This window comes from Falco punctatus (assembly GCF_963210335.1).
Source record: "Falco punctatus genome assembly, chromosome: 17".
NCBI lineage: Eukaryota > Metazoa > Chordata > Aves > Falconiformes > Falconidae > Falco > Falco punctatus.
Window position 1 is genome coordinate 5191469 of NC_137597.1, and position 121896 is coordinate 5313364.

Genomic DNA, 121896 nt, shown 5'->3' on the forward strand with positions numbered 1-121896 from the left:
TCTGTGGGCAGGCAGCACAGCAGGAGTGAGGGCTGACTCTCCCTGGGCTCCTCCACTTCCATCAGCAGCCCTTCAGCTAATCAATGGGGCTGGGCACCAGAAGGAATTTTAATTAAAGATTTACTGAAAAAGGGGGTCTGGGAGGGATGTCTGGAAGTTGTTGTTATTGTTCCAGGAGAGGCCTTTTTTCCTGCACAGGATAGATAACATTTAAAATGCATCAGCGTCAGGTTTAGCAGAGTGGGACTGACAACAGACGGCTTTACGCCCTAACAGCAGACACCAGCGGTGCAATAGTCAGGGGATATCTATCTATAGCTCAGCTCTCCTAAAACCTATGTGTGTCTCTGCTGATACTGCTGCCTGCCAGCAGGCAGGGGAGAGCAGAGCTCCCTCCCGCGCTGCCCAAGCTGGGGCTGGCAGGCAGCATCTCCTCCAGCATCGCTGCGCTGCTGTTGCAGCCCTGGGTTTGCTGCCTGTGAAGGGAGGTGGGCATGAGCCCTGCTCCCCCCTGCCTGACCAGCACTGAGACAGGAGAGGGGACTTCAGCTCCTTGCCTCTGCCCCAAGCTGCTGGCGTCACCCGGGGTCTTCATCTCTTCCCGTATAAATTGAGCTGGATCTATGTGCAGGTCATCACGTTAATTTCAGCTTAGGCTAAAAGCTTGAGATACAGGCGGTTGGGTCTGGACCATGCTAAGGGACAGCAGCCAGAGCATCCTGACACTGCAGCCACCATGCTGTCTGTGGCAGCTCCCTGGCTCCGAGCACCAGGCTCCTCGTACCCCCAAGGTCTCTTTTATATATATATTTTCTTTTTACCCTGCCTTGTTGAGACATGCAGGGATGAGCTGGTTTTAAAATGTCATTGTGTTTCAGGTTGGGGCGGGGGGTATGGGTGGGTGAGTTACTTGTAATTAAAGGGGTGTCTGCAAGCTGGCTGCCCGAGGCACTGAGAGCAGATCTCCTAAATCCAGCCTCAGCTCGCCACTGCCTTTAAACCCCATCAAATGCTGCTTATCAGGGGACATTTAAGGAAACCTTTTAGTCAATATTGCCTTGAGAAATTCGCTAGTTGAGAGCCTTAATGCCTTATCATCCGCGGTGTGTGGTATAGGCCAACACAGACCGGGAGGCAGAGAGAAATCCTCAAACTCTTTCATCTTCTGGATGAGTAGTGGGGAGGATGAAAACCCAAACTGTGCTGCCAGTTGGAAAAGTAAATGACTTCTCCCTGGGGGAAAGAAGTAAGATTTTAAGTGCTGCTATTCTCTTCAACGTGCTCTGCTTTCCCAGTGAGAAGTGGATTGGCACTGAGAAGGACCAGGGACCCCGAGTGCTTTGTAACTAAACTTTGGATGGCGAGGAGCTGTGCTTGAGAGTGGTGGATGGATGTGCATGTCGGCACGTTCACACTGTGGAAGCTTTTATACGTGAGTCTTAATGCACATCCAATGTACACGAGCACATATTCCTACTCTGTGGCTGAGAGTGCCTGAAGCGCTGCCTGAGAATGGTCTTAAACCCGAGTTGCTGCAAGAGGTGATGGTGGGGCTGCTGTGCTGCTTAGCACATCGTTTTTGCCTTGCAATATTTTTAGCCCCTGTATGCTTTTCAAATCTCCTGTGAGCAGCTCAGTCCTTCAGCCTGTTTCCAGCCAAACTGTTCTGCCAGAAACACGGGGGGCTGGGGTGAACGGACCAAAAGCCCGCAGCTGGCAGAAGCACTGTCCAGAGGGTGGAGGTACAATCCTGGGGACATGCACCTCTTCTATGGAGTAGGAGGGAGAGGAAGGGTTTGTCTGTCACTCCTTCCTGGCGTTGGATGTTCCCCTGGAGGGCTGCCTTGGAGCCCTGGGTGGGAATCCTTTCCTTAGCTGTTGATACGCAGAGCCGTGCTGTGCATAAATAAGGGAAAACAAGTTGGCTTCTAATTTTGTATAGACTTGTCTATCTTTCTCAACTGTTTCAGTCTTTTGTATTCCCTTTTTCCTCCCTGTCCCCCCTGCTATGTTCTGGCTCTTCTATGTCTCTCCTTTTTTTCTTCCTTTGCAGCGCCACACTAATTCTGCTAATTAGTTCACGTTTGTGCATACAGCAAATGAATACACCATGCTATGAGTGCTAAATATTAGACATTATGTTGTCATTTAAGTCTTGGCCATGAGAAGCTGTCTGTATGAGTAGGTGCGAGTGTGATGTGTAGCGTTGGGTGCGCAGCATTGCAACAGCGTGTAGGACCCCCAGTGACCATCAACCCCTGTCTGGGTGGGCAGTGGGTTGTGGCTCTGCTCTGGACAACATAAGCGAGCTCACTACATGTGGGAGCTCGTCAACTGGGTGTATTTTATAAATACCATTAAGTTCAAGCTCAAAGCTTGTGTCTGAGCGCTGGCCAGGCGTGGGTTTGGAGGTATGTGTGCAGGCACCTGTAGACAGGTCCTGGGAGATCTGGGATGGGTGGGTTGGTGGTTGCTACCTTGGAAAGCAGCAAAAGATTCAATGTGGGCATTTCCATAATGTGATCAAAATACCTGGGTCAGATGTATGTTCAGGAACAGGAGGTTTCTAACAGGGCTTGCTTCCTGATTCAGTGCAAGAACTTGCTCTTAATCCTCATCTGACAACTGCCTCAGAAATCATTTTGTATATGGGACTTAGTATAGAATAAACTGGGTTATTATAAATAATGAGGCAGTTAGTTATGTATGTACATTCAGTACAACTTGCTCAGCGTCTTTGCCATTGACATGGGAATAAAGTATCCTCTCCTGCATGAATAGTAATTACCACTAGCCTGGTCCCTCTCCCTGAGACCCTGTGTGCTCTGCAGCTCCCTGCACCTGGCCGGGGGAGGTGTGAATTAATGCTGTGCATAGTGCCAGTGGCCGTGACTGCTGCGCAATTCATTAGCAGAAGCTGGGTTAGTTCCTCCCTGGTGTAAATCAGAAGCTCTCCATCAGCTGGGGTAGAGCAAAGCCCTCCTCCTGATCAGAGATGTGCCCATGGGTGCTGCTGCTTCCCCCAAACCTTTGAAAGCAAAACCTTCAGTGTTGAGCTCTGGGTTAAGCCTCTGTCTGATGCTGCGGAAGGACCATGAACCCTTCTTAGGTTTCCTTCTGCCATTTGTTCACTGTGCAAGGCTCTTCTGTCTGAAACTCTAAGCAAAGGGAGAAGCTGCCACTAAATCGTGTGACGGTGGCTAAACCAAAGTGCCGATGCCTTTCCCTTTGCCAGTGTGGATCAGCTGGCTGCGGGCTGCCACCCAGCACCAACACCAAGGTGTCAGCATTGCTCCGTGCCCAAGGCAAACTGTCCTCAGGGCCCTGCTCTGCCCTCATCCCAGTTGTTTCTCCAACTGTGGAAACCCAATAATTTGCCTAGCTGCCAGGGTCGGAAGAGGGAGGTAGGGTGATAAAACTTCTGCTACCACATCCTCCAGTCTTTGCTGTGTTTTCTTCTGCTGTGCAGCACTGTCAGAACCTGTTGCTTGAGCAGGCGTGTAGCCTGATCATCCCAAATGGTCCCTGTGGGATTAAGGCAGATTAATGCTTGGTGAACATGAGGGCATGTGTAGGGCTTGTTTGGGATGATTGTTTTGGTGGGTCCATCCAGAAACATCAGCCCAGCTGTTTCTCCATCTCCTGAGTACTACAGCTTTCTCTGCTGAGCATCCTAGGATGGTGAGGGCAAGGGCTGGGCTTTGGGGGCATCCTGTGCTCACCTTTCCAGAGCTCAGAAGCTCAGCTGCCCATGTGGCTTCTGTTGAAGGCAGCAGAAGAAACGTGGACAACAGGGAGCTGGATACTGAAAATTCTGATCTGCAGTTAAATCCTGGACAAAAGTTGCCTCCCTGCACAAATCACCTGGGCAGCCCTACACCAGCACTGGCACCGAGCCCCTTGGGGGTCATTATTTTTGGCTGGTGCAAATTGGCATGGGTATACTGGAGGCAGAGCGGTGTGGTAAGGATCTGGCCTGTCAGTCCCAGGAACGTGCATCATCCTGCCCTTCGGGGCAGAGGGCAAACAGAGCGAAATTCAGCAAAGTGAGTTAATTTAAAAACCTGGCTGAAGGAGGTTGTTTACATTCCCCAACCTGCTATCTAGCTACCACTGTCCTGATCAAAAATAAGCTGGAGCAGCCTCTCTGGGAGTGTGTTCAAGACAAGATCACATCTGTCCCCTGAATTTCTTCTTCGTCTCTTACCAGACTTCTCCAGATGGCTTCCCCTGAGGAAGGGAGGGAGCCCAGCTTTCCAATTAAGAACCAGGAGAACAGATGACTTGGCAGCACCACTGGAAATTGTTAGGACTTCCTTGCCTCTCAAAAAAAGTGAGCCCTGGGGCTGTATTGCACGCACCGTGCCTGCCCTGTGCAGGGTGCTCTGTGGAGGTCTAATGGGGCCATGCTCATCAAAAATGGATGCAAGGAGAAGGGAAGGGCCATGTGCAAATTTTTCAGCAGAGGTTTGGAGTGCAGGAGGGAAGGTTTGAGGCACAAGGCTGCAGGAGAGGATTTTGGCATCACATGGGGAGCAAAGCAAAGCGGAGCCCAGAGAAAAACCGAAGCAAGGTTGCACAGGCAAGACCCCCAAGGTGGCTTGGGGGCTTGGGTTTTCCCTGTAAACATGCTGCTTTCATCAACACCCTGAAAAAATGAAAAGCCAGCAGCTGACTGACACCTGAAAAATGAAATATTTCATCTGGAAATTAAAACTTTATTGTTTTGTTGTTCTAATGAAAAACACGGGGCTTTTTTTTCCCAAAGAGGGCAAATTCTGTGAAAACTTTCATTGAGTTGAAAGTAGAAATGGAAAATTTTAGATGAGCCTTATGGGGAAGTCCTTAGTGAGGTTTCAAAGGAAGCAAGGCAATTTAAAATTGAATCCAATGAAAACCAGCAGAGAAAACTGAGTTCTAGTGGAAATCATGTGCTCAGATCTTTGTGCCTGCATGGGGAAGCATGTAGAAGGGACTGCTGAAGAGAGGGGGATGCCTTCCCAGCCATCCATCCTTTTGGTGCAGAGAGCTGAGAGGAGCTGTACTGCATCCAGCTCTCCCCTCCAGTGCAGACTGTCAGCTTCCTTCCAGGAGAAACACGTGTCACCATACAAAATGTAAAAGCTGTAGGTGATGTTTGTGAGCACTGATGGAGTGGCTGAGTGGGGAGGAATGTGTCTTGTGGCCAAGAATATCCTTGTGCTGCAGGGAGCTGGACCACAGCGGGGGATAATCTCCTGTTTCCTTGAAGTCAGTGGGCTGGCAGTGGCTTACACAGCCAGTCCCAGAGCTGACAGCCAGGATAAACCTGATCTGATCACCTGCCAGCTTGCCTGGCTGCTGGAAAACAAATGCTGCTGCTAACTGCAGGTGCTGCTGCTTGGTGCTTGCACCCATCCTAGAGTGGCTGGAAGTGCCCTCGGTCTCACTGTAGCCAGTGGTTGAACTCCTACCCATCTCTGGTGAAACCAAGATGTATCCAGATTCAATGTTCCTGACCTGGGATCTCTTGTCCAAAGTCATCAAAATAGTCAGAAAGCTGGAGAGTAGCACCAAGGAGGGAAAGGAGCATGGCAGCGAGAACATCAGCTGCTGAGGACTGCTCCTGCAGTGGCTGTTGTGGGGCTGTCAGGTACTGTCAGTGTAATTATGGAAGATTGCTGCAGGATAAACATCACTGTTTGGAAGAGTAATTGTGTGGCGGCCTCACGTTCCTTTTGGAATGTCAGGTAGGCACCAATTTCAGCTCCTCGTGCTTTGACAAGCTCAGATACTCCGAGGCAGCATGCTCTGTCCTTCCCTCTCTGCCTCCATCTCCAGTGACAGCCAGTGAGCACATCCCTCTGGCGCATCCTCTCCTCCAGTGACCATAAACCACTGTCCCAGTAAATGTGACATCCCAGTGGGGCTGGAGTTTTCCTTTTCCTCCAGGGAAGGAGCAAATCTGTATGCTACAGGATGACCCAAGTCTGAGCCAAAAGCAGCCTTCACTTTGGCAGGGAAATGCAGTCTAGTAATTTTTTCATAATCTGCCTTTTTCTATACATTCTTGGTAGTAATTGTGGCAAATCAAGAGCCTCTTTGTGTAATTGTAAACAGCTTGCTGCTGTTTCGAGGAGGAAGGCTGGCTGAGGCATTGGGCAGGGCTGGAGCCCCAGCCTTGGTGTATTGAGATGTTTCTTCCACAACCCGCTCGAAAGTCCAATCTTCCCTTCTCTGGCATGTCCATCCGTAAAGGAGGGACAAATAGGAGTGGAAGAAATGCCACATCAAACAGGTATGTGGCAAGAATGAAACCCAACAAGTGTAAATCAAAAGTAATACCGTAAATACAGCATCAGTGGCAGGCTCCGTGCACCGCTGGGTAAGGAGCTGGACCGATTCCCAGTGAGGAATGGTTGAAAAACAGTGGATTTGTCTGTGTGAAGGGTGTGCGTGCCTGTGACCTTGCTGGAGCTTGCTCAGCATCGCAGCCGGGCAGGGTGTGTGTGGGGGGTGCTTTTGTATTTAGCTCAGGATGCTATGTGCATTTACAGGGTACTTGGTGTTTGTGATGCCCAGAGTGACTGAGGAAGATGCTCCCCGCTGCTGGGAGAGACTTTCAGCTGGGTTTAAACTCCAGTTTAGCTCCTGGGCTGGCTGAGACTCAAGGTGTGACCACAGCTGGGTTAGGTGGCCCCTGGGCAAATCACTCCCTCCAGGGGAAGGCGAGTAGGGAAGACTTGAAAGAGCAATTAGACTAAGCAGATGGGTGTTTGTGTTTATGTGGAGAAAGATAAACAGGAATACGGATGGACGGCCAAGTCATAAAATCTCATAGGAAGATAATTACATGGTAAATGGATGTGCCACTGAGACATGATTGATAGCTGGATGGAGAGATGAGTAGATGGAGAAGCGGGTGTGAAGAGATGGAAGGAGACTTCTGAGCAGAGTAATCTCCTGCCTGTGTAACTCGCAACAAGAAAAACACTCAAGTCAACACACACCCACGGTGTATACAGTTGGCAAATTTTGTAAAATCCTGTTAAAACCTCAGAATAACTTTATAAATAAAAACTTCACTGTCTTGATGTTTAGCACTGAGGAAGAAAGGAGCTGTGAATCCTATCTCCCTGCTCAGCGGCTCACAAGGCGACAGGGACATGCCCAAGGCTTTTACTTAAAACTGTGTGTTTTGGGGATTGCATCAACCACTCAGGAAGGAGCCTGTTGCCATCACCCCCTCTGTGATCTCTATTTTTGAGGCTGCATCCCGCTGCCTGCAAGATGGTCGTTGCAGCAGAGGGACAGGGATGGATGGTTCCCTAACTGGAAGGACCCCCTGCAGTGTCCATCTTCCCGGCAGGGCTCCTGGCATGGAGCTGGGCACAGCTGAAGGAATGGCAGGTCTGGCTGATTCTGGCACAGTTAAGATAAAATAGAATGGAGAGGAACCCGAGAGTGCAATGTTTCTGGACAAGAATAGAACAACAACAAAAGTGAGATGCTGAGTGCTGTGTGCAGACCCCAGTCTCCCGAATCTTCCCCTGAGCACCAGACCCTGAGCAGCCCCCCAAGTCCCTGCTTCCCCCCAAGGTACCCAGCTGGTCTCTGCAGGGACACCTGGGACTGCTGCACATGGCTCTGCTGGAGCAGGATGTGCAGGAGAGGAAGGAGACTCATCCTGGGAACCTGTCTGTTGGGGAAACCCTATTATGTCTGCTATTGACAAAGATTAATTTATTGTTAGAGATCTCTCTGATTCCATTAAGGGAAGCGCTAAGGCACCTAACAAATTTGCTGACCTGGTTCAGGCTGTTTGCTTGTCAAACTAATGCACCCTGGCACTTCCCAAGTTAATTTGCTGCCTAGGTTAGCCAGCCTCACAGCTATGACACCTTATAAATCATGTTTCTTAAAAACTAATGTTTGCATACATGTATTAATAGCATCACAAAAAATCTGCACGCTCTCTGCGGTTCAGAGACTCCAAATGTGATGAGAAGCTTTAACAAAAAGCAAGTCTGAGGGAAGTCAGAGCTGTTCCCCTGTGCGCTGGGGACTCCAGCACACATCCCAGTGGCAACCTCCAGTTAAATATTTGCACTACCCGTGTGTGGTTGGGGTCATCTCTATAAATTCCTTGAATATCTTCATCTGTCTGTCTTTTATGATCGACTAAACAACTAGATCCTGAGCCTTGGCAGAAAGAGCGGAGGTGCCCACAGTAAGTCTGTTGGGAGCAATTATTACTGATGAGTTTAGTTTTAATTTGTTGCGTGTGGGGAGGAAAAAAAAAGATCAAAGGAAATTTTTTGGTCTGCTGCAGGAAAAGTAGATATAATGGCTGCAAACTGGCAGGGGGGGAAGAGCTATTTTGGCATTCGGATAAATCCAGCTTTTTAAAGAGCAGTGATCCCAGAGCTGCAGACTGATCGTTATTGTGATGGGAGGGCAGTGGGATGGAGTAGCTTTGGGAGCAACAGAGGATCAAGGATGCTGGCAGCTCGCTGTGTGGTTTTACCCGTTGCTTGGAGCTGCAGCGGTTCACTGCTGGTCCTGTGGCTGCATGGCTGGGCAGCATCTCTTCTGCATGGGCTTCATACCATGGAAAAAAAAAATCTCTGGAGGCTGTAAAAGAGAATTTCATCAAAACTCTTTGCTCCCTGCCTCATACTGCTTTCACATGTGATCTACATCAAAGCATCCAAGAACTATTTGGAGCTCCACTAACTGCAGAGCGAGTTGTTTCCACCCAAAGCAGAAATCTAGAGAGACTTGCTCCTCCTTACTGGCAAGGCAGACACACCAGCCTCTCCTGGGAAGGCAGTGGGTGCTGCCTGCGAAGCTGGAACCCATGCTGCTGTCCCTGGCCGAGACCCCTGGGCAGGGCAGGGCACCCCTGGGGAGCTGATGGTCAGCCCCTGTGCTTCTTATCACTTATTTGTAGGAGCAGAAGACTCCTTGCTCTCTTCTCTTGCCCTAAGAGCTCCTTATGGAGTGGGATTATTTTCCCCCCCCCTCCTTGATTTTCCAGGAGCCTCTTGAACCCTGCAGCCTGGGTGCTGCTTCCCACCCGTGGGCTGTGAGCTGAGCCTTCCCTGCGGCAGCTGCAAGGCTTTTGAGATGGGTTTGCCTTGGCAGAAAGCTTTGTAGTTGACATCTGCGTATGTAGATAGTGCAATGGAGATTTAAAAGAACAATATCCTATAAAACATTGACAGCATGAATCAGTCATGATTAAGATATGCCAATAGGATAGCTATATTTAGGTTATATATGTTGGAAAAGACACGGAAAATGACTGTTACCATGTAAAGGACCTTATAACTTCCCTCCCCATGCCCCTTTCTGTGCTCAGCCTGAGCCGTTGGTCCCTGTGAGCTCTGAGTTTCATCCCTGCGAGAGCTGTGTGGGCACAGGGATGCACGCTGGAAAGAAAACTGTGGCTATTTGTTCCCTGCGGCTCCACGGGAGCAGCAGCCATCTCCGCTCCGGCAATGGGAAAGCTGGTGCCACTGGGGCAGAGAGCTGGTGCCTCTCTTGGGGATGCACAGGACAAGAAGCTCTTGCTTCCAGATGGCAGCAGGAGAACAAGCCCAGGTGGGTGACAAGGGAAGGGCATTTGATGACCCCAGTGCCCTACCCCAACTCTTCCCCAGTGTCTGAGCTGCCCGGGCTGGCTGAGCTGCCTGCCTTCCACCCCATCCATTACGCCCCACGGCAATGCCATGCAGACACCAGTACCAATTTACTTGATAAATTCTGCTGCTTGTTATTTGAGGGATCGGACAGGCCTCGCACTTTTGGGAGATTAATTTTTGATTTATTGTCGGCTACAATGATTTATTCTGATCCTTCCCCAGGGAAAAGACAGGGCTGTAAATATTTTAAATGCCGTTGGCTGGTGACAAGAAGCATTGCTGGATGGTAACAGGGTGGATGGGGGATTGAAATCATAGCAGCCTTTCTACTAAATTACTTAGAGGCAACTCCAAGTGTCTGTTGGTCTGTTTGAACAGAGGAAGAGGGAAAGAAACCCCACCACATGTTAAATTGTTATCTTATTAACTGCGACGATGTTCTTGGCTTTCTCCATTTGCCCTCGGTGCTGCTGCTGATTGCAATGAATTGAATTTCAAAGCATGATACAGCTTCGCTAAGAGCACATTGTGCTCCCTAGTGAGAAATAGAGGCAACTAATAGGAACTGCATTTTAAAACAGCCCAAATAACCAAATGGAACCCCCAGGCAAGGGGCTGCTGGAGCCCTTCTGCTTCTGTCTGAGATCTCAAAGTGCTTTACAGCAGGAGGGGAGCATCCCCGCTGTCCCCATCTCACCCCTGGGGTGACTGCAGGCCAGAAAGGGCAATCACAAGGTCACTTAATGAACCAGCAGCAGAGCTGGGGTCATCTTGGTCTATCTGAGATACTGGCCAGTGTCCCAGCCACTGGAACCCTCTGCTCCTCAGCAGTCCCAAAGGGGCTTGGGGTTTTTGACTGTTCAGATAACTCCCCATTGCCAAGGAAATGTCCCAAAACCTCCTTACGTGACCCCTGCTTGAGCTGGACTTTGTTCTGACCCCAGCTGTTGCAGCAGAAACCCCACCATGGAGGACTGCGAGGGATCCCGGGGTGGTCTCAAACAAAGGCGAGAGCCCACCACGCTCCTCGAATGAGACATCCCTGGTGCTGCTTTCTTGACTCTGTGCTTTATCGATGATGTGAGGAACTGGATCAAAGCAAAGCTAGATACAGCTCTTGAGGGAGAGCAAAACCACACAGCGTCTCCTGCTAAGTTATGCCAAATATGCAAATGGGTTTCTTTTTTTAAAGATACGTTTCATGCCCCTCTCCCAAAGTTTGAGACGAGTGGAAGTATTTAGAACTTGGATTTTCTTCAGGATCCCTCTCTTCCTCTCCTTACGCACAAGGATTATGTTCACGTGTGTCAGTGCCAATGCTGGTTATGGTACTGTTCCTTGCCATGCCTCAGTGCAGGATGAGGTTTGTTATGGCGCTTTCACTATCCTGGCATCCCAAACCAAAACCATCCCCCCACCCGCAGAGATGCGTAGTCTGTCGGGAGGGACAGCTGGAAATCAGATAGCAGCATCCCTTTCTGTGTTTTGAGAGATTTCCCATGGACTATCCTTTCTTCTCTGCTGAAGCCGCTGTGCTCAGATCCATCAGCCCTGCTTGTTTGCAGAGCGCTAATCAACAGCAGTTACTCGGAGCCCAGCTGTGTCGCGTGCTTCCCCATAAACTTAATGATGTGTGAAGAGGAAACACATACAGTGCTCGAGCAGGGCTTCGGGGTAACATTCTGTTTTCATGCCCTCAGTTCACTCCACTGCTAATTCTTTCGCTTGTTTGCCATCGGTGCTTTGAGATCCTCAGCCCTTGAGAAAGACAACAGGCTTTACCTGCATGCCGCCTTTTCCCCCAGTGTGTCTGTGCTGCGATGCTGCTGGCGGGTGGATGCTCAGCAGTGGGACTTTCTCTCTCCTAGGAGGCCCTTCCACCTCTCCATTCATGAACAGAGCCACCCAAATGTCCTCTGGCTGGGATGTTCCCAAGCTCCCTTTGCCACCTGCCAGCAAGAGGAGGCTGTTGGCCATCAGTGTGCAACATTTGCACATATCGAGGTGACAGTCACGCACCAGTGCCACCCATGCAGCATCTTACCTGCTCATGTGTCTCTCTGTAAGCAGCCAGCACGATGCCCAGGGTGGGCAGGGAACCCCAGCCTGTGGGGTGAGGAGGACACAGTGCCTATCAGCATCCTCTCCTCCAAAAATAACACTCGAGGATGCTGATCCATTGTGCAGAACCATCGTGTGAGGGTGCAGCATCACCGCGGCAGCTCCCAGCCCATCCAGCTCTGGCACTGAGGCACGGAGAGGGCCCTGTGCCAGCCATTGGAGCAGCGGCTCCTTCCTTCATTTCTCTGTGTTTTTGCTGAACAGCAAATAAAATCCATTCCTCCTGCTGCTAAATTGGAAAGAAAGAGGGGAGGAAACAAAAAAAACAACCCAAACCCAAAACAAAACAACATTCCCCTCCCCAGCCTAACAAAAAGTATCTTCGAGAAAAAAAACTGGAGCGTTGAAGATAAAAGAACGGCTGTTAAATGAAAATGTTGAGGCAGAAAGGCATTAGACAGCACTAGTAATTGTTAATTTGTACTCAGATTTAGTACGAAAGGGCTTTTATTACTTCAAATATGCATTTATTCTGGTTTTCCATTTGGAGCAGTAACACGCAGATGAGCTTTCAAACCCCCAAGGTACTGGGTAAAATAAAAAATAAAAAATAAATCCTTTAATGGATTTTCAAGTCTCTAGTTCCAGCAACCATTTTTTTTCTTTTTTTTTCCTTTTCTTTTTTTTTTTTTTTTGTCACTGTTTAGAGCGATATGGCATGCAATTACAGCAGCACGATGGGTGCACCGTTAATTGGCTGAACTCCTTAGGGCAGCGAAAGCATTGCTGTTGGAGGCCAAGTCCTAGGAGTGCTGCCGGGGGGGGTTGCAGGCAGGGTCCCTTCTGGGGAGGGTGTCCTGGACCGTTCCTTGTTATATGGGGAAAGCGGAGACCACACTGAGGAGCTGGGGTCTGCGGTTGCTGGGCCCCACGTTAGGAAACCTTGCCTTGGTGATACTGCGCTATACACACCAAAATTAGAAAAAAAACCCCAAACAACCACAAACCAGTTATTTCCAATTTCCACTCTGGTGGAAAGGTGGGGAGCGAAGACAGTAACTTATTTGTGGTGGAGCAACTGGAGCCCCCGGCAATACTGAACGAAATCAGCCACCCCAGATCCCAGCCTGCTGGGACTCCAGGGCCGTCGCTCCCCATCCACCAATTTATTTTCTGGCTCTGCTGCCCTTCCATTGACAGATGGGTCAAATCCCGGCCGGTGCCAGCTTATCCCTGCCTGCACCAGCTGTGGCAAGTGGGAGCCCTGAGTGCTCCCTGTGCCACAGGGTGGCTGTGCCTGAGGCAGCTGCTCTGGGCACCAAGGGCTGGAGCACAAGGCGAGGGGGCTTTAGGAGAGTTTTTTGCCATGCATAGATTTTTGTGTGTGTGAGAAATATTCTGGTTTAAATGGGAATTGATTCAGGGAAGTCTGACAGACGAATACTATAAACAAGATCAAATGAATTTATGACTGTTGTCTCTTCTAGCTTGATAATCAATGAATTGTTGGGAGAAAGATGCTGGAGTGGCAAAGCGCCGGGACTGTATCAGCAGAAGTAAAAGTCAAATCACTGTTGGACACTTGCAGTTGCCTTTAAGGCACGTGCAGGCTGGAAAATGATTTGATTTACTGACTTCACCCAAAGCTGGCTAAATAGTGGCACAACCTGCACACCACCTCCTGTCTGCAATCACCGAGATTGATTTAGGCGGTGGGTACTGAAAGCCACGAGTAGCTGTTTTCCTGTGATATTTGCTCATATTTTGCATCTTTTGCCGATTGCTCGCCTTGCTTTAATACATATATTCCCCACCTCCGTGTCTGCTCCAGGGATGCTGGTACTGGGAAGCCCCGACCTGCCCGGGCAGGCACTGCTGCTCTCCAGTCGCCTGTTTGTGTAGGTTCAGCTGTTGCTACCTCGTTAACGATCTGTGTGTGTCCTGCAGCTTTATGATCTGTTATTCTCTCTGAAGAACTTGGTTTTCTTACAAGTTTGTGGCAGAGGCTCCCAGTGGGTGGGTTTTACTGCCTGAATTGCAGGGTTGGGACAGCCTCATCTTGGTCTGGTCCATTAACAAGTAATCACTTTCTTTCCAGCCCAGATTCGGGTTGCATTGGTTTCTCATCTTGTTTTCGTTAGCTCAGAGTGAGCTTTGAATGGTGTTGTGTAGCGTTGGGAATCATGGCTAAAAATCAGCCTGCCCCTCTCCAATCCCGTTGCTGGTTTGGTTTCTCTGAACAGAAGGGGTTTCATCTCCTTCCGTCCCACACAGCCCTGGGACGGGTGAGGGGATGAGCAGAGGGCTTGGTCTTTGGAGGATGTGAGCAGGGATGCCTGTTCCATGGTGGGCAGCTCTTTAGCACTATGAAGCCCAAGATGCAATGACTAAGGTTCTGGCACAATGAAAAGCATCAGCACCCAAATCCTTTTCAGAGGTGCTACAAACTCCTTGATGCAAGAACCCCCCTGTTCCTCTGGATCACCCCAAGACCCTCCTTGCGCTGGCTTGGACCCCCCGGCCTTTTAATTCACATTCGCACCCATGGTGCTCAGCATCTGCAGGTGGGATCCCAGAGTTAATACCTGCGCAGGAGATCAGACAACCAGAACCGTGCCTTCTGGCCTCAAAAGCCCATCAGTTAATCCCAGCCTTCACGCTTGCTCCACGCAGGAGCTCAGGGAGCCTGGGAGCACCAGGGCTGCACAAGCTGGGCCACCCCTCCTGGCCCCGCTGTGAGCATCCTTCCCCGGCATCCTTCCCGAGCATCCTTCCCGCGCCCAGCCAGCAATAAACATGTCAGATGCACTAAGCTTGCAAGGATCGATTCCCTTCACAGGATCAACAAAGCAATTTGCTGTCTAGGTCTTGTTCTGTTGTGAATAATAAGCAGCTATGGAAGCCTGGCCTGTGTAACACCTTGTGCACTTGAAATTTGGAAACCATCAGGGACTGTAAAGGCAGGGAGTGGAAAACAGAGGGGGAAAGGAGGGAGGGGGATTCCAGCCACTGATTGTCAGCATTGTTTTCTCTCGGATACCTAATCCATTAAGGGCTCTTCAGGTTCTGGAGTGCTGCAGCAAACAGAGGGTAGTAATTCAGCAGGGTGTGAAAGTGGCTCTGCAGCGGGAAGGCGGCAGTGCTGGCCCTGCCACCCACAGCCAGCTTGGAGAGCGCTGGTCGCTGCCTGTGGCACGGTTTGGGTTGCTCCAATGATGGGTCACAATTTTATTTTGTGTGAAGCCTTTCTCCTTAAAAGCTTCCGTTTTCGGTTAGTCCTCCTCTCCCACTTCAGGCCATGCAGAGCCTGCCCAGGGGATGCCGAGCAGCTGAGCTGCACGGGGCAGAACATCTCCATCCCTGCAGCTCCATGGAATAAGGACGATCTCCCAAGGACTTGTTGTGTCCAAAAGCATCCTCCTCCATCAATCCACCTGTGGCTGGATGGTGCTTAGCTCTGGCCACCTCCCCATGCTTTCCTACCTTACACACAGACCAGCCTCTGCTCACAAGGAAGTGTGCTATTCCCCGCTTAACCCACCATCACCCTGCTAGACCCTCTAGCCCTGCTTGTGCTAGTGAGCCCAGTGATGAAAATGCAAGAGCCACATCCTCCTCCAGCAACTGTACGAGCTCCTCCAGAACCTTCAGCAACAACCCACGGAGAAGGCAGCTTTTGCCTGGTGCACCCAAAGCCTGGCAGATCCCCCCTGCCCAAGGGATACATCCAAAGCCAGATACCACTGCTGCACAGACAAGGTCCAGGCATGAAGACACATGGCCCATGCCTATGGTGCATGGTCTACCTAAGAGCAGATGCAAAACCAGCTGCTGTTTTCCACAAGGTCGCCTGATTAAACCAAAACTCAGAGGAGTATGAGGAGGGACCCATGCACGTATCAAATATGCACAGTGCTGGGGCCAGCTGTATGAGCCCTGCCCCAAAGCCACAGGGGACACACTCAGCTCGCTCTCTGACTGTAGTATTTTGTCCCTTTTGCTCCCTGGAGTGTTTTCAGCATACCAGCATCAGTCCATTAACATTGAACCCAGCCCTCCTTCCCCTTAGCAACAGCATCAATATTTATGATGTGTAGCTAATGCAGTCTACTTATATGATTTCTAGGATTTCAGGTGGGAATTCTTTGTACAAAAGACCTCTATTACCTTTCAGTATAGGATGCTGCTGTTCACCTGCAAAACAAGTATTATGGATCTGCGACCTTTCTTTTACAAGCCATTCCGTGCTGAAGAGAGCCAGCCCGCAGCTGCTTCTCGATCACAGATAATTTAAGTGGGAATATAGGTACCAGAAACACACCTAATACTAATTGCCCTGCTTAGGCAGGTTTCTGTGGGTGTCTGAAAAGGATCAAGCCTATTGATTAATTAACCAATAACCTATATACAGGCTTTGGTGCAAATTCTGCAGCTGTGTGCTTATGTCACTCTGCTGCCTTCAGTCACACAGAATGGTGAGCAAGTCGAGCACCCTCAGGGCTGGCTTTATTAGCCTCTTGCCTGAAGAGGCCACCTGAAAGACTGTGACATGCCTGTACCAGGGGTAGCAAAGAGCTTGGAGGTAGATCCGTGGTGATGGAGGGAGACTGATGTTGCGGATAAAAAGTTGGTCTTTGACTATTGAACAGGGCTGATGAATGGTGGGTGTTAACCAATTCATCAGGGTTTGAAACCTGGTGAGCAGCCCAGGAAGCACCTAGGAGGAGAGTGCTGCCTGTAAGGCAGCTCTCAAGGGCAGGGTGCAGGAATCCCTGTGTCATGGATGGGCTGCACCAGCTCCTGAGGGGGCAGCTATGTGCAAAGACTCACCGTGAGCTCTTCTCCCCAGCCCGCAGGCTGTCGCTGGGACATGGCAGCCCTGTGCTGCTGCAGTTCCACGTGTCCTGCTCTTTTTCAGCAAGGACTTCCATTTTTAAAGGCAGTGACTCTGAAAAGGCGTTCATCCTCCCTGGCAGCAAATGCTTTCTGCAAGGGGACCTCTTTGGGCTAGCTGTTGGCTGAGGAGGGCTGGGACAAGTTTGGCTGCTTTTTTTTTTCTTCTTCATACAAACAGAATGTTCGGCAGGAGCGGTGTTTTCAAGTCAAACACAACCATTGCCGAGTGCTGATCGAGTCCCATGCGCTTTATTTTCGTTCAGACACAACCAGTTAAAGAAGGAAGCCAAGTACTTTGTATGACCCAGTGTATTTACCGTGCCTCCCTCCCTTCTGCCTTGCTTTTCCTGGAATTACCTGGTTGTGCAACTGTAACCTGGGCTTTCCCTTTGTCCCTTATTTCTGCTGTATTCTCCTTAATTCATGCGTGCTTTGCACAGTCTCAGCTTCCCACCAGTCTCCAGGAAAGTGACTGTGCCAGACACGGTGTGACCAGGTGGACGTTTCCTCCCTTGGCCCTAAAGCCCCCTGAAAGGCATCAGGGACCAGGCAGCAGTTACCAGAGGGATGATCTGAATGCTGAGACATCCTTCCCAGCTCCCAGCCCCAGGACTGGATGTTTCCTTCAGGGCACGTCCTTCAGACCTGAAACATCTCACTGCTCCGGCGAAGCCACTGCCCTTTTCTATCTAGGGCACCCAGCAGCCAAACCCCAGAATGCTAGTTGTTCAAAACAGTTGACTGATGATTATATTCCCTCTCTTTTAATTAAAAGCCTGTCATTTACAAATCAAAAATATCCACACCGGGATTTTTTTCTGCCCTGGTATTTTAAATAATAATTGTTAATTATTAATTATTCATGATTAATGAATGCTTTGCACATCTAAATGTCTTCCTTGCAGACAACCCTGTAAAATCATTTGCTATAATTGTGAGAAATCTGCTAGGTAGGTGATAGTGGTGAAGTCCTAGGTCCTTCTGGGGCTCTGGTGGCAATGCAGCAGATCTTGGCTAATCTATGGCTGAGCTTGTCACCAGGGAGGGTGCCTTTGGTGGCTGATGGGTTTGCTCTTTGGTTGTGCTCGGTTACATCTGCCTGCTTGAGCAATTACAGGAAGCCTGTTTTGTTCCTGCTGTCTGTAGGAGGCTGCCTGTGTCACCCCTGGTGACATCCCCTCCTGCACAGAGTGGTGGGGGGTCCAAGGCACGTTGCAACAGTGGGGAGAGCTGAACCTTTGGAGTTTGAGAACAACGTGTCCAAGTTAAGAACCTAAAATTCAGCTTTAAAGCATTAATCCCAGCTCAAGGACTCTGTGGGTTGAAGTTCAAGAGTGCTCAGCATGTAACAGTCCTCTTGACTTTGCTCTAAAAGAGAACGACAGAGGAGTGGTTTGGTGAGAGTCACTGCTGCTTGTCAGGAAGTTGCAGCTCTAGGAATACGTTTTCTTCATCACCTCATCGGTTTCGTCCAGGTCACCTTTTCCTTCTAGGATTCACAGCCAAGTTTCAAGTTTGCCAAATGTTGGTGCAAAGTCAGTAGAAAACAATGGTCCAGTTTCACTGGGACTGGCTTGTAACATCTACCTCTGTGTGACATCCACCTCTGTGTGACATCTACCTCCGTGTGACATCTACCTCCATGTGACATCTACTTCTGTGTGACATCCACCTCCGTGTGACATCCACCTTGATGTGACATCCACCTCCATGTGACGTCTACCTCCGAGGCAATGCAAAGCCTTGGCAAACTGGCTGGGAGGCAGCACGGTGCTGCCTGCTGCACCTGTGGGACACACTTTAAACCCAGCTGAGTGGGCAAGGTGTCCTTGTGGGTTGCGTCCATCCTCAAGGCAGCGGTTTTCTTTGCTGCAGCTCACTGACTCCAGGATTTCTCACCTAGGTTTTTTTGCTCCAGTGGTTGGAAGATGTTCCAGTGCTGCACACCATTCTGTTTGCTCCTTGCTCCTGTCTAGCAAGTGTGCTGGCAGCAGAAACTGGTGTTTTGCTGCAATCTAGTGGTGTAGCTCATGGAACAGGTTCGTGGCATTCCTTCAGGCCGAAGGCAGGCTCTCAAGCAGGTTTTCCCAGGCTCTGACGGGCAGAACCTGACTTCTGCAGGAGCGAAGAGATACTTGTGTGTATGCACTCTGTACTAACAATTCCTTCATCAAATGAAGGATGTTATTCTTCGTGTTAAGCAATAGAGAAGATGGATACTGCACGAGATACATGATGCACAAAGGTGTTTCAGGAAGTATGACCTTTTAAATTTGTCATCTGGAGAGTGCTGGAAATCTTTAGGTTTTACGATGGGGCAATGTTACTGACTTCTTGTATAAAGAACAGCAGACTCGTATTAGTCTTTTCCAACTGAGCAAGCTTCTAATCCTCTGGCAGTAAATAAGTAAATGGAGGCACTCAGTGCCCCTCGGGTCAGTAGAAGTGCTTGCAGGGTGTGATGAGAGATGGAGATGTGTGGGGGAAAGGTGAAGTTTTCTCTCTCTCTCTCTCTCTCTCTTTCTTTTCCCCCTCCCCTTCCTCTCAACCATTCCTTGTGACCCTGAGGAGCTAAAAGGGAATGCCGTGTGTCTACCATGTCCAGTTCTGGGCTCCCAGGTCAGGAGACAGGGACCTACTGGAGAGGGTCCAGCAGAGGCTGTGAAGATGATGAGGGGATGAGAGCATCTCCCTTATGAGGAAAGGCTGAGATATCTGGGCCTGGTTAGCCTGGAAAAGAGAAGACTGAGAAGGGGACCTTATCAATATATAGAAATATCTTGAGGGCAAGTGTCAAGAGGATGGGGCCAGGCTCTTTTCAGTGGTGCCCAGCAACAGGACAAGGGGCAATGGGCACAAACTGCGTGCAAGAAGTTCCATGTCAACAAGAGGAAAAACTTCTTTACTTTGAGGGTGGCAGAGCCTGTGCCCAGAGAGGCTCTGCAGTCTCCTTCTCTGAAGACATTCAAACCCACCTGGATGTGACTGTGTAACCTGCTCTAGGAGGACCTGCTTTAGCAGAGGGTTGGACTAGATGATCTCCAGAGGTCCCTTCCAACTGCGACCAGTCTGGGATTGTCTGACATAAATCAGCTTTCCCTTGAAAAGATCTTTGTTCTCATCTTCTTCCCATCCCCTCATGCAAAACAGGAGGCTTGAGAGGGCAAGTGCTGGTGAGTGCAGGGGTGCAATGCAAACCTGCCTGGCCCCAACGGGTAATGTTCCCAGGGGAAAGGGAGGGGAAAAGGCTGGGCAAAGCTGTCTGGACTCTTATATCTGCAGTCATGAAATCTGTCTGGTAAGAGCAGCATCAGAACAAAGCTTTGTTCACATTGAGCTGCTTAATATTTCATGGTAAGATGGTGTTAGACATAGGAGACTCTGGGAATGCCTGGAGCTGTGCAACAGAGAGGTTTCAATGGCCTGGGTGGGTGGCTCCCTGGACTCAGCCCAGAGCCCTGAGCCTGGGGCTGCAACCTGTGCAGAGGAATTTGACCAGGCAGAAAGGGGGCTATTAGAGGCAAATTTTAGGGAAACAACTGCTTTGGGATTATGTTTTGTAAAAACTACTTGGAGCAAGTTCAGTTGGTGTCCCTGCTGGGTTGGGAACAGAAACGTCAGTATTTTGTTGTGGACCTGCTTGATGACCCATCTCAGGATTTCACCCACCTCTGTGTTGGGGTGGGATCAGTCTTGATTGTCACAAGGAGGCAAATAAAGGTCTTTTTTCTAGATCTAAAAATTGAAGGAAACCTTTCGTGGAGTGAAGGCTGGAGTGTGCCTGGCTGACACTGAGTAAATCTTTCCATGGGGTGCAGACACTGAGTAAATCTCTCCATGGGGTGCAGAGCGCTCAACTCGCTGGCACTCGGCTAAGGCAGTCCCTGTCCAAAAGCCACGTTAATAGCCCTGGGGAAGGAAAACAGGCAGTTCTTGGGAAGTAAAACCATCCTTCCAAACAGGCAGCTGTGCTCTTGGCTATCGGGTTGGGTGTTAGAAGCACTACAGGAGGCAAATAAAGATTGACTAGAGAAATAAGTCTCACACTTAGTGCATGAGGTGCTGGAGATGGGTGTCAGCAAAGATCTGTTCCTGGAGCCTGCCCAGAGACACATCGCTCCCAAAGAGCCCCTGGAACATCACAAAAAATAAATCCAGCCCATCCCCGCACTGCTCCAAGGAGGGTGATTGACTGAAATGTTCCACGGGATCGTAGTAAGAACAGAGGTCTGGAGGACTGCGCAGATGTACAGCCACGGCTGAGGGTTCTTAATTTAGTGCAGATCCTTTAATCCACAAATCTAGCTCAGGTCTGCTGGTTTTCTCTCCTTTACCTGGATCCGTTGAACTGACCCTTCTACAATTATTTTCCTTTGCTTCTGCGCCTGTAATATGCACGCAGAGACGGGTTGCTCTCCTGGTTTGCTAGCCAAGACTGGGCGAGATTTACAATAGCTGTACTACAACCGTGCGTTTTGTGGGTTGCATTTTGTGCAACCCTAAAAATAACGGCTCTTCGCAGGAAACCGCTGGTTTGCTGTAGCAGCAGATGGCAGCACCGGATAACGAATGGCGTGTGCTGGTTAGTCCTGGGCACCCACCACCAACCGCAGCCGCAGGGGTGGTTTGGTGGTGGAAGGTGGGGTTTTGGCATCCTTCTGCAGTTGCAGAGGTCTGGTGCTGGTAGCAAGTGAGATCCGAGGCTTCTGGAGCTGGATGCTGATGAACTGAAGGATGCCTTCCCCTTTTAAGTTGTTAGCTCCAAAGGGATGGAGGCCTGCGCTGGGTTGCATGCGGTGGCTTAGCTAACACAAGATGAGTGTATTTAAACGCCAGTGCAGGTTTTAAACCCTCTGCACCAACACTGAATAGAACTACAGGTGCATTAATGAGGTGAGACACCTTTGCCAGTGTGCCTGTAGCTACAGATGGGAAAAGCCTCATGACCTGGGCTCTCAGCTAGGGAATCATAGAATGGTTCGTGTTGGAAGGCACAGACTGGCTGCAACAGCACAATGATTTATGTCTGAGGGGGCAGGTCCATTAAAACAAAGTGCCTGGGATGCACATCCATCACTAGGTTTTCCTGAAAGGCTCAAATGTCATAGCAGGGTGCCCGTGAATCCATCTTTCCAAGTGCGAATGCTTTAAGGCTAATCAATACTTTTTTCAAATAGATTTGTTGGAGGAGAAGAACTCATCTAATTTCTCCTCGTTGCCCATTCCCTGGTTAACCATGTTAATTTGATTGCTGTGGGTCTCTAGGGAGAAAGCAAAGGAAGGGACCCTCTATGAGCTCTTGAGTGAGGACAAATATCCAGAGTGGATCTAGGAAGGAATTGGAGCAAAGGAGGGAGCACACCACTGCTGTGTCAGGAGCCAGCCCCTCTCCTCCCATGGCTGGCCTCTGCCACCCGCGAAGGTCTGGCTCAATAACCAAGGCACATATGTCTGTCTCTGTTGGTATGGGATTGTCCTCCTAGTCCAACTGCATGCCTGCTGGGAAACACCAAGCACCTGGGCCTCGCTCAATTGCTAATTTTAACGGTTAACTGTCGTGAATGTATCTTGCAACTACAGGGTGCAATTCCTGTTGCAGTTCTGTACTGTCTCAGGTTGCCACTGGTTTGCAGCCAGCTATTTCTCTTGAACATTTTGATCCTTGCGGCACCAGATTTGGTTATCCCTACACAGAGCTGCACGCTAGGAGACACATCTTGGTTTCATTTCCCTCGTGTACAAATGCTTGAACAGTCTCTGAACTTCTCATCAGAGCTCTGCTCCCCATTTCTTCCAGGGCATCTCACAGAGATAGCTACAAAGGAGAGTAAGCAAAATTTTGTTCATAGCACAAACAGATCAATGCTGTATGGTGCAAATCAGTATTAGTGTGATGCGGGTGGGCAGTGACCTCCTCCAGATGGGGTTCTCTGCAAAGAGACTTCTAAAAGCAAGAAGGGATATTTCTGTTCCTTCCCAGCAGGCTGTTTTGCAGCCAACACCACTAACAGGGGAGAAGGGATAGGCACCTGCAGGAACAAGAAGTGAATTTTGCAAGGCACTGAGCAGCTCATGAAGTACAGCGTGCCAGGGATCCCTCTGGAGTTAATAATCAGCATCCTGGAGGAGCACTCAACACTGTTTAAGGGGGAGCTCCTGAGTGACTTTACATACTCCTGCCCTAAATGTAGCTGCACGACAGGATCCCTGCAAAAATGGCAAAGCCTGATGAAGCCTGATGTTTCCAAAGGTGCTGAGCAGCTCCAGGGTTAGGGAGGTGAGCCTGTACCTCAGTGACATGAGTAGAAAAAAGCCCCCACCTTTAGACACGTGGTTTTCTTGCGCTTTCTTACAGAACTGTCTTTGCTCCTGTGTATGGTTTGGGTTTTGCCCCTGTTTTCATTCGCACCCCGGCAGCTGGGGACTGGTGGCCGGAGCTCTGCTCTGCAGTGGGCTCTGCACTGTCTCAGCTGCTCTTAATTGATTTATCTTCATTTATAGCATCTGGGCCATTGCTGTCCTGCAGTATCTGCTTTCTGAATCTGATTTTGTTACTGCATGTACTACTCGATGGTAAAATTGCAGGCTACAGCTTCTCTTCCACATCTCCCAAGGAAGGGTCTTTTCTCTGGTGGTCCAGTACGCCACGCAGGATGCACATTGGACTCCTGACATGTGAATTCTTCACTTGCTTTCTTGAGATGGTGAGACATGTAAAGGCAAATGGGCTAAGCCAGAGACCGCGATACTTTCTTGTGATAAACCTGTAAAGGGCTTGAACATATAGTGTATATCAGCACATTCAATATATGCTGTCTGGAAGATATGCTAAATCAATAAGGATCAGTGTGCCGCTTCTAGAACAAGTGTCTATATTAGTTTAAGTTCCACAACCTCAGCAGACTATTTAGAATGTAATAAAATATACGGCAAGGGAAGCGGCAAATCTTGCTGTGAGTGTTTCCTAGATGGGGGAGGCTTTAATTAAACTGACATTTCTGATAAGCAAGTCGCTGAAGAGATGTCTGGGCTGCAATGTTAACGGAAGCCTCTGCTGGGTCACTCGGCAGGGGAGAGCGCCTGATTGCAGATAGCCACCAGCTGACATCTTACCCAGAGCCAAGCTGGGACAGATTAAATATTAGGAAGAAATTCTTTACTGGGGGGTGGCGAGGGGCTGGCACAGGTTATCTAAAGCAGCTGTGGGTGCCCCATCCCTGGCAGGGTTCAAGGCCAGGTTGGACGGGGCTTGGAGCAACCTGGGCTGGTGGCAGGTGTCCCTGCCAGTGGCAGGGGGTGGGACTGGATAATGTTTAATGTCCTTTCCAAGCCAAACCATCCTGTGATTCCGTGGTTTTGCAACCCTTCAGCACCGTATGCAGCAAAGACACCCCCCCCCCCCCCAAGGGGGATCCCGCTGCTCGGGGCAGCGCAGCGGGCTGTACATCCCCCCCCCCCCCCGCCCGACTTCATCGGGGTGACTCCCAGCGCTCACAAAACACTTCTTTCCTGCCGAAAAATCTTGAGCTGGGCTCCAGCCTGGCGCGGTTGGTGACCCCGGTTTGTGCTTTTAGCGCCTGCGGGAACTTTCGGGAGGGCAGAACCGGTGCCGGCCCTAAGGGGCTGCAGCTGCTAATTAACAGCCCTGCTAATGAATCCCTCCCCCTGCCTTCTTCCTCGCCAGCCCCTGCCTTCCTCCCTGCCTCCTCCCGGGGCGCGCTCGTCCGCCTGCCCGGGAGCGCGCAGTGCGGCGCGGCCGCGCCCGGGAGCGCGCAGTGCGGCGCACCGAGCCCCGGCTGCGGCGAGCCCGGCGCTCCCGCATCAGGTAAGCGGGGCGGGGGCTGGGGGGGCACCGGGCTGTGGGGGCGCCGGGCTGCGGGCGGCTCCCGGGGGGATGCCCGGCTCGGTCTGGCCGCGGCAGCCCCGGGGCATGGCTGGGGCTGGGGGGTGGGATTGGCCGTGCACCCCTATTGCGACTTTAGGACCCCACTGCCTGCGGGGTGTGTCCCGTCCGTCCCCCTTCCCCCCCCCCCCTCCCCCAGCCCCCCGTTTTGCCCTCCCCGGGCTGGAGCCCCGTGCTGGGGGGAGCTGGGTACCGGGCTCAGGCATGTGACGGGATTTTTGCTCTTACGTCATGACATCATGTCTATGCGTGCGATAAAATCCTGATGTGTCAGTCTGGGGGGACACGGGGTGCAGGAAGGGAAATGCAGACCCGATAGAGACCTTTGTGCGACCGGGCATGTTTTGGTCCCCAAAAGGTGCTGGGGAGGAAGGTTTGCTCTGCGGGGAGGCTGCACCCTGCTTCTTCCCTCGCGTGTTTGGGGGTGGATTCGTCTTCTCCCTCTGAAACATCCTGGGCTGGCAAAATCCATCCACCGGCCTCCTCAGCGTGGCCCCTCTGAAATCCCCTGGGTTGCGATGCTGCGTTCGATGGAGCCGGGCCTCGCTGGAGAGCAGCGGTTAGTGATTGCTGTATTTTTAATCTGCGTGCTCTGGCTGTGCCTGCAGAGCAGCTCACTGCTATTGATCAACCTTCTGGAGGTGGATAAAGTGCTGAATCATTTGTACTCCCGGCTGTACGGGTGGTTCAGCTGTTCTCCTTCTCCAGCAAATGCTTAGAAATGGGCTGCGGAGACTGAAGGAAACTCCACTACGTGTGTGTGGCGGTGGCTGAGGTGGGAGCCCTGTGAGCCTGGAAGAGGTACTGTTTGGCTTGAGCACAGAGTAGTATCTTCCGTGGCCTTAGCTGCTCCTTGGAGGACATGGCAGGGGGAAGATGCATGCTTGCATCTTGGTGAGGCCTCTGGCAGGGTGCTGTGAGGATGCAGGGGGTGCTGCAGGGGAGCCGAGGGAGGTTTTCCCTAGAAAACCCTCTCCCACCTAAAACTAGGAGAGACTTGTGGGGCTTGCTGCTTGGGTAGGTTTTTCTTTTCCCTTTCGAATCCTGTCTTTGAGATTCTTTTTCAAGGTCAGGTCCTTGGACTAGCATGTGGGCTACGGAGTGCTTGTCAAAGTCAGATGGGGATGTTTCCATCTGCTTTTTGAGAGGGTGGCGGTGTAAAAGGACAGGGGGACACGCATATTGCAGAAAAACAGGAATACTGAAATGCAGCCCAGATGCCTGACTCTTTTAAGATGGATACTGTGGCACTGTCAGTATTTCCAGGGTGCTCTCCTTAGATGCTGAGGACAAAAGCAAGAATCCAATGACTTTTTTTGGAGACTCCTTTATTGTTGACTGTGTTTCTGTAAAATATCTACCCTTTGGCAGACAGCTAAACTGATGGTCAGCGTGACTGCTTTGTTTCCAGAAAACTTCTTTGCATGGCCTACCTTGAAAGATAACTGCTCAAATTCAGCATCACATTCTTTCTATTTAATGCTTCAGGCTGGGCCCTTGCTGACTTTCCTTTTTTGTGTAGCTGTAATGTGAGGACGACATAAATAATGCATGGAGGGCTTCTCAGCTGACGGAGGATGGGCTCAAGTTGTTAAATTTGAAAATGGACTTTGCTTACAGGGGTTGGGACCTGGGGATTGGCTTTGTCTTGCCTGAGCTAGAGCTGGAGGATAGTGCTGGCTGTCAGAATAACAAAGCTCCAACACCGTCTTTGGTGTCTCGCTGGGGGTTACTGCGGGCTGCTGTGCTGCCTGGGTTCTGTTGCCTTGGCTTGGCTAGGGATCTGATTTAAACTAAGTCAGTCAATCCAATCATCTCTTCTCCCAGCTAATGATTAAATGGAAAATATCCCAAGCTCTCAAATGGTATTAATTCATAATGAATTATTTGCCTAGCAGTGATCTAATTGTCTTCATCTTCATGGGTCTTGGGTATAAAATCGATGCTGCTGCTGGCAAAGTGCCACCTCAAAGGCTTTCTGCAGTGCCCAAGCATCAAAGATGATCAAATACCTTTAATAACAACGGCAAGAAATGAGGTCGCCTCCTTCTTATCTGTGTTCCTGCCAGCAGCCTGAGACCCTGCGAGGGGGCTACTCACATGAGACCCCTGTGTGGGGTCTCTACGTGGTTGTGTCCCTCCTGTGGAGGAGGGTACTGAGAACTGCTAGGTGTGGGGAAGGTGCTGAGCTCAGGTGTGAAGGGCGGCGTGTCAATACTGTGTGTCGGGGACGGGGTGGGAACAGAAATTAAAGGCTGTAGGTGCAGAGCCAGGCTACTGTTGGCGTTGGCTGTGATCGGGAGGAAGGGGAGAACGGACGTGGACAGGAGGCAAAGGGACCTTTGTTAGTGCTGGGTTCTGGTTGATGGGAAATGGTAAATAGGTGGCTTAAAGTAGTTTAACTTTCCAGTGAAATGATTTTTACTTCCGATGCTCTGTTTCAGGCCAGGTGACCTAGTGTCCTTGGGAGGAAGCTCACTGGGTGAATTATTCATAGGTGCCATGTACCTTGCCAGACTTGAATCCTCTGTCCATTCCTGTCATCTGTTTAACCCAGCTTAGCAGAAATGTGGTAGTTACAGGGTGTCTCTAACAAAACACTGCCTGGATAAGCCTCAGTGTTTCTAGAAATGGAGCCTACCTGGGCAGAGTGAAGGCTTGCAGAGCTTACTCAGAGCTTTGGGGTGTGTTGGCTCCGTCTTGCTCTTGGTGTGCTCTGGTAAGGAGCCCACAGGTAAAAGGTTTACACTTGAGAATAAGAAATCTGAGGAAGTTAAACAGCCAAATTCCTGGGACATTTCTGTGGTTCCCGTGTTCGCTGTGAGCCTTCAGTAGGAGTTGCTGAATTTCTTCCTTCTTACAGAACTAGTGTGTGTTGACTTTTACTGGGGTTTTAATTTAGTTGCCTGTGCAGCATCAGGCTCTCAAATCTCTTCAGCACTTAACCTTATTTATAGAGAAACCTGAACAGTAAGGTAGATCTCCTTCATCTGTGTGTTACAGGACCTCAGGGAGATGTGAAATCCCCTGGTTTCTGCATAGTTGCAAAGCTCTGCTTCCTTAGGTGAAATAAGAACAGCTGAATTATGAGGCTTTAAATCTATTAGTTACTTACATTGAATTTCTCAGTCACATATAGAAGATCAGGTTTTACCTGAATTTGAATAAAAGCAAAACCTGGGAGGAGAGTTCTAAAATTTAAGAAAGAAACCTCTAGTACTTCCCCTTTGAATCTTTATTGTTCCTTGGATTTAGTTTGCCCTTACCAAAGTATTCCCTTGTATCTTAAAACTGAGCAGGCAGCTCAAACCAAGGATTGTATTCAGTTACAGTTTTTGAAAGGCTCTAGCAAATCCTGTCAGAGAGGTCTAGCTTGTCTCCCTGCCCTGTGGGTAACTGCTTTCAAAAATAATTTTCTTTATTTTAAATGTTGTTGGATGACTTCTGCTCTCTCTCTCTTTTTTTTTTTTTCTTTTTTTTTTCTCCCTCCTTCTCCTGCTGAAACAGGTCGTACCTTCATTCTTCTACCTTTGTTGTCCAGGATAGTTGTGTAATTTCTGAGATCCAGCTCAGAATGAACTTGCTTGAAGTTGTTGTTATGCTAAATAATTCCCCCCCCCCTTTTTTTTTTAATCCAGATCTGAAAGAATCCATGCTGTGTTATTATGGATTAAAATAGAGGAGGATTTAGACCTCAGCCCTTCTTATAGGGATCACCATTCCTAGTTAATGAGATAGGAGGAGAAGGATTAACTACTGAACAAATAGAGATGGTTTTGCATGGTTAAACGTGGTAGAAGTTCCCAAGGATGCTCTGCAGGGACAAGTCTTTGTCTTGCCTTTTTACCTCTCCTCAGTTTGGAGTCCTTTGGACCTCATCCCATCCCCTTGCTGCTAGTGATAACCAGGTCCCATTGTCCTCACTGTAGGAATGCAGCTTGGAGAGAACAGCCCAAGGGCACAGGAGGGCAAAGCATTGCACCCTGACTGCGGGCAAAGCAGGACAAAAGACAAGGTACAGGCCTTGGGGACAGGGAGTGGAGACTTTCCTTTAAAAGGCAGCATCTGGAAATCCTTTGGTAGCATCACTTTGCCTCTGTGACTCAGTTTAGCCTAAACAGAGGGCTGCTGGTTTCTGAGGCTGCCAGAGAAGTATCGGCACTGGAAAGCTGGTGCCTGGTACAGTCAAGGTTTGATTTAGCACAGTGCTGAGCACCTTCCAGTCCCGTGACTCCAGTGCAATGTTGGGGGGGGCGGGTGTCGACAACTCCTTGCACGAAGGCCTGCACGGTCTGGGGTGGACCCACCTCCTGCCATGCCCTGCTCCAATGGGCACTGCTGTTCCTTGTCACAGGTAACAAATAATCTCATGTTCAAAGCGTGACATGGGTATGGCTGATGAATATCTGGCACAGGCTGGCCTAGCTGCTGCTTTCCCACCTTTGGAAGCAAACATTGATCCTTACAGATGGCTTGTTAAAGGGAGCATAACCCAGAGGTTTGGTGCAACGTGAACCTGGAGGTTCATTTGAATTCCTGGCAGGTTTTCTACTGCTTTATGCCACCGTGATGGTAGATTTTGCTATTTTCCAGCAAGGGGACTGATGGGTTCCTACAGACCTTCTCAGTCACAGCAAGCATGATACTGTCGTGCTGTCAGCCTGCATATTATATTCCTCCTGACATGCCCTGGCACAGATGGGCAGGGCTGGCAATTGCAGTGTGAGATGTGAGGTGGATAGGACTCTCCTTGAATCTGCAGAAAATGTAGTGAAATCCCCTTTCTGCTATGAAACATTTACTTTTCCTAATTATCCCATTAACCTCAAGAAGCTTCAAGTTAAAAGGCGATGCAGTGTCTCTAAAATTGAGACCACCTAAGGCACTGACCTGTTGCTTGTGTTTTTAGTATGTATAAAGTAATCGCTCCTTGAGGAGGAAAAGTGGCTTCTGTGTTCAAGAGGTTACTCAGAGAGCAGTGCTCTTGAACACACATTCAGGCTTTTTTTAATTTGCTTGGTGTGCTGTATGGGTTGGCTGCACAAGTAGGGTGTACATTCCCCACTTTTCAAGATTTTTCGTTCCATGTAAGACCTGGGGACATGGTTTAGTGGTGGACTTGGCAGTGTTGGGTTTACAGTTGGACTTGATAATCCTAAAGGTCTTAAAAGAGTTGGGTTTGTTCAGCATTGAGCAGAGAAGGCTCCATGGAGACCTTACACCAGCTTTCCAGTATGTAAAGGGGCCAACAAGAAAGCTGGAGAGGGACTTTTTACAAGTGCATGTAGTGATAGGACAAGGGGGGATGATTTTAAGCTGAAAGAGGGTAGATTTAGATTAGATACGAAGAAATTATTTACTGTGAGGGTGGCAAGGCGCTGGCACAGGTTGTCCGGAGAAGCTGTGGGTGCCCCATCCCTAGAAGGGTTCAAGGCCAGGTTGGATGGGAGAAGGGTTCAAGGCCAGGTTGGATGGGGCTTGGAGCAACCTGGGCTGGTGGCAGGTGTCCCTGCCCGTGACAGGGGGGGGTTGGAACTAGGTGGTCTTGAAGTTCCCTTCCAACCCACACCATTGGATGGTTCTATGTATATTTATACTGAAGACACAAACAAACCCATGAACGATGTTGCGAGCCTGAGGAGGGTATCCCATCCCAAAATTTTAACAGGGAAAGATGCCTAAAGGACGATGTACTTGGAGTCGGCAGGGAAGGATGAACGTGGCCAGGGAGCTGTCAGGGCCGGGTGGGTGCGGGACCCAGCGGGGCGGCCCCCGGCCCCGGCGCGCCCCGGCCGCTCTCCAGGGTGCTGAACCGCCGCCGCCGCGGGGGCCCCTCCGCACACTCAGCCCCCGCCTGGCAGAGCTCCCCCTCGCTCCTTCCCTCCTTGGGACTGCGGGATAACGGGCATAGGCTGAAACAAAAGGTTGTATGGCGAGGGGGAAGCATAGGTTACCCAGAGAGGCTGGGAGGGATCCTCCACCCTTGAGGACAGGTCTTTTAAAGACCCATCTGGATAAAGCCCTGACCGACCTGGTCTGACCTTATAGCTGATCCTGCTTTCAGCTGGAGGCTGGGCTAGGTGACCTGCCGTGGTCCCTTTCGGACAGAATTGTGATCTCGTTACCTTCAGAGTTTTCACCAGCAGGAAGAAAAACAATCTGCTCCCTCTTCGCATCACTTTGAGAACGGTTTCTCACGTACAAAGATTGACTGCCCATCCTTGCATCACTGTGAGGCAGCTTTTATTGGATATTCACGCAGCCTGGGGGAAGGAGGGAGGGAAAGAATTCACAGCGCTTCCCTCCTCTCCCAACAAAGCAAAAAGGTGAAGCTCAGCCCTGACTCTTGACTTGCTCCTGGAAGCTTTACACACAGTCTATCACACTACTATACAGTTAATGAGAGGCTGCCTGTGCTCTGGTGTGTGAGTGGTGGTAAATGTCACTGTTTCTCAAGCAATTTAGATGATTAGTACTTGGAGTCAGCCTGCATCTTGTTCCACAGTAGAGTATGGTACCACCAGCCACCTCGTGTTTAATTACACAGCCCTGTTTGTGATAGCTGGGAGAGTTACTAATATGCCTAACAGCACAGCATGGCTCTGCAGTTGATAAAGACACATCTGTATGCTGAGCTGTACCCTTATTGAGTTAAGGGCATAGAAAAAGCTCTCTTTCTTGCTGTCACTTAAATGGTGTCAGGATTCATGAAATCTTGCTTTCAGATTCCTACCAGACCCAGCAACAAAGACTGCTTGTTGCAAGCTCATTGGTTTCTGTTTGAATCCCTGTGACGTGTTCACAGATGTGTGCAGGCAAGTGGGAGGGAGAGGAGAATGAGAGAACTGGGGCTTTGTAGCCGGGCACATGTGCCAGCATGCATGGGACCCCTGGAGCTCCTCTCAGGCCAGCCCTCCTTTCATGATACAACCGGCATGCCCCAGACCATGTTTTGGCACTGTCATTTTGAGCAGTTTGTCTGCGGTTGAATTGCAAGTCTTGCAGCATGTCTGAGGACTTACATCTTGGCTTATTTCTACTTCTCCCATTGTAAACTCGAAAGACCGTAGCTGGGTAGGATTTGATGCCCTCTGCAGCGAAGCTAGGTATATGAGCGTGCACTGAGAACAACCTCTTGAAAACCGTATCAAATCAACTTACTTAATAAATTGATAATCCTATTTCCTTCTTTCACTATGTCTGGTGAATTTGGATTGTAATGTACAATGACTTAAGACTGAACTTTCTATCAAGACTAAGCGCTCCTTCCCGTATGCCCAGAAAAGCTGAAGTCAGGGTTAATTCAAACATGTATTAGTTTATGCGAAATACATGGGCTGCACTTATCAGAAGAGAAATATGTGTACAAAGAAGTGTCCTTCAAAATATTATGTTCTGTATCACAGCCTGACATCTCTTATTGACAGCTCCGGTATCCAGATGCCAAGGCCCACAGGGTTTTATTTTCCAGCAATATCAGCAGCTGGGTCCACGGCTACGTATTTTTGGTTGACCTCGTCTGAATTCTCCTGGCCATGATGACAGCTGTGAGGCTTATCTGGCTGGAGCCCAGTATAGCAGGCTTCTCTCTAATGTTGTATTTCATGGACTCCAGTTTCCTTGTCTGATTTGCTACTCTAATCTTCATCTTCAAACAGATCCATCTTTCTAGAGAGCCTTGGGTTTGGGATGGAGGTGGGACTGGTTCCTATGAGTGCCAGGAGATGAGCTGGGGAGCCTGTACTTTCTAAATGTTCCTGGCAGGCTTTTTACCCAGGAGATCACTGTGTTTGCTCAGCTGTAATGCTGCTTCCTTCCCCCTAACTTGCCTTGCAAGATGAACAAATGTGAATTATGTTTGTGTCCATAAAACGGCCCTGCTCTGTGACACACATTAATATGTTTAGGAGACAACTTTATCACAGTTGAGAGAGGAATTAGGGGCTTGTGTAAGAATAAATACATCTCTGATTAAAGAGATTGGATCAAGTGCTACAGAAACAGGTTAGTTAAATTCAGTGGGATGACTGGGATTGTCCCTTCTGGGAAGGGATGGTACTTTCCTGGGTCTGCATAAATGGGAAATTAATGTAGCGAGTCTCAGTGCTCTCATTGGCATCCAGTTGTTCCCAAGCATCTCTTATCTTGGGAATTCACTTGCTGCTCTAGATGCTTCCCCCAGAGCAGGTTTGTAATGGCAGTTATATAATACACAACAACACGGTCCTTTTGTGGAAATCAAGCTCACCATAACCCTGTGAGGTAGGGTTGGAGTGGGGGAGGAGGACAGGAGTTCTTGGTTGAAGGTATCAGTCAAAACAGGAGAGCCTGAGAATGTGTTTTAAATAAGTGTATTGCCTTTTAGACTGTGCAAACGTATAATTAACAATAAGATAACAGGGTGGCTCTACAAGGCAGCTAATTGCATTTTCAAATGTCAGCTTGTCGGCTCTTACTTAGCCTTCATTCAGTCTGGGCTTTGCCAGAGCAGTGTCTGGTTTTAAATGGCATTTCCCTCTCCTGGCACTGTGGAAGGATCTTCTCCTTCCTTGTCCTCAGAAACCTCTGCTAGCCCAGCTCCTGATTTGCTTCACCTTAGACGTGGTCTCACTTGCTAGGATGTGATATTAGTCCACTTGGTTACAATAACAATTAAAAAAAAGTCTTTGTGGAGGTGGAAAAAATAACACTACCAGTGTAGGAGACTGTCCTGCAGGTTGCAAGGGCTTGCAGTACATCAGCTGCCTGAGAAAGCCTTGCAGGCACTTTCCTCTTGCTGCAAGCAACAAAATATTATCAGGATGTGAGATGTAAGTGATAAGATATTATCAGGATGTGAGATGTCTGTACAGCAGCCCCGGGGCCCCACGCCCCAGCTGGCTAGCTGGAGCTAGCTGCCATCAGTGGAGATGCCTCCTTAGGGACTGCTGTTAGGTGTGCTTTGGGATGTAGGCTGCCTTTTGCTGATGTCGAGGTGGGAGCTGGCAATGTGTGGACAACTGGAGGTTCCTTCCCATCAAAGATGGGAAGGAAATCGTGTCACATTTACAACTTGCTGACTCTGCTGCTGATAGATGGCTGAAAAGTTCTGTGCTCCGCTGCTAGTCCTCTGAGTTACGGCATGTGCTTTTAAAACCGCATTATTTTAAGGTAAATGATGATATTTTGAGGTGGTTTGTCTGAGCATTGATGTGTACCAGGACTGAACCAGTCAGGCAGGAATGCTTTGGAGAAAACCTCCTCTTGCAGAATGAGTGGAGAAGAAGGAAAGGAGAAACTGATGTTTCCCGTAAGTTTTTGGTCTGTGGGTGCAGGATACCATTCCAGGTGTGAGGGTACATTGGCAGCCAAAACTCGGCCTCTGTGGATAAGGCTGAAGTGTATGCCCACAGGCAGGAGCTGGGAAAGGAGCACAGGGACATCTCAGCTCCACAGTCCCCCCCGGCAGGGTGGGGAGCCACCTCCCCGGCCCCTCGGCAGCCTCCCCATGCCAGGGAGCCACCTTCGCTGCGTTTCTGCTCTCCATCAGTGGAAGCATCACAGGTTGCTGTCGTGGGAGGGTGTTTAACCCGCATTGACCAGCATGGCCATATCATGGGCAGAAATTAGCATCACCCTCCTGTTCCAAGTAGACAGCATAGACACAGTGTCAGCTCCAGCCATGCAGCGTAGCAGCGCATAGTGAGCAGCAGCGTGTCACTTCTACTCAGTGCAGCCAGTGGCAGTGGCCTTGCAGCTGACCGGCGGGTGACACCAGTGCCAGCCCCCTCCCCATGCCTGCCTTAGTCTGTGATAAGCAGGGAAATGACACTAATGAACTTTTCAGTGTCTAATCCCTGACATGCTTAGGCAGGGGTTGTATGACTTAAGGATGGCTTTGGACTGCCTGTGGTGGCAGAGAGCATCCGTGGAGTTATTGCTACCTACTTAAGGCATGGAGGCTGGAAAGTGCTTTGCATTGATGTGTGGAGTCATGCCGGGGGGGGGGGGGCTTGGCGGGAGGAGCACTGCCCTCCTTGCCCTGCAGCTGGCTGGGGGTGTATGAGGGCTGGGCTGTGTCCGGAGCCCAAGGGACAAGGTGGATCAGCTGGCAGGAGAACAGCAAAACTTTCAGTTCCTCTTAATCCCTTGAAAACAGCCAGCCTCTGTGCACTGCTCCCCTTGTTACTGCAGTGGCCAGCTCTGGGCACAGCCTTGGAGCAGCACGACACGGGAGGAAAGGGGGGGTGATTATCAAGCACAAGTCCCAGCTATGTGCCCAGACCTCCAGGAGGGACTTGAGCTGGCCTCTGGTGTTCTGGAAACCCTGGTAGCTGCTGGTCCTGAGCACAAAGGTCAGGGTTGTTGGGTATTTGTGTCCCTTCCCAGCTTCCCAACCATCCCGGACAGTGATGCTCCATGAGACCCATCATCTCCAGCTCGGTGTAGGGGAGGATTTTACCTTCATGGCTCTGTCTGCAGGGCAAGAGTGCTGAGCCGATCGCAAGCGCTTGATTTAACCTTCTTGTGGTCAGCCTTCAAGAGGAAACAACTGGAAAGAGAATTTTCCAAAGTTTTTGCTCTGCTTCCTCCATATTTCAAGGCCCAGTTCCATCCTTTGTTTACTATCACAGGATTGCTCCCTAACACACAGCTAAAAAGTTATTGAAAATATTCTGTAGGACAAAACCAGAAGTCCTTATTCTAATTCCAGTTCTGCTACCATGAAGCTGTGACCCTGAACCAGCTATTTAGATACCCTGCCTCAGTTTCCCTGTAGGTAGATAAGGAGGACTGTCCATGTTGCAGGGACTGGCATGTGTTTTCCCTTCATGTTAGGAAACCTTGAGGCCCTGGGTGAGCACTAAATATTTCTTCTGTGGGCTTTTGAATGCATGAAAGAACTGCCTTTGCCTGGTTTAAGTCAACATATGTCAATCAATTTGCCATAAATCCTGGTTCTCAGTCAGAAGGAGCTCTTGTAAAATAAAATAGTGCAGGCAACCAGTGGGGATGTGGTACGTGCACAGCCACGGAAGTTACATGCCAGAAAGCAAAAAAATGCTTCTCTGCAATGGAAATGCAGTTTCTGCCTGATGCTGCCTATTGTCTGGTAAAAAGGGGGTTGCTGAGCTGCGCTGGCGATGCTCCTGGTATTGATTCTGAACAGATGCCGAGATGTGGGAAGGCAGATGGAGCCCCGCAGCGCAATTCCCTCCTGCGATGGGGTGGGCAGCATTGGCCAGATGCCACATGGGGTTGGTGTGAGGGTCCGGGTTCAGCCCGGCCTTTCCCCGCAAGCCTGTGGTGGGAGAGGCTGCCGAAGGGGCTGTGCTTTGGAGATGACACAGTCCTGGTCTCTGGCAAGTGAATCTGACACCTGACTAAAATCCTAATTGTCCCAGTGCTGAGGGACCCCGTGCTGCTGGAAGTGATGTGGGCCACTGCCTTTCTATTTCTGAATTACAATCTGTGACAAATCCATAGTTGTCTTCAGCATCGGGCTCTAGAGGGCAAAAGAAAGGCTTTTGGAGTTGGGCTGCCATCAGGATGTGCTTGTGGCTAATTATAGCCCCATGCTGGCAGTTGTGGCCACTGTGGAGGGAGGGGAGGGAGCAGCAAGGACCGCCGCTGCTGGATGGAGTAGTGGGGACCTGAGCATCCTTCTAGCACGACAGGATAGGCTTCATCCTGCTGCTCTGACAACATTCTTGGCAGCTCTGTGCACATCTGGGCTGTGGTAAGTGGCTGAAACACCTTTCTTAGGGTGTCTTTTGGGTGCGAAGGACCCCAGAGGGTCCTGCCCTGCAGCCAGACATCTGGATGGGAGCCAGGGGTGTACACGGGATGTGGTCGGAGGTTTTGTGATGAGTTTATAAGCTAGTGAAGATGCTTAGGATGAGAATACAGCTGGGATCCAGGTAGAAGAACAGCAACGTTTCAAGAACAAGTTAGAAGTGCATTGAACTGTTAATTGGGACTTCTGGTTTTTAGAACATGGCCTCAAGTGTTAATCAGGCAGATGAAAGGCCTCTTGCTCCTGGAGAGGAGCTGAGGCAGAAGTGATTTGCCTTTAGCTGTGGATGTGAATTCCTGAATTTCTTATATCCCTCATATTTCCTTCTTGCTCTGAGTTAGGGCAGTCTGTGAGCTGGCAAGAGGAAAGGCAACAACCCTGCGTGACAGCAAAGCATCCTGCTGTCCAAGTCCTGCCTCCCCCTATACGGAGGGGCAGCAAACAGGGCAGCAATGCTTAGAAACTGCACCAAGTACAAATACTAGAAGCAACCAAGCGTTTTTCCTCCGTAGTTTCCTTCAGGACAGAGGCAGAAGAGAACTATGGTTAATTTATTCTGGCCAGAAGCTTTGCAGAACTAAACTCGTGGTGCGCAACACTGCGGGAGGTTTGCAGGGCTAACCCGGGAGAAGGCAGCACTACGTTCCTTGAAACAGCAGCAGGCAAGAGTGAACAAGAAGTGCATCTTCTTTAACGAACAGCTTTATGCTAAGGTAGGGTTGTCTCCTAGCTGCTGCCCCAGGCATGTTTAGTCCGGGATAAAGCACCAAGCCTGAGCTGCAAAAGGAGCTGGGATCGTCCCTGCCACCTCTGTGGACTTGTGGGCCTCCACCCCATGAAAAAGCTCGTCCCTTCCCCAGCAGTTAATTAACCCTGAAACTTGACCACTTCTAAAAGCCTCTCTGGGCTTCTTTGGGGGGAAAGAAGAGCCAGCTCCAGTGGACTCTTCTTGCTCAGTGAAAGCCTGCAAGCAATCAATGGGAATTCAGGGGTCCCGAAAAGAACATGGCTCATCTTCCCTGGGGAGCCTTTATTCATCCTCATTATTCCCTATCTCCCAGGCCTGCAGCTTGTGCTGTCCCCAACTTAAAGCGATAGAGATACTGGACTGAGTTAATCCCCAGTGACTCCATTCATCTTCAAGCAGGGATAAATATTTGCTGGCAACCAGCCCCGCTTCTGACCAGCTGCCACTGCTTTTTGTGGCATGACTGAGGCCATCACCTCCTGCCAGGCTTTGCAGCTCTTCCTCCACACCTCTGTAACACGCTGTCTGGGCTGTCCATCACTGAGCAGACAGCATCCGCTATGATGGGAAATTTTTCAGACTGCAGTGCTGGCAGTGTCCTGCTGCTGTCCGGAGTCGTGGGGAGAGCAGATCTCTCTGGCTGCTTTTGTGCTGCGAGGATGATGGTGCTAATGTGTGCTGTGCATCGGTTTGTCTCCTGGGAGAACGCTCTGCTGTAAAAGTTGGGGTTGAGGGTTATCGGCAAATATTTGGTGGCTCACTTTCCGGGGGCAGGGTAATGTCCTGGGGGCATCGCTAGGACAAGCCACACAGATGCTGCAGCCTCCCTTAGTCACAGCCCCAGGGAGAGGTGCAGGCAAAGCCAAACCCGCTCTGCCTCTTCCCTGGGGAAATAAAGATGCTATGGCTTCACCAGGCTGGGCACAGTGGCAGGACCAGACCTAGCAATTTAGGCCACCTGGCAAAGTTTTGTGGCTCTGGGCGCTGTGAAGTCTGACACCCTTGCAGGAGGACCACTTCTGCACTGGGAAGCCCTCAAGGCAGTGTGAGATGTAGATGCTCTGAGGTGGGCAGCAGTAGGAACATGCTGTCCTGGACAGCCTTTGGCACCAGCTGCCGTTGCCTCCCCTCCAGCCGTGGCCGATCTGCCACCTCTTCTACCTCTGCGGTGACAGAGTGTGGCTGAGCCACCCGAGCAGCTGCTCAGCGTGGTGGGAACGATGCTGGTTTCCACAGCTGCCTGCTCCGGTCACCGTTTATCAAGCATAGTCCTGCATCATGTTTAGTCTCTCTGGTATCGTGATGGTTCAGCTGAGGACCTGTGCTAGGCAGATTAAACTTAATTCGGTTTTTAAACTTGGATCTTACTTATCTCTTTCACATTTATTCTTCAAGAGGCTGGATCATGTTTTAATTTCACCAGATAGCAGGAAGGCATTGCCTGAATACAGGGGAAAGCAGAGAGAAGTAACTAATCATTTGGTAGGGATGTGGCTTATGGTTTCAAATCCCAAGGCCCCATCCTGCTCTCGTTGTCCCACTGCACTGGACCCTTTACCCTTCTCCCTTCCAGCCCCAGTCTAATTTTCTAGTGGTTTGAAATCCGTTTGGGCTTGCTGGCTTGCCTGTTGGGCATTGCCCAATCTCAATAATCCGGATCAGCAAGGCTGGCGCTGTAATTATCTCAGCAGCTACTCGAGGTTAATGAGAAATACAGACAGCAGAGTTGAACTGAAATCAGTTTGTGGTGGTTACGGTGCCCTTTTGTGGGGGAGAAAGGATTTGGGGGGTTCATGGAGATGGAGGTGCATTGTGCTTGTGATTAAATTAGCTGTCACAAATAACCTTCTGATCAGTTGTTTGAGGCTTAAAGTTATTAGAACTGTAATTGCTACTAAAGGGTAAGTTTTGCAGCACTGGGGGGGGGAGTTGTGCACTCTTGTTGGCGGAGATAAGAACATACCCCTTGGCATACAGACCTAGGGCGCACTAATACCCAACGTTAGGGAGACAGGAGCCAGAAAACAAGGGAGATGTTGCTGTGTTTGCTCTGAAATATCAGGTTCTGGGTATAGCTGAGCTGGGAGGAAGGTGCGTCCTTGGAGGGCACCCTGGGAAGGAAGAGATCTGAAGTGCTTGCTCAAAAAAGGTGTCATCCAAACTGTCCCCAGGGCTTAGACCTCTTGGCACCAAAGCACCTCCTCCCCGGCGGGCAGCCAAGGCCACAAAGACTTCTTTACTCATGACCGTTTAATCAGGAAAATGGAAATAGCATTTTAATAAGATGTTAATGAAGTTGTGGATCAGATTGGTTGATTCCCCATTTGAAGCTACAAAGGGGAGCTTTGTTTTTTCCTTGGGTTTATCACTTCTGTTCTTGCCTGATTAGTCATAATCTTCTGCTGTCCTTCACTGGGAAACTCCCTCTTTTATTCTCTGCAAAAGTCTATCCTTAAGTTTGTGTATGATCCTCCAGGGAAATCAGGCCACCTATATTTCATTTAGTGACTTCAAACAATTAACCTAGCAAAGATTCCTCTCTCCCTCCCCTCCTTTCCCCCATCTGTTTCCTAATTACCAGTGGAACTGGGATACATATGCAGACTGTGCCTATTTTTTAATTAAATCACCTCTCTTCAATGTTTTGTGGTTGGCTCTTTAAAAGCTGTGTCTTGCTAGTAGGAAAATAGTAAAACACAGGATGTATCACGAGGGTGAGTGAGTCTGAAAAGGATCAGAGATAAAGATTTTGAGGTGGGGTTTTTTTTGTTGTTTTCTTTCTCCCCTGCCCCTCCCCATCATAGCTGGAATGCAGAATCACTTTGGTCCTTCTCATGGATCAGAAAGTGTCGTGTCATCTGGAGGGGAAAGCTGAGTGAGCCAGGACTCCAGAGGAGGTCTCATCCCTCTGCTCTAGCCCGGAACAGCTCTGGGATATGCTGTTTTTGGACCAGGGAAGCATTTTTGGGAGGAAAGCAATCTCCTGTTTCTCTGTTGAGGAAGAAAAAATCCCTGTGTCCCTCTGTCCTTGTGCAGGTTGTCCTCCTGCCCCATCCTGCCTCCTTCAGAGAGCTCTGGGGATGCCACAGCCTGTGCCGTGCTAGTGAGCTCTCCCTTCCTGCAAGCGCAGTGCTATTAAAGGCTTTGTATAACGATGGAGGAGCTGGTGCATCCATACTGGTGTTATTGGGAGTAGGAGAAGTGCCCTGCAGTGGAGACTGGGGATCTGTTTGGGAACTAATGTCAGCTTGGTGCAGGGTTTGCTGCAGCCTTTGGCTCTCGTTGCAGAGCTGCAAAGGGCTGTGCGCTGTCTGGCTCCGGGACCCGGCTGGCATCTTCGCTCCCTTCTCCCACTGCTCCCTGCCCACCCTCTGCCCTTTTGCTCACCCTCTGTTTTGCCCAGCCTTGCCCTCCGCTGTACTCGGAGTCATCTTGTCTGCACCATGGGGGACACGATGAGGAAAACCTGTTCACGTCTGACTGCTCAGCCCACGCTGCCGGCGCGTAGGAATGAGCTGAGACGCGTCTGCCTCTCCCCCACGCTAGGAGACACCTCGGCTGTGCCCGGGTACCTCTGCACCCCAGCAGCCACCCTCACGGGGAGGGTGCTTCTCCTTTAGCAGCTACAGTCTGGTTGGCAGAAAATCATTTAACTGTTAGAGATGGAGTTAATTAGATGCAGGGCAGGACAGTTCAGGCTTGGCTGAAACCTGCTGGGAGGTAATTATTTTCTCCTTGGCGCTGAATGCCTTTTGGTGTGCTGCGATGCTCCAGGAGTTAAACCCACAGCTGATGCTGCTGGGTGCCTCAGCTCGGGCGTGAGCCTCGCAAGGCTCGGGGAAGGTCCCACCAGCAGTGCCGGCAATGCAGTAAGTGATTCAGCAGAACGGTTGGATGAGGTGGGTTTGGGAGGAGGCAGCTGCTTTGCTCCGTTGGCTTGTGCTCAGCTGTGCTCAGCCCTGCTCGTGTGGTGTTGGACTGTTGGGGTGCTGGGGGATGGACGGCAGCCTGGTGGGTGTTGGGGGGAGGCCATGCACCTCCCAGTGTGCAGCAGCTCAAGGGCGGACACGCTGCACCGAGTCTCAAGGATGGTTTGGGAGCAGGCAGGGTTTGGAGAGACATTTGGAGCTTGGGTCTGCAGCGTGCTTTGCGCTTTCTGCATTGTGAGACCAGGATCCAGGAGATCAAAGTGAATTTTCTTCTTTCCCTCCCACCCCCACACCAGCTGGTAGAAGGGCAAAAAAGCCTGGGCTATCAAAAGTATGTCCTGTCGCACTTGGGCCAGCCTCCTCGGCTCCTCTGGCTTGGACTGGAGGGGTTCACACTTCTTGGGCTTCATCTTGTACCTTGCAACAAATAATATTTTCAGCAGAGGCTGTGAAGCCTGTGTTCAGGGGCTGTGGCTACAGAGCAAAGGGGACTTTGATTAAATCACAGTCTTGCACTTTGATTTGGTAGCAGCAGAGCTGGTACCTGAGCAATCTGGGGGATGCTCAAATGAGTGTGGTGGAAGATGAGGCTCCCTACCACACTCCTCACCCTTCTGCACCTTTGCTGCCTCAGTTTCCATAGGTGTAAAGTGGAGATGCTGCTGTTGGAGAGGGGGGAAATTGGGCTGAAATATCAGTGAAATACTTAAAAATCCCTGGCTGGGAAGTCTCTGTCCATGGGCTGGCTCCGGCATCAGCGAGATCTCTGATCTCCTCCTCGGCAGCTTTGCTGCATGATGTGCGGGTCTGTCTCACCAGCACGGATGCTGCTGCCAGCGAGGCTGGAACAAAAGGAAGCTGCATCTGGGAACAAAACCCCGTCGTACTGGTGGTGCTGACACCCAGGACATGGGGACAGGCCCTGGCTGGCACTCGAACCCACTCCCTGCTGGCTCAGGGACCAGCAGGGGACAGAGTGGGTAGTGTCCTGCACCACAGCTCCTGCATTATTCATGAAGGAAAATCCAGCAAGAGCAGGGAGGGAAGGGAGAAGAAAGTTGGAGTTATTAATAATGGCTATTGTGCCTTCTCCCCTTCCCCAGCCCGTGGGGATGGGTGGGCTGGAGGTAACGCAGCCCTGTGTCGGTGGGGCAGGGGGAGGGTGGGGAAAGGGTCTTGGGCACCACCCCAGTGATTTCTGACTGGCACCCAGGGAAGGTTGGGTCCTTGCCAGGTTTGGGGGATGCTGGCAGAGCCGAGGGGCTTAGTGCATCCTCCCCAGCACACAGAGACACTTTGTGCTTGGGATAGAGGAGACGGAGGACCTTAACCCCAAGCTCTGGAGGGGGAAAGCTGTGTCTTAGATGGGAAAGGGAAAGGTAGGCAGGTCTTTGCCTCTGGAGTAACTCATGAGGAGGTAGCGGTGGAAGTGATTTTCTGTAAAAGCCTTGGATGCTGAGACGTTTGCAGTAGGATGGGCAGAAAAGTCTGTTACTTGAGGGCTGACTGGCGTGTCCCCAGGGCATCCCAAGGGGACAACATGAGTCACCTTGGAGGTGAGACCTGCTGGTGGCTCTGTCCCTGTGTGTCTGTCTTGCTGTGGCAGCCGTGTGCTGAGAGCAGCCGCCTGCCCCCGGACCCCTCCTTTCCCTCATTTTGCCATGGCTGGATGCTGCCCAGGGCAAGTTAATTGGGTTTTGATCTCTACTATTGCAGTGCGTCTTTTGACTTTCTTGCTTTGTGTTCTTTTCCAAGTCAGGCAGGGATGACGTGCATCTAACCCCTTAATTCCTGCTCTCGGGGCTGCTTGTCACCGAGACGGAGCTGAGTAACGCTGCTGCTGTGCCTGGATGGAAACAGCCCGTTCCTTTGCAGGGGGGAGGCGGTGGTGTAAATACCAGCACTCATCAGAAACATATGTACCTCTTGGTTTAATTAGGATGCTTCTCTTTTAATCCAGAGAGCTTTAGGGCAAGATGTAAAAGTGCTATCCTGACTTCTTGGGTTATTAATAAGCTTTTTCTTGCAAAAGGAGTTGGTGGCTTTGCGGTAATCTGGATGTAAGCTGATTGTAGCCTCCTGCTCCCTTGCGCTGTGCTGTGGGTTGGTTTGGATACAAGCTGGTGTGGGAAGGAGGTTATTCCAGAGCACCTACACATGCCCCCCCAGGGCAGACATCAAGCACTGGGAGCAGACCAGGTACCACGGCAGGGTCGCCCACACACCCCTGAGCTGCAGTGGCAGGAGGCATCAGAGCACCCAGCAGCCTCTGGGCATGAGGAGATGATGGAGGTGAACTCCTTGGGGAGGTGATTAGTGTCATCTCCCTCCTGCAAACTGTGCTGGGCATTTTCATTACTATTTAATGGCAGGCTTTGTCTGTTCTACTTTGCCCAAACCCTCTTTGCGCTGAGATGCTTTGGCTCTTGGGGCCCTGGAGAGCTCTGTGCGTGGAGCAGAGTGCAGCCCACTGGGCTGGCTTTGTGCTTTGGAGGAACGCAAAAGGCACGTACGAGCTGGTGACCTGGAAATCTGCCTCCCTGCTCTCCTCCATCCATCCAGGTGGACTTGTGAGCTGTGTGGTGCAAGGAGGATGTTGCATTTGTGTTGCCCTTTGCCACGGCTGGCACATCCCAGCACACAAATTCAACCTTTCCCTCCCAGCCCTGCCTGTGCTGCTGGAACAAAAGCTGCTCTCCAAGCTGCTCCAGGTTTTGACACAGGCCACATGGTCAGACGGTTTGTGTGTAATTGCAGCCGTGTTGCTCTGGAGATGCTGTGTCGAGTTCTATACATCAGTTGTACCTGTCTGTTGCTGTAATTCGAGCTGATTAAAATGAAAACCTCTCAAGAGATTGACTGGGAAACCCATCCTAAAAGCTCTGATAACAACAGCCACACTTCAGTTTTGCTGGTTTGTTTTCAGAATATGCTCCATCAGACATCTGTTGCCGGGGGGACACTGTTTCATGGACCCAGAGTTGGCTGCAGGTTGATCTCCCCTGCACGTAGCCCAAGTCTCAGCTTCTCTCCTGCCCATGAAGCATCTAAATTTGGGAAAGCAGAAACCAAAGTCTTTAGATAAGCTCAGTTTTTACTGCCTTTTGTGTTCCTCCTCCTGTTGCCCTGACATCTTTCCTTCCCTACCCATAATTGTGCAGCACAGTCCCAGCGTTGAAAGGCAGGTCAGAATTATACCCCACCAGGCTCCACGCTGGGCTGCGGTGGTGGAGATGCAACAAAAGCCATTAGTCACCGTGTAATATCTAGCAGCCAGTTCGTTGGGGACTGGTGCAAAGGGCGTAAATGCGTGGCAAGCTCACCTGCATCCCAGCCATGACCTGGCAGGATGGCATTAGCATCCCCAAATGGAGCAGAACCAGACGTGTCTAGAGGCTGATGTGACGAGCTGCTTGCACTGCCTGCACTCCCGGTATGGCAAATACATTTCCACGCATCTCTCTCTGCAGGAAGAATTTGCATAAAACTATACAGAAAATAACTAGCGTAAAATGGCTGAAATGAGGCTGTTGGGTGGGTAATGGAGTCCTGGGGTTGCAGTGGGGGCCCTGGCCCCCCCCGAATGAATGGTCCTTCTGCTATGGCTGAGCAAACCCTCTGCCCGCTCCGGAGGGAAGGGGAGAAGCAATCCCTGAGCTGCAGGGATAGCCAGCTGCAATTCCAATGGAAAATGCTTATTGAGCTCTGGTGGGGTGGGAATGGTAAGGAGGTTTCTGGTTTCTCAGCCATCACGTAATTGTGGCGGAACACGGTCCTTTAATTGAATCAACTTCTTATGTATCCTGGCTGGGTATTTTCTTTTCCATGTCTGTTTATTTACTGCAGTAAGTAAGGGGATTTCTCTGCCCCTCGCTGGGGGTGCAGAATGAAAATATGCAAGGGAAGGGCTGGGGGTGTCTGGGGGCAGAGGGGTGGGGGAAGGGGTGGCTCAGGACTGCCCCTCTCCCCATAGCATTGCTGCATCCCTGCGAGTCTCTGCCCGCAGCCTGAAGTTATCTGTTGGTGCAAGATCAGGTTTAGCATTTAGAGTAAAATGAAAAAATAATTAGTGGAATCGGAAATCTCTGATACGAGCAACTCGTGCTGGCGTAGGCTGCAATGGGAACTGAACTAGAGGAGTAGGAGAAGGGGTCTGGAAGCAGTGATGGGGTGAACAGCCTTTCTACAACTGCTCAGAGACTCCCTTCAAGGTTTTTCTTCTAATTAAAAAGAAGAACAGAAAAAAAAAAAAAAAAAAAAAAGGCACTCAAACTGGTGCTTCAGAACTGACATTGCAAGAGAGGGCTTTTTTCCTTTTTAAATATTAAATTAACAGCCTTTTGCCAAGGGGAATGAAGAGAAAGGTCCTCTGCCTGCCTGCTCCCCGGCAGGGCTGGGGGTGAACACACATCAGAGGGTTTGTTGTAGCTCTCGCTAATTTCTCATGAATAATTTTTGAGCTGGGGAGTGAATTCCCCCCGCTTCCTTCGCTCAGGAAGGCATCTCTGCGCATGAACGCGGGTTGCTATGGCCACGCACAAGTGCAGCGCTCCCAAGGGATGCGAGTGAGCGGCTGGGGAGAGCACTGGGGGCTTGTGACCCCCTAGAAAGGGGTCTGGCATCTTGCGAGGGTGTCTGCTGCTCCAAACCATCCTGCTCCCATCTCAGTGTGTGACTCAGTGACGCCCTAAAGCCTTAACAGTTTTTGTGCCCGCCTGTGTGCTCTCGGCTCCATCCTGCCGGCTTCATTCCTCCTGTGTGGAAATCCTCATTTTCCCCAAATGCTCACCTCTCTTGCATTCCATGAGATATTGATGGTGGAAACCTGTTAGCTGGGGTGGATGAGGGACTGATTTGATTTAATGCCACTGGAATTGAACCTCTTCTCGCAGCTGTATAAAACGCTGTGGGCAGGAGAGGCGAGAGCCCCCATTCCTGCCTGGACCAGGCAGGGATGGTCCAGCTGCACCTTGCATGGGAGCTGTTGGGTTTGCTCGTGTTTCCTGAAACCCTGCACGGCATGCAAAGGGTTACAGATGCCTGCAGGTTTTGACCAGCTTTCTGAGCTATGAGCAAGGCTAGGAGGCAGATATTATGGGAATTGTATGCATGCCTAAGCAGGAGGGAGGCTCGGCTGCTTGGCATCCGCTTGTCACATGGTGCCTGTTTGGATGCCAGAGGAAGGATCCTGAGGTTGCCACCCAGAATAGATGCTTGTTCTTGAGCTAATTGCACCCTTTCAGTGATTTTCAAATAATAGAGTGCCAAACTTCCTCTCTGCTCCAAAAATTCCTGGAAAATGCCTGAAACTTTTCATTATGCATGGGAAGGAATGCTGTAAAAGAGCTAACTAGCAAAATAAACAGCTGTTTGTAATTGTAAGATCATAAAAAGGAGCGGTTTATGAGCAGTGAAAAAAATTTCTAGCTTTATCGAGCTGCTTCAATGGGTTCAGTTCTGACAGGCTTGTGATTTCCCGAATTACTTTGGGAAGCGCTTGCCAAGTGAGAGCACGAAGAGATCCTCAGGGGAATAGCGTTTGGGCATCTTCCTGTGTCTGGAACAGTACAGACCCGATTCCTCTGTATTTGTAAAAATAATGTTTTAATCCAGTTTTTACAGAGGCATCTCTTCAGATGGTGATAAAGGCTCAGGAGCTGCGTTGCCAGCCCTGCCTGCTGTCCAGGTAGCAGCTGCCTTTGCAGCCACCCAACTCCTCCTGCAGCCAGGCAGCAACGCTCTTCCTCTGCCAACAGCACCTGGAAAATGCTGCTGCCGCCTTATATATATATTCAGGCAAGAAAACCCAAGCAGCCTTGCTTGGGACCAAGCCAAAGCTCATTAACAGAAGCCCCTTGGTATCTTCTGATGGGGATGGCGTCGCTTTACTGTAGCGCTGAGCGTGGGCTTGTCCGCAAATGAGCATGAAAATCCCATCTTAATAAATTGGAGCGTAACTCTTGAGCCAGGAACCTGGTTGAACTGGGTTTAAAGATGCAGCTGGGGGGATACAGGATCAGGCCAGAAGTGATCAGGCTCGTGGCTAGCTCTGCCTTTGTTCACGCTGGGTTGGAAACCAAGCTGCTTGTGCGATGAGCGCGTTGCCTTGAAGTGCAGCTTGTTAGGAGTGAAACTAGCAGCAAGGCTGGAAGGCAAAACTGAACTCTCATCACTTGTTACAGCTTAAAAACAATTGAAGCTGGCTCTTCCCCTCTGTTCTTTGAGGGGGTTTAATAAATGAGCTGTGAAAATATCTCTGGGGAGGGATGATTTGATTTTTTTTTTTTTTTTTTTTTTTTTTAACTTTAGCTGTCCTTTAAGCATATGCTTGCCTTATCAACATTTCTAACAGTCTTAAAGTGGAGAGATGTCTAAATGGGTTAGGCTCTTCAGTGCTGTTGGCTCTCAAGGGGATTTGAGTGTTTAACTCTGAAGTAGCGTGGAAGAAACTAGGCTTAACCTTCCAGCCCAGCAGCCACAAGTGGAGGTACCAGTGTGTACGTTCTGGTACCAACCCTCAAGGGCAAGTGAGACTGCAGGCAGGGGATGCTGCCGTCAGCACTACACTGAATATTGGAAAACTTGGAATCAGTGTATTGCATTTTTTTTTTATTATTATTTTACAGTGATCCAGTTCCACTTGGTCCTCTGTGTGCTTCTTGATTAAGAAACTCAAATTTACTCTATTTTTAAAATTACAAATTAGTGTGTAGCTCTCCTTTGGATTCTGTTCCACTCTTAAAGCCACTACACACAACCCAAGCTCAATAGTTCCTTCAGTGTAAAAATAATGTTGCTTGGAAAACGTCAGCGGTTTGTGCTTGAAAAAAAGGGAAAAACTTTCAAAAACCACGTGAAAAACATTTACTATTTTCCATATCACTTTAGCCAGCGTGGAACATGCTTTGCATTTCTATATTACCTTCTGTCCTGGGGGAAGTCAAGGGCAAGAGCTTGGGAACAGTGGGGTTTGGTGGTTGGTGGTTTTTTTTTTTTTGTTTTTTTTTTTGAAAAGCCCATAGACTGGTCATGCCCTGAACCCGGTGCCTGGCTGAGCGCTGGCTCCCCCCGAGCCCTATTCAGGCAGCAGTGCAGGCAGGACAGGCAGTGCAGGCAGCCTGCCCAGCTGGAGCATGGCCCGCATGCTGGGGCCGGCGGAGTGGCTCAGGGATGGGAAGCGTTGGGATGCTTTGGCTGAGCCACGCAGAGCACCAGCCGCTGACGCTCCTGCCAGAGGTGATGTTGGGTGTTAGTGGGATTGTTTCTCCTCTCCCCGAGTACTGTCGAGGTGGGAAGCATTTAAATATTTTACTAGAAAACCAAAGCCAGATTTCAGCTCAAACTTTGGCATACAGAACTCAAGAAAATTGCTGATTCAGCCCTTGGTTCCCTATCCCTTCTCATCCTCCCTTTCTTTCTATCAGCTACTGTGTTTTAATGGGTTTTACAAAGACATTTTGCATTTAAGATTTGCAGCAGTTCACCACCGCTATGCACAGCTTAGCTGGGTGAATTTGAGATGAGGCTGGAGGCGGTGGAGTAGTTCAATATTGAAGTTTTCCTTTTCTTTGTTTTCTGCTTGTCTTTAACCCCCACTGTTTATCCAGCCACATTTCCCCCTGCTGCCAGCCCTTGTCAACAAGAAGAGATTTGTATCTTCAAGGGTCTGTAGGATACAGGTTTCATATCTTCCAGCCTGTGGAGTGTTAGAAATGTTTTGCAGCCTAGAGAAAAGGCAGATAAAGGCCCTTAGCTCGTGTACCCCGGCTCAAACCAGCCTCCCAGCTAAACACTGCTTGTGGTCTGGGGATCAATCTCGCACAGCTGGAGATCACAAAGTGATGGTTAGTCCTGCAGCTGGTCGGGTTTGGGTTTTTTTTTTTCCCCTTCTGTGACTTATCCCCCATTTATTGCTGACACCTACGCTGTTCCTGTGCCCATCTGTACCTTCTCGGGGCACAAACCAGTTGCTTTTGCCTTCCCAGTTTCACAGCTAGTGGCAGAAATGCTGCCAGCTCGGTGTGGGCGTCGCGCCTGGTGCTGGTGGCAGCAGATTTGCACGGAGCAGCTCCCCTCCAGCAAAGCCTGTGGGAGAAGCTCCATGGGAGGATGCTGTGCCCAGCGCTGGGTGCAGCCTTGCTGCCTTTGCCTTCATTTTAACTCTCTTTAAAAGAAATACTAAGCACCAGCCTGTTTTTTCAATATGCATACGGATGTCTTTATTTACATTTTAAACACGGTAAACAAGTAATCCCTTATTCTGCATCCTGTACTCAGTCCTGAAGGTTAAAAGCTGGTTTTGTGCCAACTTCATTATGTAGAAGCCAAATGCTTCTACCAATTAACTTATTACTGTTTTGGAGGGGGCTCAAAAGGCAGATGGAGTGACTGTGCCAGCAATATTAATGACCGTGTTGCAAAGGGTGAGAATTTTATGCAGGGTAATGTGAAAACTTGCAAAGGCATCCCTTCTAGTTCTGAGCTCAGGGTAATAAATAACGTGTGATTTCACAGCATCTCTGCTATACCAGGCTAAAACGCGCTGTCTGTCATCAAAAGCTGTCAATACTCCACATCTGAGGACAGGCAGTGAGAACGGAGCCACCAAAACGTTACAGGGGGTGATGGGAGACACATAGATCATTCACATTGAGTCATCAACTGCTTCTGTTGAGAAATAAACTCCTTTAAAATATTGCTGGTGGGGTCTGAAGGAGGAAGGGGGACCGAAGGTGCCCACCATACCCAGGTTGGGGTGCTGGATGCGTGGCAGGGGATGTGTGTAGTGGGAGCTGTGGAGCTGGTTTGATTTTTAACTGTGTCTATGCATCAAAATCTCCCAGCTAAACAGTCTGTGCATCAAAATCTTCCCGCTAAAGGAGACGAAAGCACCCTGCCAAGCCATTTTCACTAAGATGGGAAGAATGGAATGTCTCTAGCCAGAGGCCAAGGGGTCCCCAGCTGGAATTGAAATGGGCCAGCAGGTTGAGGAGTTATTGGCAGTGACCAGCTGAAAGCCAGGCAGTGTGAGGAGGGATTTTCTGGCTGAAAACAGGGATTTGTGATACTTGGTTTGCCCTTTTTGGAAAATCAGGACAAGATATGCCTCATGAGTGCAGAACAGTCCAGTAAAAGACAATTTTTGTGAAGACTTGTTGCAGGTGGGCAGTCATTGAAAACCCGATTTCCCAGCCATAAGCTCAATTATACTGTAGTAATGTGACTTGTTCAGGGAGCATAGATGAGAGGTAACGATATTTTTCTTGTGATTCCTGTGTAATTAAGGTTTAAGTGTGCACGGGGCAAGGAAAACCCGTTACACAGCATTTTTGCAGAAGCAGATCAGTGCTACTGAGACAGGCAGACTTCTAGAGAGCCTTGTTTGCATTTTTATATAAGGTTTTACAGAATTGCCCCATCTTTCTTGGTCCCCTCCCGTTTTTCCAACTGTTCTGTGCTGCTGTCTCATCTAAAGGTTGTATGTCAGGGATGAAATGTCAGATTTGCTGCTGCTTTGCTCCGTCACCACTGCCGAAGTGCCCCGGGTTTGAAATTAAATGTCAGAAGTGTTTTGCAGAACATGGGAACCAGATGTGCTCCAAGACTGTATCTGGGAAGAGCAGAGCAGCTTCATTATCTACGTTGACTCTTCTTGGAGTGTTTATCTCTGGATTTGAGCTGATACCCAGCGTAAGGGTATGGGTCCTGGAGCCTGCCTGGTCTGGGGGTGGTGGATGGAGGGATGGAGGATGTGGTGGCTGGCAGCTGCCCGCACATCATGACTAGCTGTAAGGTGATACAGCAGCTTGAGGGCCCTCAGCCAGGCTCTGGGGAAGAACCGGTGACTGTAAATACAGCTCACTTACGGGATTAATCATCAGCAGGCATGTCCTTGCCTTGTCGGTGACACCTGTGTGTTTGATCCAGTTACAGACTGGGGGGAAATGGTGTCTGGGGACCTGCTCTGGAGGTGGAGGCAGCTGGGGGGCGGTGGATGAAAGGCACGGGTGGGGAGTGCAGCCAAAAGGATGGGGGACTGAAGGAGGAGCGGAGTCTGGGGCTGCAGCAGGTGGGTTCCCAGACCTCAGCATCTCTGCTGGGCATGGCTGGCTGTGCCGTTGTGTTCCCGCATGGTGTTTCTGCTGGGAACGTGGCATATCCAGCTTCTTGGAAGGCGCATTCCCATGCGGGCAGGTGGCTGCACAGTCCCGCTTTGTTGCCTGAGCCCTCTGAGGAGGCACAGAAGGACTTGCTCTGTGATGCTGCCCATCAGCTCCTCAGAGCTGGTCACAGCCCTCAGTGCCATTTCTGCCCCCTGTTTTCAGGGGCAAAATGCCCCTTGCTCTTCCTGGTAGCTCTTGTCCCAGCTTTTCTTCTGGGCTTACACCACCCCATGAAAATAAAAGCTTTTGCACTCAAGTCCTCCTCCACCTTGGAATACTATAATTTCCAATGGAGGATGTTCAGCACTTGAATAATTGCGCCCGTTCAGTGCATCCTGAAGGGCACCCACGACTGTGAGCAGGTTTGAAAGAGCCCAGGTGTGTCCCCAGCCTGGTCTCAATGTCCCCAGAGCTTCAAGACTGCTGCCTTAGAGTGGGTACTTCTACTTTTCTACCCTAACATCCAGAAGTATTCACCTTCCTTCTGGCTGTGCTACTGAGATAACTGCATTTCCCTGATGGAGGGAGCGTTCAGCTTAATAAAATCAAGGGCAGTCTCTACTGATCCAATTGTTTTCTTTTCCATCTGCTAAATAAAACATCTTGGTGAATTGTTTGGAAAGGAAAACCCGTAAAATAGTCTCCGTTTGCAGGGGCGCAGGCAGGACCAGGGCTCTCCCAGGTCCCTCTGATGCCCTGTTGCCCTGCAGATGCTCCTGTGCTGCTTCCCCAGCTTCACACCGGGTTCACTTGTGGCAGCACTGCCCCTGCCTGGCCACCGAAACCAGAGTGCTGGGGACATTGGCTCTGGGCAGGGACACAGCAGCTCTCATCCATGCTGGTGGCCACTCTGGGCTGTGGTATGGACCCTGCTGAGGCCGAAAGCAAGCTTTCCAGCTGGGCAAAGGGTTCATCAGGGCATTGGGGGTCCCAGGGAAGGGGTTAGAGGGTAATGTAAGGGTTAATGGCTTTTCTCCCAGGCTGTTTAGTGATCACAAGCAAGCAGGACCCCAGTTATGTGTGACAAAACCAAAAATACTCCCATTCATTTAGTTACCAACGTGGGTTCCTGGTGTAAGAGAGCAGCCAAGGGGTCTTTTAATCCCTGGGCACCCCCACGCTGAGGATCAGGCCCTTTTGCTTGGCTAAACTCATCCCTCTGTGCCCAGGGAAACCCTCCTGCGGTGCCAGGGTGTGCACAACCCTCCCCCCCCCCCCCCCCCCCCCCCCCCCGTGCATCATGTCTGTGGGCGCAGCTGAGCAGGGCGGCTCACCCTGCCTGGCACCGCGCACTATAGAGTGGTGGCAGCTCGTGTGGCCTATCCTGAAGAGGGGCTTTGGCACAGCTGAATAAAGTCACCATTTAGTTGTGGCTTGAGGGTGTGAGAGATGCTCTGGGAGAGCCCTTGGCACGGGAAGGGGAGAGGCTGGGCAGGGGCAGGGCAGCTCGTGTGACCCGGTGAGACCCTTTTCAAGCCAGGACCTGCGCGTCACCAAAGGCAGACTCAACATCTTGCTGAACTTTTGAGCTTTTTAGCTGAAGGAAAGCACAGAGGGAGGGGACCTTGCCTGGGCAGCCTGTCCCCTGCCACATCTTGCAGTCTCCTCCACGGGGACTGACTGCAGCCAGCAGCACACGCCTGGGAGGCTCGGCTAGTTCGTGGCTATCGGACCCTTGCTGCACCTCATCCCGAGTGCTGCCCAGGTGGGACCGGGGCACAGCTCCTGCCCGGGGCACTGCTGTTTGCTGTCGTGAGCGAGAAGCAGCCGCAGGAGGCCATTGCTGCTGGGATGTCACACCTGACACCTCGCAGGGTGGAGAGCTGCGGGCTGCCCGGCAGAGCCGGGGCCACGGTGCAAGGCACAAGGGTCAGCATCAGCTCCCTCCCGTGTCTGATGGCTCCTCGGGTGGTGGGAGGGCAGTATGGGGGTGCTTTGCCCAAAGTGGCTCTGCCCATCGCTACAGCTGCCTTCCTGAGCACCTCGAGGCACGTCACCGCTATGGATGAGGTGCAGGTTATGACCAGCGCTCAAGCAGTGCAAGAAGGGTTGGTGCCCTTGAGGAATTCAACCCAGCTCATCTCCTGCCCCGTGCAACTGAAGAAATAAGTGTTCTTGCTTCTCTTGGGGTGTTGTATCTATTGTCCTTATCAGAGACGCTCAGCCTACCGCAGACTCCCAGGTCCGCACGCTCCTCCTCAGGGTTGTGCCTTGCGGAGGGCAGCAGAGCAGACTCGTGCAGGAGCCAGAAGGGGAAAGGCAGCTTTTCCAGAGCAGCTGCTGCATGAACTGTCCTACAGTTGCCGTTTATAGCTATTGCTCTGCATGATTAGCAGTTAGCTAATCACCAGGGGACAGATGCTGCCGTCCCTGTCCCTGGGAGGGGTGGCTAAGGGATGTGACGGGGGGGGGGGCAGACATTAACCATTCGCAGGCTGGGCATCCCTCCTTGTTGTTAGCTCAGTTGTGCCTCCCCCCAGCAGCGTGGGATGGATGGCCTTGGAAAGGAGCTTTGCTGTGAGGGTGGGGGACTGGTGCCCTGTTGTCTCCACCTCTCTAGCCGGAGAGGTTTGGCAGCATCACCGTTGGGTTGGGTTTGCACATAGAATCCTAGAATGGTTTGGGTTGGAAGGGACCTTAAAGATCATCTAGTTCCAACCCCCTGCCATGGGTAGGGATGTAGGTGCTGCTCCAAGATGCCCAGAGCGTTCCTCACGGGCACCACCCAACAGCTGCTTTGGGGTTTGGCTGTTGGGACTCTTGCTTTGGTGTCAAAATTGGTGGCTGGGAAGCTCCCAGGCCAGCCCCAGCATCACCCGCTGCCAGGTGAAGTGCTCCCAGGCAGTGTCCCCTGCAGCACTGAAACAGGCTGCCAGCCCAGGTGCCATCGGTGTGTCCTGTGCCCCAAAACTGCCCTTTAAAGCTTCTCATTGAGAATTTCACACCTGTTTTAATCCATATTTTTCACACCGGTTCCCTTCCTTGTCCCTCTTAAATAAAGCAACATACTAATTACGTAAATGATCATGTATTTTTCGAGATAGGTTGCATTATAAGATGAGTTGTTAAATATTTTCCCCCCAAAATAATGAGTAAAAATGATTGCGTTTTCATCTTAGCTGTAACCCACCCCATGATCCTTAAACGTCATGACATGCCCAAGATGCAGCCCGCGCAGAAGCGATGCTCTGCAGCCCCTTTGTTTTCTACCAAGGATAACTCCCATGGATTGTTTTCTTTTACTCGCGTCTCGCTTTTGCTGATGAAAGGAAAAGATGTGGAAGCAAGCAGCTCCCCAGGAGGGTGGGAAGCTGATTAGTGGGGCTGGTGTGACCCGGTGCCCCGCAGGTCCCCGGAGCGGCTCCAGCAGCCTGCGGATCAGCTGTCGTGGGGCCAATTCCCAGCTGCCGCAGGGGCACGGCACGGGCTCGTGGGTGATGTGCCGGCTGGTGAAGGCTGCATCATTGTCTTCCATGAAAGTTTCATGCTTTTCCATTTAAGTTTTTTTCTCTGACGGTGACCGGTTTGTAAAGGTTAAGTGGTATTTTCTGATTAAACTGAGTAGTCCGGTGATCTCAGCTCATTTCCCACACATGCCATATCTTTTGTCTGACCTTGGGGTAACACTTAACCTCTCCGGACCAGAGTCCCTCTGGGTAATAGAATGACAGTATTTCCTTACATTACCAGAAGGACAGGATGATAAATTAATTCACATTTATGTAGTATCAAGATATGACCATGATAGATTAGGAGTCTGTCCCTGGAGTTAGCAGTGCTCTCAGTAGCGATACATGGCTCTACCCAGGAATGAATTACCTCCTGAAAGTGTTACCACTGCCTGTACTCAAACGTTGCAAAGTGCAGCCACAGCTCTGAATAGCAGAAAGTGCAATTATCCCTTTTCTCTTTGGTTTTTTTTGTGGGTTTTTTTGGTGGGTTTTTTTTTTTTGTTGTTGTTGTTGTTGGTTTGGTTTGTTTTTTTTTTTTTTCAATATTTCTGAAATCAGAGCCCGGGTGCGGCTGATCCCCGCTGCTGCTGGAGGAAGGTCGGGTGAGCTCTGGCTGGCTGATAGCTGTTGAGACAAGCTAAAGTATAAATCTCCTTACTGCCAGCATCAGCTCTAAAGTTCAGGGGATTGAGGGATTCATTCCCACTTCCCACGAGTTGCCCTGTGTGGAGCTGGAGGGATGCTGCCGCGGCTCTTCCTGGCACGTGCTGGTGGGTGACTTTAGGAAGCCATCCTTGTTCCTGGTGATGTTACGGCACTTTTGCTCAATGCCTGTTTGTTTGCTCACTTCTTTTAAAATGCATACAGCCCACAGGGCTTGGGATTGAAAACTCACCCACGTGAGAGGCAGGAGAGCTGCAGGGAGCGAAAGGAAAACTCAGCATACGGCAAAAATCCCGTGGAGGAGTGAGACAAGGAACCAGGGGCTGTGAGAAACAGCCAGCGTATGTGTTGCTTGAAGATGCGTTTCTTAAAGATGTGCTGAAAATGTAATAGGAGGACTATATGGGTGGTTATCCTGAACAAATTGGTCTGCCTGGAGATGTTACGGAGGGTTGGCAGTGGTGGTGTTGGAAGTGCCTGTCTCTGCAAACCCCTGCTGCTGCAGGTCATGTTTTGAGAATGTCTTTTTGTTCAGAGGACAGGAGCAAAGGTGGGTTTGGGAGCTCCTTTGGGGTTATAGCGGGTATAGAAAATGGTTGTCAATAGACACTAGACCATCGATAACCTCAGCCTAGGACCCATTTCCCATGGCAAGCCTGACTTTCCGTCTTGCCTGCCATTAGAGGCTACGTAGGTCTGAAGCGTTAGCTGCTAAAGGGATGGGAATGATTATTTTTTAAGGGGGAGAAGACAAGATGCAAATGAATTTGCTGGTGTTTGCTCTGGCAGTTGTTTCACAGAACAATTGTGAAAGCTGTACCCAAGCTCAGGAACAGGCACAAAGCGCTTCTCTCTCTTCCAAACAGAGGCAAGCGGGAAGCGCTGCCCTCCCCACGCGCTGCTGGCTGTCCCGGGGAAAGGGCACAGTCCATCCCTCGGGATGGAAATGCCAAACGATGATGTCTTGCCGTCACGATTGTTTCTTTGCTTCTTTATGATTGGTTCTTCTTTCTACTGACTTCTGTGCTGGAATGCAACATTTGCTTTGAATGGTTTCTTACGCGCGTTGCAGGGATGCAGCCGCACCTACAGAATTTACTGGTGCGTGTCTGTGTCCTGGGAAAGTGAAAAGATGTGCAGATATCTCCATCCTTATCACACAGGTTTCATGTGCCAGGCTGGGTCCTGGCTCCCAGCGTGGTTCCCAATGGGGATTCACCCCTTTGGAGCGGTTCCTGGGATGGGGTGTCGGGGCCGGCTGGCACCCCTGTGGTGGCTTTTGCCAGGTGTGACAGAACAGCCCATCACTGCCCAAACAACAAAAAGGGGGTGTAGATTTATGACCTGGGAGTCAGCAACCTGGAAACCTATCTGATGTGTTACGTATGGTGGGGGAAAGGCGACAGAGAAGCAGAACAGAGCAGGAGCAAAATGAAGCTTTTAGTCACTGTTAGATATTCACATACCTATATACCCTCTGAATCAATGTTTTCATTAACTGAAACCAAAAGCGTTTTCTCTTTGTGGAATGTTGCTCTGTGCTATTCAATCAGTATTAATTAAGTGGCTGAAACGCATTAAATGGTGCTGCAGAAATCTTCTCGGGAACACTAGCTGCTCGAGTTTTACTGTTCCTCTTAGAACCGTAAATAAGGATGGATGCCTAATTGCTGCTGAAAGCATCCTGCTGGACCTAATGAGCTGACTAAAGCCAATCCTTCACTGCGGAATTATTTAATTTTACTTAACTTCAACCAGAGATTCCCCTTGCTTACCATTTCTGTGCCTGCTCTGCAGCCCTCATCTGCCTCAGAGAGCTCATGCCCGTGGTCGTTTTGCAGGAGCAGGGCTACAGGGGAGGGATTTGTTTCCACCGTTATTCTGGAAGGTCTCATTTCATTAAGCTGTTGAGAAGGAAATTAATTTCAGCCCTTCCTCAGTGTTACCTGTGCACCCGGGGAAAGTCCTCGCGCTCTGCCCAGCTTCCCCAGGGCAGGATGAAGGGCAGCAGGGCTGGGGAAGGACATCCCGCATCTTGTGGTTTGCAGGGATGTGGCTTTGGGAACTGTGACAAAAAGGTGAGTTTTGGCCAAATCAGCCTGGGCAGGATTGGGGTCCTGGCTTCTGCAGCCTTGGCCCAGAGCGGGTTCTCACTGCCGGTTGCATCTCTGCAGCAAGAGGAGCTATTTTCCTGTGTTATCAGCCCTCCAGCGCTGCGAAGCTGGGGAGCTCCGAAGGGGCAGCCCGGAGCCCGGCTGGGGAAGCAGCAAGCGGATTACGTGGCATGTGGTTCATGTTCCGCTAATGAGCGGAGCATGTCAGCAGCTCGTCCAGCCGCTTTCTGCTGGCGCGGGGAGCCTGCCATAGGCAAAATCCCCCCCCTCTCCCGGCTGTGCCATTCAAAGCCAGCGGGGAAACTTGTTGGCACTGAGCAGATGGGAGCTCTGGCTTGCCGGGGCGGGGGGAAGCAGGGATGCTCTGGGGTTGGGATGTGAGCATTCGCTAGTGCAGCTCACCACCATCTGTGGAAAGGAGAGATTTCCCCCATCCCACAGCAGGGAGGAAGCAATGGACGTGTTAGATTGACATGTGCGTGGAGAAATAGAGACTCCACGTTTCTTCTGTGGGACTGTAAAGGTTTGCAGCTCTGCCAGGCTGGTAGGCAGCCCGTGGTGCTGGCTGGGCATCCCCCGGGAGCTGTGAAGCAGTGCCTGCAGAGGAATTCTTCTCTAGTGATACCATCCCCAGCACTCCTGATGCTGGAGCAGGGCTCTGAAGAGATGCAGAAGGACCTGAAGGAATTTTAAAAGCTGAATTTTATTTTTTCTCCTCCCTTTCACTGCAGATTTTGAGTGGCTTAGAAAATGCTCGGATAGATTTTCTGATTTAATTATTAGTATGTGAGTGGTGTCTTCACATAAGGAGCAACTTGAGTGTGAAACTCACAGCAGAGCAGGGCAATGACCCTGTAACAGCATCTGGGCCAGGTGTAGTTTCAGTGGCTTCCTATTCACCACATGGCTGTGCAGGTAATCCAGGCACATTCACCTGGTGGGTGCTGTGATCGTCAGCATCCCTTGGGAGAGGCTGTCGTGGGGGGCTGGCCTTTGCTGGCTGTGTGTGGAGGGGGGGCTTCCTGGGGCCAGGCTGGGCTCTGCCAGGCCACATGAGCATCCGAGACCCCTTGACCCTTTGTACCTTGACTCCACCAGCCCTTGGGGCAGTTACTTACCTGCTGCACTGTCATTTGAAAATCCAGATTTATTTGGAAAGCATTTGACAATGCTGCAAAATCACTCTCTGCCTTGAAAATAGAACAGAAAACCCACGATGCCAGGATACGGTCCTCTACCCATATGTTTTGTAATGTAGGATGTCTGATGCACAGCAAGATGTTTCCTTCTGGAAACTTCTCTTTCAAGCTGATATGGCCTGACTGCTGCAGAAGAATAAAAACCATAGCTAATTTGTAGAAAGCACAAATCCTCTCCAAACTCTCCAGTTCCCATCCTGGTTGCCCAGCCCTCAGCTGAGGCAGGCACTGCTGCCATTGAGTCCCAGCATCTGTATTTCCATCCCATCATGGGTTTCTCAGTCATCCCCAGGTGTCCGTCCCTTTCTTGCCTTTAATTTTTTCCCTCCAGTGCTGTTCGGAGAGAGGATGGAGGCTTTGAACAGAGCAGTTAAGGTTGCACATCCACCTTTTGATTTCAGATGCACCCCATGCTGTGTGGATATTTGGTTGGATTTTGCCAAGAGGAGCAATTTCTGGTTTTAAAGTTCCTGTCCTGGAGTTACTTGTGATTTTTTTTCAGAGAAAAATGTATTCACAAAAGTATCTGATGCATCTGGAGGGAGGTCTGCGCCAAGGTCTGGGATGTATTTCTCAACCCAGAGTAAGAGTCTGTGAGAACTGATGGTGCAGTAGGTCATGGGGGAATTGGAAAGCACCAAGTCTGAAAAACATTTCTGAACTCTGGGTAAGTATTTAGGGGAAAAGGCATCTGTGTCTGTCTCATTGCTGTCTTCCTGGTAGCTGGAGGAAAAGCAGAGCAGGGACGTGGCTTTTGTTGAGCCTGCCAAGCGCTAACACTGGATGAGAAAGGCATTTAAGTAGTTAAATTCCTATTTGACGGCATCACGGTCTTGCAACTATTTGTATGAGATTTTGCTCGGTGGTGTGTTTTTACTTAACATTATGGGCCCAGGTTTAAGGTCAGTTTTGAGCCCAGCCAGCTCAGAGGCTTCTTGAACATCCCCAGTCCCAGCCCGGCTGCCTCCATGGCTCTGGCCATCCCATCAGGCACCCGCAGCTGTGAGCTCGTTCCCCTCTTTGGGCAGGAGTCAGATCTTTTCTGTCTTGCACAATGGGGTCGGGAGCAATGATTAAGAAATGCTCAGCCTGGGAAGAAGCAGTCTCAGCTGCCCCTTTGCGTAGGCTATTTCAGGTTGAGTCAGACTTGGAAGCAGATGAAGACATCAGCCAGCTTCACGGCTGTTAGCGTCCCCAGATAAGCACTTTCTTGCCCCTGCTGCAGCTCCAGCCCTCTGTGCTGGGGAGATGTCCCTGTCCCCAGGCTCGGAGCAGCCCTGACAATGTGGGCTGTGTTCTGCATGGCTGGGGGCTCGCGGCACTGCCCGTCCCCACGACCCACCTACACGCGCAGGCACGGCAGCAGATTGTTCCTGAGGCTGGGCGAGTCGCACCCACATCTGCCCTGAGACAAAGGCGCTCTGGAGGAGCCCGGCGCTCGCTCTTCTAAAGGCGGGGATGCATTTTGTGTGTGCTCTGTCGTGGGTTTTATTATTTGCTCTTGGTCGGTGCTGCTCCGCGTGGACAAGTGGTCGTCCATCCCGTACCAGCTGTCCTCCGGCACTGGAAGCGCTGGGTCATTCCCATGTAGCTCTGCCTGCGGTTTCAGTCCAGAGCTGCCGTGTCTCTGCTGCTCCCTTTTGCAACTCAAAAATTACCTGCAAATTTATCTTTTCCTGATAGGCACGGCCCTCACTTTCCCAGTCTCAGTGCACATGATGACGGGTAGGATATATTCTTTTGCATCAATTAGATGTGTAGATGACTCTGTGTGTACTGTACAGTGTTTGGGCTCAGCCCTTTTTGTATTTAATGCAAAATGCATGTCTGTACAAATATCTCCCAAGCATCTGTGCCAGGAACCTACTCCCCCGTGTCACGGCCACTTCTTTCACGCTAACTGGTACCCAGGCTAAAGAAAACAACATATTCTTTGCTTTTCAGGCTCCAAGCAGCATGTAGGGATGTGCACTATTTAAACGCCTGCTGTCTTGCACCTTCCCTCCCATACTACATCTGTGAATGAAAAGGGGTTTAATGCATTTTGTGTCAGTGATGTGAAGCGTCAGTAGGCGAGCACAGTAAGGACAACCAGAAATCTTCGCCTCGCTACACCTCAGGTTGCAGTACTGGCTGATTCAGTTTCTAACTCAGACTTGTGCTCGGGAACAGAAAGGCATAAAACCAGCTGATCCATTACTCATTTTAAGCTGTAACTGGAGAAATGAACCGCTTTAAAAAATGAAGGCTACAGATCAAAATGATGTCTTCGCTCAGACAGAAAGCTAAAGAAGTAATTTGAAAAGCTTTGTTCAGCATGACCTGATCACAGGACTGCAGAAGTCCTGGACATGATTTTAATTACTGGCCCAGTCCTATAATTATTCTGTCCTTCAACTATTTTTATTGCAACAGCTGGATTGGAAAAGTCCTTAGAATGAGCAAAAAAAAAGATCAAAGCAACGCTCCCCTCCAAGCCCCTTCACAACCTACAATCTGTCATCTGGTGTAACTGGGACACGCTGGGACAGTGAGTTCCTTCAGGGTTCAGCCCCAGAGCAAGGAATCGGACCTGGATGGAGAAACCATTAAGCACATCTTGTTCCCCACAAGGGTAACAGGGAAAAGTATCCTTAAAGGTTCTTTTGCGCTGGCTTTGAGCTTGTCTGGGGTTCAGGAGAGCTTCCCGGGCCATGTGTCAGGGCTCTCTATTTTCCACGACATCTGCTCCTCGCCGGCTCCAGCAGCATTCCCTGCAGTTCCCGGAGCCCCCCGGCAGCCCCGCACTCGCCGGGTTTTGTCTGTCGTGCTGCATCCCCCTCCCCTCCCTCCCACACTTGCTTCGTCCCAGGCTCAGGAACAGCCAAAGGGGTAGCAGCATCCAAAGCTGCAGCCGGTGATTTATATTTCATGAAAAGGGGCTGTCCTGGCTTGCCAAATGGCCTCTCCGTGCTGCCCTCCTGCCTGGCGACATCCCACCTGGGCGAAAGCCTGCGCGAGGGCTGGGGAGGAGCGGCACGGAGCGAGGCTGGGGATTTTCCACTGTTTGCTGCCCTGGCGTTATTTTTGTTCTTAGCCAAGAGAGCTGTCGGCACGGCTGATGCCCTTTTTATAACTCTATTAGAGAGTTGTAACTCAGCCGTGATGCCACCTCTGCACCACAGCAGCCTTTCCAAGGGGGCTTTTATAGACCAGACGAGATCATTTATCCTCCTTTTTGCTCTTTTTTTTTTTTTTTATCTGCGTTTAGTCTGTGGGTTTATTAACAGCAAAATCAAAGGTCGCGTGTATGGAAAATGCCAGCGATAAGCTGATGGTCCCCAGGTGGTTTGGATGGGTGCCTTTGGGAGCCCAGCAGCATGCTGCACATCTGGCACCAGGGACTGGCTGGGGAGGGAAACAGCTGGAGCCCAGTTGGAAACAGGCTCATTTAGAGACCAGTTGGGAAAGATCCCACCGTGTCCCAACTCCTTCTAGAGCTGTGCCCGCTCAGTGACAGGCTTTTTGGCACACGAGAGGGTCTCCAGAGCTGGCTCCCTGCTATTGCCAGGCTGCACACGGAGGCAGAGCTCATCCCGGTGCCCTGCGGGAGGGAGCGGATGTTTGTTAGGTATTTCTTGTGCTTAAAATGCAACTGTTGTTGTTGTTTGTTAGGTATTTTTTGTGCATAAAATGGAATTGCTGTTTTATTAACAGCAAATAATCCTTTTTATTTTATCCTATGGAGACTGTTCGCTGCTTTTGTATTCAGTTACTTTCAGTAACTTTCCATCAGTCCCAGGGGAGAGCATGGTCCTTTTCCTTCCATCCAATAGGTCTCTCCAGGGTCTCAGCACAAATCATCCCACAAGGCTGATTTTCTGCCAGCAGAACAACCCAGGGGTTGGGAGGACTGTGACCACAGGCTGGTACCTGGGTCACCAAAGCCTGGAAACTATTTGTGGCACTACTCACACCCCCGTCCCTCCGCACAAATATTTTTAGATCGGGAACAGTCTCTCTCCACAGTTGCCAAAAAGGAAGATGACAGAAACAGGGTTGTAAAGGGCTCGGTGACTGCTGGGTTTGTGTTTGTTTTGCAGCTGAGGATCTGTCGGCACGTGCCGCTGGTCTGCTCGCCTCGGGGGACGTGACTGAGGTCCTAACGCTGCCCAGACATCCAAAATGGTCATGCAAAGACACCACCTCACCTGCGCAGGAATAGCATTCGCTCTCTGCCTTCATCACCTCGTCAGCACCATTGAGGTCCCTCTGGATTGTAAGTCGTGGGTTATCCCTCTAGAATCTCCTGCTGAAATGGTTGAGGAGCGAAGATGTGCGCAGCCCAGGTGGTTTTCCTGGTCTAGCCTAAGGTTTTCTTTGTCTGTTTGGGTCTGTTTTTCTTTTTAAACCACATGCTCTCCAGAAAGTCACCTAAATCGCTCTCTGATTTCGTCAGTCTATCTCAAAGTTGAGCAGAGGACTAGAAACCCCCATCAAAATGGAACAGAGCATCTCAGCTGAGCTGTGGCCAGTCTTCAGCCTGTTGATTTAAGTGAAGCATCCCAGGACTTCCTGGGATGTTCCTGTAGGAACCTGATGGGTTCCTACAGAGCAGAGGCAGGCTTTGGGATGCTCTTTTTGTGGAGGATGTGAGCTCGTGGCTAGCCTTACCTGGCAGATGCTGCCGTGAGCGAACACCTAGGTCCTCAAGGGCAGCGGAGACCCAGGCAGGTCCTGCCAAGCAAGGGGAATTTTCTCTCTCCGTCAGGAGTTTTTGGTTAATTATGAAATAGGAGTTATGTTTTATTCAGAAGCACGCAAGAGCTGAGGGAGATGAAGCGAGGAGGAAGGGGGACATGGGCTGATGTTTCTGCTGAATGGGCATCTTCAGGCTAGCACGTGGGAAATGCATGACTTTTTGAATGCACTTGAGATGGGGGGGGGTCGTACTGAGAGCTGCTCAGCCACTGTTCTGGAAACCAGTTTCATAATTTCTTTGTGTCCCAGCTTCCTCCTGTAGTGGCTGTTAATAACAATCAGCCTGTCGCTGCAGGGAATCTCTGCCGACAGTGCAACGCACAGAAATCCTCCAGCGAGCAGTGTGTTAGTGGAAAAAGCACAGCTCCCTGCTGGGGTCTAAAAACCCTGCTGAAGTGCCAGGGTTGCTCTTGATAAGAGAAATTTCCAGCCCTGTGGGCTGTTGCTCTGTGGAGTCCTGGGAATGCTGGCCATAGCTGCAGGACCTCAGCTGATCCCTGACAGGGCAGCAAAATGGGAAGGAAAAATTGGAGGCAGTGGCTTTTGGCTGAAATTTGGAAATGACTGAAGAGAAAGGGTGGGAAAGCTCTGATTTGTGGAGGGGAACAAATATTTGTGTTACTTGAAAAACATAGGGCAGGGGTCCCAGACTCTGCTGCATTCCAGATGATAGTGGATGAAATTATCTGTTCCCCTGGAGTCAGCACTGTAACACAACAAGGCACTCTTGTTCCCAGCAATGGGAATTTTATCTGATGCACACAGCTCAGTGATTCCTTCAGGCCTGACTCTGTTAACATCTATAATATTCCAGAAATGCAGGCAGCCGGCATGGATGTAGGGGCCAGTACAGCTGGGGAAAACTGAATGGGTCTGCAAACAGCCGCCTACTGCATTGCTTGTGCTTTGCATCAGGAAAAGAGCAATTTTGCTACTTAAGTGTAATGTGACCTTAGAAAAGTAAGAGAAATGCTGACAGCTGGTGGAGAAATGCTCCAGGCAGCCTGCAGCAGCTCACTGCTTCTCTAGCCTCTCCCTGCTCCCCGTTGCACAGCACCGAGCCGCAGGAGAGCATCGTCCCTTCCAGCACTGATGGAAAACTGGGATCGTAACTAAGAGCATCCTTTTGCAGCTTTGACCAGGTGGTGTGTAAAGAGCCCCAGCTGCTCCAGCTTTGTGCAGGGGCTGATAAATGTGTAAATCACAGGCTCTGAGTGCACGAGCTCTATCCCCAACATGCCACTAGTTGTGAAAGTCCTCCCTGCTCCATGGAAATCAGCGCCTTCACCCAGTGCCGGTGTGTGGGCCCTGCCCCAACCCTAACAAGTTTTCTTCTTTGGATAAAACCCTGCCTACCCCTGTCCTGGGGGCAGGATATGTATCTCTTGCTATGTTACAGGCACCTTCTCTGAGTCTGAGCATCACCTAAACCCTTAGCTGGCTTTTTATCAGGCACGTATTAGCCTCTGACCCAGGGGGATGAATCTGGGAGCGGCTCAGGGTAAGCCTGGCCGTGGGGAAGGGGGGAACACTGCTAACCCCTATGAGTCCTGGACTGCAGGACCACCAGTGCCCGTGGGCAAGTGGTGTGAGTATGCCTGTGTCCTCTTTTGGCCCCCAAACCCCTGATGCACAGGCAGCTGACAGCTAACAGGACCGTTCAGCAGCAGCTTCTCCCACGTGGACAATAAGGAGGTTGATTAGAACATGCTTGAATCATACAATGATTTGCGTGTGGTATCTGCAAGCCCCGCAATAGCCATACACGTTTCTGATTGTGTACGTGATGTATATAGGTTTGTTCTTCAATTAACCTGTTTTCTTCTTTTTCATTATGCTTGCACTTTGGGAATAACAGCAAACATTCAGAGTGAATGTAAGTGTTCCCCTCGCTCTTTGTGCATACGTGTCCATCTCCTGCATGGCTGAAACAAGGCTGGAGGGGTCTGTACCCAGCAGGGGCCGGTGGTGGCTGTCACTTGGCACAGGGTGTGCATGGGGACATCGCTTGCTCCTGTGGCCGGGCTGGCCAGGCTGGGGACAAGCTGCTTCTGTGCAGCCAGGCATGGCTGGGAGAGGTGCAGGAGGTGCTGGAGCAGCTTGGGAGGAGCGCTTGGGCTCTGCCGTCTCCCCAGAGTGGGCACCAGCCTGTCTTTGCGATACAAATGTTTCTGGGGGGGGCTGCTACTGCCAACGCCGCACCTCGGAGGAGAGCAGGCTCCTCTGCCTGGCACAAGCACACGTGCCAAGCTCAGCTCCACATACCGACACGTTCGCAGCATCGCTGGCTCGTGGGGGGAGAGCAAACAGCCTCAGACCTGAGCAGTTTTGTCCCAGGACAGCCGTGGGACCGAGCCCTTCAATTCCAAGTTCAGGACTAGAGCCGGGTCCTACGCTGGCTGCTGGGCTCCTGTGCCCCTTTTCACAAGCTCTGCCCTTCTAAACACAAGTGCTACGCTCCTTTGGGGTAAATCTGGGAGGTTTTGAGCCTCTTTCTTGCACAGGGAGCACCTGTAAGCCCCCTGCTCTCTGGCTTCTGGTCCCAGCTGCAGCCCCTCTCTTTGCAGTGCACTGCCAAAATGCTTTTTGGTCCAATTCAAACAACCTGTGGTAGCAGGAAGATGTGACTGTAAAATTTCTTAACGAGCTCAAGTGGAAACAGGGGCTTTCCTGCTACCCAGCTGCTGGTCTGAGAGGTGATGAGCAGCACAGCCCCCCAAAAGCTCATGGTAATTTCCTCAGGTGTTGAAGGGCTTTAAAGCACGAGTTGCGCATCCAGCCTGGGGAAGAAGCTGAAATCCCACCAGGATCTGCTGCAGGACGGCAGGGAGGGGATTCACCCTCTCTGCACAACCCTCCTCACGACTCCTGGTTTGCTTTGCAGTGCCTCAGCCCCCCACGATCACCAAACAGTCCGTGAAGGACTACATCGTTGACCCGAGGGATAACATCTACATTGAATGTGAAGCCAAAGGGAACCCCGTCCCCACGTAAGTGCCTCTGCAGCCCTTGTCATGCTGAAGCTGCTGTTCGTTAAAGCTGGCTCTGGAGGAGCTTCCCTCCAGTTGAGCTGTGCCACTTCCACCGTCAGCTAACCCAGCCGGTGGCTTGCACAGCACAGGTAAGGAGCTCGTCGGGTAAAGATGGCCCATGGTTACAAACCCAACCTCTCCCCCGTGCTTGCAGTTTTTCCTGGACGCGGAACGGGAAGTTCTTCAACGTGGCGAAGGACCCCAAGGTTTCCATGCGGCGGCGGTCGGGGACGCTAGTCATTGACTTCCACAGCGGAGGACGGCCGGAGGACTACGAGGGCGAGTACCAGTGCTTTGCTCGGAACGACTATGGCACTGCTCTCTCCAGCAAAATCCACCTCCAGGTTTCCAGTGAGTAACAGCAGCAGCACGGAGCAAGCAGCCAGCAGCCCCTGAGGGAGCAGGGACTGTTTGCACCATATGGGATCTTGTAGAAGAGGCGTGGAGACTATCCAGTGCTCAGACATCTCCACCTGCTTCACCTGTTACCTGTGTCGGGATGTATCCAGCCACAGGACTGAGATGAAGGCATGGGGGTTATGGCTGCAGCTAACAGGGAAATTCTTGGTGTAGATTTAAGGGCGTCTTGCACATGTAGAAATGCAGTTTGCATTGAGGCTGCTCCATTGAAACCAGGCCAGGTCCAGTGGGAAGAGATCTGCAAATTTACTGCCCTCCCTGCCTCACGCGGTGCCTTTGCTTCTTATGGCAGAGTCTCCCCTGTGGCCCAAGGAGAAGGTGGATGTGATAGAGGTGGATGAAGGGGCTCCGCTCAGCCTGCAGTGCAACCCGCCGCCTGGGCTGCCTTCTCCCGTCATCTTCTGGATGAGCAGCGGTGAGTCAGGGGACCCCCCTTCCCACCTTGGCCCCTGCCGGCACTATTTCCATCCCCTGCAGCGTGTTTAGGGTCGCTACTTCTAGTTCAGAGCTTGGAGGCAGCCACACGTGGCTTGGGGCCGGGGTTGGCTTTTCTCCTTCATGCAGCCACCACGGGAGTGTCTGACTTGCTGGGAATGCCTGTTCTCCCCTGCAGCCATGGAGCCCATCCACCAGGACAAGCGCGTCTCCCAGGGCCAGAATGGTGACCTGTACTTCTCCAATGTCATGCTGCAGGATGCCCAGACCGACTACAGCTGCAACGCGCGCTTCCACTTCACCCACACCATTCAGCAGAAAAACCCCTACACCCTCAAGGTGAAAACCAGTAAGTGTCATGGTGATCGCTCAGGATGGGTCTCCCCTAGCCTCTCCAGGCAGGGTTTTCCTTCCAGATGCCTTGTTTCTGTCCTTGGCAGCACTGAGACCTACCACGGAGAAGAGTGGCTCCCTTTATTTTGTTTAGGATAGTACCAGAACCAGTTTGGATAAGGGATGATGGTCCTTGGATGGCTATCCTGGCAGGGAGGGCTGCTGGTTTCCCTCCAGCATCTTGGAGCTTTGCAGCTTCATGGGCTGAGGGTTGCAGAGGTAGCTTGGTGCAGGTATGGCCAAGTCCGTGTGTCTGGGATAAACTGTGAAGCTGTTTATCTGTGGGAAACACAGCACAGATGGGGCATTCCCCTCATCTTTAGGGAAATGTATAATATCAAATGATCTTTCCCTAGTTTGAAAAGCTGGAGGTAGCCTTGGTTTGCTCCAGGCTCAGGTTTCTGTGCTGGTGCTGCACAGGGGGGCTGAGTGCGTGTCAGCCTGGCACAGCTCAGGATTTACCTACCGACCAGGAGCTGCTGTTGACTCCTTTGCTCTGGGACATGCTGACACGAGGGCTTTGAGCCTTTGGGGTCTGAGCGTGTACATGTGGGACACGCTCAGGATGGCCAGGATCTCAGCTTCACCATGCAGAGCATCGTCTTGGGGGATAGGAGGAGCACGTGTCTGGCTCTCTCCAGGCACGTGATGAGCCTTTCCACGGGCAGGTCCAGCCTCCAGCAGTCTCTTCTCCAGAAACGAGACTGCTTGAAGGAAGGTGAGTTCCTGATGCTGATGCATTTCATGCCAGCTGGCTGGCAGGGCTGCTGGCAGAGGGGAGCTGAGAAGATGCTGCAGGACACAAGGCTCTTGAGTTGATGCAGGTCCTGCACAGCACGGGGTCTTTTTTTGGGGGATGTGTGTGCAGAGCACCTGCACAGTCAGCAGTCAACACAGAAACAGCATCAATGGGCCCCAGTCATCAGACAGGAGCCATCTCCCGTTCCCAGTAAGGTCCAACTGCGGGGAAGGGGTAGTGTGTGCTGGCGGGTGGAGGGCTGTGTTTTGGGGAGCCGGCTCTGGTGCAAAGCAGGCACGATGTGCTCCTGAATCCCAGCGTTAGGAGCTTAATTTGATCTCACAGCAGCTTAAATTAGAAGTAACACTATGAAAGCGACCTGAAAGCGATGTGAGAAGCAGACAGGGACTGGAGTGTTTTGCACTTTTATTGTAACAGCTTTTCCTCTGTGCAAAGTGTGAGTGGAGAATCAGCAATACAAATATTATAAAGAGGCTCTTTGCTAATGGTGAAGAATGTGTGTAGGTAATTCATTCTGCACATTGTTTGTTCACAGAGCTGGCCAAACAATGCCAAAAAAGGAGTTCACCTGTTAGGGAAGGACTAAATCCTAAATTAGTGTGAGCTGAAGAAATTCTGGCAAACAAAGATCTGTGGTCATTTGAGCCTCCAAAGGCTCCAGCCTGACATCAAGCTCTAGGGAAAAAAATGTGGAAGAAATCCTGGAAGATTTCTGTGCAGACAGAGACAAGCTCCCCCTCCTGCTACACTCAGATCCACCACAGCATTTTGCTCCCAGGCTATATAGAATTGGCTTCCAATTTTACTGGACCTTCTCTTTAAGTCTTCCTTCGAAAACACCTGCTGTATTACCAGATGCAAACGCCACCCCATGAGCCCCCCAGAAGCCCTACTGATTTAAAGAACCGAGGCTCTAATTTCTCATCTGTTATGATATAAAAAAATTCTTTATACCTACAGTGTTCAGAGGAGATGAGCTTGTATTTGTCTCAAGCTGTTCAGTTGTCTCAGCCTTAAGCCATGAGCATTGACTGCCCTTAAAAAATTCATCAGCTGCTGAAAACTCTTGGCGTGGGATTGCCTTGGATGTGAGGAGAGACAAATGCAAAGGCTTGAGGCAGCGATGCGCCCCTGCCTCTCCCTGCAGAGAGTTTCTCTGGGGTATCCAGGTTCAGGTAGTAGCTCTTGGGCATCTCAACCCCCTTGCACAGAGACACGGGGTGTGGCTGATGACTGAAGGCTCAGGGCAACAACTCCCTGGTAGCCAGCAGAGCCTCTCACCTCTCCTGTTGGGCAGATGATGCTGTAACGTGGCTGTGCCGCGTGCTGGTGGAAGCCAGGGTGTTCTCAGACCCCGAATAGGTGTTTCAGGTAACGGTGTGAGCTGGGGAGGGCAGATCCTCCGGTAGCCGCGGGCCAGGAGGGTGCATCCCCTGGCTCCTTGCAGAGTACGGGTGGCAATTAGCTTCCTCCTTCAAATATAGGTGATGGCTGGTGGTGCTTGTCGATAAACAAGAGCAGCATGCTATTGAAGAGGTGCTATTTTGCATGTAATGCAATCTACTTTAATTACCTTGTAATTAAAAGGGATTTTACAGCAGATTATGCTTTCGGAGCCTAATTATTGTTATGATTTTTTTTATTATTATTTGTTCATCTTCACCATGCCTTTCTGCATCATTATGCTGCTGCTTAGCTGTGTCCAGCCCATGCTTTATGCTGGGAAAAAGTAGCTGGAATATGTTTCTTTCATAGTTAAACTGAGAGAAAAATCCATTTTCTTCTCCAATTTGAACCGATTTTTTTTTTCTCCAAAGCTATAAATGCCTTTATACCAAAAAGAAAAACACTTTAAGGAAATGTTTGTGATACAATTGTCATACGTTTAATTGTCTTCCCATCTTGTAGGAGGAAAACAGTCCTCTCTTCCTTTATTCCTCCTTTATTGCTGTGTTGTTTGTCCTGGAAGGCAGCTGTGCTCAGAGCGCTTTTGTTGCCTTGTCCGCATTGCTCTTGTGTTTTGGGAAGTTACTTTGTTTTCTGTTCCCCGCCCCGCCTGTCCCCCCCAGCCCCCGCACGCTTTGTGGCACTCGATATGCTCACCGTCTTTTGTTTATTGCAGAGAAACCCCATAACGAAACGTCTTTACGAAATCACACTGACATGTACAGTGGTGAGTCAACGCTGGCTTCTGGAGACCTTCACGATTTAACCCCCTTCTGCCTAACCTGACTGATCTCCCGTGCTAACCGGGCAGCGAGCCGCCGCGCTGGCAGCACCGGCTGCCCACGCACCCCTCTGTGTGCCCCTCTCCCCCGCCGTGGGTCGTGGTCCCAACTTTGCAAAAACGGGTGGGACAAAGTGAGCCAAAGAGCGACAAAACCCCCTCCACGTTTTCGCGATTTACAAATTGTTGAGTTTTAGGGTAATTAGCACAGAGCCCAGCTGGAGAGGCATTTGGATGAACAGGATCTGGCCCACCTGAAGAAGTCTGCGTGGCCGAGCGAGTTCCAGCTTGCTCCCTCGCTGAAGAGGTGGCTTGTCCTCAGCAAAAAGGCTCATGATTTAAAGATAAGATCCACCATCCCTCCTCTCTCTGTCTTCAGCAAGAGCATCTATTGTAGCTGCAGCTAAAGACAGGCAGTGCCTGGGGGAAAAAAACCCACCACAAAACCCCCAAACCAAACAAAAAAAAAAAACCAAACCAGAACAAGGAGAAAAAGGCACGGGGCGGGGGGGGGGGGGGGGGGGAGAAGAGGAGTATTTGGTTTTCTTGAGAGCTGGGTGCTTTGTTTCTTTGTGGTGAGGTTGTACATGTGTTGGGATGCTTTCACAAGGCTCTTGCCCTTTGTCTGGGCAGGGAGGTTACCTCCGCAGCCTGCGTTTGCTGGGAGAAGCCCATCCCAAACTCATAAATTATGCTTCAGAGACAAAACCGCGCGGCTCCCCGGGGCACCATCGTTGCCCTGAGAATGGATTGGAAGTGTCACGGATATGATGGGATAATGCGGACAGAGCTGGGCAGCAGCAGGGGTTTGTAAGGGAGCGGGGTGATGGGGCTGTTTGTGGGCGATGCCGAGAGCGCAGGCACTGCCAGGGATGCGAACGCCTCGCCAAAGACCACCACGGAGTCCCGTTGCCCCAAGGCCGGGCTCTACCATGGGCAGGATTTGCTTTCTGCCCCTCTTGCTGCTTACGGGGATGGGGCTGTGTGGCAGCGGGGTGGGGGCAGCCCTGGCGATACCCCACGCTGGTCCCTGGTGGTGTGCGGCCACGCAATCCTGCTTGGCTTCCCACCCCGAGCCACAGCTTGCTCTGTGCTTTGCACAACCCAGGGTGCATTTTCTTCTTCCACGGGGACTTTTGGGGACAAGGAGTGGTTTTGCCAGCTGAGAGCAGAAAGAGTTGGCATGTGAGATGAGGAGGATGTGCCAGGCAAGGGCACTGGGTTCAGTGTCCCTGATGAGAGCCCTCTCGTGCCGGCAGGCAGCCTGAGCATCCCTGCCCCGCTGAGGGAACCGGGGTGTTGGCATCCCAGGAGTAGGAGGTTTCTGATGATGCTGGGGCAGGCTCAGCAGAGGAACCAGCCTCCCAGGTAGTGCTGGTGGCAGCAAATGGGCTGGGCATACCCTGAAAATAATTACAGAAATGGCTGTGAAAACGGATTGCCAGCTAAATGAGCTTCAGTGGGAACTGCGTATGCTGTACCATGCCTCAATGAGAGGTGAGCGAGAGGAGATGCTTCTTTGCGCCAGGGACCAAAGAAAAATCCCGTGTGAGCTCTTCTGTAATACAGCTTGCACCTCAGCACTGTAAAGGATGTTTGCATTTCAAAGAGGATGCCTGCACGCTGGCTGGGCACCACTTCTGTGCGTGCAGCCCTCGACGGTTCAGGAGGGAAAGTCACTGTGGTGGCCTTGGGCTTCTTGATCTCCCACTGCATGTCTTTGTTCAAGGAAAAGGGATGGTTAATAGTCATTCGGTTAGGAAAAGGACATTTTATCTGCACAGTCTCATAGATGTCTCCAGATTTCTATTCATAGGTGCACAGGAGAAACTGCCAGCTATTTGCATATATGGGCTATTTGCACTTAACGTGCCCTGGAACGCTTTATGGGTCCAGTGAATTCAAGTCACCCGCTCACGCCCCTGTGCAAATCTGAGCTCCAACCCAGCAACTTCATAATAGTTAGTGAACTGGTGAAAAAAACCTTATCCTCGCCGCTTTTTCTTCTTGCTAACCCCATGTTTCTCGCTGGAATGGTCTGTCTGGCCATACGGGCTGCTGGAACTAGCTGCAGCAAAGTGAGGAGTTGGCTCTTGCAAAGCAAAGTGGAGAGCAGGGAAGAGGGACATCAGTCTCCCAAGTATTGTAGGTGTCTGGGAGACTTGGGGCTCTCAGACCCTCTACCTTGGGGTGCTGGTCCCTACGGTACGGGCTCAGCTCCAGAGCTAGCTTGCAGGGGAGCTTGATGGGACGGGCTGGTGGCGTAGGGCAGAGCAGCAGGATGCGGCGGGTCCCCTTCCCTGCCAGTCTGTGATGGTTGTCCCCAAGCCTATCCCAGGGACATAGGACCTTGTGGGATGCTCGTCTCAACCTGCACTTGAGGGCCAAGCTAATCATGGGGGATGCAACCAAGCCCTTGGCCCCCCACGGCTCGTAGTGGGTGCAGCAATTTCTTTGCTGTAAAGTGGAATTGCCTAGGCAAACTGTCCGCAATTGTGAAGGGGAAGTGATCTAAAAGGATTAATTTAATATTTTATTAGCAGAAGTTTCTCACCTTTTTTTAAAATGGAAATGAAAGTCTGTTTTGTTCTTTTTTTTCTTTTTTTTTCTTTTTTTTTTTTTTTTTTTTTGGCAAATCTGTGGCATGTTTTAAAGCTGGCTAGCTGTGCAGGAGGCGAACAGATGGGATGTGTCTGGATGTGCATATTCCTATTATCGCCTTTCAGTAGAAATGCGAGCTGATGTACGATTTTTGAATGCAGTCAGGTGAGGACTGTGGGGAGGGGGGAAGTCGGCTGCTCCGGGCTGAGAAGTGGCCGTTTCTGGGATACCTTGTTCACAGCTGAATGGGTCCACTTTCACAGAGGTGGGGATAACAGCAGCCATCTATTGGAAGCAGAGTCTATTTTTGAGCCAAAATAAATAGCCATGGGATTTATTTTTCCAGTTCTGTTCCATCCAAACAGATGAGCAAGACGTTGCTATTCCTCTGACAGCTTCCAGCTGTAGCTGCTGCAAGTTCAGAGCTGGAGCAGTACCCCTTCCTGAGAGAATTTCTGGCTGCTCCCTATTATAAACAGTAAAATATTTATTAGTAGTGCTGTACTAAGGCAAAAAGCTTATCAGCGTTGCTGTGTTGTTGTTAGGCTTATTAAACAAGTGGATAGGATACTAATTTATCTCCCTTATTTTTAATTTTCATCATTAATATACGGCTCGTAAAATTTGGCTTGCGCTGCTGCTTATCTCTTCTAGTTGTGCCCCGGGTTCCCGAGCAAACGGGTTCATTGTGGGAGTGAAAGGTACAGCCTGTTCAAACAGGCTGCGGGCTGTTGGCTAAGAAAAGCCAATATTGGTTTATAAAACAATACCCCATTCTCCTAATCGCATGAGAAAACAGAAGTTTAAGAGTCTGGCTGGAGGTATGGGAGCTGTTGATAAATACAGAGAAATACGATAAATTTAAGCCCAGACGCTGGCTCTGCCACCCCCCGCAGAGCCCCCAGCACGGGCTGGATGGTTTTAACTGGGAACGAGATCCACTCCAGAAGCAGGCAAGCAAACAGCAGCGTCTGCCTGCCCGGAGACCTGGCCCTCCAGGATAAAGTCAAGATTTGCCTGCCCTGGTAATTCATTAATCAAATAATTGACTAACTTGCTGATGAGCGCATGTGGACCGGTCACGGTCACCGGCGGGGGTGTGGGGGCGGAGGGCTGCATGTGTGTGGCCGTGCTCCTGCAGATGCGGAGCCGTTTCAAAGGCACGGTGTAACTCCTGAGGTTGGGATTTTTTTCCCCTTGTGAGCCTGGTCCCAGGCTTTCCCTACGGCAGGCTGATGGGAACTCCATGAACAGCCACTGCCCTCTCTCCCCTCCTTCTTCCCAGCCCTTTGCCCCTACCAGAGCTCAGCTGGAGGCTTCCCAAATAGACACCAGCATCCCCAAAAGCCTCGTGGTGCTGGGCACGCCTGGCTGCCTCCCACTCTCCGAGTGAATGGGGTTTTCGGGGCTGCAGGAGAGTCAAGTGTGCACCCCAAGATCCTGCTCCTGCACGGGGGTGGGCTCCCCTTGTGGATATTTGTGGTGACCCTGTGTCCACCCTGGCCATTCTGCCCCCTTTCCTAATCTCATAACCTCTGTCTCTGCTACTGCTGCTTTCAAGCCCATCTCATCCTCTTTTGTCCTCACTGATCTAGATCTAGTTTAATAATTCCACTTATTAGTGGAATTTATTCCATTAATAATTAACTTTTTTCCCCCTACAGAGAGACCTTTGCTGTGTGTATCTGTAGAGAGCTGTCTTGTGTCTTCCCCTGTTTTTTTCCTGTTAAACTTTCCTGTCCAGTCCTGAAATTGGTCATTTTGCTCGTTAAGTTGTTCCTTCCCAAAGGGCACTGTCCTTCCAGGCCCCGCAGCTCCTAGTAAGGGTGGGAAACCTCCTTGGTGCTGCTAGGGCCGAGACAGCGCCGGGATGCTCCATATTTCGGAGATCTCTGTGGCAAAGCGGCTCAGTTGTCTGAGTAAACCTTTCCTGCACCCATTTGTTCCTTTCATCCTTCATTGCATGTTGTGTCCATCAGTATTTCCAAGTCTCACCTGATTTCAGCCCATTTCTTTGTGCTAGAGGCAGGGGTGGGCAGGAAAGGTGCTGCCCGGCTGGAGCTGATGCTGTGGGGACTCTCCTGATGCACCATCCCTGTGGCTGAGCTCCCTCTTCCATCCTCTGCTGCTTCTTTACTTCCCTGCCTGCCAAGCATCCTCTCTCTCCCCCTTTTTTTTTCCACTTTAAAAAATTACCTTGGGCCCTACTCTGCTTTCCAGGTATATTTCTGGGTGTGAGTTCAGCATCCCAGGCTTGGCTGGGAACTTGACAGCTTCCCCCTGAAAACACCGTGTATTTCTGGCCCCTGTATGTGCCCTTCCTGTTGCTGCAGCAAAGGAGAGTTTAAAAATGCTGTTTTGTTTCTTTTTTTTCTTTCTTTTTTTTTTTTTCCTCTCCTGCTGATTTCAGCCCGAGGGATTATGGAAACAACTCCCAGCTTCATGTATCCCTACGGGACCTCAAGCAGTCAGATGGTGCTCAGAGGGGTGGACCTCTTGCTGGAGTGCATTGCATCAGGAGTGTACGTACCGATTCCCGTGCTGCTTCCCGGCGGCTGGCGGAGATGGGGAGAGGGTGGTCCCCAGCGCCAGGGCCTGGGACCAAGATACTCAATCACCAGTGGCAATACCTCTGGCTAGGAAAAGGGATCGTTCCCTTCCTTTTAACTGCTATTAACAATACTCTCATAACCTACTTGAAGCGTAAAAGCATGGAGCAAACAGGAAAGCTGAGTTTTGCAGCACTGCTCAGAGAGCAGGTGTCTGGATATTTGCTGTCCAAGGATGATTTCCCACTGCTTTGTGCTTATAGCTATTGGCAAGTCTCCTGGGTGCTGCTCACCATGCTGTATAAACTGCGGGTGAGGACTTTTGTGGTCCATGTGCTGCAGAAGTGTCCTGGGCTCAGGGTGAGGCTTTGGCAGCGCTGCCTGGTGCTGCCTGCACATGCTGCCAGAGCGGTGCCCTGCATCCCCACGCACAGTGCATGAGGTCGACCCTGCTGCTGATCAGCTGGTGATGCTCAGGGTCCTGGGTTTCAGGGGCTATGGTAGGAAGGAGGGTGGCCCAGCAGTTGGCTCAGTCCCTGGGTGTGAGTAGGTGGTTCCAAGTGTGGGGTTATCATCTTAGAAGTGATTTTCTTGGTTTGCAAAAGCATTTATCTCCTTCCCTCTCCTTAGACCAGCACCAGACATCATGTGGTACAAGAAAGGAGGAGAGCTCCCTGCAGGCAAAACCAAGCTGGAAAACTTTAACAAGGCTCTTCGTATCTCCAACGTCTCCGAGGAAGACTCTGGGGAATATTTCTGCTTGGCATCAAACAAGATGGGCAGCATCCGCCACACGATCTCGGTGAGAGTGAAGGGTACGTCATCTTTACCTTGCCATCTTTTTTTCCCTTCGCAACCAGCAGCTGTGAGGGGATGTGCACGGGAGGGGATGCTCTGCTCTGTTGAAAGGGGCAGCGGGGGCTGTATCCAGCTGTACTTGCTTCTCATCCAAACTGACCTCAAAGCAGTGTGAGATGTGATCTCAGCTGGTGTAACTCAGCGGAGTTACTAACCGATATAAAAGTTGTGGGTTTGTGTGGCCAAAGAAGGGGGGGGGAGAGGGCTCCCCACCCCCATAGCACCCAGGGAAGCCCACTGGAAGGGGTGGTGTTTTCATTTAGCTCAGCAGGGAGCAGTGGGAAGGGGATTTGGGAGGAGGTGGTACCGTGGCGTTTATAACCGGGGTGTTGGTGTGTTTTAAAGCTGCTCCATACTGGCTGGACGAACCCCAGAACCTCATCCTGGCCCCTGGCGAGGACGGCAGGCTGGTGTGCCGAGCCAACGGGAACCCCAAGCCTGCAATCCAGTGGCTGGTGAACGGCGAACCCATAGAAGGTGAGCAAGGGAGAGTATGTGCCTCCTTTACAACCAAACCCTGCCGAGGAGCTGGGGGCTGCCCATGAGAGCCGGAGCTGCTGTCGGGATGCCAGGCACCTCGCCGAGCAGTGTGCGTGGGCTCCAGCACCACAGCACTCACACCACCTGCTCGGCTGAGATGAGGCCAGTTGAACCTTTGTAGGTTCTTTGTAGGCTGGGGAGGTCACATAGTCTAGTTTTATCTGGGTGGAGATGGAAAGACGTGGAATGATATTTCTTGTCTTGTGAATTTTAAGTTAAAATTTAGGCTGGGGAGGTCACATAGTCTAGTTTTATCTGGGCGGAGATGGAAAGATGCGGAATGATATTTCTTGTCTCGTGAATTTGAAGTTAAAATGGAATTTGAAGAGTGCTCTCTGTTTTGAAGCTTCTCCCCCCAATCCAAGCCGAGAGGTGGCTGGAGACACTATTGTATTCCGAGACACCCAGATTGGCAGCAGTGCCGTGTACCAATGCAACGCGTCCAACGAGCACGGCTACCTTCTCGCCAACGCCTTTGTCAGTGTCCTGGGTAAGTACTTTGGGATGAGGAACACCCTATACTCAAGTTTTCCCTGCAGAAGTTCTCTCTTTGCTTGCCTTTGTTGGGAGCTACTCTGAGGCTCGTGCTTGAGGGTACGTGACCTCTGCAACTGGGCTTTGGAGCAGAAGTCCATTGCCATGGACTTGCAAAGCCGGGGGAGGCTAAGCATAGTTGATGCTATGTAGGCTGATCCATGTAGCGACGCTAGAAAGGGAAGGAGAGACAAGAGGGAGCAGAGAAGCTCTACTGAATCTTGCTGGTGCCAACAGGGAAGGGTGAACAAAGGAAAAGGGAGGGTGGATGAAGAGACTGGGAAGAGTGGTGGAAACTGGACGCTGGTTTCTTTTCTTTCTCCGTGGCTGTGATTTTTGCCCTTTGCAGATGTGCCTCCTCGGATCCTGGCCCCTCGCAATCAGCTCATAAGGGTGATTCAAAACAACAGGACCCGACTCGACTGCCCCTTCTTTGGGTCACCGATCCCCACCTTGCGATGGTAAGAGCTGCGGCACATCCCCTGCCAGCCCGCAGGGGTGGGAAGGGGAGGTTTCCTGCTCTTTCTTCCCTTACAATAGCACTTTGTGGTGTTGTGAGGTTTAAGAACGGCCAGGGGAACACGCTGGATGGAGGAAACTACAAGGCGCACGAGAACGGGAGCTTGGAGATGAACATGGCTCGGAAGGAGGACCAGGGCATCTACACGTGCGTCGCTACCAACATCCTGGGTAAAGCAGAGGCCCAGGTTCGCCTTGAGGTCAAAGGTAGGGCATGAAGGGTTCCAGGTCAGAACAGTCTCTTGGATCTTCTGAAACTTGCAGCAGAAATAATAATTTAGGTTAAGGGAGGGTTGGCTGTGCACTCCTGCAGTCTGTCAGCTGGACAGGCACTAAGTAATTTGGAGCTGGAATCCAGAAAATGGTCGAGATTCCCTTTTAATGTTGGGGAAAAACCAAGGCTGTGGATGTACTGATGCTGCCGAAGGGCTTGGTGTGGATACTGAGCTGTGACACGCCGTAAGCAATGCAAAAAGAAATACAAAATGTTGCTCAGGGTTAACTGATGGCAACAAAACATTTTCTGAATCAAATTTCCACCGGGGCTTTCCCTCTTCAGAAAAACTGACTGCTGACTCAGAAAGCTGCGTGGTTTTTAGAGAGTCAGCATAAATTAATGGCTTGTTAAATTAATTTATTTGCAAGCATTTGTATCGCAAGCTGGCCAAGCACTTGATGTGGATGCATGTCCCTTCTACCTAACACCGCTCTTCCTCGCGTTCCTGAGCTGAGACTCAGAAGTTTGGTGCCTCACGCTTTGTTTCTGACTCGGTGCAGATCCAACCAGGATCGTGAGAGGACCAGAAGACCAAGTGGTGAAGAGGGGCTCCATGCCTCGCCTCCACTGCCGTATAAAGCACGACCCTACGCTGAAACTCACGGTCACCTGGCTGAAAGATGATGCACCCCTCTACATCGGGAACAGGTCTGTGGTTAACAGTTCCATGGCTCTTCTCTCCCAGGATTGCTGGAATTCTTACAGAACATTTCAGGAGGCAGGAGGGATAAGACAGATAAACATGGAGTTCCCATCTAGGCAACAGTTGCTGTACTTGATGCTTTTCATGTTACTAACTCCTTCCAACAGACACCACCTAGCAATTAAAATTGACTGATGGGTAAATCAAGACTCTGACTGGAGGTTTTATTTACAGGTATTTTAGGGCATCTTGATAAAATGGGTCGGTTATTAACAAGCTACTTTGAAATTAATGTTTCTCTGCTGTGAGTGGTATGGTTGTAATTTCCTTTCCCCAGCCAACCCCCTTCTCATGAAGTGAGATCTGATCGCAGGACAAGAGCCAGGCAGAGGTCAGGCTGTTTTCCTAAAAGAGTGATTATTCCACATAGATACCACAGTACATTTGCCGATTCCTTCGGAAATGAGGTTTCCCAGAATAGCTCAACACATCCTTCCTTAGCTGATAAAATCTCCAGACCAGGGACATATTCCTGTTGTGTTTGGGCTTTTCTATGTATTTTATCAGAGAACACTTAGACCTCAACCCTGCTGCCTCATGTGCTTAGGCACAGTGGTGTGATTATCATTTTTCTCCCTTTAAGGATGAAGAAAGAAGATGATGGTCTGACAATCTATGGCGTGGCTGAAAAGGACCAAGGGGATTACACCTGCGTAGCTAGCACAGAGCTGGACAAGGACTCAGCTAAGGCGTACCTCACCGTACTGGGTAAGGCTGTACTGACACAGAGCTGAATGCTTTATTTTTAATACAAGAGACTGACTTCAAGGTCAGACTGAAAGGGGGATCTGTGATCACAGGTTTGTCCTCTGAAGCAGAGATGCTCAGGGAAACGCTGGCAGAGCATTTGTTCCGTTGCTGCAGGACTCGGCAAGGACGTGCTGCCTAGTCTCGGGCTCAGACAATGGCATTGAATTTCAGTTGAAGAAAACTTGCATTTGAGAAGAAGAAAAAAAAAAAAAAAAAAAAAGAAATAGTTATTACATACAGCTAAAAATATCCAAATGTGAACGTTGAAGCTCTGTGAGAACAGTCCTAAATCTGCAAGTGAATTTAATTGAATGTCAGGGTGCTGAGCAACACTGGAAACCCAGGGGTGAGCAAACCACCCTAGCCTGGCAGGTCCCCTTTTCAGTGGAGGGAGTGCCAAACCTAAGCCCACTCCCCCCACCCATTTAAGTACACTGCGAGATCTACTCACAAAGCACCGATTTATCCGTCCCTGCTCTTGGCCACCCCAGATCCTGCTCCACAGGAGCACCCCAACCTGCCAGCACCGCTGGCACAGACCCACAGTGCCCAACAAAAGTCAGAGCGCAATATGGATCCCGTATCCCTAATAATTTGATTTATTTCCCTTCCTTTTCCCCTAATAGCTAATTAACTCTCTAGCAGGCTGATGTTTCCCCTTTGCTGTGTACTACAAGTATGAATAAAGGTGTGCAGAGCATGCCTGGAGGTCTCGGGGGGAAGGATGTAGCTACTCTGGTCCCCAGGCAGGATCGGATCCTTCTGAAATCTGTAACTGTGTGTGTAATTTTGTATTTGCCAGGTGCTCCTCTGGCCACCAAGCTTAATGACTAAACTAACACCGTTAACAAACCAATGTCTTACCTTGCAGCTATCCCTGCTAACCGTTTGAGAGACTTACCAAAAGGTAATCATCACTAATTCATTGGGTTGATTTTATTTTGTACATTTCTTTTGTTTTGCCTTGCCGATAACGCCAACAGAAAAATCTAGGTGTAGCGGCTGAGAAAGCTGGGAGCTGATGCTTCCAAGTCCTCTCCAAGTTGCCCTTGAAAACCCATCCAGATGGCCGCGGGTAGGAAGGTCCTGGGCCACCTCATTGTGTGTCCCACAGTGCCAATTCCCGAGTGCAAGAATCACTTTGCCCATACCTGGAAATGGTGAGCCCTGATGGGAGACAAAAAAAATAATAATAAAATCATATTGAATCCCTTGACCTTTACCTGGACAGAAGTTGGGACTGTTCCGCTTATTGCATGAGCTGATTTTTGTGTGACCATGTGGGTTGCAACCAGGTGGAAAAAGCAGAATTGTGCCTAGAGCATTTCTAACAAGTAGGTATTTTCATTGAGGTTTTGTGTCCTTTCTATTTGTTTGCGTTTATTTTTTGGGGCAGCTGCATGTAGTTTGTTGTAAGATCACCTATCCCCCTGCTAAGCCACAATATTGTGGCTTTTTTCTCTTTTTTTGGTAAATTGGTTGGAAACAGGAGTGCTGAGGTACTAACAGACCGGCTCCTGTTCTTACCTCTGCTGTCAAGAGTGGTCCCAAAGAATGTTTATCAATATGGTGATAGGTGCTTTATATATATAAAAAAATATATATATGTATGTGTGTAAAATATATATTCCACTTTCCACCACCAAGTAACAACAGTGGTAGAGGGAGCACGTAGGGCTTCAACGCCAGGCACAATTAGTACATGAGCACATACGTATTTTAAAAATTGCACTGGTCACCGAGCTGCAGGACGTGAATCGTGCTGGAGAGCACAGGTCCTCTCACCGGTCTGGGCTAAGGTGGCCAGGGTTTCCCCTCCTGGGAGAAGCGATGGGAAGTGGGATTCCCAGCTCCTGGGACAATCCCAGCCTGATGTGTCTTGTTACTCGGCCAACAGAACGACCCGACCGGCCCCGTGACTTGGAGCTGACAGACCTGGCCGAGAGGAGCGTGCGGCTGACCTGGATTCCCGGCGACGACAATAACAGCCCCATCACAGGTCTGCCACCAGCCCCTCGGCCCCGTATCCCTCCCGCTGTCTTCTGCACGGTGGAGGGAAAATTCCCTGTGAGCTGACCCTTAACTCCACCTCTCCATCCTCTCCCCCAGACTACATCGTCCAGTTTGAAGAGGACCGGTTCCAACCCGGCATGTGGCACAACCACTCCAGATACCCTGGGAGCGTCAACTCAGCTGTCCTGAGCCTCTCTCCTTACGTCAATTACCAGTTTCGGGTGATTGCGGTGAACGACGTGGGCAGCAGCCTGCCCAGCATGCCCTCTGAGCGATACCAGACCAACGGGGCACGTAAGTATCGTCCTCCCAGTCCTTCCTGCCATAGTGACTTGACGTTGGTCTTCACATCTGGCCACCACCCTCCGTGTAGGCTCTCCCCTCGTGGGGTGTGATTATAGCCCCCTGCAAAAGCAACAGATTTACACAGGTGAGGGAACGAGCGAGCTGGTCCACGCAGTCGTGTGCTGGGTGTAATTTTATATATCGCATCCTCAAGCCCGCAACTGATACCCTGCAGAGCAGCCAAACTCAAACGGAAAGATTTATGCAAAGGTCGCTCCAGCAGAATCTGCTGAAGGAAAGCCTGGGTTCACCTTACCGAGAAGCTTTCTTTAGAAAGTCTTTCATCCTTTCTGAGCACAGGAAGCTCAGAAGGCTCTTAGAAAATTAGACTCAAGTATAAACTGGCCACAAGCAAAAGGCATTTTGTTCCAAAATTGCTAATTCGTTGCCCATTGCTAGAGCTGGCCAGGAGCCCAGGTTGATGCTATGAGGGTGCAAGGCACTGGCACAGGGTGCCCAGAGCAGCTGTGGGTGCCCCATCCCTGGAAGGGTTCAAGGTCAGGTTGGACGGGGCTGGGAGCAACCTGGGCTGGTGGCAGGTGTCCCTGCCTGTGGCAGGGGGTGGCACTGGGTGGTCTGTAAGGTCCCTTCCAACCCAAACCATGTGCTCCAGTCCACAACCCCAAGACTCAGGTCTCGGTTTGTGTGCCCAGTGCTATGTACCTTGCAGAATATTTAGGAATATTCCTATGAGGAATTCACAGGAACTCAGTGGTTTTGCTGCATTTCTTAATTTAACCATTGCAGAGACACTTGTGCAGTATCTGCTGGCATCTAGTGTTGGCTTTTGACATCACTCTGCTTCTTTCAGACTGTCACTCTTGCTCCTGAGGTTGCTTCACAATGGCTGTCTTTCAAAGATTTAGGACATTTTGAGAGTGGGGAAAAAAAAAAAAAAAAAAAAAAAAGGGAAGAAAAAGAAGCTCCTAAATAAATGGCCTGGTTTTCAAGAGTGCTCAGAGTCTCATGTTCCATTAACCTGAATGGGAACTTCTGGAAAAATCAGGCCATTAACTTCTGACTTGGAAGTACTTTTGGCTTGGCACAGTAAAGGGTTTTTAACCACTCAAACGGTCATTTTAACATTAAAACCTGCTTTTTTTTTTTTTTTTCCTTTTTTTTTTTTTTTCCCCAAATGTGAATTTCAGGTCCTGAAATTAACCCAACAGGAGTTCAAGGTGCAGGGACCCAAAAAAACAACATGGAGATAACCTGGACGGTGAGTTCTTTGGTGCTTGACAGCCACTCAGCATCTTACTGTTACGGTCACAGATGCTAAGATACAGAGAACACAGCATCTCCACATCATACCACATCAGAACATCAGAACTTTAATGATCATAAATAAAAAGCAGAAGATGCACCTATTTACAAGAGAGGACGTTGTTAGTGCCTAGAAGAAGGTTTGTGATAAAAACAATGATTTGCCCCTATTTAAGCACAAGGAAAGATGCTGGATGGCAGATACAGGTTAGGGAGGATGCTGAGCATATAGGGCTTACGGACCAGCCCTTGCTTTTCTCCGTGCACCAGCAGGTGTCATCCACAAATAAGCCAGCATCGCTATGGAGGGTAGGAATTACAGTGGGAGTACAGACTGGAATATAAGGATAGGGTTCTTGGTCCTGCCTTGGTGCTGGAGGGCAAGGACTGTGTAGGTCTCCCTTTGGGAACAAAAGTACTGACCTCCTTTGGGATTCGCTGATGGAGCGTGAAACAAGAACCAGCTGCTGAACAGAACTTTTTGGAGCTCCACGGCAGAGAAATACAGTTGCTTTTTCTCCTTCTCACTTTCTTTTTCTGTTTTGGTCTATCAAGCCTCTGAATGCAACTCAAGCTTATGGGCCCAACCTCAGGTACATCGTGAGATGGAGGCGAAGGGACCCCCGAGGGAGCTGGTACAACGAGACAGTGAAGACAGCAAGGCACGTCGTCTGGAACACCCCCATCTATGTACCCTACGAGATCAAAGTGCAGGCGGAGAATGACTTTGGCAGAGCACCGGAGCCTGACACCGTCATCGGCTACTCAGGGGAAGATTGTGAGTACTTTCTCAGCCGGAGATCGTAAGTGTTTCGGGGCTGGATCCCACCTGAGGTCAGTGGGTTGGCACCTGTGCCCGGGACGTGCTCACAGCTCTGCTTGATTTGGCACAAAAATCCAGTTCCAAGTGTTGGAAGAAAGAGGTTTGGCCGTTAGATTCTGCTGGGGGCTCTGCCTGCATGACCCCAAGTCACTGAGCCTCTCCCTTGCTCTCTGTAACACTCTGATAACACTTCTGAGGGTGGAAGACAGTAAGATTTCACTTCAGATGAACTCTGACTGTATTCCAAGAAACCAGATGAATTTTTTTTGCCTCTGATATCTGTAGAGAGCTGAGTTCATCTCAGAGGAGAGGTGCTATGAGTGGCCTTGGTTCATCCGGGACTGGATTCTTGTGCCTCCCTGACAAAGCCCCAGCTCAGGCTCCTATTTGCAACACACCATTGGCTCAGCTTTTCTTTCTTTAAAACTTCCCACCTGGTCACCCAGAACAGCAGCCACCTCGTTTAACCCTTTCACCTTCTTTCTGGGCTACTGGGATCACTGTCTGCGCCTGTAGCATCCGACACTCTCAATGGCGCTTATCCTTACCCAGTTAGGATCATGCGGTTTGCTGCCAGCAGCTTTGTTTTGAAAGAAATAGGTGTCAGTTCCTCGAATTGCAGCAGGAGTGGGGGGCCCTGGCTGTGTGACTTTAGAAGTACCAAGAAGGAAGGCAGATAAGCCAGCTAACCATCCGTGTCTCCAGGCTGGAAGTCAAAGGGGCACAAAAATGGGGCACAGTAATTACGAGCAAATCGGCGATCTTGTGCTGAGGGAGCACGCGTGACGCCTTCTCTTCTGGGCATCTTCTCCCAGCGGAGACAGGGCAACGGGAAGGAAAATGGGCAGGAATGGGGGGAGTCAGGGTAAGAGCTGAGCCCCGGGAGCAGAGCTGGACCTAGCTGAGAGGCTGTCACCAAAAAAGCTCCACAAGCACCCGGCTGCGCTGTCGTCTCCGCGCTACCAGGGTCTTCTTTCCCACTTTCAGTTGGAAAAGTGTGTAATAATTTTGAGGTTTGGGAGGATGTGAATAAGCCTGCACATGCGCTTTATATGGAGGTAAACCAGGGAGCTCAAAGTTGCCGCATCACATCCCAGACACAAATGTGGTCCTGCCTGTATCCCGAGGCTGGGACAAGTCAAAAAACCAACTAAACAAAAACAAAACAAAAAAAAAAGTAGCCCCTGAACTGCTTCACAAATAACTGCAGATTTCTACATATGAGCAGGTGAGCTGCAAAGAGGAGGTAATAAACCCAGCCGACCTACAGCAGGTTCTGACCAAATTCAAATGAACAGAGGTGGAAATAACAGGTAGTTTTGTAACCCCTGGGTCTAACGGTGGCCAGCTGGGCACAGTGGGAGGGGGCTGGATTTGCCAGGACCCTTCACTCGGAGAGGGAGAGCCCTGCCTGGCGTGTAGGAAGGAAGCCCTGCTATAAACTGGAGCACGACCATTCTTGTGATGGCTGGCTGATGAAACGTTTTTTGTTTGGGGGTTTTTGTCCTTTGTTTTCCTTCCCCCCTTCCTGTGGAAGCAGTGACAATAGTCAACTTTTCAAGCATGCACATGTCGGGGAGAAAGCACGGGGGCAGAGGTAGGTGCTGGTGCTGCTGTTCTGGGTATTCACACGCTTAGGGGGTTTGCTCACCCCAGGTGGGGGCAAAAAGCTGGGAACTGGCCCGTTGCTGCTGTTCTATTTTATCCGGTTTGGAAATCCTCAGGAACTGAACTTAAGGAGGGAGAAAAGGAGGTGATCATACCTATGAAACGCTGCCAGCAGACAGGGCAGCCAGAAGATGCCAGAGCTGGGGCATGGAGCTGCTGCTTGCCCCGTCTGCAGCAGCCTGGCCATGCTGCGATGGGAAAACCATGGCAAGGGGGGCAGAGGGGTGTCCGTCCGTCTGTCTGACCCTCCAGGGTACTGCTGGGTGCCTAACGTACACTCTGCTTTATCCCTGAACGCTCAGATCCCAAGGCTGCGCCCACAGATGTTAGGATAAGAGTTTTAAACAGCACTGCCATTGCTCTGACCTGGACCCGAGTGCACCTGGACACCATCCAGGGACAGCTCAAGGAGTACAGAGTGAGCAAACCCAAATCTCTTCGGCACTGACTATTAATACAGCTAACCTTCTCACAAGGCGGGGTGGCCCCGGTGACGGAGCCGCCTGCGACGGGGATGACAGAAAACTCTCCTCCTGCCGTCCCAAGTGGATATGGCTGGATGGGGACACGGAGGCTGAGCTCTCCTCTGGAGCAGCACCAGAAACAAAGGGGCTTGGTTTGCTCTTTGTGGTGCCTGGACGGGGCTGGGGACATCTCCTGTTGCTCCCCCAGAGCTCAGTGCTGGGCTGGGGTGCTCAAAAAGCAAGCGGGGCTGCCCTTGTGCACCCAGAGAGGGACTTGGGGGTCCTACCCATGCAGCAAGGTGTCTTCTAGCTCTAGAGCTCCCCAGAACCATGGGCTGGCTGGTTCAGGGGGGGATCAACCTCAGACAAGTACAGACAGGCTGGTTTTTGTGTCATCCCCAAAGTACCCACATCATCTTTTAATGAACACCAACCTCTGCAAAGCCTAAACCCAGCGGTTCGTACTAACTGGCAACTAAAGACAGCATGATGGATCCTGTTGTGTTTTGGTTTGTTGGTTTTTTTTCTTTTTTTTCTTTTAACATTGGATATTTACGGCTAAGGTAGAATAATATAGCGTTTATTACGAAGGACAGACCCTATTCACAACAAGCAAAAGTCTGCAGAGAGCACCTTCTATCAGAGTTTAAAACATTACCAAAAGCACGTGTCCTGCAAACAGTTCCAGCATTTCAAATCAAATAATCTGCTGGGCATAAAGCAAGCTCCCTAGGTCCGGCTTTCATTTGTGCTGCCTCTGCTCTGGCATTCTGGTTTATTTTCTGAATGGATCTTCTTTCTGCATGAAATAAGATTTACAGTCGGGGCTTCGAATGGGAGACTTTCCAAGTTCAGGCTTTCCTTTGTGTCTGGATGCATATTCCCTTGCACACCGCTACGGTGCTACTCTGGGTGGAAAGTCACTCGCTGCCTAGCACCTGGGAACCAGAAACAGCTCTTTGTAGTCTGAGCTTAGTGGTTTTGCTCTGTGACCTTTGGTAAGCACTTAACCCTCTGCTCAGCCTCTTCCTCCAGTAACACCACTGATCTGCCTGGCTGGGGGGGGGGGGGGGGGGGGGGGGAGGGATGTGGAGCTTCATTAATTACTCTAAAACACTTCTGCAGCCCAGAGCTGCTCTTTGGAAAGGCAACGTTTTGCTATGCTTTGTTAATGAAAAAAACAAACAAACAATTGCACTTAAATGGGAAAAGCTTCACTTGCCATGCATGTTTCTTGAAGGCCTATTTCTGGAGAGACAGTAGTTTGCTGAAGAACCTGTGGGTCTCCAAAAAACGGCAATATGTGAGTTTTCCTGGAGACCGAAACCGGGGCATAGTGTCCCGGCTGTTTCCTTACAGCAACTACAAGCTTGAGATGGTTGTAACCAACGGGAGAGGAGATGGGCCACGCAGTGAAACTAAGGAGTTCCCCACACCCGAAGGAGGTACGTTCCCCAGGGGGGGGGTTGTGCAAGGCACCCATCCCTCGGGTGCGTGCTGGGAGAGGCCTGGGGGGCTCAGCAGCGATGCTGCTGGGGAGATGCGAGGGATAATTTTTAGCTGAGCCTGGGCAGCATCACTGTCACACGGCACTGCTGCACGCCTTCGTCACCGTAGGGCAGGTGACATCTCTGCAGCTACACCTAAGAGCTACCTACTGGCACTGTCTCCTCGATCTAAAAATCCCACTCAGGTTACTTTGAACGCATCAGCAAGTATTTCTTAGGCTGAACAAGAGAAATGTTTGCAAAACCTCTTCAGAGGCACAGCACCGTGCCCTTGATCTGCTGCCTGACCTGCAAATGTCACCGCGCCTCCCGGTGCTGCGGGTCGGTGAAACAGGAGTGCACATATTCATCTCGCTCAGTAAAAGGCAGTAAAATCTTTCCAAGACCCAAGTACTTTTGTTCCAAAAGGATGTCACTAATACCCCTGTCAGGCTTTTAAGGCAAGAGCACTTCATTCTTTTGTTTTAAAGAGCTTGTGTCAAGGATGAACTTGAGATTTTAATTGTCTTGCTGTCACAGGAGCTATTTATAGACCCACCAATAACTTTTTGTTGGAGCTGCACTTTCAGCTGGCAATGAATCTTCCTACAGCACAGATGTTTTCGGCACAGTATGTTATAAAAATGCAAGAGGAGAAAACAGGAGAGGCTAAAGCAAATCCTGTCTCAACACAAAACACTACGGGGTCCTCCTCTTCCTCTTCACCCTAGTCCGGCTGCACAAGCACAGCATCTTTCGGTCCTGTCTCTTTCTTCATCCGCTTGGATGCTGCCACCATTTTCTAAGGATTTTCAATTGATCAGCCATAATTAAGCTTGTTTACTGGAACAAGGTCTTTTCTTTCTAGAGTGTTTTGCAGTCAGGTGCATTTTTGATTGAGCTGCTTACCTGCGTGCTAGGGGCACGGAGCATTTGGGGTGGCTAAACTCACACACGGGTGGCACCGATTGAAACAATTACAGTGGATTATACTCTTGTCATAAGGAAACTTGGTTGTTGGGGTGGGTTTTTTTTCCTATAGCACTATTTTGTTGGCTATATATTGATATTTAGGAGATTGAATGATATTCTGCAAAACTTCTGTTAGAAAAAATTATAAAAATCACTAATCTCTCAGATCTGAGAGCCAAGCTCTTCCCCCAGTTTAGACATGCAATTCTGAGTAAAGCAGGAGAATAATTTAATTCAGGACTGTATAATGACTTCCTTCCTTTACTAGCTTCGAATAAGCAGTCATAAAAGCAGCCATTCCTCAGGGTAAGGACCACTGTGCACGTGCACCAGCTCCCCGTTACAGATCTCTAGGCATTAATAACACAAAGATGCTTTGCCATGGGAGGAGCTGCTATACTATTTTTCACCATTCCAACAGACAAACAGATGAGATGTAAATGTTGGGCTGGGTGGGGGCTGTAAACAAGACCAGCAGAGTACGTGTACAACAGGCAGAAATGGGACTTGAGCTGTGTCGCAGCTCCGCTTCACGGCTGTAGCATCTTCCGCGGGTGCGGTACCCAGCGAGCGCAGCGCAGCACGCTGCTGCCGGGGCTGGGGTTGCATGCAGAGCTGCTCTGGTTTCTGCTCCCTGCGCTCACGCTGCTGAAAACCTGGGCTGGCAGATGATTTCTGGCACAGATTCTTGTTCAGTCGGTTTCTGACTTTTAGTGTGTGTGTTACCTGTGTGTGTGTCTGTATTTATAAGTGTCTGGAGTGTATCAGCCAGTCTGCGATGTATACAGTATTGTAAGGTATGTTATCTTGTATGTTTTTTCTTCTTTCCTTCTCCTTCCTGGTCCCATCCTCCTCCCAAGTGCCCAGCTCCCCCAGGTATTTAAGAATCCGACAGCCAAATCTGGAAGTCATCAATCTGGAGTGGGATCACCCAGAACATCCCAATGGAGTCCTCACAGGATACAACCTTAGATATCAAGCCTGTACGTTCCACATGTTATCTTCTTAGTGATAATAATTAAGTCACAAAATATTTTCCTCACTGCTAGCTACCTCCTCACCTAGCCCAGAAAGTTCTCCGTAAGGAAGTGGAGATTTTGGATTCTGTGAGTTGTGTGATGGCAAGGTGAGACAGGCTGGTGTGGGAGAGGAGCTGTGGAGCGGGGAGCGTGGCGGGTGCTCAGCAGTTCTCCACACTCCACCACTGCAGGGAAACAAGTTTGAGCTCTGATTTAGCAAGACCTGTAAGCTCAGTCCGAGTAGTTTCTGTGCTCACTCAAACACAAGCTCCCAGCTGTCAAAGAGGTGCTGCCCGGAGTGCAGCACGCTCCGTAGAGCCCAGCATGGTGCCTGGGGCGGCACAAGACCCCGGCACTCTGCTGTGCCTTCCCCCGACCGCCTGTACAACCCTGAACGTCCCCACTAGCAAGTCCCCTCACCACTAAGTCACCAACCGCCCTCGATGAAGTGTATTGAACAGCAGCTATAGCTCTAAGCACATAGCCCCACACCGACAGCAGGTTGGTCCTGGGGGCAAGGTGCTGAGGCAGATAGCGCAGCATCTTGCTGAAACCAGGCTGAAGCCACCACGACCTGCCTTTCCTCCCCAGTTAACGGATCCAAAACGGGCCGAACCCTGGTAGAGAACTTCTCTCCCAATCAGACAAGGTTCACACTGCAGAGGACAGACCCCATCTCGCGCTATCGCTTCTTCCTGCGCGCACGGACCCAGGTGGGAGAAGGAGAGACCCTGGTGGAGGAGTCACCAGCCTTGCTGAACGAAGGTATGTGAGCAGCAACAGCTTCTGGCTTTGCTGAGGGGTTAGGGGGGGTGACCGTACACGTATGAGCCAAAAAGCGCAGGTCAGAGACTCAGGTGGGCAACAGAGCCACTGGTGCAAGACAGTAACTGGTGCACAGCTAGATAGACTGGCCAGGACCCAATACTGCAGCAGAAATGCTGCATGCAGAGGGGACAGGGGGGACTGTCCTGTGCTCCAGGGGACCATCATGCTGCCCCCCAAGCCACTGGTCTTCCTCACGTGCCCTGGAGCAGGAGGGCACCTTGCTCTCCTCTGGCTCTGCCCCTCTGCACTCTCCGCAGCTGATTCGGGGCAGAGACGGGTGACTCTGACGTGGCTCGAAGGGGATGCTGCAGCTGCATCCTCCAGGCAGCGAACCCCAGACAGGGGCTACGGTGCCACCTCCCTGTCACCCCACAACCAGCAGCTGACCTGACCCCTCCCCAGCAAAGCCCCACCTCCCGGATTCATAATCGGATAAAATGCCCACTGTGAGACATTCATCAAACTAAGTGAAAGTTCAGGAGCCCTGAGGGAACTCGGGGAGACAAAAGCTGGCTCTTTCCTTTCTTTAGCAATTGCTAAAAGACCTATGATTTGGTTAGCGCTCTGATTTAATGGAGTTTTTTGTCTCCTTTCCCCCATCTCCCCCTCCCCAACTAATGGCTCTAAGTAGCAAAAGCAATTCCTGCTGATGACCCATTGGAAATGAAATGCTTCTTGACACCTCTTAGGTGGGCTCCAGCATTGCTAATTTACGTGACAGGATGGGAGATGGGGCTGCATATGCTAGGAGAAAAAAAAACAAAACCACTAAGTTACACCCTGGCATACGTGAGAGGGGGCACGTCATTGCTTTAAAAAGGAGCTTTGCCGAACCAACTGTTAGAGCACAGGGAGCGGATTGAAGTTGTCGGTGCTGATAGTCAATAGTTGAGTTGTTTCATGTAAAAAAAAAACCAAACATTTGCTTTACTGGGTTTGTTTCTATACACTGGTAACAGCGCCTGTTAGCAGAGCCCAGCCAAATAACAGCCGTAACCCACCGCTGTTGTATATTGCTTAACCGCTTTGTATCAGGAGATAGCAGGTACAGCGTGTGCCGGCGTGACAAGGTAAGGTCCCCTGTCCGCAGGGTCGGGGACACGGATGGATGGTGGCACCCAGTGCTCCCCACCTGCCCTGGCCGAAGGGACGAGCTGCTGCCGCTTAGCAAAGAAAAATCAGGGGGGGGAAAAAAAAAAAAAGAAGCAGCAAGAAAAAATTAGTATACGGTCTGAAGTGATAGAAATAAGGCAAAGTTTGACGTAAAAACTTGAGACAACAGGACACAGGCGAGTCCTGCTAATGACAGGTGTGTGAGCACGATGTGCGACATTAAATGCTATGAAGGTACCTGCTGTAAGGCTACACGAAAGATGAGTTTGGAATTAAAAAAAAAAAAAAGGAAAAAAAGGCAGATTAAGAGAATTAAACCCATTAATACATTCAGAGGTTGTTTTCTGCTTGCCAGACTCACTTGCCTGAGAAGTTTAAATAAAATACATCTCTCTGATGTTGTGCACCATGGGCTTCAACCCCCACAGGGCAGGACGAGCACTGATGTTAGAATTACACCAGAAAAATTGCGTTCACCAGAAAAAGGTGAAATTTGGAGTGTCAAAACTGGTCCTTGCTGGGATTAGATATCAGCACCTGCTTAAGCACCCTGCTTAACCGCCACCACTGGCATCTCTGCTGCAGAGCTGGTGTGTTTAACTGGTAATCTCCATCTCCACGGAGACATCCCTGCTCTCTGCGAGTGGCTCTGATGCGCAGGAGGGTGACGGGTTGTGGCTAATGCATTTACTCCCTCTCTCTCAAGTCTCTGGTGGTGCTGTGCAAGTGGTCCCCAGTCTCTTGTTGGTGTGTTCTGGTTGTTTTATATATTCCTCTGTTTTCTCTTCCCTTCTCTTCTATGCTCGCTTCGTATTCCCCTCTCTATCCTTGGCGCTGCCCTCTGAAGCCACGCCAACCCCAGGTACCGTACCAGCCGGAGGAGGTAACAGGCATGGGGCAAGGCTCACTCCACTCTGCTCTCTCGCGTGTGCTGGCAATTAAGCATGCACTCCATTAACCCTTTCAATGGGAAGGTGAAGCCTCAGGAGTCTAAATTGGGCCTATGGAATGTCGGCGGGTAAAAACGAAGCCCCACAGGCAGAAGGGACAAGGGCAGGCTCCACGGGGGGGGCTGCAGAGAGCAAAATATCTCTGAGCGGCGCTTTACAGCCTCCTAGATGCCTCAGGATCGCCAGCCCCACCAAACGCTGTCACTGCCACAGACTGAACAAGCAAAAATAAGAGTGAAGTTGCCCTGTTAAAGAGGTTTTTTAACACCAGGTCTGCACAAAGCCCTCTCCTTTCTTAAGCCCCAACATCCCTGCCCTGCAAAACAGCACGTTTACCAGCCAGCCCTGACTCGGCGCTGCCCATCCTGCACCCCTGCTCTGCCCTATTTAAGCTGCATTTTTACACCCGAGAGGCTGGGCTGCTGCTGCTGGCAACATATAAAATCCCATTTTATACCTGTTCCACAGGTCTGTGCTGCAGCACACGGGCACCACACGCCACGCACCTCCCCACAGTTCTTATAGGGCTGCCAGGGCTTTCGTACAGGAGAATCCTTTTGTTTCCAGGTGCCCATTGAAAGGGTTAAGGACAATGTTTGTGCCACAGCTGTGCATGTCTGCATGCGAGGCTATTGCTGGCTTTGCCCTCGATTGCGTATTCCTACAGCAGCATTGAAGCAAAGAGAAACCTTTTCTTGTAACGGGGGCGGCACCTCTCCCTGCTTTCAAGGGAACCCAAATCCCCAGTTACCCAGCGGCAAAGTCCAAAGCATAAAGCAGAACTTCTGGTTGCCCAAAGGACGCCCACCTCTTACAAAAGCTGCAGCTGTGACTTTCCCCCTCTCCCTGCCTTTGAGCCACGATTTCAGCAGCGGGGCCGGCCCCGGGACCAAGCTCAGAGGGGGGGTAGCGGCAGGGTAGGGAGTGCAGCCAGCCCGAACGCACCCTGAATGCTGCGGAAAAGCTTTTGGTCTGGAGCAACAGCACTGGTTTGCCCCGCACCAAGGGCTCTGTAAGAGGTCGTGCTTTGCCTTTGCTGGACACGGCCCCGGGGCTGCCGGGGCTTCCCGAGGAGGAACAGCTTCTTAGAGAAGACTCTTCCCAAGTGATACAAGTGCAGGACCTGCTCTCTGCACCTGTAGGTTTTGCTTTCCTACCTCATAGATGTTTCTCCTCCTTTTATTTCGTTGCAGTGATGTCTCTCCTCCCAATAATTTTGCTTTTTTTTTCCCTTTCCTTTCTGATTAGATGCCAATCTTTTTCTTACTGTATTTTTCTCTACCAGAAAGAAAGAAAAAGGGGGTAACAGATTGGTCTGCTTTGGGCAGTGGGACACTGAAAACAAATGTAACCTTTTGGCTTAGGGGATCTCTATCCTCCGAGTCCGGGAAGGCTGTTTTGCTGCTACAGCTTGTACTTCAGCCAGGGCTTAGCTTATCCACAAGAATCCAGATTTTCTTTGTGGATCAGGATCAACTTCTAAAGTACTTTTCTACTTGCGGTGGATATTGCTGAACTTTGAAAACACAATGCCATCTCTTCAGCCTTCCAGCATCATATCATTTCAGGCATGATTTCTTATACTACTGGAAGCTAGATGAATTATTTGCCATTTAAAGGATAATTCTGCAAAAACAGAGCCCGCTGGTGTCCCCCACCTCTGTTTTTTACCTTCTGCTAGGAGAAACAGTAAAGAGAAACGGTATGCCAGAGCTGAAAGAAGTCTGAAAGTCAGTAAGTGGAGCAGTAGGTTGCTCAGCGCTAACTCAGGCGCACTCAGCCTCCTCATCGTGCGAGGCTTCAGCCGGAGAAATCAAGGCAGTGGGAGCCCTACCAAGATCCAGCACAAATCTTCGTCTTGCTCTTGAGCTGGATGTCATTTCTCGTTAGGGCATGGGGCGGGGGCGGGAGCTGTTACACAACTCGAGCGGTTTTTGTCCCGAGAGGCTGTTTCTCTTCCCGACAAGTACGGGGTTCCATTGAAATACTGCTTGACCTTTCTCGGTAGATTCATCTCCACTTAATGACCTAGATTTTGTAGATTTTTATGGATTCACAGTGAAAGTTGCCTTAAATTGCAGTAAAACGCTCTTTGCTGGGGGCTGCTGGCACAAAAAAAAAAAATTAAAAAAAAAGTCTTTTTTTTCAGGGTAACCTGACATATACAGGGTCATAGCTGTTTTGTATGTGTGTGAGAAACTGGACCAGCTTGATGAAATCAAAGTGAAATGCAGGGACTTTTACTTAAGAAAGGCTTTACCTTTCCTAAGCCAGACCTGGACAAAGGGAGAGGTGATACGGGAAGAGAGGACATCTAAAAAGGGCTCTCATTTATGCTATGAATGAGAAAAAAAAAAGCAAACACAGATCCTATACTACCCTTGTGTATGGAAAAACTTCTTCAGAGACCATAAAGAGTATTGGTCTTAGGCTTTAAGGAAAAAACACTGACTTTTCTCTGTTCCCTTCTTGTGTCTCCATAATTAGGAAGCGGAGGAGAAAGATCCTATTGTTCGTTTTAGAAACAGACAGCAGGGAGAACTGCTGACCCCTCTCTTTTAGCGGTTGCTCAATCGCTGCTTTCTATTCTTGAATTTCTTACAGCTATCATCAGATTTGGAACACTTTATGGTAAAGCCATTACAATTTCCTTCTGTTGTTAAAATCTGGGAGAGGGTGAGAAGAAAAAGAACCACCCAAATCTCTGAAAACGTATTTTGGCTAATCATCAAAATTCATGAAAAATTAATCAAATTTCTCCAAGCTTAATTATTTTGCAGACACACCCAAGGGAAAGCTGTTACTACAGCCCAACAACACATTAAAAGCATCTTTAAATAATTAAAGATGCAGTATGGATGCGTATTGTTTCCTGTATTTTGCAAAGAACCCATGCAATTAACCCCTGAGCGGTGACACTACTCGGAGCAGGACTTGAGTCCCTCTCTTAAGAGGCTCCCTCTTTAAATATCCCCCTTTTGCTTTTATGATTCTTCCTCTCAGGTTGGTTTTTTTTTTTTCTAATCTGAGCCTCACACACTTTTTTGCATAAGGTTTGGCCTCTTTTTTTTTTTTTTTTTTTTTTTTTTTTACTGGTCCATTCACAGTCCTAGGAGCCAAGCTGCAGCAAAGAGCACGGCCGTCCTGCTGCAAGCATCTCTCGTTACTTAAGTCTATTAATTGCTACAGGCAGACCACTGCATCGCCTGTCCATTATAACAGCCCATCTCCTCCCCACTGTGCCCCTCGGTCTCCATTACCTGAAAGGGTAATGCATCTTGCAGACAGAAAAAGCAATTTGCCTCGCAAAGATGGGGCCTGTTAATGAGCTGGATGGTCCTTTAGATGTTTCCAGGAAGATGGGCTAGGCTAGGGTGGGAGCAAGAGAATGGGAATCACTGGTGCTGGCTTTTCCTCTGGGTTTCCTGGGCGTACTGGAGCAATTTCAAGCCTTCTTGGAACACGGGTTTGCAGGCTGCTGCTCTGCCCTGAATTTGGGAAGGCGGCAGCCCCTTCCTGCTTTCAGAGGGGGGAAATTTTTTTCCCCATCACACAAACGCCAGATGCTCAGCCCTGTCCCTAAACTTGAGGCAACTGCTGCCAAAGCCCTTAAGCGAAGCTCAACGCAGAAAATAAATGCAGCTACTCCACAAAGCTCAGAAATGTTATACCAGAGACAGTATTGCAACCACGTTTTTAGAAGGATGTGTGTGATTTCTAGATTTTCAAAAGGAGCAGTGGCACCACCCCCCCCGTCCCCCCCTTTTGCAGCCAGGAGGAGTGATCTGTCACTCCTTAATTAGCCCTGAGGCAGTGGGCAGTGAGCAGGGGACCCCCGGGGACCCCCAGGATGGGCCATGGCCCCACGCAGGCTGCTCCCTGCCACCCCCCCAGTGGGGTGCCCTCTTCTTTGGGGGATGCCGGAGCGCTCTGATCTCTGTCAAAGACCGCCTTTATCTCCCCCCTGACAGAAATCAGCTCTCATTAGGGGATGGATTTCAAAGCCTAGAGAATGACCCTTATCTTCTTTCCCCCAAATCTCCCAGCTGAGCTTTTCTCCCGCATACATTTCATATTTATACACAAATGAGGCTGCAGCTTTGAATCCCGGGGCAGCTTAGGACTAAATCTGCCCATGGCTGCGGGAGCCCTGGCCGGCCGCGGTGCTGCCTTCCCACCACCCGCTCCCACCCTACGGCACGGTGATGCCCATCAGTGCTCTCCCCATCCTCCCCCCTCTGAACCACTGCTTTCCAGACGCACCCAGTCCCATTTTACACCTGTTCCTAGGCCTGCCAGGATCATTTTTACCCGACACCCCTTCCTCGATCTCATGCAGAAACCTGCTCAGGAGCGAGCCGTGTTACCCCGATGCAATGATAGCTCCACTCTCGGGGATGGCTTCCACTAGAGCTAGGGTGGTGTGGGCAAATCCTGCCTGGCACTGCTGTTGGCCAGAGCTGAGCAGCACGGCTCAGCCCCGTGCTGAATTGCTACAGTCAGTGCAGCATCCAGGAGGGTCTTGGCACTGCAGCTTCACCTGCGTGCATGCGTATCTGCATGTAATACATGAGGGATAGCAAAGCTTTGACTTATCGCAGATAATCTCTTCGTATTTAGGGTCTAGAGAAGCATTACAGCTGAATCTCTCCTTCTGCTCAAGCCATTACAGTAGTGCTAGGTGATGCAGACAGTCCTCGATGGTGCTGTGCGGGAGAGGCACGATGCAGAGACATTTATCAGGCCTGGGAGCTGGGGGGTCGTACTAGGTTTTCCACCAGCTCCTGCCTTTCAGCAAGATCCTTTGTGCCTTGTTGGGTCCTGTTTTCCTTAGAAAGGAGCCAGGGATTCACAGGGAAAATGCTGAGAGTGCATTAGCTAATAACTAGTGTCTACGGCACCGTTTGGTTGTGCACATCGCAAACCCGTGGAGGAGCTGCAGCTTAATCGGGTTAATGGTGACATTAACCCAGTGACACTAATCTCTTAACCTTCCAAAAAACCGCTATGAATCAGCAAAGATGGGTGTAAATACATCTCAACCCAAGAAAGGCTTTTCTAATTTATAGCCTTAGGACACAGCAAAGCCCTTGATCGGTAACCGGGTGAAAGAAACGCCAAACAGCAAAACGCCCAACGCCCCCATCGCCGTGGCTGGGCCAGGTCGGATAGGGCTTTGCCAGCTACAAACACCCGAGGACAAAGCCGTGCCACTCCCCACTCAGCCTGGCTCCCTTCCCCGTCCTCAGTATCTCCCACCCGTGGCCGGACACCCCCGCTCGCCCCTCGGCTGGTGACGGGCTGCGCGAGGCGGGTGCTGTGTTTGGGTGGCTGCACTGCTGTGGCTGCACTGCTGCATGAGGCTGGCTGCGATGCTGTGTTGGTGCCGCCGCGGAGAGAATGGGCTGCTCTCTGGGCACACACTGGGGTGGGCTGGTGTTTTCTGGGCACACGTTGGGGTGGGCTGGTGTTTTCGGGATGTGCCGGTAACTGTGGTTTTGTTGCAGCTGCGGTTGGTAGGGAGATGGACTGAGTGACCTACTGCTCTTCTCTGCTTTTGGACCTCTGGGAGGGTTGAGGGTTTGGGGGTTGGTCCTCCTCAGGGATGGACTTGGTGAAAAAGAAAGCCCTGGCTTGGTTCTGGGACACCTTTTAAAGTGCTTTCCTAGAGCTATTCTGGTTTGTGGGTCATATTTAAAATAGTTGGTTTCACTTGCCTAACGGGGGGATTTGTAATCCCCTGACCTACAGTGAGAGCAAGTAAATATAATTTAACGCAAGCACCGCAGGGTAAATCTCTGGTCATTTACCTGAGGCAGTTTAAGCAGCATTTCAGCTGCGTTTTCTGCTGGCAGGTTTTCAGGCCCAAGCCAACACACTCCCCGCTTTGGTGGTGTTCAGGACCCCCTCAAACCACACTGCGGGGGGCTGTGTAACGTGCACATTGACCCTTTTGCTCTGGAAACACAGCACAGGTGAGACGTGGACGGGGCTATTTAGAAAACAAATTGCTCAGACATCCCCCCTGGACAGCTTGGGATGTACTAACCCCTTTGTCCTAATTGGAATGTAAATTGTGAGGGGCAGCATGGCAAAACACCATCCATCACATACCGATGAGCTAAAATCCAGGCTGATGCTAAAGCTGCTCCATCACCAGACTCAGTACCAGTATTAGTGCGGAGATGAGCCAGGAAGGAAGCAGCTGAGAAGCTGCGAGCTGAACTGGCAGCTCGAAAAGGCTGGAGGTTTAGCCCAGGGGCTGCTGAATTCATGTCATTGTGGCTTGCCTGGCACACTACAAATGGGATTATGACGTTCTCTTAAGAGATAAATCCTGTTTCTTATTTCAGGGAGCCCTGAGTGCTCTCAGCGCAGCTCTCCACAGGGGGACAATGGGGGAGGACCCCCCAAACCCCCCTCGCTTGCCTCCGTCCATGCCCTCCATGCGATTTAAGCCCAGGGTGGCGGGGAGGCACCGGCGGCAGAGCAAAGAGAAGCAGGTCATTCGGCCCTGGGAAAGGGATCAAACCGCGGGCGCAGGCGGGGGGGTGCACAGGAGCAGCCCCCCGCTTGCTGCCCCCTCTGCATCCCCAGCATCGCTCCGTGCCCCTCGGCCAGGCGCGTGGCCATCCCCGCATGGGGATGGGAAAAGCCTCGTGTTTCCCAGTGCGGTTTGCTGCTTCCCTCCGCGGTCCCCCCGCTCTGTGCTGTGCTGCTCTGCCTTCTCGTGTGCCTGCACGTCGGGGATGGCGAGTGCAAGCCCCGAGGAGACACCACCTCATCTAAAAAGCCAGTGTTTCCCTCTCCCAGCTGCAACTGGGCCGCCTCCAACTACAGTTGGTCTAACCAGTACTACAACAACCCCAACTACCACCACCGACACAACTACCACAACTACCGACACAACTACCACCACCACAACTACCACCACCACTACAGCCGCCACTACTCTACCCGCCACCACCGTCGCCACCACAGCAGCTACAGAGAGGGCTCCGGCAGCCACCACAAAGCAGGAGTTGGGTACTGCGCTTTCCTTTTCCTCTAACCCCTCTAACCCTACTAGGACCTTCCCCGCATCTTGCTCAGAGCCAGGATTAATAACAGGCACAGGCAAAATTTAAAGAGATCCCAACACTCTGGGAATGGCTTTGCGAGGAGCTGGAGGTGGCACAGGCTCAGGAATCGAGGTGCACAAGCGGCTCCCTGGCAATGTGGGGGTCTCTGTGCCACCCTCCTGGTGTCAGGCTCGGGGATAACGCAGCCCTCCCTGGGGTGTCGTGATGCTGAATTAGCATCGGTGTTCGGGAAGGAGGTGGAAGACCCTATAAAAGCCCTCAGAAGTATTCTCTTGCCTCTTACTGCCAGTAAAAAGGGGTTCTGTTACTATTATAGAAGAATGTCACTTCAAATTTAGCACATCAACCGGTAGCTAAGAGACCTGTCATCATTTATACAAGTCTTTTGGTTTACGCTGCTGCTCTTTGCGATGTAACCTAGCCAGAGCCCACAGGAGAGCCAGGGAAGCGTTTAACTTACAACACGCAGGTGTGGGCCAGGTATTTATCAGGTCAAGACAAACTTCTCCTGCAATCAGCTAGAAATGGGATGATCAAACTCTGTGTCGGTAGAGGCACATTCTCTACTGTATGTGTTCCACTGAGAGATACAGAGAGACGTATCTCGCCGAGCCTTGTTTTTAAAAAGTGCTATAATGGTATTTACAGTTAATAAATAATTTTAGGGAGTTATATTCAGGTTATTCAGAAATAAGTTGAGCTAGCAGCAAAAGGGAACGCAATCAAAAGAATTGAGTTGCATAGCTGGATAGGATACACGCAAAAATGCAAGTGCAAAAGCTGCAGAAACCTTTGTTAGCTCTTCATAAAGAGGGAAAGCCGATAGTAACAATGAATGTCAAAGGGGACACTCATTTAACTCTAGGAATCTGATTAAAGCAGTTCGGGCACCTTTCTTTATATCCTTACATAAGGTTAGCTCAGGATGGTTAAAAAAAACCTACCAAAATCATATGCTGGGAGGACCCGCCTCCACCCGATACTCTTGCAGTGAAATAGATTTGCGAATCAGCAGCACATTTTGCTTATTCAAGATGCACTAATTTGCTTATTCAAGATACAGGCCTAAACTAAGAAATGCAAATTTGTGCTCCAGCTCGGGACACCACCGCCCTCCCCAGCCAGAGGAGCCTTACACGGTGCTGAGCTGCTAATGGCAAGTCAAGGGAAAGGAAACAGGGAACGGCGCTGCCAGAACAAAACCAGCTTACAAACTGGTGCAAGGGATGCAGGTCGCTGAACGGGAGGTCTTAGTAACGAAGCAAGATCGCTACCGCAACACAGTCACTACAAAGTGACCTCGTGGGGAAAAAGTTGCTGCTGGCAAATAGGCAATTCAGTGGCCAGGCACACGCTGCCACGGAGCAGGGAGGAAAAGAGGAGCTGCCAGAGGAACCGCACGTGTCCCAAACCAGCCTGGGGACACGAGGGATGAGCCCTAATGCGGGCAGACAGGGCAACCGTGTGGCAGCGCAGGTGGCATTTGTTAGAGGGATTCTAGGTCACGTCCCCGACCCCGCAGTGTCAGGTCCTTGCAATTTCCTTTAGGAAAAGGTCACGGAGCTGGCCTCATCCCAGGGACTGCAGTTATTTGTCTGTATTTTGTCAAACCAAATCCCGAGCTACACCTTGAAGTAAATAACAGTAAGGATAAACCCAAGGTGTAACTCACCCGACATCACTTAAATACACACTAAACTAGTGGATTAGCTCTACTTCACCAGAAATGAAGTTCATCCGCTCTCCAAAGCAACGTCGACAATCCTTAACTTCAAAATCAGAAACGAGTGACTTCATTGCCCCACTGGCTGTCTCTAGACCCAGTAACGTGACAATATTCTCCCCCACTCTTTCCTTCTTGGCTGTGGCAGTGAGTTCGTGCACACTCACGCACGTGTCCCCCGCGTGCGTTTGGGCACGAGTTTAGTCAGGTTTCCCTGCTGACCGAAATCCTCAGGGATGTGCCACAGAAGTCTTCAGACTCCAAAGATAAGCTGAGTGCAGTTGGACTTAAACCACCCATACGCAACGAGCTTCTGCTACTGAACTTCCCCCAAAAGTTTCAGGTTAAGGATCTTGAAAAGAACAAATACGTCCCGTAGGCACGCTTGTAGGTGAAGCTCAAAGCATTAACTTCAGGAATGATTTTGTAAGGTTTTACCGACACCAGATGCTAGATGGGGTCTCATTCGCGTATAATCCAAAATACTAACTCCTGTTCTAATTCTAACCTGTCCACCAGCCACCAATGGATCGTCCATATGGGACATAAGAGCTATGGCTAATAGTAACTGGGCAAACATCACCTGGAGCCACAATTACTCTGCAGGAACTGACTTTGTGGTTAAGTATATCACCAGTAAGCATCAGATCGCGTGGGGACTCTACAGGGTGGTGACGCCATTAGAGATCCTGCCAGCTCCAATGGTTATAACCTATTAGTCAGTCTTAATTACTTACTGTGTGTGGAATGATGCTCTGTGGCCGTGGGGGGGATGGGAGAGGGGAAAAGGTCATGGTTGTGGCTGTTGAGTGTGCACCAGAGCTAACACTGGTGACCGACAAGTGATCTTGCATCGACTGCCGTAAGATGTTTATGAAACATAGATGAGCAAGGCTGTTCATTGAGCTGGGCTGCACATGGTCACAACCTAAAGAGCCTTAAATATATAAATATATATATATATAAAAAAAAATACGAAAGGGGACAAAACTTTAAGGGGAAACCAAATGGTATCTACCTAAATTGGAGACCAATTTTAATCACCTTTGAAGGTGAGCTTTCTTGAACCTGGAGTTGGCAGAATCATCTATGATCCCAAACCTCCTGTCGTATCAGATATCATTGTCTCTTAATATTGTAAGGCTAAGTACTTAAGTCTGGAAACTCAAAGCCAGCATCTCTGGTTTTAGTACTCGTTTAGAAAGATGTTTACGTGTTGTTGGTTGGTTGGTTGGGTTTTGTTGTTTTTTTTATAGATAGGCAGTGATGACTACTGCTTATCTCTGACTTTATTTCCCAGCCATTTCAGCCCTCATATCATCTGGTACGCCAGTCTTAAATCGGCATTTAAAATAAACCAGCTAGGTGTAATTATTGACAGCAAACCACTTTTAGTCATTTACAACATTGCTTAAGAGATGACCTTGATTTCTTCTTGAAACAATTTCTAATGTGCAGCCGGTACCTGGTCTTGCTCCGTAGGCAGCTGCGCTGCGCTCAGCCTTCCCTTTTCTAACCAGTTTCCATAATTCAGGATATGCACCAGCTTTCCAAGCCCTAAATGCCAAGTATTTCAGCTCCCAACCCACCCCCTGCCAGCCTTGGTTTTCCCCATCACCAGGAAGCACAAAGCGCAGGTGATGCCCTTCCAGAGCCCACGTGCTGAGTCTGCGCTCGGGATGGGCTGCAGCAGCACCATGGGATACCCTTCCCAGGATCGGGCCAGGAAGGAGGAAATCTCCGAGATTTCAGCCCTTCCCAAACAGCCACAGCTCTCCTCCCTTTCTGGTGGCATCTGAAGCAAACGGCACGCTTTTGGCCCCAAACCCACACTTCTCCTTGCCCGCAGCACTGCTGAACTGGGAGGTGCACACCTCCAGCACCACAAATCAAAGCCCTGCTGCAGGCTTGCTTCGAATTTGATGGTTTAATGCTCAGCATTAAGCTCATCAGCCAACGATTCCCGGCACAGTGCAAAGACAAGGTCATCCTCGGATAGAGCCTGGCAGCAACCAGCCTGCGAGCATCCCTCCTTGAGCTGAAGGGTTAAACTCTCGCCCCCAAAAGCAGAATCGCGAGCAGGCTGCAACATCCAGCTCATTCAAAGCCTCCTTAAGCCACCAGCAAAACCAGTGCACAGGTACCACTCCCGAAAGCACAAGAATTGGCTCCTTTCTTGAGTCCTTAGCACCTTCATCCAGCTGAGCGGGACCAGGCAGATTTCACAGCTTTTGTGGGAAATACTCAAATATCCAGAGGCTGGGCAGATAAAGGACCTATCCAGTCTATAAAAGTAGGGAGAGATCTGAATAGCTACCAGTATTTTTTTCCAGTATGGCAAGCAGGGATGCAGCAACCCCCCCCCCCAGCATATTCCTGCATCGCTGATTTTCTTCTATTCTCAGTGAGAAATAATCACAAAGCCGTTAATAGCTCCTTGACCATCAGGCTGTATTATTTCTGCTCAGCAGCTAGGGATAGCGTAATGCATTGCCTGCAGTGTCAACACGGTAATCTCTCCGAGCCTCCTGCGGCTGGGTTTGATGTGCGGTTTCTGTTTCTCAGGTAACAAGACAGAGAAATCTATCCCTGTTAAAGCTCAGACCCCTTCCTCTGTGCAGCTGGCGAATCTGACGCCGGGAATGATGTACAAGCTGTGGGTGTTCCCCATATGGTCTAGCCCCAGTGAACACTCGTACATAACCTTTACCACCAGCTCAGGTGAGATGGGCTTCAGCCCCGCCGCGGGGTGCGTTTCCGAGGCATGTCCCATCCATCACCGCCGACGGCATTCGCGTGGTGGTGGGAGGTGGTGTGACCATGAGTGCATGGAACAACCCTCATCCACCCCCCCGGCAGCCCCTCCATCTCTGCCCTGACGAAAGAGCCACCCTCAGCATCGCCGGGAGGTCGCTCCACATTGCAGGGAGGAGGAGAGCCCCGGGAGGGGATGAGGGTCCCTTGGAAGGAAAGGGTCTTGAAGGAGGGTGGAGAGAACATTCTTACGTTGTCATGCGGCTCTGCTTGAAGCCCTGCCACTGCGTGTTTGCACTTCCACACGCGTGTTGCTACTCGTGGCGGTGGTTGCTTTGGCCCCGGAGAGCGTGCACGCTGCTGGCCCCAGGTCATGACAGAGGGGCAGGCGGGGATGTACTGGTGATGGGATGCAGGCGAGGGGCAGGACTGGGATGGGGAACGTGGTGTTTGCAGAAGACCTCGGTCAGAACTGCATGTGGCACATGCTAGGGCTTTCCATCCTCCAGGTACGTTCCCTCTGGCAACTGTGCAATTAATTGCATGAGCAATTTTCCAGGCTTAGCACCTGAGTGATTTTTACAGCTTTCTAATCATGGGCTTCCCACACTGCCCACCAAATGCCAGAGAAATACCCTGACTGACTTCCATAGGTATTGAATCAGGCTTTATGCATTTATAGAACTTCACTGTTCACATTTGATGACTTCCAGTAACTCAAAACAGCCGTAATTTCCTTTGTATTCACCCGGGGGTTTTGCCGTAGGAATCTGCGCACACCACCTGTCAAAGCGTGGGTCTAAACACTTAGCTGAAAAACCAAGGAGCAAGCAACACCGGAGCGACCCACACTGACAGATGTAGTACGTAGAGGCTGTGATTTTCAAAAATTAAAATTATTTTGCTCAGATCCAGCCATGTAATGGAAAGCTCAAGCACTTACCAGTCTCTTTGCTGGGAAATGCAAAAAAGAAAACGTAACGCAGAGCAAGGGAGTTCTGCAGGGGGAGGTGGGGAGCAGCAGCAGCACACACACACACACACACCCACACACACACCATCTTATTTGGTGTCCAAAAATCTGGTAAGGCATAACACTGCCAAGTAATTCTCTGATGTGCTAAGATGACGCGGGGTTAGATGGCAACCGCTGGTATTTCGACATGTCTAATGCTGCCCAGCACCGAGAAATACCCAGCGAGCGCTGACCTTGGCTCTGTCCTGCCTCTGCCCCACACTGAGGTCTGACGTGCCTCTTCCTCAGCCTGCTCCATCACCCTGTGATGTGGTCAAACTCCCGGCACACACCTGCCTTTGCAGAGAGCCGTGTTTTCAGAAATGATTTATTTTTCACTGGGTTTTCCCCCATCGCTCCGCCGCTGCACACGCCGGCCGGCACGGCTGCCTGGCCGCGGGAGTTTTCACAGCTTTGCTTCGGCAGGACATGGCTCGCAGACACGCAAACTGTCTGCAGGTTTCCAGTCCCTGGGCTCCCAGCCTGCTCCTACATTGCAGGGGCTGATTCTGACCCCAGACAGTAAGAGCTGATTTTTCAACTCAGACTGTCTCCAGAACAGCTCCAGCCGCAATGTTGCACCCCCAATTTTATTTCTGCTTCTGGACCCTCCCCTGACTCAGAAATCACCGCCAGCTCCACGGCCGCCACCCCATACCATGCAACGTGTCTTTCAGGATAATTATTTCCCAACGCGGACCCGCCTCTTTTATTTTCTCGCCTGCTTTTCATGCCCTTTGGGATCTGGGGGGAGAGGGGGCAGCCCCCTGCACAACAGACAGCACGGGGCAGGGAATCGTTAGAAAGCGGGGCTGGGGAGGGGAGGAAGCAAAATCCTTGGCTGATTGATGCTGGCAGTCTCGGCATATCTATTTTTTTTGTAATTAAGGGGTTCCTACTGATATTATCATGGAGAGTAAAGGATGGGGCCACCTCTGTCCCTGCGATAGAGGATGATTGGTGACCTGAGCCCTATCGCTGTAGGATGCACGGAGCTATCGCCATCCCTGCATGCATAAACGCTGCAGACCCATTTATTTGCTGGCTGGATACTGCTGACACAAGTGTTTGGCCCCCGCTGACAATCATATGCCATCAGGAATGCTTTTGACAAAAAAAGCACTGTTCCGGGTTTGTTGGGGTTTTTTTTTGTTTGTTGGGGGGTTTTTTTGTTTGTTGGTTTGGGGTTTTTTTGGTTGTTTTTTTTTTTTTTTGTGGGTTTTGTTTTTTTAATGTTTTGCAAATAGCTGTTCTAAAGGTTTCTTCCATTTGAGGGTAGATAAAGAAGTAGTCCACCCGCACTGTGGTTGTAGGACATCGCCCTCCAACTTTGCTTCCGACAGCTCAATAACCCAACAGAGTTCCTTCCAGTAGTAAACACCACCCTGAAACCACAAACATAGTCTAATACAAAGAGATCTTCTAAATTTAAAAAAAAAAAAAATTACAGAAAAATTCCCCAGCCTGTACAAACACTGTTTTTGTTTGAAACCTGTCTGTTTCATGAAGAAGCTCATGCAAGGCTGGAGCCAGTGAGACTTTAGCAACCCAGCAGTCTGCCTTACAAAGAAAGAAAAACAAAATTCTGTTGGTGGAACAGGGTCAGCTTTGTTATTGGCATATAAACTACAACTGTTAGGTAATGTGTTTTCTGCCACAAGATTATCATTAATTTAAAATAAAAAAAAAAAAAGTCACTGCAGTTGCACTTCAAATCAATACCTGTTCGATTACACAGCTGCTTTCTGCTGTTTCCCCTTGACGTTGGCCTTACATTAAAGCAAATCAAAACATCCTCTCTGACAGCCATGTACTTAATCTTCTCTCTCTCAATGCTGCAATGACAGTCACTCGTTTACTCTAAATACAAGATTGCTGTGACTATAATTTTGTCGTCATGTGTTGCTTTTTTGGGAAGGATGGCAATTATACCTCTACTTTGGCGATAGGCAGTGCCACGATCCTACTGCAAGATCCCCTGGTGACTTGGTACTCAGACCCTTCCCTCCCTGTAAAACTCAGCCCTGACTCGTGCGGTGGCACAAACCCACCTCGCAGGCGGCTCTGGCGTTTCGTACTTCAAAGACCTCCTTATTTACCCCTTAGCGCTGGTTTCTGCAGAAACCTCATCCCATCAGGACTGCCAATACAACCTTTTTCCATTTCCAAGCTGTCCAGTAAAGCTTTCTTCCCCTTTTCCTCCCCAAGCACTCAGCTAATTGAATCCCTTTCTCAGCTCCTCTTGTTATAATCTCATTCTCTCCATTATAGTAAGTGCGCGTCTTTGAGGACTACGTAGCTCAGGTTGCGTTAAAGGTAAATATTAAATCCGGCAGCATTAGAGGGAAAAGCAGCAGAAGGGAGCCACGGCACCATTAGGCAGCTTCTTCCACCCGGCTTCCCCAGGAGCTCGGTGCCTCTCCCAAACCCAGAGCATCCAGGGAGCGACGTAACTCCTGTAGCAAACGGTACCCTGTCTTGTCGTTCTCTTTTACCTGACTTTCCTTATCAGGGTTTGGCTGCAATTACCTACTGACAACGTGGCTTAGATTCCATCCTAAGGAAAGCACCTCTTCTCTTGGGTTCAGTTTTGATGGAATAAGTGCGCGCTTGCAGCCCTGAAATGGTGTGGGTTCGGAAAGTTTACCAATTCGATCCATTTTTAAAAGTTGTTGCCTCTCTTTTATGCTTTCTTTGTAAGCACCACCTTGGGTTTCGGCACATGGGCAACACAAAAAGATGCTCGTTGCACTGTGCTGCCCACCTCAGGCAAACCCCTGCTAAATCCCAGTTCCATCCCATCCAGCCCAGATCTCCCACGCTCCTGCCAGGAATACCTCTCTCTGTTTGTACTGCAGTCTGGTTAAATTTAGCCCCCCTGCTGCGCTGAAGGTTATTTTCTCCTCTGCTCTGTCTTGCTGAATACGAAGTGCATGTCAATGAGAGCCAGAAAATGGCAGCTTGTTGCTATTTATAGGACACATATTTGTCTGTCTGACCATGTATGGGAGCTGCAAACAAGTCAGAGTACGTGAGGGAGGACACGGCCGTTAGGAGCCAGAGGGGGACCAAGGCACCTCCTTGCTCGGTATTAATCACATCGATACTCAACAGCCCTGCGAGGGTGCTGGAAGCAGTGGTACAAAGAGCTTAACCCAGGAGAAAAGAGTCAGACCACCTCTCAGCTACCTGGGACCCACTCCTCAAAGAGCTGTTCCCAGTGCTACGTCCCTCCTTGTGTGTTGGCCAAGTCTTGGTGGGCTTCCACAAGTCCCCTCTCAGCCCTGGAGACCCCCTACAGCCAGCCAAAGGCGGCAGGACCCTGGCGGTGGTGGCAGCAGAGCCACTGCCCATCGCCTCTGTGGCTTGGGCAAGGCTGCCTCGCAGGATTTGGGATTTTCCCAGCTCCCGGCTGCTAATGAGCCCTTCAGGGCTCAGCAACCCTCTGGATCTAGCGGTGCCGCTCAGCCTCACCAGCCACCAGGGACTGGATCTGCTTGGACACGTTTCTTTCAGACCTTCTCGCTTCCAGGGCAGTTTTCAGACACAGTAAAATGAAAGATCAAATCTGTTACCCAGCTTCTTTTGCCATTATTTGCAACGCAGCCTTCTCACTGGTCTGTGCTAGGTTTTACTTTCTGTTGTGACCCTTCGCTGTCTGTAGCTCCTGCTAAAACGTTGAGTTGACCTACCACCACAGAAGAAAACCAAAAAAAAAAGCAAAAGCCACAGATCCCTGTGCTACAGTCTCAGATAACCTGGTCAGTACACACACAGACACACAAATGCAGCGCTAACGATGATTTTTAAGCCGGTGGACTGTGTCTTACTATTCACCTGCTTTCTCTCTGTGGTCTGCCCCTTATAGCTCTTTTTGCTTTCCATTTTCCTCCCAGCTTATACCAAGAACCACGTGGACATCGCAACACAGGGCTGGTTCATCGGGCTGATGTGTGCCATAGCTCTCCTGGTCCTTATTCTCTTGATCGTCTGCTTCATCAAGAGGAGCAGAGGCGGGAAATACCCAGGTAAGAGCATTGCATGGCAATTATTTGTGTTCATGGTTTAAACATCCCCAGGCTTCTGGGGATTAATCAAATCGTATTGCTCTCAGATAGATGCTTCTGATTACAAAGGCTCTTCTTTCTCTGCAGTGGGAACGCTATTATTAGTGGGAAGCGTTTCAGTTAATTAAAGGTCAGGTGAGAGCTCTGTGCTGTGCAGACTTTTGGCTGCAGAGCTGGACACTCCTGCTGTGCGTGACCCAACCTCTACTCTGCAAATTTGCTTGTCCTTATCTAGAAAAAGATCTTTTCAGGCAAAAAATCTCATTAAATTTTTGCAAAGCAAAGATAAGGCTTAAGGAAAGTCACCAATTAATACATCCTCTCTCGCCGTCTGGAGCACCTATGCCCTGGTGCCACCACAGCAGCCACCTTTGCAAGCCCTTTGCAAGCCCTCCCAGGTGTGGGTTGTTTTTTTTAATTTTATTTTTTTATGGAGTCAATGAAAAGCTGTACTTCACCCCGCAGGGATTTCACAAAGACAGCCTCAACGCCAGCTGCTGTGTTACTGTCTCGTAAAGCTTTTTATCTTCCCTACTGCTTTTTAACGTGAATGTTGGGGATGTGCTTGTTTACAGTACGAGACAATAAAGATGAGCATCTAAATCCCGAAGACAAGAATGTAGAAGACGGATCGTTCGACTACAGGTACGCTTCCACTGGCATGTGTGTACCCACGCGACCACGTCTCCCCATCAGCCCCACTCCCAGCCATCACAGACCTCACTGCGCTACCCTTCCACATAACCGCAGCACCGCGGTGCCACACAGCCTCTTACATTATTTCTCCCACCTTCCTCCTCCTGCCTCCTTCTCTCTACAAGTCCTCTACCCGAGGAAACATTTCCTGCCTAAAGCCCTGGAAGAGTCACCAGGCTGCAAGGAGGCTGCTGAGGTCTCCTCCTTTCCCTGTCTCAGCCTGGGAGGATCAGTCCGGGCAGAGAGCTGGGACTTTGGCATCAGTTACCCGGGATACAGCTCTTCCCAGGTGCAGATCGACCTTAATGACACCCCTAACATTAAAAAAAAAATAAGAAGAAATTAAACACCGAAGCAGCCTGAGGGTATTTCAGGTATATCACTCTGTAGCTCAGCCTCTCTCCTACCCATAAGAGAGGATCCAGGGGAGAAATGCCCAGAGTTATGTTTGGATCAGCCCTGAAAGCATGCAGGAGTACCGATTCGGGGGTCTGCCTGCAGCCCAGTCCAGGCTTTTCCATAAGGTCCCCCAGCCAACCCTACAGAACAGCCTCTGCGGGCTGCAGCACAGCCTAGCAGCGGTTCTGCTAAAACCCCTCTGAGTTCCCCCCACCTCCGCTCAGCTGCTTTCACGCAACACGGCATCCTTTGAAGAGCAGCAGCACCCATTTTTATCCCAGGAAAACTCCCAGGATATTTCAGAAAGGGGCAAGCAGCTCTCCCAAGCCTGCTCAGGTGCAATGCAGCATTCACAGCCCCAAGGAGCAGGAGCAGGTAACAGCATCAGGTCTCACTGGGTTGCCTACACTCGACAGATGATGAGGTTGTATGACAGCATACCCAGCCTGCCCTCTGAGTGCCTACAGTGGGCTTTGCTTTCCTTAAAAGAATTAAAACGCACCTTTCCATCTGAGCTGGATCCAAAGGCCAATTAGGCCAGCAGGAATTTTTTCTCCTGACTTCACAACAGGGGTTAATTAAACCCCGTGTCATTATCAATACTCCTAATGTTACAAACCGAAGTAGCAAGGATAGGAAGAATTTATTTACGATTCAGTAAGGGATGTAATAAGACACACGTGTTCCGCTGAAGACTTTAGAGGAAGCAAAATGAATATATCCGCCTGCACACGATACGTAAGTGGAATTAGAACAACTGCAGCCCTCAATACAACCACATTTATATTGTTAGTAGCACGGTAACTCCATTTCAATAGCAACCCTCTTTCTCTAAAGGATGTCATAAGCCCCAAGCTCCCCAGTTTTCTGATGGCACGATACAGAATACAAATACACCCCAGCAGGGACTAGAACGAGCGGCGCGTTGTAGGAAAAGGTGGCAATTCTATATTGCCCTAAACACCACCCAGGGACACCTCTGGGTATTCACTTCTGGTGGTAGTAAGCCACGCCGGGGCAGTTACATTAAGCCCACATACAACCCACAGTCTGGGGATGTTCCCTGTGGATTCCTGGCCAAGACATAGTGAACAGCAGAAATAAATCAGCTCAGCCTGGCCCTGCTACAGGCTTTGCCCCAGATCTAACGCATCTCTCCCCAGGCACGATTTTATGAGTGCAGGCAGCGCTCCCTGCCCAGGTACGAGCCATACCGGTAACCGCTTACTGCACAACTAGTGTCCAGACTTTGACCAAAACTAGTCCCCTTAATGCTCTGAGTCATGATAGGGATCCTCTTGGTTCCCGAATCTGTGGGATGGTGTAAACACCATCTCGCAAGCCTGACACACCTCATCACCGAGGAGCTACCCGCACACAACCCCACAGGCTCAGCTCCATCGCCTGGATCTCAGGCAAGGTCTCCACAGCCGAGCTTCTGGCAGTACGCACCCATTTCAGAGATCTGCTTCTCAAGAGTCCGCTGAGGTGGTTGCAGTCATCCCCCATTGCTCTAAGGCAACTGCATTGCCAGGACCACTTGCCTTGCACAAAAGGAAAACCAGGCTCTTGGCATGGCTGGCAGCATTGCGACAGGCAGCAATGCTGCATTTACTGCCCAAGCACCATCCAAGGGGCATTGCCTTCCAGGCAATGGGAAGGAATGGGGTAAATCCTTCATCCTCCTCCACAGCAGCTTCTGCTTAGCTGAAGCCCGACTTTTTATTGACAGCCCCATTCCCAAAAGTTTGCAAGCTAAAGGCAGAAGTCAGTAGAAGGGCAACAACCAAGCTCCAAGATGCTCCCACACTTTCAATCACACTGTCCCATATAGATGGGGGGGAAAAGTCCTATCAGACAAGAACAACAACAACAGAAAAAAAACCCAACAACCCATAAACTTTGCCCTCTCTTCTCAGGAACACCAGATTTCCTGGAAGAAGTAATAGGAGGCTTCCCTCAAGGAGGCAGAAAGGAAGGTGAACCTGAAGGATTGATACGAAACGCTGTTGGCTGATTAAGATTCAAAATGATTGCAATGTTAGGCTCAAGGAGGGTAGCAATTAGTATTTCAAGCAAGGGCAGGAATTGAGCTGACGTGAGCTCTTCATTGGTTTCCCTCCCCACCTCCACATAGCATGTCTGATATGCTCTCATCATATCTCACGTCCTTAATGCCCTGTGCATGCAACTTTCAAATCTCTGCAGCCTATAATTAAGAGATACTGTCACATCTTTCTGTTGCACTAACAGAATAATGGTTTTCCTGAGCAGAGGCTAAGCTGAGAAGCTTATTTTCAAAGCAGGAGACCCATTATCCTTGGACAGTGTTCTGTGCCAGTGACTGTGCCTCATTATACCAAATGTTTAAGCTGCACGTGGGGGAGTCAGCTGGAAACCCTGGACCACTGGGAAGGGAAAGTTGAGAGGTTTTAGCTTCTGGGCTCCAGCTGGGATTCAGGATAGTGTCCTGTGGCACAGGTTACACACTGCAGGCAGCGCCAGCTTGCCCCATCTCAGCAGACACCAAGACAGGAGGATGCAGAGTCCTCCGAGTCTGGCGTGGGGAGGTCCGGCGAAGCAGCCGGGGGAGGCGTAGGCTTGTCAGCAGGTAACACGGTGCCAGTGCATGACTCTATCATGGAAACCCAGCAGAAGGCTGGCGGGGAAACCCAGCGACCCATTCCCTCGGCCCTCACCCTCTTGCATGTCGGTTACCAGCAGCGACTGCTGTTCCCTACAGCTGCTCGCTGATGGACTTCAGCCACCAGCGCTGTGCCACCAGCCCTGTGCCACCAGCCCACCGCCCACCTGCATGACCCGCTCTGCCCTGCCTGAGCTTTTCCAGCTCTGAACAATGACACTGGCTCCATTTGGTATAACGAGGCAATTAGCTCCATGAGGAATGCAGACGTTTCTTTTTGGTTTTTAGCACTGCCCCTGTAAATGCAGACCTCATCATATCTCTCTCTGATCAGGCTCTTTCTGCTTCTCTCTGTTTTATTCCCATTCTTTCTTCTCCTTTTCACCTGGTCTATCCACATGGACCATGAAGGTCTCTTGAAAGGTAGGACCACGTGCTGCCAGAAGTCCGGCACATTTAGCATTTTTTTTTTCTTTTATTATTTTTCCTTCCTTCTAGCTATTTATTTCTTTATAGCTGAAACTATACCTTCCCCTCCCTATTCCCACGTACCTGCCTCCACCTAACACATTAAACAAGGTCCCTCTAACTCCTGCTGGCATCGGGGGTACCCCCACATCCAGCGAGTTGCAACTTGCTTGGAAAAGCTCTGGAGGCTGGGGGTACCCCCGAGCACCAGCCAGCCCCCCCCAGCCCCACGCTCGAGCAGCTGATCCCACCTGGTGTAGTGGGACTGGCCAAGGGTTGGACCTGGGGACGATGCCCTCGGTGCATTCAGCGCCCTGATGCCGAACACCTAGGGGATGGTGGCAAGGGACACGAGCATAAAAACCTCTAGCTCCTAAGCAATCTGCCCACTCTTTGTCTCAGTCCTGAAAATCCTCCCCCCTGGCCAAGCCTCCCCCTCTTCTCAATGATTTATGCAACTCAGAACAACATTTCCCCCACTCTTTTCATCTGGGTGCTCTGGTTCTCTAATGCTCACATCAGCAAAGCCCATAGAAATCCATTTTAACAGGGTTATGTTGCATCAAGATGCTGATGAGTATCTGCTTCGCTCTCCTAATGCACTAACAGGATAAATAGTACTGGAGAGAGGTAAAACCAGGGGGCAGGTTCGGGAAGCGCATTGCCGGGGTGTTTGGTGCTGCAAACCCCCCGTTAGGGAAAATCTGGGTCTAGATTCAGCTTTAACTGAACCCCAAACTTTGGGAAAGGATATTGCAAATAAAGGGATCTGGGTTTTGCCACTCTCTACTCAGCATTTACTGGGCTTTCTAACTGCCAGTCCTGCTTGCAGACTGAATTCTCTTCCTCCTCCCCCCAGAAAGCAGCCTCTTTCAAAGCTAACAAGTTGTTTTTTATTGTGATGCCAAGTTAACAGGCCTCAAATATTGGTTTTGTATCATTGCTTAATTCACAAAGTGCTGATATAATGAAATACATTAGAAAGCTGCGTGTTGTACCGTGGGATACCAAATTCCTCTCCCACTGTAGAGAGCTGATGCTGGTAATTAAATGGCACGAGGGAGATTTAATGCCTTCCCCAGCTGAAGAGCATTTTGCTCCCTGCCCCGAGCAAAGTGCTTCGTGTGCCTTTGCAGGATGCAAACACCTTTGTGTGGACACCGACTAGCAAAGGATGCGATCCAAGCCCGGTACTTCACTGAGTTTAAGAGAAATTAAGGAACAGAGTAGGGTGCCATGCTGGGGGGTGGGGGGAGTCTGGCGCGTCCTGAGCTAAACCAACAACAATAAAAAGCGAGCAATGGAGGTGGGAGGACAAATGTTTAAGATACATATGCTATACCTTTAGGAATATTACAGAATTTGCATGCTGCACATAAGATCAAACATGGACTAAAGACTAGCTGATATGAAAATTATTTTTTATATACAGCACTCTCATCCTCCATGCAACGTTGTCTATATTTATGACATACCAGCCTTTACCCTCCAGAGAGAAAACAGCTTTTCCCTGTTTTTTATTTTTATTAAAAGGGTTCCTTTAAAGGGTTGGGGTTTTTTTCCTGTGGGTCAGACTATTTATTTTTCAGTGACCTGGCTTAATTTTTCTAGTGAAAAAGAGAAAAGGATTAAGAACTGAGCAAACAACAAGCTCAGATGCTCAGAAATAAGCTTGGAAAGGTAAATTCCCATGAGTTTTGGTAACTGCACAGAGCTTGGCATCCTACACATGCCCCCTTGCAGTGCTTTGAGAGCCCTCCCCATTGCATGTAGCTATCTAAACAGCCGAGTGTGGCTTTTTGCAAGGAAATCTGGAAACAAACCTCACTAAACCAGGTTACACACCAAGGTTGGCTAAACTGCTAAGACAAAGTAAAGAATATAAGCCAATGCAAGGAAAGGATATTTATAATGTACATCCAGTTGGACCGATCTAAGCATCGTCTGTAATATAGCTTAAAAAAAAATAATAATTGCTTTCTAAAAAGAAAAAGCACGAAGGCTGGGCTTGCAGAAATACCCACCACAGCACCAAGTGCAGAGGCAGCTGTGGACCTCCCACGCGGAGGCTGCCTCCCCACCTTCAAGGTACGTGCCAGACGCACCACGACTTGCCGTCTGCCGTCAGAGCACCCCGCGTTTGAGGTCTCTGGTCAGTCTATTTGCACGCTGGATTTATTTTTGAATATCCAGACCTTGGGTGAAGGTTGTATGCCTCATTTCTCAACCCTTACTGTGTCTGTCTGTCTTCTGCTACCCAGCGATGAAGACAACAAACCCCTGCCAAACAGCCAGACTTCCTTGGACGGCACGATAAAGCAGCAGGAGAGTGACGATAGCTTGGTGGACTATGGAGAGGGGGGTGAAGGGCAGTTTAACGAGGATGGCTCCTTTATTGGCCAGTACACGGTGAAGAAGGACAAAGAGGAGACCGAAGGCAACGAGAGCTCAGAAGCCACCTCCCCCGTCAATGCTATCTACTCCTTGGCATAGCGCAATGCACTGAAACCACAAACAGCCTGCGGTGTTTGTAGTGGATGGGGGTTTAACAACAGCCGCCGCCGCCACTACCTCCAACAGAAACGTGTGAATGAAACCAACCAACAGCGAGACACACACACACACAAAAAAAAAAAAAAAAAAAAAAGAAAAAGGAAAAAAAGAAAAAAAATATCCAAGCAAACAGGCAGACCGGGTGGTTGCCAATGCCATCTTATCCTTAGCAAACAAGCGAACGGCAAGGACTCCCAGGGCGCGGATGGGTTGTAGCTGTAGCTGGAAGCTGGGCTGAGCCAGAGGGGCTGGAGGAGGAGTGGGATGCTCGAGCTGCACCCCAGCTTCAGGGCTGGCCCCAGCACCCAGAGCCAGCCCGGTGGGGGCCACGCCGTGGGCTCGGCCACCCAGGCTCCCCGAGGCCCTTTCTGCTCTTTTGGGAGGAAGCTAATGATTCTTCTTTTTAATCTTTACAGGAAGGTTCCAGATAAGGGGGGGTGGGCAGTTTGGGGAGGGAAGAGGGGTGAGCAGGGCCTGGGCAGAGCAGCATGCAAGGAGGAAAGTGGTGGATCTTTGGGTAGCGACACCACAGCACTGTATTCCCGAGCTGTCCATCCTCATGGCAGCACCTTGCCCACGGCCTCTCCCAAAGCAGTCAGCACCGCAACGTCCTTCCCGACAGATCAAGCAGCACCTATGCAGGGAAGAGCAGGTCCCCATCACCTCCCTTGGCACCATAACTTGCACCGGTGCTGAGGCTCCGCCGTCCATCCCCCTTGCAAAACCCATGAGGAGGTCACCCACCACCCCCACGGGGCTCTGGAGCATCCTCAGAGGACAAGAGGTTGCAAAAGAGCTTGTGGGATTTGTGGAAGGACAGTCAGGTGCCGCTCACCCTCCGAGCCCAGGATAACAGCATCGCTTGCCTGGGTAATGGCAGGCAAACCATGTTGGTTTAGTCTCTGCTTTGTAAGAATGTGGGGGGAAACAGCCCCCAGACCATGACTGCTTTCTTTTAAAGGCAACTCCGTAAGTCTTATGTAGCAAAGAGGGAGTGGAAGCAGGACCGGTACTAATATAGGATGAGGGGACCAGAAATCACTTATTTTAAATAAAAATTAAAATAAATCAAAGCCACCCGGTCAGGATGAGAAGCACCCCAGGGGATCAGGTGGAGGATCCCTCGCTATCGCCCTGCACCGCAGCTCCCGATCAGCAGCTGGAAGGTTCAGGGATGTGTGTCCCTCAGGAGACAGGGAAGGCACACGGCAGGACCTGAGGTCCACACCTTCCCCAGGCACCGGGGATGAGCCAGATCGACAGTGTTTTCCACTAAACTCCCCTCCTCATTTCTGACAGTGGCCTTTCCCCCCTCCATCAATCACCCTCAGCCAGACCCTTCCACAAGCAGCACCTGCACCCTGGGACCCCCCTCCTCTGTCTTATTTACATATCAAGACAACCCACAATTTAAGTTAACCCGTTAACACACTGTAACAACAACGCATCTCGGATAGGAGTGCTCCTTCACATGCCTTACACAGCTGCGAACTTCCCGTGAAGTTTAACAAACTGATACTATCCCCCCACCGCTTACGCGCCCCTAACGCGATGGTCTTCGATCCGCCAGACCAGTAGGAGTAGGATGCCTGGGCAGCTCTCCCAGCTGAGACAGCATGGAGCATCGTAGAAGGTAGAGTTTGATAACAGACCGTACTTAGTGGCCAACGCCGTGTTTATTCTCCCACTTCCTGCACTTTTGAAACCAAAGGTACCTTCGCTGAGAGAGATGGGATTTCTTCAGACCGTTTCACAGACGGCAAACGACGTTAGGATGGATTTTTCTTTCATTTCTTTTTCTAAGGAGGATGGTTTTGTTCAGCATAATGGATTAAATGCAATAGGACTAATGCAATTATTCTTTTAGCTTTCAAGCTGGTTTGCTATGAAGACATATCGCTAACACAAATACTTCTACTAATACGGATTGTCGAGATGGACTTTGCCACATTCTTTAAGCTGCTAATGGCACAACTATCCTGCGCTTCGGGGCAGAGCCCGGACCCGGTCAGCACCTGCTGCTGGATCACACAGAGAAAACAGGAGAGAGCTGGATGCACACCAAACGGCGAAGGAGTGACACGCACCGCGTGAGCAGAGGAGGGTTTTGGCTGGTGTTAGCAGACAGAGCCCCCTCCTAAAGCGGGGGGAGCGCCTGCCACCCCAGGGCAGGCAGCACAGGGATGTCCCTTCTCCACTGCACAGGAACCCACCTGCCAGGGTCCTCCATCCACATCATCTTGCACAGCAGGAGCCACACATCTTGCTCTGGTACCATCAGCTTAAATGCGTTCATACACCAAGCCTATTTCTACCGCTGTCGCTCGCCACTGATCCAGTTTAAGGAGAGCATCTCCCAGCCTGCTCCCAGGACACGCAGCAGTCGCATTGGGTTTTTAAGCAAACACACCAGGCCAAATGTAACGCAGCCCTCGGTCACGGGGTAATCACTTCCCAAGCCTATGGCTGTCCTTACAACGCTGAGTTTGCCCAACTCCTTGCCCAAGCGCTGGTGGAAAGGAGACCAAGAAACTACAGCCTCCACTGTGGAAAAGCCTCTGCTGCCAGAGCTGGGCACCTTCACTCACACCCAGCACACCAGACCCTCACTGCTTTGTGGACCAACGGCTAACGGGGACCACGAGACCCTCGGCTACCACGCAACCCCTCCAAACCTCAAGCAAGTGGGTCAGGCGTTACTGGAAGCAGGGCGGTCCCTGCCATGTATCTGTATCACGTGCCATTTGTATTAAAGCCTGTATTTCTGTCTTGTCATTAACCACCATTTCACTGAGCAAACATCTTAGCATCCGTTTGGAAACAGAGAAGCGTTTCACCCCATAGCGGTGCCCCACGGTGTGCCTTGGCTATCAGGGAGGGAAGCAGCTGGGCTCAGGCCAGCCAGTCCTCCTCTTGCCCCAGAAAAGTCTTGCAAAACATTGGAGTCCTACCACCACGTTACTTGAAGTAACCAGAAAAGGAAGGAGACATCTGCAGAGAGCCCGGCAGACGAACGGCTCGGTGTAAGTTACGTGTAGCCTTGTATTAGCTGGGTGTCAATACTACTCAAAAAATTGTAAGGCGTAGTACAAATTTGCCTCAAATTTCTTTGAGGCTTCCCCTAGAGTTTTGGAGCCCAAAGAAAATTCTCACCACATTCAAAACTCACCCTGAGCTTAACGGTTTTTACTCCCGTTAATGAGGAGCCAGTAGCCGTTTGCATGTGCAGTTCCCGCGTCGCGGGGAGCGAAGCCCTCCCTTGCTCTGAGCACCAAAACCACCGCAGCCCCCCAGGAACAGCCAGGGCCAGGCTGCACCCACTCGGGCATCACTGCGCGAGCGCCCTTTGAGCACCAGGAGATGGATGGAGACCCTGCACGAGGACCGGTGGTGCCGAGGGGGTCTTGCCCACCTGCCTCTGCCTGTTCGGGTGCGTGCTGTGCCAGCGATCGTGTCTGCCTGTCCCCAGTGTCACCCCACAGGGGCAGCTTTGCTTCTTCATCCCCAGCTGTCCCTCTCCGGAGGGGACGGGCCAGTCACCTTGTCTCCTGCCACCTATAGCGTAGCCCCCAGGATTAGCAGAGATGCTTGAGAGAACCGTCTGTCAGCCCCTCCTAAGGGGTCGGTCCCCATCGCAAGGGTGACCGTCCCCATCACAAGGGTGACCATCCCTCCCTGGCATCTGCACAGCCTCTCTGGAACAGGGCACACTTTCACCTTTTCTTTTCCAGAAGATATATCTTCACAAAGAATTTAAATTAGGGGCCAACAATGAATTAATAAATTAATAAAGAGAGAGAGAGACGAGCCAAACCCCAAATCACGTGCTGTCTGAAAGCAGGGAAAAAGCAGTTTGGGTCCAACTCTCAACTTGCAAATTTGAGCCTGTTTCCAAAACGGTCTGAGCCAAACCCTCGTCCATGGTCTGGAGACGGATCCGGACTCTGCTGGCCGCACCTGAGCGCAGGACACAGCCTGCCCCTCTCCCACACGCAGCCCTTTGCTACTCGGAGCCCTGCGTGTGTGCAGCACCTGATACGAACCAAGTGCAAGCGTGGGATATGAGAGGACACGCTGTGTTTACACAATCTTGAGGCTGCTGCTATTATCCCCGAAGTGATGTTGCAGTAAGAGCCAGAAAAGCAGCGGGAAAAAAATCGAGTTTTGGTATAAGCCCTGAAATCCTGCTCATAGAAACCCCAACCGTCTGTCCCGTCTGGACACCAGGTCGCGACACCCCCACAGCACACCCCCTGCCAGCATTGCCTTCTCGCAGATGACAGACCCCAAGTCCGTGTGTAACAAGTCACTCCTGACCCGAGACATCGCCCTGGCACCGAGGGGCCGCAGCTCCCACTGCCATCACACCGGGGGAGCAGGATGGGGGCGAGGGCAGAGCCGCGCAGCATCATCCATCGCCGGAGCCGTGCCTTACCTGGCATGCAGCGCTCACTCCATCTGTACCACCAGCTGTCCTGGCAGGTCCCCACGCCTCTCCTCGGTGCACAGGTCCCAGCAGAGCTGCGAATTCAACCTGCAATGTAACGTCCATGTACCAGGCTTAATTGTGTACTAGCAGCCAACGATTTCAGTTAAGCAATAAACAAACCTTGTAAAAAAAAAAAAAAACAACAAAAAAACAAAAAAACCACAACAACAGGAAAAAAAAAAAAAGACCACGTTCTATTTCTTGCACTAAGACCAGTTTTATTAACAAGAATAACGATGCTTTTCTGGTCCTAAGAAAATAACCCACCGCATCAGTAGCTCGCCCTTGCCCAGCAGTGCCCACCTCTCCATGTCCTTCCCAAGTGGGCATCGGGCTTTGGTTGTCAAACGCAGTCTAAACCCCGTGTCAAACCCACAAAACAGACTCCATCCTTCACAGTACGGAGTTTTAAATGTTCGTTCCTCCCGCTCACATCAGAAAGAAAGTATTGTACCGTTTTGTTTTTTCTTTAATTTGTAAATATATCGCAATCCATCCATCCTCTCTGTAAAACCTGCTGGTTGTTCTAAAGTATTCTATGTATTTATTTGCCTTTTTTTTTAAAGCAAAAAACAACACCTTTGCGATAACCCACTTGTTCCAATGAGAAATGTATAGCTGAAGCTGTAAAATTAACAGTTTACAGCGAGAAGATTTATGGACTACAGAAAAAAATGTTTAATATAAGGACTTATAAACCGACTGCATGAGAGATGAAAGAAGGCCAAAATACTCAGATATCATTTTTTTGAATCACTGTAAAAAGAAAAGACTGGATTTTTTTGTATAGAGAACACTAAACATATAATAAAACATTGTTCAAAACTCACGCTAAGCCTGCAATTAATTTCCGTTGGCTTTCCAAAGGTAAAAGCCGCGGCCGCCGCACCCCCCCCCAGCCAGCACTGGGTGAGCGCTCGCCAAACGCAGCCCTTCACCTGCAAAACCGTGCGGGTCCCCAGCATCCCCCCGCTTCACAGCCCGCCCCAGGAGGGGAAGCTGCTCCATAGGCTGCTCCCCCAAAACCCTCCGAGGGGGAAGCATTGCCCAGCCCGAACACCACTGCGGAGATGCAGCGCAGGGCTTCTGCTGGAGAAAATTTGACCGAGTCATTCAAAAACCTCAGCATCTTCTTCGCTACCCTGCAAGACTGTTTTGTTAGTCCTTGGTTTATCCGGGCAAAGCAGCACAAG

The 121896-nt window shown here is 50.4% G+C and overlaps 1 protein-coding gene across 25 annotated transcripts; it reads left to right on the forward strand.

Annotated features, from left to right (window-relative positions):
* The first annotated feature begins 23053 nt into the window (after positions 1-23053).
* On the forward strand, positions 23054-118993 carry NFASC (neurofascin). Of its 25 annotated transcripts, XM_080367182.1 has the most exons (33): positions 23054-24143; positions 24268-24408; positions 62613-62788; positions 65129-65146; positions 66155-66260; positions 66457-66653; positions 67015-67137; positions 67336-67506; positions 70433-70483; positions 75549-75660; positions 76318-76502; positions 76891-77022; positions 77432-77575; positions 77969-78080; positions 78179-78345; positions 78916-79063; positions 79702-79826; positions 80740-80775; positions 81766-81867; positions 81978-82175; positions 83375-83445; positions 84045-84267; positions 86283-86398; positions 87685-87889; positions 89764-89886; positions 90514-90687; positions 92711-92725; positions 99627-99839; positions 102138-102254; positions 104184-104339; positions 109284-109415; positions 110030-110099; positions 115923-118993. In XM_080367182.1, the coding sequence occupies exons 3-33, from the start codon at positions 62695-62697 to the stop codon at positions 116152-116154; spliced, it is 4068 nt and encodes a 1355-aa protein (XP_080223308.1). In that variant the 5' UTR covers positions 23054-24143; positions 24268-24408; positions 62613-62694; the 3' UTR covers positions 116155-118993. The 25 variants fall into 25 exon arrangements, 22 of the variants coding, with proteins under 22 accessions (XP_080223308.1, XP_080223311.1, XP_080223310.1 ...); XM_080367183.1 differs by lacking the exons at positions 23054-24143; positions 24268-24408 and adding an exon at positions 24444-25045; XM_080367185.1 differs by lacking the exon at positions 70433-70483 and having other exon boundaries at positions 23054-24408.
* The last annotated feature ends 2903 nt before the right edge of the window (positions 118994-121896 follow it).

What these genes read in the sequence shown, in the direction of transcription:
- NFASC (XM_080367165.1), top strand. Translation starts at nt 64,978, where the DNA reads ATGCTTGAATCATACAATGATTTGCGTGTGGTATCTGCAAGCCCCGCA. An exon ending in CATCTTCTGGATGAGCAGCG is followed by an intron (nt 67,138 to 67,335) that starts GTGAGTCAGGGG and finishes TCTCCCCTGCAG; the next exon opens with CCATGGAGCCCATCCACCAG. An exon ending in GACGGATCGTTCGACTACAG is followed by an intron (nt 110,100 to 115,922) that starts GTACGCTTCCAC and finishes TCTGCTACCCAG; the next exon opens with CGATGAAGACAACAAACCCC.